We start from the raw sequence: 130,444 nt of genomic DNA, 5'->3' as shown, positions 1-130,444 counted from the left end.
CTTCCATGGTGTTTGTTGTTATCTCCCCTTTTGCATTCCTAATTCTACTAATTTGGGTTTTTTCTCTCCTCATTTTAGTCAGGTTTGCCAGGGGTCTATCGACCTTGTTTATTTTTTCAAAGAATCAACTTTTTGTTTCATTAATTCTTTGTATGGTTTTTTTGGTTTCTATTTCGTTGATTTCAGCTCTTAGTTTTATTATTTCTCTCCTTCTATTTGTTTTGGGATTTGCTTGTTCTTGTTTTTCTAGGAGTTTGAGATGTATCATTAGGTCATTGATTTGGGATCTTTCAATCTTTTTAATATATGCACTCATGGCTATAAACTTTCCTCTCAAGACTGTCTTAGCTGTGTCCCATAGGTTCCGGTAGGTTGTGTTTTCATTTTCATTGACTTCCAGGAACTTTTTAATTTCTTCTTTTATTGCATCGATGATCCACTCTTCATTAAGTAATGAGTTAGTTTCCAGCTGTTTGCATGTTTTTTGTCTTTACTTTTGTTGTTGAGTTCTACTTTTACTACATTGTGGTCAGATAGTATGCACGGTATTATTTCTATTTTCTTATATTTGCTGAGGCTTGCTTTGTGCCCTAGGATATGATCTATTTTGGAGAAGGTTCCATGGGCTTCTGAGAAGAATGTATATTGTGTAGAGGTTGGATGAAATGTTCTGTAGACATCTACTAGGTCCACTTGATCTATTGCATATTTTAGATCTTGGATTTCTTTATTGAGTTTTTGTTTGGATGACCTATCTATTGATGATAATGGAGTGTTAAAGTCTCCCACAACCACTGTGTTGGCGTTTATATATGCTTTTAGGTCTTTCAGGGTATGTTTGATGAAATTGGGTGTGTTGACATTGGGTGCATACAGATTGATGATTATTATTTCCTTTTGGTCTATTTCCCCTTTTATTAGTATGGAATGTCCTTCTTTATCTCGTTTGATCAATGTAGGTTTGAAGTCTACTTTGTCAGAGATAAGTATTGCTACTCCTGCTTGTTTTCGGGGGCCATTGGCTTGGTAAATCTTCTTCCAGCCTTTCATCCTAAGCATATGCTTATTTCTGTCAGTGAGATGAGTCTCCTGTAAGCAACAAATTGCTGGATCTTCTTTTTTAATCCATTTTGTCAAACGGTGTCTTTTGATGGGTGAATTAAGTCCGTTAACATTAAGCATTAGTACTGATAGGTATGTGGTGATTCCTGCCATTTAGTTGTCTTAGTTGTTTGAAGATTTGATTGTGTGTACCTAACTTGATGTTACTCTCTACTGTCTTGCTTTTTCTTATCCTGTGGTTTGGTGCTGCCTGCCTTTTCATGGTTAAGTTGGGTGTCACTTTCTGTGTGCAGGATCCCTTGCAGAATCTTTTATAATGGTGGCTTTGTGGTCACATATTGTTTTAGTTTCTGCTTATCATGGAAGACTTTTATTGCTCCATCTATTTTGAATGATAGCTTTGCTGGGTAGAGTATCCTGGGGTTGAAATTATTTTCATTCAGTGCTCGGAAGATCTCACCCCACGCTCTTCTTGCTTTTAATGTTTCTGTTGAGAAGTCTGCTGTGATTTTGATGGGTTTACCTTTGTATGTTACTTGTTTTTTTCTCTCTTACAGCCTTTAATATTCTTTCCTTAGTTTCTGAACTTGTTGTTTTAATGACGATATGTCGTGGAGTAGTTCTATTTTGATCTGGTCTGTTTGGTGTCCTGGAGGCCTCTTGCATCTGTATGGGAATATCTTTCTCTAGATTTGGGAAATTTTCCGTTATTATTTTGTTGAATATATTACGCATTCCCTTCGCTTGCACCTCTTCTCCTTCTTTGATGCCCATGATTCTCAAGTTTGGTCTTTTGATGGAGTCAGTGAGTTCTTGCATTTTCTTTTCACAGGTCTTGAGGTTTTTAATTAATAGTTCTTCGGTTTTTCCTTTAATTACCATTTCATCTTCAAGTTCTGAGATTCTGTCTTCTGTTTGCTCTATTCTGCTGGATTGGCCTTCCGTTTTGTTTTGCAGTTCTGTTTCGTTCTTTTTTCTGAGGTTTTCCATATCCTGGCAGTTTTCTTCTTTATTGTTGTCTATTTTTGTCCTGAGTTCATTTATCCATTCATTCATTCACTTTGGTGTTTATACAATGTTTCTATGGTTTCCTTTATTTCTTCTTTTGCTTTTTCAAATTCTCTATTTTTATTGTCTTGGAATTTCTTGAGTGTCTCCTGTACATTTTGGTTGACCTTATCCAGTATCATCTCTATAAAATTCTCATTGAGTACTTGTACTTTTAAATTATTCTTGTGGGCTTCATTGGGTCCTTTGGCATAGTTTATCTTCATTTTGTTGGAGTCTGGATCTGAGTTTCTGTTCTCTTCATTCCCCTCTGGTTCCTGTACTAATTTTTTGCTGTGGGGAAACTGGTTTCCCTGTTTTTTCTGTCTTCCTGTCATTGTCCTTGGTGTTGTTACTGTCCCTGTACTGTGTGTAATTAAGTATTTTCTAGCTTGTAATAATAACAATGGTAATATTTAGAATGGAAGAGTGAGCTGAGATGGAAAGCAAGAAGTTAAAGAAAAGGGGAAAACAAATATACAGACAAGAGGGAGAAAGCAGAGCAAGGTATCAGACAAGAGAGTTTCAAAGGTATAAACAGGGAGTGTTAGTGTACTAATCGACAGTAAGCTGAACAGACATTAGAGAGACAGAGAGAGGATTGAAAATCAAAGATAAAAAAAATAAAAAATAAGTAAATGAAAGTAATATCTATATATAAAAATGAATTAAAATAAAATGGAAAATAGAAAATTTAAAAAAAAAAAACCAAAAAACTTCCAAGTTTATATGCAATGCAGTTTCAGTCTTAATAATTTGGGTGTCCGTCTCAATCTCCAGTCCTGGAGTTGGTGCCTCAGATGTTGTTCTGTAGTTGTCTCATCAAAGGGGATGCATAAAGTAGAACAAAATTACACACTCACTCACACACACACACACACACACACACAAAAGCCCCACCAAGTGTCCCCAGTTCAAATGCAATACAGTTTCAGTAAGTTTTTTGGCTTGCAGGTGTAATTCAGTTGTTCTCTCATCAAAGGTAGGGAGAAAAAGAAAAAAAAGCGTCTGGAGGCAGTTCTGAGAGTGGTATCTGCAACTGTGGCTTGCCTGCCTGCTGCTCTCAGCCTGTAGCTGGCGGCGTTATTTATGCAGATCTCTGGGGTGAGCTAGCACTCACCTGGTCCCACAGGCTTTGTTTTCTCAGAGTTCTCCTGTGCAGGAGCCTCTGCTACAGGCTTTCCCCTTTCCAAGCACTGGGAAAGGTGACTCCAGTACTATATTTAATATGAGTGGAGAGAGTGGATGTATTTGTCTCATTCCTGACTTTAGGAGAAATGGTTTCAGTTTTTCCCCATTTTGTATGATGCTGGCTATAGGTTTGTCATATATAACCTTTGTTATGTTGAGGTAGGTTCCTTCTGTTCTTAGTTTCTTCAGACCTTTTATTATGAAAAGATGTTGGATTTTTTCAAAGGCTTTTTATGCATATATTGGGATGATCATGTGATTTTTCACCCTTGATTCTGTGTATGTGCTGTATTATATTTATTGATTTACATATGTTGAACCATTCTTGTATACCTGGAATGAAACCAACTTGATCATGGTGTATGATCATTTTAATATGTTGTTGAATTTGGTTTGCAAGATTTTTATTGAGAATTTTTGTATCTATCAAGGAAATTGGTTTAAAATTTTTTGTTGTGCCATTATCCAGTTTTGATTTCAGGGTAACACTGGCCTCATAGAATGAGTGCCATAGCATTCCTTCCCTTTCTATTTTATGGAATAGTTTGAGAGCATTGGTGTTAGTTCTTTAAAAACCTGGCAGAATTTGGCAGTGAGTCCATCTCTGTTTGGTATTCTGAAAGCCTCTGTACCTGGATGACTCTCTCTTTTTCAAGAATGGTAGTTTTCTGCTATTTTTATATTGAATCTGTTTTCTATGCCTTTAGCTTTAACTCTTCTCCTTCTATACCCAGGATTCATAGAGTTAGTCTATTGATGGTGTACCAGAAGTCTTGCATGTTTCATTTATATTTTCTTAGCATCTTTGTCTTGTCTGATTGGTCTAATTCCTCTGATTTATCTTCTATACACAATTCTCTATTTTCAACTTATTCCATGCTATTAGCATGGTTTTCTGATGAATTTTTATTTGGGTTGTTGAGCTTTTCATTTCCAGGATTTCAATTTGATTTTGTTTTTTCGGATTTTTTTTTAGGATTTCTGTACCTTTATTGAATTCCTCTTTCATATCCAGTCTTGTCTTCCTTATTTCCCTCAGCTTTTTATTTGAATTCTCTTTAAGTACATGAATTTTTTGGCAACTTGTTTGAATTCATTCAAGTGCATATATATGTTTTCTTTATTTTGTTGATCATTGTACTTCATTGTTTGAAATTTCATCTGCTTTACTATCCTTCACATCATTTGTTGCAGAATTGGACTTTTAAAGGTGACATTTTGTCTTGTTTTTTCATATTGCCTGTGTTTCTACATTGGGATTTATGCATGACTTATGAGGCTAAGTCACTGGTTGGAAGTATTAATAACCTGTAGTCTTTCAGTTGAAATAGTCTCAATGTTCAAACATGAAAGGATAGTGGCCAGGTTGAGGTGCTACTTCTCACCACAGGAATGATGGTAGTGGGGGAGTATGGCTCAGTAACCAACATTTGCCCACACGCTCAGGACACCAGGTCTGATCCCCAGCACTGCTCAGACTGAAGTAAACTAGATGGAGTCCCTTATAGAAAGGTCAGTTTCCCACTTCTGAGCTGCTTTTACTATACAACCTCCTCTTTTTTGTGTACTTGGGACCACTGTTGGATGTAAGGAGCTTTACAGTCTGTAGGCTGGGCAAGATCCCACTTGTCCCATGTACCCTCTAGTTTGTGTCCCCAGGAGCAGCAAGCATTCAACACTTTCCTCTGCCCTCCATGATTCTCCCATTTTCTTAGAGAATTTCTGGTCTCCATTCATGGCCTATACTAAGACCTGAAACCCAGTCCACTTCTTTGACTGATTTTCAACTAAGCCAGCACACTTGAGCTGTGAGTTTAATGATTAGAGAAGAAAGTAGAATCAGATGTCTAGTCTGATAGAAACTTGCTCAGTATAACTTCTGTAGATGTCTCAATCTGCTTCTTCTGAAACCAAGAACAATTGTGTTAACCCTGATATATTCCATTTTAGTTCTTTCAAAGTAAATTCCATTGAATTAAATACCTGAAGGATCGATCTGTTATTCCTTTCCATGTTGAAAATGATCTTTACTTTCATCATTATAGGCTTCTTCCTCTATAATTTTTATTTTCATTTCCTCTCCCTGTCACCTTGGTGAGATCATAAGTTCTTTTTAAAAGCCACTTTATTGATGTATGATTGACATACTAAAAGATTTACATTTTTAATGTGTACGACTCAGTGAGCTTGAAGATAAGCACACATTCATGGAACCATCAACAAAATTAAGGACATAAACACCTATCACCTCCCAAAGTTTCTTTCCTCCCTTTTTGTGGTAAGAGCACTTAATATAAGGTCTACCCTGTAGCATACTTTTTATGTATTCAATAGAAAAATTGTTAAGTATATAAGTCCTTTTTTATAGTGTATCTTCAGAATTTATTAATCTCACATATCTGAAACTTTGTGCCCTTTAACCATCACTTCACTTGCCTTCTTCCCAACTCTGGTAACCACTATTCTACTCTCTGTTTCTATGAGTTTGATTATTTTAGATTACTCATAAGAATAGGATAATGCAGCTTTTGTCCTTCTGTGTCTGGCTTATTTCATCTACCATAATATGCTACCCCTTATATATCTACCTCTCGCTTAACGTTTTGAACACACACAATGTGAAAGTGAAAAAATAGATATAGCAACCTAATGGAAATGGTCCGCAAACAATGACCAGATTGGCTACACTCATTTCAGAAAGCATAGTTTAGCTAAAATAATTATGAAATGAGACAAAGCAGGTTAATAATAATAATAAGGTTGTCAGTTCATCAAGAAGATATTACGGCTCTAATATATATGTACCCAACACTGGGCTCCTGTAACTCCAATATGAGCAGAACTAGATGGAGAAGCATTACAATAATAGTAATGGACATTGACACCCTACTTTCAACAACAGATAGATCATTTGCCCAGAAAATTAATAAGGAAATAGAAGATTTGGCTCACACTATGAGAAAAAAATTGTCTTGCTAGACATTATATCCTAGCAGAAAATCTATCCAACTGTAGCAGAATACATATTCTTCTTGGGCTTACAGTACATTCTCCAGAAGAGAACATATGTTAAATCCCCAAACAAGTTCTATCCATTTTAAACACATTCAAAAGGACATATCAACTATCATTTCCAATCATAATGTTATAAAAGTAGAAACCAATTTCAATATAAAACTGAAAAGTTCACAAGTACACAGGAGTTGATTAAAAACCAATGGGCCAAGAAACCAACAGCAAAACCTAAAATACAGTGAGTCTAATGAAAATGAAACACAACATACCCAAATTTATGAGATTAAGCAAAAGCAGCTTGAACAGTTCTAAATATCTTACATAAAGGATGAATGCCTATATATAGAAAAGGAGAAAGCTCTTAGGCAGCCGAACTTTACATTTCTAGATGATAGAAAAAGAATAAACTAAGTCCAAATTAAGCAGATAGATGGCAGCAATAAAGAATAAAATGTAAAGAAATGTAACAGTAGAAAACCAATGAAAATATGAATGAAACTAAGAGTTTCTTTAAGAAAAAAAGGTAGAGTTTAGCTTATTTAAGATAACCACAAAAGGAAAACAATTCAAATAAAATGATAAATCAAAGAGGAGATATTACAACTGATACCACAGAAATACAAAGGGCCATGAAAGAGCATCCATCTCAGTCTCAGGTGAGTGGGCGCCAGGGTGGATTATTAGTTTTGAGAAGTGGCCAGCTCCGGAATGTGGGTTGAGCATCTTGTCTCAGTCCCAGGATTACCAAGGCTCCTGGAGTTGTAATTCTAAACATGATTGCTCAGAGGTTTGCAGCTTGAAGGTCTGGCATTTGGTTTCCATCACAATCAATCTCTGCTCTTATTCATTTACAACTACTTTTCAATTGAGACATTTTCCATACTTTTATAACATTAGGATTGGAAATGATAGTTGATATGCCCTTTTGATTGTGTTTACAATCAGTAGAACTTGTTTTGGGATTTAACATATATTCTCTTCTGGGAATGGGGAGAGCACAGGGAAACGGTTAGTGCTTATAACTAGCTCTACAGTTAGTCATTAAGATAGAGATCAGTGTGTGAAGAGAAAACAAAGTTGTGCTTGTAAATTGAAAAGAAAAAGGAGGAAGAGAGGAAGAAAGCAAAAAAATTAGCTCAGGATGCAGCTTTTTTTCAACTGTTCTAATGTGACTGGTTTTGCATTTGTCCAGAGTGCAGAAACTTCTCAGCTAGCTTCTTATTTCTCTCAAAAGGAATTCATCCAGGTCTTGTGGGGTGGAGAACAGGAAAGAAGGGTCCAGACCTTTTCCACCACTTTTCTGACATTACCCACTGTTATCTGCTAAGTGAAGCAGGCACCGTTAAGGGAAACTAGACAGTTACAGGGAAGAAAGCCGCAGCTCACTTAAAAGATTGTTATGTACCTTCCAAGTTGTTTTTTTCCTTTTATTTCAGCTCAATCTCTTTGAGTTTAACTTAACTTAAGAGGCACCAAGTCACATCTGATTCATTCTCTCAGGCAACAAAGAGTAAACTGAGCTCATTATAATACTAAACTAAAAATCCCCGCCATCTGTACGTGCCATCTTTCCTTTTTTTTTTTTTTTTTGGCAGTACTGGAGTTTGAATTCAGGGCCTTAATTACTAGGCAGGTGCTCTACAATTTGAGTCTTGTTACTGTCCCCTTTTGATTTTTAGTTATTTTTCAGATAGGGGTCTCACATTTTTGCCCAGAGCCAGCCTTGGCCTGCAGTCCTCTTACCTGTGCCTCCTAAGTAGCAGGGATTACACCACATCCAGCTTGTTGGTTGAGATGAGGGTCTCACTAACTTTTTCTCTTTTGCTTGGACTGGCAATCGATCCTACCAATCTCCACCTCCCGAGTAGCTTGAATTACAGGAGTGGGGCACCTTAACTGACTCCCCCATGTTTCCTTTTTAAATACACGATCTACAACCTTAAACTGGGCATGCTCATAAAATGTGCCTGCTACCAGATGTGCTTTTATATATAAATATGTTCAGGTTCCCTGGATGAAATCTCCATGTATCCTTTGCTTAGGGAGAGCGTTGCTTTGCAAACAACCTTAATGCTCTACTTTCCTGCTGCAGGTAGTAAATCTTTACTCACTCTTTTACCTCCTGGTGGTGCTTTTAGGTTTTACAGTTCTCAAAATGTGTACCCACTGTGTTCAGTTACAAAATTAGCATCCCAGATGGGACAGATCTTTTGGAGGCTTACAGGCTTTTGCTTCTAACCTCCTGGTAGAAGAAGAAGTGGACCATGGTAGTTTGTCCTGTCTGGCTCCCTAGCACCGCCAGAGTGGATCCTGAGTTGATAAGGACTAGTACTGTCTTAGAGCCTGACTCATCGACTTTGTGTTACTCTCATTCTAGGAAAACAGCTGCTGTAAACCTTTTCTTGGGAAGTTTTTCTAAATCAGTGAGTAGTGTTGGACCCATGGGTTGGCTAGTAGTGATGACAGAGTGGAGAAGGACTAGGTAGGTTAAAAAAGTACTCAAGGTCAGCCACAGGTCTTGGGAATTCCATCTCTGCCTAAGGTCTGGGAAGTTAGAAGAAACCTCTCTCCCTGCTGTCCCAGGCATGGATTCGGGAGATCAAGAGAAATCCCTATTGTGCTGGGGAGGCTAGTCATAGATACCTGACCATATAAAGCCTCAGAGGAGGTCTGAGAGATTTTAACGATCTCTGTCCTGGTTGCTGGAAATTTAAAGCTTGTGAGGTAGAAGACTTTTCTATCCTGTACATTGGAATCATGGTAAAGAGGTTCCACAGTGAAGTGTAACAACTACCTGCAAGGTTTTGTGGTCTCAGTGCTCCGAAATCCTTTGACAACGACAAAATTCAGACTTTATACCAGGATAAAGAATCGTGAAACTTGCATTTTGAGTAACGATTTTTCTCAGCCCTTACATAGCTAATAATGGCAACAGTGCATTCACACCAGAGTAGAGTCAGACACTCCTTGTGGGCATGATTGACTCTCTGTCAATGACTAAAACAACTGCCCCTGCATTCCTAGGAATCATTTCAGTGGGGGCTCCAATGGCTGCTTCACTCTTATTGGCAGGAATTCCCCCCTCATCTCTGCACCTTTTAACATTATTGACTTTATAATATTGAAGGGGATTTTTGTGGTAAATTCACATTTAGTTCTACATACCTATTTTGCTTTATTGGCGTGACAAATTTAATTTTCTTATAAACACATTTAAGATCATCTTTTTAGTCAAGGTCACTCTAATGTTTGTTATTTCTTCCAATCCTAGCAGTAATGAGAACTTCTAAGAGTTAACTCTTAACCTCATTTGAGGCTTAAAAAAGAGGGGGGAAGGTATAAAAAAGATTTGAATAAAAATAATCATTGTAAGTTGTTTTTTAAATGATGACTGTGTTTGATTGATATCTCAGTTATCCTGGGTAATCTGGCGTGAGAATCAGCTTAGGTTGGATCTTTCCTGTGAAAGGATTTAATTAGTAATCACTGCTGTTACAAATGTTAGTCTCACTAACTCGTTTCCCATACGCTCACTTCATGGACTCTGCTTAACCTGATAAAAGTTTCTATTAAGAACAAAGGGTTGTTATCCTCAATTGGGCAAAATTCGGCTAGATGAGCTGGTTCCAGAGCTTATAACTTGAAATAGTTACTGCTTCCTTGAGCTTGGAAACTTCTTTGTCTTCAAAGCCCCCTCCTGTTAAGTCTTTTCAATTAGCCATTTACGTAGACTGTGAACCCAAAACCTACCCAATTCAGATAGGGGCAGCATTGCATTAGAGATATAACCCAAGAGGACTTCCCACCAGGTGTGCTTGCTATTTGCCTGTGGTACAACCTTCTACAGAAGTAAATTTTGCCTTGCCTGTTGACTTCTGAGTATTGTCTTTCTCTTGTGACACCTCAATATCTTAAAGATATTTCTAACCACGTTGGGGTTCGTCCAGCCTTTTCAAGTGGAGAAAATCCACATGAAATGTGGAGACCCTCTTCTCAGGGAAGGTGTGTCCTGCCACCTTGTTGCAGTGGCCTCAGGGCTGGGGGAATTCACTCTCTCGGTGGCCAATAATTAACTCAAAATCAAAAGTCAATTGGCAATGCAGGAAAAAGGGCCAGCCCAAGCAAGCACCATGGAAAAACAATTTAGCTCTGTGCATAGACCAAGGTAGGAAAGTTGAGTACTTTGGTGGTCAGGACATCCCATAGGCTGAGTGGGTATGACTGGGCTTGTATTGGATGAAAAGCAAGTGCTGACTCTTGAAGCAGAGGAAACACTTTGGGTAGAATATAAGAAGCCACCAATATGGGGGATTGAATATTCTTGCACGGATACAGGTAAAATGCAAGAAACCTCCAATACGGGGTGGGGATGGGGGTGGTCGGGGAAAGTGGTGAGATTTTTTCCCAGGGAAACATACAGCCAAGATTAAGGGATGGTAAAAAAAATTCAGTTCCAAAGAGGGAGACACACAAGAGAATAGATGCATCATCCACCATTCCCCCAATAGCCCTCTGGGTATGGTTTAAAAGGTTTTTCTGAAAGTGGACCCTAATTTTTTTTATGTGTCATTTTGTTTATGTCTCTAAAAGAGCATTGGGCAAAATTTAATTTGCTCCTGGAATTCCAGCTCATCTTATGTGTGCTTAAATTGACATTTTTTTGACATGCTTAATTTATAAAAAATTTTATGTGTGTGTATGTGTATGTAAACATCTTCAAAATGGTCTTAGCCTGCTGTTATGAGGTCGATGTGATATTCAAGGTAACAAACAAACAAAAAAGCCTCAGGGTGTTTGTGTTGGAGACCTCTGTTGTAGGCTGCTTAAGCCCTTCTTTTTTGCATATAAATATGCAAAATATAAATATACCATCTTCAGGATGGTCCTTATTAGAGTTAATATGAAAAAATTGTTCCTTCGGCTCTATTCTGCTGCCACTTTAAAAAAACAGTTTTCAAACTTGTTTCAATCAGGTCTCACTAAGATGCAAGGATTCAGGGGTTAACACTCAGGCTAGACAAGAGGAAAAAAGGGCCATTTTAAATCTAGGCAGTAGCCTATAACAGGAAGCTTGGGATTTAGATAGTTTTAAAAAATGACCTTTGCCTATTTCATGCTTTCATGACTAAAATCTGGATTTAATTCTGTCTTATCATACATGGGTCTATTAACAAATGGGTTTTCTGTAAATTGTTTTCATACAAAAATAACTTTAAGATTGCTTTCTTCCTATCAGTCAAAATTATTATCCTAAAGTGCTGTACACTATAAAAATACTTATACTGTTCTATTATTTGCTAAATTATTTATCAGAATTTTAACCATAACTACTTCAAGTTTTTGTCATTGCAGTTCTGATCCTTCTGGGGCATGTACAATTGAGTCCATGGAAAATGCTCTAACAAGTACTTATCTGTCAACGAAGTTAGCTTTTTAAATATCTCCTTTTGTTGGATTTTGTTTTGTATTGTCCTTGTCTAAAGCCCACTGCCTAAGAGCCACTCCTTCTAAGCCTCTTTGTTGCTTAAATTTGGCCAAAAGGGTCTCATTGGCACTGACTCCCACCTGACCTGCTTGTTACTTCTCTCCCTTCCCCCAGCATGGAAGAAAAACAAAAAATCCAGAAGAAAGCTAATCCTGGTGGCAAAAAAACAAAATAAAAACTTTTCAGAGGAGACTGCTCAAAGACACAATTTGGAGACAAAGGGGGAATACTGTCAAAATTCAAATGGAGCCACTCGTGCCAGACCTCTAAAAAAGTTAATCAGACCTGAGAGGGTTAAAGAAATTGCTCTTTTACATGTCTGGCATTAAATGGCTGTCTGGCATTAAAGCCCTTCCAGGCACAAACTCATACTTTTGGCCAGGGCTTTCTACTTAACAGAGACAGTGACTATTTCCACTGGCTCCAGACATGTCTTGTGATACTTAAAGATGGGTTTTTGGTTTTGGATTTAACCAATGGATTTTTCTTGGACATATATAGACCCCTCATTTGGACTGTAATGGGACAAGTTAGTTGCCTACTGATAATGTACTGTTGCCATGGTAATTCTACACAATATGAGAAAAACTGCAGGTTCAGACATTTGAAAAATATGCTATAGCCAACACCTCCTGCTACATGTATATCAATACCACTGGACAAATAGACACTCATACAAAAATAGTTCTCAGTAAAGCTAAATGGTATAAAAAAAAACAATCAATAAATACACAAGTTGTTGGGCTAGTATGGGGAAAAATTAAATCTTGGCTGCCATCTCTAACCTGGCTCCTCCCTTGGCCCCCTGGTTGCAATAATTATTCTACTAACTTTTAGTCCATACACTCTCAATCTGCTTGTCAAGTTTGTTTCTTCAAGGTTGGCGATAATCAAGCTCCAGATGGTGATGAAAGCAGAGCTGCACATGCCAAAGCCCCCCTCCTGGTACCAAGGACCCCTTAACAAATCCCCCATTGACATCTAGGGGGGAAGCCTTGACTGACTGTCCAGAGCTCCACAAAACCCACTCTCAGCCTGAAGCAGTCAAACAGAACTGATGCCCATTTTCCTAACAGAAGTCAGGGTTACCACTGGACAGGGAAAATGTAAGGGGACAAATGTGAGGAAAAATAAAATGACAAAATGTCTCTAAAAATAGCCCTGGAGATCTAAAGGGATAGATGACAAAAGTAACTTTATTTTAAATAAAAAAATAAAAAGACATATTTAAAAACAAAACATTTAAAAAGATGTAAAAAACCAGCTTCACACACAAATCAAAGACAATTTTTCTTCCTAGATAAGAAAAATAAGATAGAACATTCCTAAAGGCAGACATCTAAAGAGATAAAATATAAATCCTAAAGGAGAGTAACACAACAAACTTTTCCAAGATAAACCAAAAAAGGCGTCTCACCAAAAATGAGCAGTAGTCATAAAATATAGGTGACAAGCCTCAAGGACAGGATGGACTAAAGAGGCCTCTTAAAATGTACAGTCTGATAAGGATGGAGGACTGACCAAAAGTCAGTTAATACTAGCTAAGTTTAAAAAAAAAAAAAACCTATAAATATAAAAAAAGGGAGGGGGCAGAGTGGTTTGTAAAAATCAGCTAAAGTTGGGTCTTTTCTGTCCAAGGATTTAATCAGTAACCACAGCTGTTACAAATGTTGGTCTCACTAACTCACTTCCTGATAAAAGTTTCAATTAAGAACAAAGGGTTGTTATCTTTCATTGAACAAAATTCCACTAGATATCCTGGTACCAGAGCTGATAACCTGAAACAGTAATTGCTCCCCTGAGCTTTGAAACTTCTTTGTCTTCAAAGCCCCTTTCTGATGTCCTTTTCCCAATTAGCCAACTGCATAGACTGTGAACCCAAAACCTGCCCAATTCAGGAGAGGTGCATCACTGCATTAGAGTTAAAACCCCAGCAGACTCCCTGCTGGGGGTGCTTGATATTTGTCTGAGGTGCACCCTTCTACAGAAGTAAATTTTGCCTTGCCTATTGATTTCTGAGTTGTGTCTTCTCTCTCATGACACCACAAATATCTTAAAAGACATTTCTAACATCTGGGAATAAATACGAAAAGTAAATAAGCTAGGTAAATGTAAATGAGATGAATGTGGTTTGAAGCCAGTCCAGGCAAATAGTTCATGAGACCCTATCTAAAAAAAAAAACCATCACAAAAATGGACTGGTGAAGTGGCTCAAGGTGTAGGCCCTGAGTTCAAGCCCCAGTACCACCAAAAAACAAAAACAAAAACCTCACAAGTTATTTATAAGTAAGTTAAAATACTGAAACACCAATTGCCCAAGTAGTCTTGGTTTCTTAAATTCTATGAAGACAATATATGTTGGCCTATTAATAACTGTTTTCATAAATTATTGACATATGGAAAAACAGTTTGAGATTGTCTTCTTCCTGAGTCTTCATAATCTATTCTGTCTCTCTCTCTCTCTCTCTCTCTCTCTCTCTCTTTCTCTCTCTGGTGGTACTGGGGTTTGAACTCAGGGCCTCACACTTGCTAGACAGGAGTCTTACACTTGAGTGATTCTGCTAACCCCTGCTCTTCATTAACAAGCATGGTGACCAAGAGTTAAAATTCTAATGAACATGTGTCTAAATTCAGAAATTTTGTATAGGTTGTTTCAAAATGTAAATTTAATAAAGAAAACAAAACAAAAAAAACAGTAAGCAGGACAAAGAGATAGATAAGGGAGCTATAAATGTAAAAATCTTTTTAAATAAAAAAAGTACTTTGTACAATAAGATAAGATTTTTGTCCTAAAGTAAAATAAATTAAAAGATAGAGCATAAAAATTTTGAGGAAATCAAAAGTTTATAATAATGGTAACTAGATAGTCCTAAGGACCTACCTCATATCTCAGAGCACCCCAATAGGTGGAGAAAACACCAGAAATTGATTGTGTGTCCAAGATAAACCTTTCTTAACTGGTGGAGATTGCCTTTAAGATTTTCAACAAAGAAATGTGACTGAAGAGGAATATATCTATATATGGAGAAGAATAAGGAGCCAGACACTGGTGGCTCATGCCTGTAATCCTAGATACTCAAAAGACAGAGATCAGGAGGATCTTGGTTTGAAGACGACCTGAGTAAATAGTTCATGAGACCCTATTTTGAAAAAAAAAATCACAAAAATAGGGCTGATGGAGTGGCTCAAAGTGTATGCCCTGAGTTCAAACCCCAGCACCTTTACCTGGGCTGTCTTTGAACCAAGATCCTCATCTGAGATTGTGAAGACAGTGGCTTTTCACCTTTCTTGTCACCAGGGTGCATCCCCCAGACAGCTGAGAGAATTGATCCTGCCAGGCACCAATGGACAGCTTGATCCAGAGGAGGGACTTTTCCTCCCAGTGAGTCAGGGTGAGGGCCTCAGACCCACAACAGAACCCAGTGAGGCACAGGAACCAGCAAGGGGCACATGACCCATCAGACTGATAAGAACCTGGGTTTGAATTCAGGCCTGCCTCAGGAGGCAGAAGGGGAGTCTGATCACCTCCCAGCGAGACACCCTAGTAACTGCCTTTTGGGGTGAAACCGTGTCTCTCAGGTTCAGGGAGTAAGGCGGAAGTACTGTGCTGTGTGAGAGTGTGTCAAAGTGTAGCCTGAGACACAGCCCAGCTGCAAACCAAGTGCAGAGTCCCAATCTGCTGACCTGTAGCAAACTTATATGGTCAAAGGCAAGCCCTAACAGGGCCTCCAGTCCAGGGTTTAAACAGACTCACTGTGGCCAAGAGACACCTAGATCCCCGTGAGGGGAGCAGCCAGAGATGGACAAACAAATGAGGACCCTCTATAGGTGCAGTTCCTGGCCAAACAACCAGGTCCAAGTCACAGGTAAGGGGTGTGTATTTTTCTACCTTGTGTGTCAAAGAAGAGGGCCCCCGTTTACCTCTTCTCCAAAACCCATACCCCTCTGTGTCTGTCTTGCTGTCTGGTAATGGGAGGAGATGGGTGGAAATCAGAGTAAAAACACTGTCTTGGAGTGTATGATTAAAAACTTTGAAAAGGGATTTAATGGAGACTAGGGAGAAAAGTTAACTCCTAACAAGCTTAAGGCCCTTTGTGGAGTAGATTGGCCTGCTCTTGGTGGAGGTTGGCTCCCTGAAGGATCACTGGATAAAACTGTGGTTAATGAAGTTTATAGGGTAATTGTAGGAAGGCCTGGGCACCCAGATCAATTTCCCTAGATTGATTGTTGGCAGGATGCTGTCCTCAGCCAGTCCACATGGCTAAGGCCCTGTCTGGAAGAAGCCTTTAAGATTATGGTAGCTAGGGTGGCCACAGCTTCCAAGTGTAGAGAAAAATCAAAGGAGCCTGTACTGGCTGAGGAACCAGAGGAGGTACTTTATCCACCTCTGCCACCAGTGACCAGTTCTGCACCCCTGCCTCTGATACAGGATGGGGGAAACTCAAAGGACAGTCACACCTGTAAAATCTGGTTCAGAAGCCTTGGGGGCCTCAACTCTTCTGAACCCCCCTGAGTCCTATGAATTCCATACCCAGTCTGAGTCAGCCAGTGCTCACCCCATATCCCCCACTCAATTGGGAACATCTAACCAGTCTCTGTGAGGACCCCTCCTCTCCTCAGCGGACCCCTCCTCTCCTCAGACTCCTGCTGCCCTGTGGATGCCCCTGAGGGAAGTCCAGAGCCCCATGTATTATGACCAGGAAGGCCAAATACAAGGAGGAGGACATTTGTCTACCAGCCCTTTACCACCACAGACCTCCTCAACTGGAAACATCATACTCCCTCCTTCACAGAAAGGCCTCAGGCTCTGATTGATGTGATGCAGTCTATCATCCAGACTCACAGACCCACCTGGACAGACTGCCAACAACTTCTTCTGACTCTCTTTAATACTGAAAAGAAGTGCTGTGTAACATTGCAGCTCTAAAATGGTTAGAAGATTGCACACCTGAGGGCACCCTAAAAGCCCAAGCATATGCTCAGAGCCATTTCTCTGAGGAAGACCCCCATTGGGACCCCAATAATAGCCAAGACTACCAGCTACTTGAATGATATCAGGAGGCATGAAGGAAGGAGGGAAAAGGCCATAAACATGAGCAAAATATCAGAAGTCCTCCAAGGGCCAGATGAGAGTCCCAGCCAGTTTCATGAGCGTTTGTGTGAGGCCTTCCATTTGTACACCCCCTTCAACCCAGAAGCCACTGAAAACCACCAGATGATTGATGCCGCTTTTGTTGGGCAGGCCCAGGGAGACATCAGGTGAAAATTGCAGAAACTGGAAGGATTCACTGGAATGAACGCTAGCCAGCTTCTAGAGGTGGCCACAAAGGTTTTTGTCAATCAAGATCAGGCTGGGCGGGAGGCCAACAGAAAGATGAAACGGAAAGTGGACCTCCTTGTAGCAGCTGGCTGGACAGTCAGGTGGGCCCTGGCAAACTAGTCAGGCAGAGGCAGAAGCAATCCCTGAAGACAATGACAAATGCCCCCAGGACATTCCTACCCTAGGGAGGAACTAGGACAAAATCAATGTACCTACCATTGTCAGGAAGGGCATTGGAAGAATGAATGTCCCCAGTGGGCCAGGGACTCCCAAAAGGCCCTCTAGACCAGAGGCAGAGGCCAGGTTGTTGAAGGAAAATATCAGCCCACCCACTGGGGAGCCAATCCCTGAGAGGAAAACATTGTTGGTCTATCAGGCCTGGAAAGCTATGTGGAGGACTAGGACAGACTGTGCTCCATTCTACTGGGTCCCCAGGAGCCTGTGGTCCTAATGAAAATAGGGGGCCATCCCATTGACCTCATGGTGGACACAGGTGCTGAACATTCAGTAGTGACTCAACCAGTGGGCCCTTTTCCCCACAAGCATACAACTATTATTGGGGCAACAGGGAACTGGGCCCACCATCACTTCTTAATGACTAGATGATGCAATCTCAGGAATCATGAAGTAAGGCATGAATTCCTTTATCTCCTTGATGGGCCTATTGGGCAGGAACTTCCTATGCAAACTGAGGACACAGCTAATTTTTTATTCAGATGGCACAGCAGCCTTAAAATTGAGGGGACCTGAGGCAGACTCTAATCCTCACAGTTGAACAAGAAGCTCTATGCCCCCTGAAGGGAAGCCTCTTGAGATTCCTGAGCTTCCCTTCAAGATTCCAGGTGTTTGGGCTGAGGATAAACCCTTCAGTCTGGCCTGAAATTTGTCCCCAGTAGTGGTGGAACTAAAGCTGGGAGTCACCTCTGTCAGCCAAAAACAGTACTTCATTCCTTGCAAGGCCAGGTTGAATTCAAAAACACTTTGACAGACTCTTAAAGTATGGGATCCTCCGACCTTGTCAGTCATCCTGGAACAACCCCTTATTACCAGACCAGAAACTGGGGACTGAGGATTTCCTCTGGGCAGCAAGTTCAGCAATGTAATGTAAGTTCACATTACACCCCATAGTCCCAAATCCATACAGGCTTTTAGGCCTTGTCCCAGCTGAAGCAATTTTTCACCTGCTTAGATCTTAAATACATATTCTTCTGCATCCATCCTGGCCCACAGAGCCAGCCTATTTTTGCCTTCCAATGGGAAAATCCCAACACTGCAGAAAAGGGGCAACTAACCTGGACTTGGTTGCCACAAGGCTTCAAAAATTCATCCACAATTTTAGAGCAGCCCTGGCATCAGACCTAAAAGCCTTCTCAACTGACCAGCACTGCTGCACAGTCCTTCAGTATGTAGATGACCTCCTCAACTCAGGAGGACTATATTGAAGGGATGCACCTTCTTTCTCTTTTGTGAGAGGCAGGATACAAAGTCTTTAGGGAAAAGGCCAAGATTTGCCAAAACACTGCCAAATATCTTGGTTTTCACCTGTCTCAGGGCAACACAGGCTCAGCCCTGAGAGGAAACAGGCTATATGTTCCATCCCAGCCTGTAAGACCCACCAGCAAATTAGAGAGTTTTTGGGAGCTGCAGACCTCTGCTGAATCTGGATCCCTAACTACTCCCTCTAGGTCAAAGTGCTGAATGAAGCCACAAAGTGGGGAGAATAGGAGCCTTTTGTATGGGGAAGGGAGCAAGAGGAAGCCTTTAAAGAAATCAAGAAGGCACTCACAAATCCCTCTGCTCCAGTCCTGCTGGATGTGATGAGGTCCTTTTTCCTGTATGTCCATGAGCAAAAGGGAACAGCTACTGGGTTCCTGACTCAGTTACTAGGCTCCTGGCACCGACCAGTGGCTTACTTGTCAAAACAACTTAATGCTGTTTCCTGAAGCTGGCTGCCTTGCCTGCATGCCCTAGCAGCCACTGCTGCTCTGGTGACAGAAGCAGACAAGCTTACCCTAGGGCAACAACTCACTGTCCAGGTTCCCCACTCTGTCCTGAGACTCATGGAGTATAAGGGAAATTGTTGGCTGACTAACTCTCAGATGGTCAAATACCAGAGTGTGATATGTGCAAACCTACACATCCAGCTGGAAGTTGTTAAGACTCTAAACCTGGCCATTCTATTGCCAATTGACTTGCCCCCTGGAGCATGACTGCTTAGAAGTTATGGATGAGGTTTTCTTGAGCTGGCCAGATCTAACTGATCAGCCTATTGGCATTCCAGATGTTGACTATTTCACAGATGCTAACAGATTTGCCCAGGATGGCACACACTTTGCAGGTATGCAGTGGTGACTTTGAACTCATCCATTAAGGCTTGCCTTCTGCCAGTTGGGACCTCTGCGCAGAAGTTTGAACTTATCACCCCCGTAAGGGCATTCCAGCTCACTGCAGGAGTATGAATAAACATCTACACTGCTCTAAATATGCCTCTACAATGATTCATGTCCCTGGGGCCTTATATAAAGTGAAAGGACTCACTAACTTGGGAAGAAAAATATCAAGTATGGGCAGGAAATCTTTGAACTGCTAGACTCTGTGTGGGCTCCTAAATGGGTGGCAGTTATACAATGCTGAGGGCACCAGAAGGGAGATGCAGCAATTGCCCAAGGAAACCAGAAAGCTGGCAAAGAGCCCAAACAAGTGGCTGTCATAAGGGAACCAGATCCATCTGTCCTGACAGCTACCTTGTTCCCATGCCCCTTAGCTGAATGTGACCCTTGGTACACACCACAAGAACAAGCTTGGTTTAAGACTGAGGTGGGAAATTTTCTACCAAATGGATGGTGGAAGTTTGCCAGTGGCCACATTGCCATACCTGAGTCACTGGCCCCTACCTTTGTCAAGCAGTTCCACGAAGGAACTCATTCAGGGTGGACAGCCCTTGAGACCACCTTGGCCCAGTATTTTTATGTCCCCAAGCTCTCCAGCATAAGTAAGGCAGTGTGCAAGAAATGTAGGTTATGTGCCAAAAATAATCCCAGACAAGGATCAAAAGCACCTCCCCAGGTGCAGAGTGTTGGTGGAACTCCTCTTGAAAACTTGATCATGGACTTCACTGAAATGCCATGAGTTTAAGGATGCAAATATCTATTGGTGTTTGTCTATACCTTCTCAGGATGGGTGGAAGCCTTCCCCAAATGGACTGAAAAGGCCCAGGAAGTGGCCAGATGTCTGAAAAAGGAAATCATCCCTCAGTTTGTAATACCTGTATTTATTGGGTCAGATAATGGGTCAGCCTTTGTGCCAGAGGTGGTACAACTGGTGGCTAAGGACTTAGGAACCACCTGGAAGTTGCATATGGCCTACCACCCCCAGAGTTCAGGAAAAATGGAATGTATGAATAGGACCCTAAAATTGCAGTTAGGAAAACTGTGTCAGGAGACCCATCTGCAGTAGGGTCAATTATTACCCATAGCATTACTAAGGATTACGTCTAGTTCCATGAAACAGACAGGGCTCTCACCCTTTGAAGTCCTATATGGATGCCCATCCCTCTTAATCAAGGGCATATGAGGAGACCCTAAAGAAATAAGTGACCTCACCTTGAGGCAACAGATACAGGCCCTTGGGTTGACTCTCTCAAAGATAAATGACTGGGTCTGGGAGAGACTTCCCATCAGCCTGACAACTCCCACATATCCTTTCAGGCCAGGGGATGCTGTCTGGGTAAAGGAATGGAATGTCCAACCATTAAAGCCTCATTGGAGAAGCCCTTTTGTTGTTATTTTGTCTACCCCTACCACAGTTAAAGCAGCAGAAATTTCTCCTTGGATTTACCACAGTCGAATCAAGCCAGAGTCTCTTGAGTGGAAGTGCATCTCTGATCCAGCTTTGCCATGTAAGACCACTCTCCAGTACATCAGCGTCCTTCTGAGGCAAGACTCCACTTCCCAGGAAACAACAGGGCATCACGGACTACAGGGTGACAGCCCTGCTCTAGTCACCTCAGAAACTGACTAGCCTATGCATGACAGAAGCTTGAGGAGTTGACTATCCAATGGGATAAACAAACTGTTTTCTACTTCAGTTATTTTACTGTAATACATTGTCACTCCCTGACTTTATCTATTGCTGTAGTTCTCACCTTAATCTTTACCATAGGTTTGGCAGAAACTGCCACCACCGACTGGACTCATGGCGAAAAGTTTTTATTAGCTCTCTTCTACCTCTTTTGGGCAGGATGCATAACAACTGTTTATTGTTACTGATCTGGTTTCCTTTCATGGCCCCAGAACTCTCATCCTGTGACCTATGTATGCATACTACTTGGGCAAGAAGTGTTATTACTAGGACTTTGCTTTTCCATACTTACTACTCCTGTGCAGGCTCTGTCTGTCATTGGGTCATGCACTCACAACCCTACCAGCTCAACTATTCAGTGTGTTCCCATGGTAATCAGCATGTCCATTTCAACCCACTTACAGCCCTTGAGAACAAAGGATGGAGGTCCGGAAATTTGATGACGCTATCTGGGGGCAGGATTTAGGGACCTCGTTAACCATACCAGGTATTCAATTCTGATAAACCGTGTCAGTGTTTTTTGATGTATGTGCAGCCATAGGCTGAGATAGCAGGGGATGTGGAGGCCTGGTCTGGGAGAGAGCCTCCATGCTAAATGATAAATACATGTGCCTGGACCCATGCAGTGGGTCATATGGTGATGGTGGTGCAGGCTGGCCTTATTGTTCTTACTGGAATTGTGTCTCATGGGCTACTTGGCAGATAGTAGGACACTCAGCTCTCCTCCACAAGGGAACACCTAAACCCGACTATACCCTTGGCAATTGTAATTCTGTAAATTTTACTAAACTTAAGCCCTCAGAATGGGAACAGGGACATACAGTCAGTATAAAGGTAAATGGAAATTGGTATGATCCAGGACCCTACTGCACCTCAAGTTAGTGACTATCAAACATAAGAGTTTCTCTTACCAAGTCTTTCATTCCTTTTATGAGAAATGACAAATGATTTCCCTATGTCTGACAAGACCAAAAACATGTTCCTCTCCTTGGCTGAGTCTATAGCCCACACACTGAATGTCACTTCATGCTATGTTTGTGGGGACCCAACAAGGGAAACCACTGGCCATGGGAAGCAAGGGAGATCCATAGCCCCACGGATGCCTTTTATTATTTTTTTCTTTCTTTTTTTTGTGGCCTCTTTTTTTCCTTTTATTCATATGTGCATACAATGTTTGGGTCATTTCTCCCCCCTTCCCCCCGCCCCCTCCCTTACCTACCTCGCACCCTCCCTCTCCACGAATGCCTTTTAATGAGACCACCTTCCCCAACCCCAGGAAAAGCGTATGGATCCTAAAAACTTCTATCCTTGGGAATTACTGAATCTCTCACCCAAAAGGCTTGCTCTCCACCCCAGTAGGGGATTTAACTTGTTTAGGACAGAAGTTTTACAATGACACTGCCCAAGAGACCTAATGGTGAGGAGCTTCAAACCACAAAGAGCCCTAGCCCTACCCATTGGCCAACTTTTCCAATCTCCGGAAAGCTTGGCACAATCTTACTTCAAACAGCACCCAGGGGGGCTGTATTGGACCTGTGGGAAGCAAGCTTATATCATGCTACCTAGCAGCTGGTTTGGGTATTGCATGCTAGGCTCAATCAGGCCATCCTTCTTCTTGCTACCCCTCAGTCAAGGTTAAAAACTGGGAGGCCCCAAATATGAAGAAAGATTAAGTAGACAAAAATGGGGTGACTTGAAAATTGGTAATTGGAAAGATAATGAGTGGCCTCCTGAACAAATCATCCAAGTACTATGGTCCTGCCACTTGAGCAGAAGACGGGTCCTGGGGCTATCACACCCCTATATATATGCTCAACCGCATCATCAGGCTGCAGGTAGTTGTTGAAATTATAACTAATGAAACTGAAAGAGCTCTCAATTTGTTGGCAAAACAAAGCACTAAGATGCACAATGCCATCTATCAGAACCGCCTGGCTTTAGGCTATTTGCTGGCCTCTGAGGGAGAGTTTGTAGAAAATTTAACCTGAACAACTGCTGCTTACAGATTGAGGATGAAGGAAAGGTCATAGAAGAGATCACAGACCAAATGAGAAAGCTCGCCCATGTCCCCATCCAGACATGGAGAGGATGGGATCCCAATGACCTGTTTGGAGGATAGTTCTCTGCCTTGGGAAGATTCAAAATCCTGATGAGGTGATGGGCTTGTCCTGGGAGCATGCTTAATATTACCCTGCCTGGTTCCCCTGGTATTGCAGTCTACCTGGACCTCTATGGGGGCCACTAAAGAAAGGAAAATGGCCTCCCATGTAATGATGCTATTGAAATATAAACCCCTAAATCAAGATGATGCTCTTTGGCCCTGGGTGCGTCCAAGCATCAAAGGGGGGGATAATGTAGCATGGAGGAGGACCAGAAGAGAAACAGACAAGGCTTGTGTTCTGATAAATAGCAGGGAGGTAGGGATGGCATAGCAGAGAGATAAAACTTAAGGAATCCAAATGTGGAGAAAGTCACACATGTGACACTGGGGTGAAGTAACCAATAGAATTGCATGTAACCACATATGGGTTACACCTTGCTTTTTGCTTCTGTAACCTGCTTGAAAGGGTATATGAGGTGAGAACCCTTTGTTCTCGGGGCTCAGCCTTTGGACATTGAGTCTGTGCTGGCACAATAAAACGTTGCTTCCTGCTAAACTGCCTCAGGGTCCTGTATCTCATTTCAATATTACTGCAATAGAACGACCTCTACAAGGAAAAACATAAACTTCTAAAGAAAGAGATTGAGGAAGACTACAGAAAGTGGAGAGATCTCCCATGCTCATGGATTGGTAGAATCAACATAGTAAAAATGTCTATACTCCCAAAAGTAATCTACATGTTTAATGCAATTCCCATCAAAATTCCAATGACATTCATTAAACAGATTGAAAAATCTACCATTAAATTTATTTGGAAACACAAGAGGTCACGAATAGCCAAGGCAATACTCAGTCAAAAGAACAATGCTGGAGGTATCACGATACCCAACTTCAAACTATATTACAAAGAAATAACAATAAAACAGCATGGTACTGGCACAAAAACAGACATGAAGACCAGTGGAACAGAATAGAGGACCCAGATATGAAGCCACACAACTATAACCAACTTGTCTTTGACAAAGGTGCTAAAAATACACGATGGAGAAAAGACAGCCTCTTCAACAAAAATTGCTGGGAAAACTGGTTAGCAGTCTGCAAAAAACTGAAACTAGATCCATGTATATCACCCTATACCAATATTAACTCAAAATGGATCAAAGATCTTAATATCAGACCACAAACTCTAAAGTTGGTCCAGGAAAGAGTAGTAAATACTCTGGAATTAATAGGTATAGGCAAGAACTTTCTCAATGGAACCTCAGCAGCACAGCAACTAAGAGATAGCATAGATAAATGGGACTTTATAAAATTAAAAAGCTTCTGCTCAACAAAAGAAATGGTCTCTAAACTGAAGAGACCATCCACAGAGTGGGAGAAAATATTTGCCAGCTACACATCAGACAAAGGACTGATAACCAGAATATATAGGGAACTTAAAAAATTAAATTCTCCCAAAACTAATGAACCAATAAAGAAATGGGCAAGTGAACTAAACAGAACTTTCTCAAAAGAAGAAATTCAAATGGCCAAAAAATACATGAAAAAATGCTCACCATCTCTAGCAATAAAGGAAATGCAAATTAAAACCACACTAAGATTGTACCTCACCCCTGTTAGAATAGCCATCATTAGCAACACCACTAACAACAGGTGTTGGTGAGGATGTGGGGAAAAAGGAACCCTCTTACACTGCTGGTGGGAATGTAAACTAGTACAACCACTCTGGAAAAAAATTTGGAGACTACATAAAAAGCTAAACATTGATCTACCATATGATCCAGCAATACCACTCTTGGGGATATACCCAAAAGACTGTGACACAGGTTACTCCAGAGGCACCTGCACACCCATGTTTATTGCGGCACTATTCACAATAGCCAAGGTATGGAAACAGCCAAGATGCCCCACTACTGATGAATGGATTAAGAAAATGTGGTATTTATACACAATGGAATTTTATGCAGCCATGAAGAAGAACGAAATGTTATCATTTGCTGGTAAATGGATGGAATTGGAGAACATCATTCTGAGTGAGGTTAGCCTGGCCCAAAAGACCAAAAATTGTATGTTCTCCCTCATATGTGGACATTAGATCAAGGGCAAACACATGTGGACTTTGATCACATGATAAGGTGAGAGCACACAAGGGAGGGGTGAGGATAGGTAAGACACCTAAAAAACTAGATAGCATTTGTTGCCCTCAACGCACAGAAACTAAAGCAGATACTTTAAAGCAACTGAGGCCAATAGGAGAAGGGGACCAAGAACTAGAGAAAAGGTTAGTTCAAGAAGAATTAACCTAGAAGGTAACACACGTGCACAGGAAATCAATGTGAGTCAACTCCCTGTATAGCTATCCTTATCACAACTAGCAAAAACCCTTGTTCCTTCCTATTATTGCTTATACTCTCTCTTCAACAAAATTAGAGATAAGGGCAAAATAGTTTATGCCAGGTAGCGAGGGGGTTGGGGGGAGAGGGAGGGGCCGGGGGGGTAAGGAAGGGGATGGGGGAAGGGGGGGAGAAATGACCCAAACATTGTATGCAAATATGAATTAAAAAAAAAAGATTACTGCAACAAAAGTACCTGTTTTGGTATGTGTTCATGAGTATCCACTCCCCTCTTAGGAAGAAGTCTGTTAATCAAACTAGGGACAACTATTAACCTTCAGCAGAATGAGATAGAACTATCAGATCCTCAAGAGTCATGTTGAGCTGATTGTGCTACTCCATAAAACACCAACAGTTCCTGAGAATGCGATGCCTCATGTCAAGCCTGAGGTCTCCCAGTTTCCACACAAAATCATAAGAACTTGAGATCCACAATAAAAAGGAATTTCAAGGCATCTCACTAAAAAGAGTCTCACAAGGTGGAAGTTTTAGCAAGGACTTTTTTACACCAAAAAAGAAAAAAAAAAAAGCAGAAGAAGGGAGAAATAGGAAAAGGAAGAAACACTTCCTACTCCCTATACAGAAAATGGGAGCAAAGACTCAAAATGGTGCCAGTGGGTCATGCCTGTAATCCTAGCGACTCAGGAGGCAAAGATCAGGAGGATCGAGGTTCAAAACCAACCTGGGCAAATAGTTAATGTGACCGTATCTTGAAAAAACTCTTCAAAAAAAGAGGACTGGTGGAGTGGCTCAAGGTATAGACCCTGAGTTCAAGCCCCAGTACCACAAGAAAAAGAAAAAGAAAAAAGACTCAAAATGTTGGTTCTTATTTGGACTCTTTATACTTTCTGACATGAAATTATGGCATTTAGTGACAGTCTGTGTGACCAAACAGGTGGGTGCTGTTTATTATTCTAAAACCCACCCAAAACACAGGGACAATAGGCAAGTTTCAGGACTTCCATTTGGTAGACATGCCCTCCAATTTTCCGATTTTACCCTTTCATGAAAAGTTTGCATGTTCTTAACGTGTCAAAGAAGCCTGGTGACTATAGTCCCTTTATAACCTTCCATTCTTGTGTCTTAATATCTAATTGGAGGTAACGGGAGGAGAGCTTGCTGCCCTGATTTTCCAGTTTTTCTTCCTGGTTCTGTTTTAATCTCTGAGTCTGACCCTCTTAACATTTATTATTTTAATTTCTCTGTCACCTCACCTATCTATCCTGTCTCACTGAAACCAGTGTTGGACCCAAGGCCCAAACTCCTGAGATTCTGTATGCCAGGTTTGGGCACCTGCCCCTAAATGCCAAATAAAGAGGCATGGTGAAGGCAGAGAAAGGAGGTTTATTACCTGGCTCAGAACAGGCAGTAGGAAGAGGCAGAATAAGCACTCAGTTCAGCCATCTTTGGAGCACAGACATGAGCTATAGGTTTAAATAGATAAAAGATCTGGGGGCAGAAGACAAAGATATGTATAGTTAAACAGTCCAGTCATAGTATGGTCTGGGTGGTCTCATGATTGGTGGGGGTGGCAATCTTAGGCAGGTGGTCTGGTCCAGTTTTAGAAGTTATCACCTGAAGGGAGTAATCTGTTCCTGTTTGAGAGGATTCTTGGGATAATTGTCCTCACTGGGAGGATGACAGCTCCAGGTGACTCTAGTTCATTGTCACTAAAGATATTATATCACTTTTGTCCTTTCTGAAATCCAAGGTGATTGTAAAGTGACTGTAAAGAGAATGGCTTACAGCAAAGACAGATACAAAATGGAGACAAAGATGAAAGTTTTTCTTGTTCTTTAGTTAATTTGTGAGCTCAAGTAAGGAGTCAGTGCTTTCAACATAAGCAACTTGAGCACCTCTTACATCACTGGAGTAAACCAATAACCTATAAAGGTTATCCTAAAACAAATTCACAATTCTCATGTTACCAGAGGAAGGATGAGGGCTGTCCCCCAATCTTCCCTGTCTCCATGGAAAATCTCAGGCACTTAAGATTCACAATGAAAAGAATTTCAAGGCATCTCACAAAAAAAGACTCTCACAAGGTAGAAGTGTTTGCAAGAATTTGTTAGTATAGATGATAAAGCTGGGAGAAATAGGAAAAGGGAGAAAAGTAGAGACACCAGGTCCCTAATCTTCTGGAAACCAAAGGCCATCACTGACTGAAAATGACCAAGTGTAACAATACCAGACTCAATTAACAGACCTCCCTCTATGTCTCCAAAACCTTTCCAGACATTGAAAGATATAAATTATAGATGACAGCAAATCTGTAGTTGATGGCTAACAATGGCTCCTTATGCAATGGTTTGTTGAGGCCAAAGTCCACCCTTTTAAGCCAGGAAATTTGGCTTAAAAGGCTAAAATAATAACCCTGGGGAAGACAGAGAGTGTTAAATGTATATATAGATTTCAGATATGCCTTCTCAGTGATTCATGCTCAAGATGCAATTTAAAAAGGAAAGTTCTTAATGCCCACAACAAAGAAATTAAATTTAAAAAGGAGACCCTTAGACTGTTTAGTGACCCTTAAAAAGTAGCCAAGGAAGACTGGAGTCTTGGCTTAGGTGGTATAGTGCCTGCCTTGCAAACATGAAGTCCTGAATCCAAACCCTAGTATCACCAAAAAAAAAAAAAAAATCTCAAGAAGTAGCCATTGAACACTACAGAGAGCATTAAGGGGGAGACTCAATAATTGGTTTTTTTAAAAGTTAACCATGCCCTGAGGAAGTTTCTCAAGTGGTAGAGCACCTGCATAGCAAGCATCAGGCCCTGAGTTCAAAGCCCAGTGCCACCAAAAAGAAAAAAAAAACCCTAACCATGCAACTGGGGTGGATGACAGACATGCAGAGGGTGGTCTAAAGGTCTGGTTGCCAAAAAAGGTGGCCTGGGTGATTACTGACTTCACCCATTGTTCTACTCATTATGAAAAAGAATCTATACAACCGGCTTCTTAAAATAAAGACCACAGGTTTACAGGCAACCACAGCTAAGCAGACAGAATAGTACATATATCGTAACAAAATATATACACTAGAAATGCACCGCACTAGAAGGGGCAATATGAGGCCAATATGTAGTGCCTGGAGAGCACTGAGAAAAATGGATTTTATAGCTATAGCACCACCCCAGGGGAAAGCTAGCTCTAAAATACACCCTGATGTAAAAATTAAACTGACAATAAAACACATCAAACTAGGGCAGGTGGTATCCTCCCTTAATAGGCATGCAGACCTAAAACATCCCTCTCCTACAGATAAGCTCATAGGGGTGGCCTGGGTGATTAACTTTGCCTATAGTTTTGTTAGTGATGAAAAAGAACTCCTAGGAACCAGGGAATTGTGTATTTTAAAACCTGAAGGTCAGTGCCCTTCAGGGCCAGCTTATCCCAATTTGGACCTTATTTAACCTTACTCACTCTTCCCTTAAATTACAAGGTGTAACTTCCTGGATTCATCACACCAGACTGAAGAGGGACCAAGAACCAAAAGACTCAAGCGAGTCTACAAATGCCCACTCCTGGGAACTGGGACAGCATGTCACACTAAAGCTTTAAAAAGCGAAATAGTAAGTAGAGCTAAGCAGTGAATAGTTCTTTGTGTCATACTCCCACAGCTGTTTCTGGGTATAGTTTTAATCTTCCATTGCTTATGTTCTTTTGTGAATTACCAGAAGCTGAAAATCACATTTAATGGATTTTTTTTATAACTACTAACTTGCATAGTATCATAAGCAAGATAAAATAAGAAGTAACCCCTAAGTAGAACACGTGGCTGTAGTGAGAGAAATAGTAGTTTTATTATCGGAGAGGGGATTACAGGTGGGGTCTCTGCCATGTGGAATGGAGGCACATGTGCAGGAAAAAGTCAAGATTTTATTCTAGGTCATTTTTATGTCATCCTCAACTTGGAGGTGGGGAGAAAAATCTTCCTCACTCCTAGTCTCCAATGGCCTTCAGGCCAAGGGGAGGATCTGGGAGGCTCATGCATGAACCTACCCTAATTCTCAGGTACCCTAAGTCCTTGAGGGAGGAAATTTCCACTCTAACTTAAAGGATTTGCAGTTGAAATGGAGCTCTCTGAACTCTGGGAGGATGAGTCAGGAGGGGGGTGGGGAAGGAGCAGGGTGCTCTAAATCAAGCTGTATGGTTTTTAAAAGTACCAAACTTTCCCTGAGTCTACCATGCCTCATTTAATTGTTTTGGCCTGGATTCCTCAGGACATTAAGCCTGTTTCTGGGTTATTTACATGTAAAATGATCTTATTTGTGATTTATGTCATAACTTGTTTTAAAATGTTGAAGGAGCCAAACGCAGGTGACTCGTGCTTGTAATTCTATCTATTCAGGAAGCAGTGATCAGAAGAACTGAGTTTCAAAGCCAGCCTGGGCAAATAGTTCACAAGACTCTATCTCAAAAAAGCCTATCACAAGAAAAGATCCAGTGCAATGATTCAAGGTGTAGGCCCTGAGTTTAAACCCCAGTATCACAAAAAAAAAAGTTGCCATAAAAACAATTGCAAAAGGAGCGCAAACTAGGGTTCTACAGAGGTCTCGGATAATCCAAAAACCTATCTTGCTTTAGCATCAAGAAAGTTTCAGCATTCTAACTAAGTAGGACATAGTCCTGTCCCTCTCCCCATTTAACAGCAAATAGTTTCAGAATGACTTCCATTATTCCTAAACCCCTCAAGAATGAGGAGCAAAGTATTCTCAGAGTGGAATTTGCTGTTAAGTAAGGCGGCACATTAGGGGCAAATTCCCGCACTTATGGGGAAGAAAGATGCTGCCCCCTTAAAAGACTGGTAATACACCCTCCAAGTTGCTCACACCTTCCTTTCTTCCTTCCTCCCTCCCTTCCTTCCTTCTGGTCTCAGCAGCATAAGAACTTAGTCCAGGGGTCTTAGCGTAAGACTTAGTTCAGGGAGCAGTTTTTGTTGTTGCACTTCCTGAAACCAGTCGAGCTATTTCACAAGCTGCTCCACAAGTGAGCCCCAGAAAACAGTACCATGGCGAAAAGCTGGATGTTGCCACCAATAAGTTGCTGAAGGTGCTGGCCACTTAGATAGGGAAAGGGAGAACTCCACCCCTCCTACTGATCAAAAATGAAAGAGCTCCACTGCTGGTATCACAGGGAACTACAGGTTTTCAGGCTCCACTACTTTAGCTGCAGCCTTTTCTATCCCTAATACATCTACCTGTGTGTTCACTCTTTGTGTCTTCTTAGCTTATTCCTAAGCCCAGTGAAGTCAAGAACCCCTGGAACGTCACCCTCCCCAAACACTTCCTACCTTCCCTCCTTCCTTCCTTTCTGCTAAAACGCCTAAATTCCTGCACTTATGGGAATTTCGAAAGATGCTGCCCCTTTAAAAGTTGCTCCTTCCTTCCTTCCTGCTAAAATTCTTTGGAGAAATGGGAGGATCAGCTACAGTCACCAAGTCACTCTGACTCATTTTTTTAGGCAGCCTAAAGTAAACTTAGCTCATTATAATATTAAACTGAGCATGCTTAAAAATGTGCTGTCCCAAGCTGAGTATCAGTGGCTCATGCTGGTAGCACTAGCTACTCCAGAGGCAAAGGTCAGGAGGACAGTGGTTCAAAGCCAGCCTGGGCAAATAGTTCACAACACCCTATCTTGAAAATACCCAACACAAAACAGGCTGGCAGAGTGGGGCAAGTAGTAGAGCGCTTGCTAAAGCATGTCAAGTCACTTTACTCTTGCTGCTTTGAAGATGGTGTCTTTGGCTTTCTCTCTTCTTTCTGGTACTGGGGATTGAACTCAGCACCTTGTATATACTAAGCACATACTCTACCACTGAGCTACAGCCCCAGCCATGCTCTATGTTTGGTTTTTGACATTCATTACTTTTTCCCCAGATTAAAAATTTATAAATGACAAGTGAAAATTGAATATATTTAAGGTATACAACTTGATGCTTCTATAGGCATTAACCTTGTGAAATGATTGGCACTCGAGCATATCCGTCACCTTACATGGTTACTTTTCTTAGGTTTGTGATGTGAGAATATCTGATCCAGTCTCCTGGCAAATGTTAACTGCAGTCACTGTGCTGTGCATTGGATCTCCAGAACCTTTTCCTCGCGCATGACTGAGACTTTGTATCCTTTGACCACTATCTCCCAACCCCCCACCTCCAACACCTGGTGTTGTGGGACTCTCAAGCTGAGACACGGGACACTGAGGCAGTTTAGCAAGAAGCAGTGTTTTATTGTGCCAGCACAGACTCAGAGGACTTGTGTCCAAAGACTGAGCCCCGAGATCAAAGAGGTCTCAACTTATATACCCGTGCAAACAGGCTATAGAAGCAAAAAACAAAGCTCAACCCACTTGTGGCTGCATGTGACTTCATTGGCTATTTTATTTTCCCAATGCTATGTGACATTCATGTTTCAATTCTTTAAGTTTTATCTCTCTGCTTTGCCATCCCCTCCCCCATCTCATCAGAACACAGCCTGTCTGTTTCTCTTCTGGTCCTCCTCCCTGCTACATCAGTCCCTGCTTTGATGCTTGGACTGACTAGGGTCAAAGAGCATCATCTTGATTTAGAGGTATGTATTTTTATAGCATCATTACATGTGTGGCTGTTTTATTAGTTATAATGTTAGCAATAGCCTGCAGTCTGATGATGTGGTTGAACATATACATAGGGGTGCAATTGCCCCAGGACCCGTCTTCTGCCCAAGTGGCAGGACCATAGTACAGGATGATTCACTCAGGAGGCCATTCATTATCTTTTCAATTACCAATTTGAATCTTTCTTTATATATGGGGACTTTTAGTTTTTTACCTTGTCTGAGGGGAAGCAGAAAAAAAGGATGGTATGATTGAGCATAACATGTAAGACCCAAACAAGCTACAAAGTAGCACTGTATAAGCTTGCTTCCCACAGATCCAATATAGACCTCTGGGTGCTTGCCAATCTATGTTTATGGTAAAATTGTTCCATGCTTTCTGGAGATTAGAAAAGTTGGCCAGTGGGTGGGGCTGGGGCTCTATATGGTTTGGGAATCCCCACCATTGAGGGTTTTTTTGGGGCAGTGTCATTGTAGAACTTCTGTTCTAATTAAGTTAAATCTCCCACAAGGGTGGAGAATTGGCTTCCTGGGCAGGAGATACAGTAATTTCCTATGATGGAAGTTTTCAAGAGCTAGACATCTTTTCTGTGTTTTGGGAAGGCAGTCTCATTAAAAGGCTCCTGTGGGTCTGGTTCCCTTGCTTCCCAAGGCCAGTGGTCTCCCATGTTGGTCCTCCTACAAACATAGCATGAAGTGACATTCAGTGTCTGGGCTATAGACTCAGCCAGTGAGAGGAAAAAGTTTTTAGCTTTTGCAGAGATGGAAAATTTACTCCTCATTTCCTCATAAAAGGAGTGGAAAACTTGGTATGAGGAAAGTTCACAGGTAAGTACAGTGAAATTTACAGGCTTACAGGTACCAGGAGTGTAGTTTGGGGTAGCTGTTCCCTTGTGAAGGAGGAAAAAGCAAAGTCCTAGTGACAACACTTCCTGCCTGAGTAGTATGAATACATAGGTCACAGGATGAGGGATCTGGGACCATAAAGGGAGACCAGATCAGTAACAATAAACAGTAATTATGCATTCTGCCCAAAAGAGGTAGAAGAGAGCTAATAAAAGCCTTTTACCATGAGTCCAATCATCAGGGGTGGTTTCTGCCAAACGTATGGTGAAGATTAGGGTGAGAACTACAGCAACAGATACATACAAGGAGTGACAGTGCATTACAGTAAAAATAACTGGTGTAGAAAACAGTCCATTTATCCCATTGGAGAGTTGGCTTCTTAAGCTTTAGCCCTGCATAGCTTAGTCAGTTTCCAGGGGTAACTAGAGCAGGGCATTTGTCCCGCCATTCTTGGCCCCCAGTTGTTTCCTAGGAAGCAGAGTGCTGCCGAGGGAGGGCGCTCAGGTTCCGGAGGGTGACCTTACATGGTGAAGCCAGATCAGGGATGCGCTCCCACTTGAGAGAAGCTGGCTTGACTCGACTGTGGTGGATCCAAGGAGCAATTGCTGCTACTTTAACTGTAGTGGGGAGACAAGACAATAACAAAAGGACCCCTCTAATGGGGTTTTAATGGCTAACATTTTATTTTTTTACTCAGACAGTGTCTTTTTTTTTTAAACTGTGTAGAATTACCTTGGCAACAATAAACAATCAGTATATATGTCCAAGAAAACTCATTGTTTAAAAAAGTTAAAACTACCATCTTTAAGTATCAAGGACATGTTTAGAGCTAATAAAAATAGTCATTTTATTTCTAAGTAGAAGTCCCTGTCTAAAAATATGAGTTTGTGTCTGGAAGGGTTTTAATGCCAGATGGCCACACATGTATAAGAACCACTTCCTCAATCCTCTCAGCCTTGGTTATTTTTGAGAAGTCTGGCATGAGTGACTTCATTTGAACTTTGATGCCATTCCTCCCTTGGCTCCCAACTGTTTGTCTCTGAGAAGTCTCTTCTGAAGATTTGTCTCCTATCCAAGTACTAATCAAGCCCAGCCCTGCTCAGCTTCTGAGACCAGACAAGATTGGGCACATTTAGGGTGGTATGGCTGTAGATTGAAGAGCTTTCTTGATTGGTCATATTTTTCTTCATCATGAGGATTTGTTCTTTCCTGGATTTTGTTTGCTTGGTTGGTTTTGGTCTCACATCAGGGGCAGGCAGTGAGGAGGGGAATAATAAGCAGATCAGGTGGGAGTCAGTGCCAACTAGACCCCTTTGGCCAAATTTAAACAACAAAGAGGCTTAGCAGTGGCCCTTAGGCAATGGGCTTTTAGACAATGACAATATAAAACAAAATCCAACAAAAGCAGATGTCTAAAAAGCTAACCAGGAGGGATTCCAAGATGGCAGCTAGAGGGAGGAAACAGAAAGTGTGCCTCCTAAAGTAAAATCTTGGGGAAACGCTAGAGATTCACCTTATAGGCAAAACCACCAAGAAGAGGCAAAACTTTGACACCTCCACACCTTCAGCCTGCACAGAGCATCTCCACTTCATGTTAAACGGAGAAACCAGGAGGGCCCCCAGTCCGCCACCAGACACCGGTGCCCAGATGGCTTGGGAAGATGTGGACCACAAGGTGAGCTAAGCAATAAATGGTACTCCTACAGACAACCCTGGGCCAGATCAGCATAGCCCCCAGATAGACCAACCCCCACCCAGGGAAAAAAAGAGAAACTGAGTAATAAGCAATAAGAACAATAAAGACACGTAGCAAAGAGGGTGGGGCACCCTGAGTGCTGAAGAGGGGGAGAGGGGAATCCCTCCCGGAACTGTAAATAAACAAGCTGGGCTGAAGAAGGCAGGAGCAGCGGCACATGCCCAGCAACCAGGAGCGGGAAAGCTTGTAAAAGTGGTAGAGGGAGGAAAACTCCACAGGAGAGGGGGGGAAGGCCCACTTCCCACGTGAGCTGTAAACAAATATGCCAGCCGGCAGGAGCTAGCAGCACACACCCAGCAATCAGGAGTGGAAAAGCTTGTAAAAGTGGCAGTGAGAGGAAAACTCCATAGGAGAAGGGGGAAGACCCACTTCCCATGTGAGCTATAAACAAACATGCCAGCCTGAGAAAGTGGGTGCAGTGTCACCTCCCCCAGTGTGCTTGGAAAGGGGAAAGGTTGTAGCAGTGGCTCGCACACAGGAGAACTCTGAGTAAACAAAGCCTGTGGGACTAGGTGAGTGTTAAGCTCACTCCTGAGATCTGCATAAATAACGCCTCCAGCTACAGCAGGCTGACAGCAGCAGGCAGGCAAGCCACAGCCGCAGATAGCCATTCACAGACCTGTCTCCAGACTCTTTTTTTTTCTTTTCTCTCTCCCTACCTTTGATGAGACAACAACTGAACTATGCCAGCATGCTGAAAAATTTACTGAAACTGTATTGCATTTGAACTTGGGACACTTTGTGTGTGTGTGTTTTTTTTTTTTTTGGTTTGTGCAGTTCTGTTTTATTTTATTTTTTCCCTTTGATGAGACAACTATAGAACAACATCTGAGGCACCATCTCCAGGACTGGAGGCTGAGGGACAAACACCAAAATTATTAAGACTGAAACTTTATTGCATTTGAATTTGGAGACTTTCTTTATTTTTATTTTTTATTTATTTATTTTAAAAAATTTTTTACATATATATTTTTTCTTTCATTTATTTATTTTTTATTTTTATTTTTTATTTTCAATCCTCTCTCTGTCTCTCTAATGCCTCTTCAGCTTACTGTTGAGTAGTACACTGTCTCTCCTTGTCTATATCTTTGAAACATTTTTGTTTGTTTCTTTGGTTTTTTTTCTACTTGTTTATTAGTTTTTCCCTTTTCCTTTAACTTCTTTGCTTTCCATCTCCTCTCACTCTTCCATTCTAAATATCACTAGTGCTATTATTACAAGCCAGAAAATACTTAATTGCAAACAGTACAGGGACAATAACAACAAAAAGGGCAATGATGGGAAGACAGAAAAAACAGGGAAACTAGTTTCCCTGCAGCAAAAAATTAGTACAGGAACCAGAGGGAAATGAAGAAACTAGGTACTCAGATCCAGACTCCAACAAAATGAAGATAAATTATGCCAAAGTACCCAATGAAGCCCACAAGAATAATCTAAAAGAAGAAATACTACAGGTACTCAATGAGAATTTTACAGAGATGATACTGGATATGGTCAACCAAAATGTACAAGACACACTCAAGAAATTCCAAGACAACAAAAATAGAGAATTTGAAAAAGCAAAAGAAGAAATAAAGGAAACAATAGAAGCACTGTATAAACACCAGAGTGAAACAGAACATGATTAATAAAGAGATAAATGAACTCAGAACAAAAATAGACAACATTAAAGAGGAAATGACCCAGGATATAGAAAACCTCAGAATTGCAAAACAAAATAGAAGGCCAATCCAACAGAATAGAACAAACAGAAGACAGAATCTCAGAACTTGAAGATGAAATGATAATTAAAGGAAAAACCGAAGAACTATTATTTAAACAAAAAAAAGAAAATGTAAGAACTCACTGACTCCATCAAAAGACCAAACCTGAGAATCATAGGCATTGAAGAAGGAGAAGAGGTGCAAGCAAAGGGAATGCATAATATATTCAACAAAATAATAACGGAAAATTTCCCAAATCTAGAGAAAGATATCCCAATACAAGAGGCCTCCAGAACACTAAACAGACCAGACCAAAATAGAACTACCCCATGACATATCAAAATTAAAACAAGTTCAGAAACTAGGGAAAGAATATTGAAGGCTGTGAGAGAGAAAAAACAAATAACATACAAAGGTAAACCCATCAAAATCACAGCAGGCTTCTCAACAGAAACATTAAAATCAAGAAGAGCTTGGGGAGAGATTTTCCAGGCACTGAATGAAAATAACTTCAACCCCAGGATACTCTACCCAGCAAAACTATCCTTCAAAATACATGGAGCAATAAAAGTCTTCCATGATAAGCAGAAACTAAAACAATATGTGACCACAAAGACACCACTACAAAAGATTCTTCAAGGGATTCTGCACACAGAAAGTGAAACCCAACATAACCATGAAAGGACAGGCAGCACCAAACTACAGGAAAAGAAAAAGCAAGAAAGTAGAGAGTAAACTTAGGTACACACAATCAAACCTTCAAACAACTAAGACAACTAAATGACAGGAATCACCACATACCTATCAGTACTAACACTTAATGTTAATGGACTTAATTCACCCATCAAAAAGCACCATTGGATGAAATGGATTAAAAAGGAAGATCCAACAACTTGTTGCTGACAGGAGACCCATCTCACTGACAGAAATAAGCACAGGCTTAGGATGAAAGACTGGAAGAAGATTTACCAAGCCAATGGCCCCTGAAAACAGACAGGAGTAGCAATACTTATCTCTGACAAAGTAGACTTCAAACCTACATTGATCAAACAAGATAAAGGAGGACATTCCATACTAATGAAAGGGGAAATAGACCAAAAGGAAATAATAATTATCAACTTATATGCACCCAATGTCAATGCACTCAACTTCATCAAACATACCCTGAAAGACCTAAAAGAATATATTAACTCCAACACAGTGGTTGTGGGAGACTTTAAAACCCCATTATCATCAATAGATAGGTCATCCAAACAAATTATCAATACAGAAATTCAAGATCTAAAATATACAATAGATCAAATGGACCTACTTGATGTCTACAGAACATTTCATCCAACTTCTACACAATATACATTCTTCTCAGAAGCCCACGGAACCTTCTCCAAAATAGATCATATCCTAGGGCACAAAGCAAGCCTCAGCAAATATAAGAAAATAGAAATTATACAGTGCATTCTATCTGATCACAATGCAATAAAACTAGAATTCAACAATAAAAGTAAAGACAAAAAACATGCAAACAGCTGGAAACTGAATAACCCATTGCTTAATGAACAATGGGTCATTGATGAAATAAAAGAGGAAATCAAAAAGTTTCTGGAAGTCAATGAAAATGAAAACACAACCTACTGGAACCTATGGGACACAGCAAAGGCAGTCCTGAGAGGAAAGTTTATAGCCTAAATCAATGACCTAATGATACATCTCAAACTCCTAGAAAAACAAGAACAAGCAAATCCCAAAACAGAAGGAGAAAAATAATAAAAATAAGAGCTGAAATCAACGAAATAGAAACCAAAAAAAACCATGCAAAGAATTAATGAAACAAAAAGTTGGTTCTTTGAAAAAATAAACAAGATCTACAGACCCCTGGCAAACCTGACTAAAATGAGGAGAGAAAAAAACCCAGATTAGTAGAATCAGGAATGCAAAAGGGGAGATAACAACAAACACCATCAAAGTGCAGGAAATCAACAGACTACTTTGAGAACCTATATTCAAATAAATTTGAAAATCTAAAAGAAAAGGACAGATTTCTAGATACATATGATCATCCAAAACTGAACCAAGAGGAAATTAATCACCTGAATAGACCTATAACACAAAATGAAATTGAAGCAGCAATCAAGAGTCTTCCCAAAAAGAAAAGTCCAGGACCTGATGGATTCTCTGCTGAATTCTATCAGACCTTTAAAGAAGAACTGATACCAACCCTCCTTAAACTGTTCCATGAAATAGAAAGGGAAGGAAAACTGCCAAACACATTTTATGAAGCCAGTATTACACTTATCCCAAAACCAGGCAAAGACACCTCCAAAACGGAGAACTATAGGCCAATCTCCTTAATGAACATTGATGCAAAAATCCTCAACAAAATAATGGCAAACCGAATTCAACAACACATCAAAAAGATTATTCACCACGACCAAGTAGGCTTCATCCCAGGGATGCAGGGGTAGTTCAACATATGAAAATCAGTAAACGTAATAAGCCACATTAACAGAAGCAAAGACAAAAACCACTTGATCATCTCAATAGATGCAGAAAAAGCCTCTGATAAGATCCAACACCATTTCATGATAAAAGCTCTAAGAAAACTAGGAATAGGAGGAAAGTACCTCAACATTATAAAAGCTATATATGACAAACCTACAGCCAGCATTATTCTTAATGGAGAAAAACTGAAACCATTCCCTCTAAAATCAGGAATCAGACAAGGATGACCACTATCTCCAATCCTATTCAACATAGTACTAGAATTCCTAGCCAGAGCAATTAGGCAAGAAGAAGGAATAAAAGGAATACAAATAGGTAAAGAAACTGTCAAAATATCCCTATTTGCAGACGACATGATCCTATACCTTAAAGACCCAAAAAACTCTACTCAGAAGCTTCTAGACATCATCAATAGCTATAGCAAGGTAGCAGTATATAAAATCAACATAGAAAAATCATTAGCATTTCTATACACTAACAATGAGCAAACGGAAAAAGAATGTATGAAAACAATTCCATTTACAATAGCCTCAAAAAAATCAAATACCTAGGTGTAAACCTAACAAAAGATGTGAAAGACCTCTACAAAGAAAACTATACACTTCTAAAGAAAGAGATTGAGGAAGACTATAGAAAGTGGAGAGATCTCCCATGCTCCTGGATTGGTAGAATCAACATAGTAAAAATGTCGATACTCCCAAAAGTAATCTACATGTTTAATGCAATTCCCATCAAAATTCCAATGACATTCATTAAAGAGATAGAAAAATCTACCGTTACATTTATATGGAAACACAGGAAGCCATGAATAGCCAAGGCAATACTCAGTCAAAAGAACAATGCTGGAGGTATCACGATACCTGACTTCAAACTATACTACAAAGCAATAACAATAAAAACAGCATGGTACTGGCACAAAAACAGACATGAAGACCAGTGGAACAGAACAGAGAACCCAGATATGAAGCCACACAACTATAACCAACTTGTCTTTGACAAAGGCACTAAAAATATACGATGGAGAAAAGACAGCCTCTTCAACAAAAACTGCTGGGAAAACTGGTTAGCAGTCTGCAAAAAACTGAAACTAGATCCATGTATATCACCCTATACCAATATTAACTCAAAATGGATCAAGGATCACAAACTCTAAAGTTGGTCCAGGAAAGAGTAGGAAATACTCTGGAATTAGTAGGTATAGGTAAGAACTTCTCAATGGAACCCCAGCAGCACAGCAACTAAGAGATAGCATAGATAAATGGGACCTCATAAAACTAAAAAGCTTCTGTTCATCAAAAGAAATGGTCTCTAAACTGAAGAGACCATCCACAGAGTGGGAGAAAATATTTGCCAGCTACACATCAGACAAAGGACTGATAACCAGAATATATAGGGAACTTAAAAAATTAAATTCTCCCAAAACTAATGAACCAATAAAGAAACAGGCAAGTGAACTAAACAGAACTTTCTCAAAAGAAGAAATTCAAATGGCCAAAAAACACATGAAAAAATGCTCACCATCTCTAGCAATAAAGGAAATGCAAATTAAAACCACACTAAGATTCCACCTCACCCCTGTTAGAATGGCCATGATTAGTAACACCAACAACAACAGGTGTTGGTGAGGATGTGGGGAAAAAGGAACCCTCTTACACTGTTGGTGGGAATGTAAACTAGTACAACCACTCTGGAAGAAAAATTTGGAGGCTACATAAAAAGCTAGACATTGATCTACCATTTGATCCAGCAATACCACTCTTGGGGATATACCCAAAAGACTGTGACACAGGTTACTCCAGAGGCACCTGCACAGCCATGTTTATTGCAGCACTATTCACAATAGCCAAGTTATGGAAACAGCCAAGATGCCCCACCACTGACGAATGGATTAAGAAAATGTGGTATCTATACACAATGGAATTTTATGCAGCCATGAAGAAGAATGAAATGTTATCATTCGCTGGTAAATGGATGGAATTGAAGAACATCATTCTGAGTGAGGTTAGCCTGGCCCAAAAGACCAAAAATCAAATGTTCTCCCTCATATGCGGACATTAGATCAAGGGAAACACAACAAGGGATTGAACTGTGATCACAGATAAAAGCGAGAGCACACAAGGGAGGGGTGAGGATAGGTAAGACACCTAAAAAATTAGTTAGCATTTGTTGCCCTTAATGCAGAGAAATTAAAGCAGATACCTTAAAAGCAACTGAGGCCAATAGGAGAAGGGGACCAGGAACTAGAGAAAAGGTTAGATCAAGAAGAATTAACCTAGAAGGTAACACACATGCACAGGAAATTAATGTGAGTCAACTCCCTGTATAGCTATCCTTATCTCAACTAGCAAAAACCCTTGTTCCTTCCTATTATTGCTTATACTCTCTCTTCAACAAAATTAGAGATAAGGACAAAATAGTTTCTGCCAGGTATTGAGGGGGTGGGGGGAGAGGGAGGGGGTGGAGTGGGTGGTAAGGGTGGGGGTGGGGGCAGGGGGGAGAAATGACCCAAGCATTGTATGCACATATGAATAATAAAACAATAAAAAAAAGAAAGAAGAATTAATTCCTAATTACAGGAAATTAATGTGAGTCAACTCCCTGTATAGCTATCCTTATCTCAACTAGCAAAAACCCTTGTTCCTTCCTATTATTGCTTATACTCTCTCTTCAACAAAATTAGAGATAAGGACAAAATAGTTTCTGCCAGGTATCGAGGGGCAAGGGAGAGAGAGGGAGTGGGGTGGGTAGTAAGGGAGGGGGTGGGTGCAGGGGGGAGAAATGACCCAAGCATTGTATGCACATATGAATAATAAAAAAATTTTTTAAATAAATTAAAAACAAAAAAAATAAATAAATAAAAATAAAAAGCTAACCAGGTTGACACATAGCACTAATTAGAGTCACTTTTTATGGACTTCATTGTAAATGCCCCAAAAGGATCAGAACCATAATGACAAAAACTTAAAAGAGCCATCGTTAAAATTTTGATGGACAATTTAGCAACTAACAGAACAATATATCAGTACCATTAACTTTTTGTTACCATGTTTATCTAAATTTTGTATTTTAGAAGGCTTGAAAAACATAAATATATTTAGTATAAGGAACCAGCAATAGCATCATAGCTCTATAGAAGTTATATATACATATTAGTTATTTGTTTTTTAAGCAAAACCTTAAATTTTTATCAGTTGTAAGGGGGAAGAACATTTTTAGTAAACACAAATAGTCCAGTCACAGACACATATAGGGTACTGACTGTATTAGAATCACCCAAGACAACAGTTGTTTAGCCATGATCATCTAGAAAATTTTATATAAACTGTTAGAAAATAAGAGGCATAGAAGAAGCAAAGAGACAGCTCAAACAGCAGTACAGGGTTTATTGTTTAGGCAGGAGCCCTGTGGAGGGAGTCCCCAGCAAGAGAGCTAGAGCCCATTGCCATACACAGGCTTGGACTAGATATAGAGGGCTAGAAGAAAAGTATCAGGAAGGTCACTAAGGGATATTATTGCTGGGCAACCAAGAAAGATAAATTGTTGTTAGGTCACTGTCTGCCCAAATGTCCTTGGCATCTATCCAGGGAGATAAAGGTTAACAATTGTCTCTTTGTCAGTCTTCGGGTTGAGTGGGGAGTTTGTAGTAAGCCATCTGCAAGGGGGAGGGGGTCTAGTCCTAACATGGCTGTCCTCATTGTTAGCCCCAACATAAACCAACTCTTTAATGAACATGACTCAGTTACCTTGGTAGTTACAATCCTGACAAAAATCATCAGAGAACACAGGTAAGTATTTATGGGGACTAAGTGTGGAGTTAGGAAACCTAATGGCCAAGAATCATGGCTTAGATGTTGATCATCTAACAACCTGATATCAGATTGTTGACATTAACATGTGGCTCATGACATACAGCAGGATCCCACCAACCTATAGTCAATGGAGACCCCTTAAAATAACAGGCCCAAAAATTCCCAGGCCAAAAATTCCCTCCTCCTGACATGTGGAAGGAGTAGGACTAACATCTCCACTCTGTCGACTCCAATAAAAGCTGGAAGTCTTGATCTCCAGTGTAGTGCCTTTTTTGTGTTTTTATTTTTTTTATTCTATCTGGAGGGTGTCCTTTGGCTTAGTGTTTTCTTTTCTTTTTGCTTTATATAAGTAAATTTGTCTTAATCCTCATATCAGTACAGCAGTACTCCCTGTGCTCAGTTGTCTCCTGCTTTTCTGTGTTTTAATAAACTCTTGTTGTTTTGATAAATTTGTGGATTAACCTGTAGCACCAAAAATTTCTGACAGTTATCTTGACAAAACAAAAAACATTTTTAAGACAGTTTTTGTAAATGTTATTAAGAACAATATTTTTAAGGTAGTTGTGTTATGAGCTTAGAGAATTAAGTTTTAGTTTAACATCAGTACATTAAATTTCGACCTTACAAAACCTTTAATGTAACTGGTTTTAGTCAACTCAATCACTTACATAAGCATTTATAAGCTCCATCCTTTTATGACAACTTACTCTGTACCTATATGACTACTTATTTTGTATCCTCTGGGGGAGCTTGTCTTTATCCTTTTTTTAATTTAAAATTATTTTTTATCCTTTTATTTTAAAAACCATATATTTAATATCATAGATAGATAGACACATGTTACTTGTTAAAATTAACTAATGAAACCTTTTAACTTAGAACCTTATATTTATATGAGAAAAAAGAGAAAGAAAGCAACTTTAAAATTATTTTTTGTATAAAAACAATTTATAGAAAGCCCATTTGTTAAAAGACCCATGTATTATAAGAGAGAATAAAATCCCAGATTTTATTTATGACAGAATAAAACAGGCTAAGGTCATTTTTAACTACCCAAATCTTAAGATTTCTGTTGCAGACTGTAGCCTCCCTTTTTTTTTTTTTTCTCCTCTGGTCTAAGCCAGAGTGTTAACCCCTGAATGCCTGCATCCTAGTGAGACCTGATTGAAATAAGTTTGAAAACCTGTTTTTTTTTAAAGTAGCAGTAGAACACAGTAATAATTTTTTACATTTACTTTATAATAAGCACCCCTTAAGATGTTTACCTATTTCAATGTAAATAGCTTAAGTAGTTTGTAACAGAGATCTTTAAAACAAACACCCTGGTTTTTTGTTACCTTGAATATCACCTTAACCTTATAGCAGCAGTTTAAGAACCATTTTGAAGATGCTTACCTATACACAAAAGTTTTATAAATTAAGCATGCCAGGAAAAAAAATGTCAACTTAAGCATGCATAAGATGAGCTGGAATTCCAGGAGCAAATTAATTTTGCCCAGTACTTTAAACAAATTCACACACACACACACACACAATAAGAGTGCACTTTTAAAACAAGAAAAAACATTTAAATTATGCCCAGAGTGCTATCCAGTGGAATGGTGGATGATGCATCTGTTCTCTTGGGAGTCTCCCCACTTTGGAACTGAATTTTTTGTTATCCATCCCTTAACCTCAGTTGTGACTATTTCCCAGGAGAAGTTTAAACCCCCATTAACTCTGGGAGGTGTCTTACACACTTTTGCATAGCACAGTGCTTCTGCCCTGCTTCCCAAACCTGAGAGACACAGTTTCACCCCAAAGGTGGTTACTAGTGGTCTCTGGGAGATGATCAGTCTCCCCTTCTTCCTCCTGGGGCAGGCCTGAATTTGAACCCGGGTTCTTACCAGTCTGATGAGCGGTGCTTCTGGGTTGGTTCCTGCACCTCACCAGTTCCATTGTGCAGCCAAGGCCCTCATCCCAACCTGCCTGAAGGATGAATCCCCCTGTGGATCAAGCTGTCCCTTGGCAGCTGGCGAGATCATCTCCTGGCGGTCTGGGGGATGCACCCCGGTGACAAGAGAGGTGATAACTTACCGTCTCCACAATCCTGGACAAGCCCCCAAGAAATGTTGCGGGAATCTCAAGCTAAGATATGGGTCATTGAGGCAGTTTAGCAGGAAGCAACGTTTTATTGTGCCAGCACAGACCCAGCAGACTCATGTCCAAAGGCTGAGCCCTGAGAACAAAGGGGTCTCACCTTGTATACCTTTGCAAGCAGCTTACAGAAGCAAAAAGCAAAGCTCAACCCACTTGTGGCTGCATGTGACTTCATTGGCTATTTTATTTTCCCAGTGCTATGTGATGTTCATGTTTCAATTCTTTAAGTTTTATCTTCTGCTTTGCCATCCTTTCTCCTGTCTCATCAAAGTGCAGCCTGTCTGTTTCTTTTCTGGCCCTCCCCTAACTACACCAGCACCCACAATCCTCTGCTTTTACAGAGCTATAAAAGCAACATTGTGTTTAGATTCTACCTAGAAGTGAGATCATGTAGTATTTGTCTTTCTGCCTGGTTTATTTCACTGAGTATAATGTCCTCCAGGTTTATCCAGGATGTCATAAATGGTACTACTTTTTTTTCTGACATTAACCAGATTAATCTTTTTTATTTTTATTTTTAATTGACACATAATGAGACATGTTTAAGGAGTACAGTGATAATTTTCTTTTTTTTTTTTTTTTTTTGGTAGTACTAGGGTTTGAACTAGGGCCTCACACTTGCTGGGCACTCTGCTACTTAAGCCACTCTGCCATTTTTTGTGTTGGGTATTTTCAAGATAGAGTCTCACAAAGCATTTCCCTGGACTGGCTTTGAACCATGATCCTCCTGATCTCTGCCTCCTGAGTAGCTAGGATTACAGGCATGAGTCACTGGCACCCTGAAGTGTAATAATTTGATAGATGTATACAGTGTATAATGCATCAGAACAATTAACATTTCCCTATGTTTAAAACACATATCATGGGCTGGGCTAGGTATGTAGCTCAGTGGCTAAGTGCTTGCCTAGCATGCATGAAGCTTTGGGTTCAATCCAGCAAAAAAAAAAAAATATATATATATATATATGGATTCTTTAAGCACCTCTCTTCTCATCCTTTATAAAATACATAATAAATTGTTGTAGTCTATGGCCATCCTACTGTGAGGTAAAACATTACCACTTACTCTTATCTAATAGGAGTTTGGTTACCTAATCACTCTCCCTCTGTCCTCCTTCCTACTTCCCTTCCCACTCTCTAGTGACCAGTCTTTTGCTCTTGTCTGGGGTCACCTATTTTGCTGCCACATATGAGTAAGAACAAGCAGTGTTTATCTTTCTGTGCCTGACTAATCTCTGTCAATATAAGGTCCTCCAGGTCAGTCCTCGAGTGCAGGAACAGGCACTTCTGGAGAATCACTTCTTTCTTTTCATCAAACAACAATTTTTCTGGAAGTGAGATATGTGTGAGGTGGTAACAGGACATAGGGCATACATGTAGGCAGCAGGGGGGACCTGCCACTTCCAGCCTCATCCTGCCCCATTCCAGCCCTCACTGGCTCACCTTAGGTCCTTGGACCCACTTCACTCCTCACCAGCCTGATTCTTATCCCAGTTCCAACCTGGTCCTCATTCAGCCACCTGATGTTTATTTCTTTTTTAAAGCCAAATAACATTTGTTTATGTGTGTGTGTGTGATTTTTATCAATTCATCCATCTAGGAACATTTCAGCTGTTTCCAAGTCTTGGTTATTATGACACACAAGGGAACACAGATATCCTTTCAACATACTGATTTTTATTTATTATTTTATTTATTTGGTGGTACTGGGGTTTGAACTCAGGGCTTCATGCTTGCTAGGCAGCACCTGTTTTGTGTTGGGTATTTTCAAAATAGGGTCTCACAAGCTATTTGTCTGGGCTGGCCTTGAACTGTGAACCTTCTGATCTCTGCCTCCTGAGCTGCTAGGATTATAGGCATGAGCCACCAACACCCAGGCATACTTATTTTTATTTCCTTTGGATACATAAGAAGCAGTGGTGTTACTAGATAATAGGTTTGCAAATATTTACTTGGAGCCTGCTGTAGTCTTTTCACTGTGTTGATTGCTTCCTTTGCTGTACAAAAGATGCTACAAAAGATTCCTCCCAGTGAACTGGGCCAGATGAACCCAGGTGCTCGCTGCTCATCTCCCAATGTGCAGGCTTGTTGCTAATAAAACTTTTTTTTTCTTCCATCATTCTACCTCTTCAATTATTGTTTTCATTGGCAGGAACCAAGACAATTGGAGCTACCTTGGTCACAGGAAAATCTGAGATGTGCATTCACCACAATACCCACCCCTAGTGAAAGAGGAACTGACTAGGGAGCAGAAAGAGGTCAAAGGGAAAAGCTAAAAGAAAAACCAGAAAAATAATTAAAAAGCAGGAACTTACAACTTGTAAACAACATAGTATCTAGACATGGGATCAACAGCCATCAAGCTGGGCTTTGTGTTGAAGGAAAACCAGCTTCAACACAGACATCATATCCAACCTTCTAACCTATACCCTGACATGACAAATGAAATATTCCTTGTCAAATTACCCTAATCAACAATAATCTAGATAACCTTGTACCACATCCCACTAATTTAATGTAAGACTCACCAAGAAAAGCCTATACAGTGCAACGCTCTCTTTGAAGTTCACATTCCCTTTTAAGTATGTTCTTTCACTCCATAATAAAACTTCTTCCCAATCCCTTACTTTGTCTCCTCTCTGAATTCTTTTTCTACAGTGACAAGAACTAGAAACACTGGGTAGAAGCCTCTCTATCTGCTCTCTCTGTCTCAAACTCCCCAGACTGCATCACGGACCACATCATTAGTGAACCAGAGCCAGAGCCAGGAGGTTACCAGGAAGTGGTGAGCTTTCTTATGGCTGTAAGCCTATTCTTTCCAAGACTGGAACCAACATGCCACCACTCTGTGGCCACAGGTACAGCAGTTAAAGGCCATTAGGGCACTTGCCATTTGAAGACTTCCATGAAAGGATGAGTGGGTAACAGAGAGGGATAAAGTGACATTAGGTCCTACTGCCCACTGCAAGAAACCCAGTTCAATGACAGGTGCACAGTAAAATCACCCAGGCCCTATCCCTGCAGCTCCCCCTGTAGAGTTCATTTAGGGTTCCTTTCTCTAAAGGCATCCCGTCTCTATCATGTTGCTGTACAAATCTATAGACTCATCCTCTAACCCCTAGCCCCCACAGCCCAACCTCACCTTCCTAATTGCTGGCCCTACAGAAATATGACCTATCACTTGCAGCCACACAGACTGGGTGCTCGCAGGGAAGGCAGTCTGGAAGGGTCTATGAGACACCATCCACCACCTAGGTGGAATCTGGCTTGCAAGATCCTTCCCTGGACTCACCAAAGTGCAGTCAAGGTAAAGAGAAGCTTGGCAGTGACCATGCTGTACCCTTGCTGAGTCAGCGCCACTGGGGCACTATAGGACAGAGCCCAGGAAGGGGGTCCAGAGAATGAAGGGCACTGCAGCTTTGCCTCATTGTAGCCACCTTCTCAAGTGGGGACAGCCTCGGGACACTTAGGTTCATCTCCAACCACTGAGAAAGGCTGGGAGGGACCTCATGACCTCCAACCTGACCTCCTTGTAATGCTGGTCTCGGGAGCTACCTTTCTCCCTCCATTGTTTGAGTCATCGTTAGGGGGTGGGCAGGCAAAAACAAAAACAAAACCATTTGGGAAGTTCTGTGCTCTGACTTCCTCCTTGGATTTAAGTGCATCTTCTTCCTCTCCCTGGAGGGGGAGTTGAATCCCTTTTTACTCAATTCTACATTCTTCCTTCAGCTTTCACTGCTACCCAGATGCTCCTTCCAGGGGCCTCCACACCTCCACTACAGAGCTTTTTAAAAATTGTCCATCAGTTTGGTGTTGATGGCTCACACCTGCAATCCTAGCTCCTCAGGAGGCAAAGATCAGGAAGATCACTGTTTGAAGCCAACCCCAGGCAAATGGTCATGAGATCCTATCTCAAAAATATCCAACACAGGAAAAAAGGAGGGGGGCTGGTGGAGTGACTTAAGTGGTTGAGTGCCTGCCTAGCAAGTGTGAGGCCCTGAATTCAAACCCCAGCACCACCCCCTCACAAAAGAAATTGGCCATCAGCTGTGTTGCCCAAAGGTGACTTCTTGATCATTGCTATTGGGAAAGGACCATCCCTCCCATTCTAAAGTCCTGATCAGGTACAAGGATGCCTCACTGCCCTGACACACTGCCACAGCTCTGCCACCCTCCTGGCACACAGCTGAAGGACTCTCAGATGCTGAAATAACCTCCCTTTGGAATGGGGACAGCCAATCCCAAAGGTAAGGTCATAAGACTTCTCTCTTTGGAGGTGACTGACTGCTTTCTCCTGTTTAGGTCACAAAAAAATGAGTAGACTTACCATGATGGCAATACTGATTCCCCTAGGGCTGTACAGTCCTCCACTGTAAAGGGACACTTAGTCCTTAAGAGTCACAAAAAACCTTCCTTCTTCATTTTCTTTCTTTCTTTTTTTTTTTTTTCCAATATTGGAACTTGAACTCAGGGTCTCACACTTGCTAGACAGGTGTTTTACTACTTGAGCTACTCCACTAGCCCTCTGTTTCCTTTTTCTCTTAAGTGCTGGTATCTGACTTGTGCCCTCTTGGATGTTTTGATAATTCGATTTCTGGACTGGTGATTCCTTCCATCAAGATGTATAAGCTGAGTCCACACAGTGGATATTTTGTATTTCCTATAATCCCTTCAGGCTGCATCATAACATGGTAGAAGAGAGGGAGAGTGTGCCACCTCAGGTCTCTCTTCTTAGAAAACAACTAATCCTATCATGGGTTCTCACCCTTCCCTACTTCATCTAACCCTAATTACCTACAAAGGCCCTACCTCCAAATACTACCAACTATGAATTTGGGTATTATTATTATTCCAACACGTGAACTTTGGGGGGACACATTCACACCACAGCAATGCCATGAAGCAAAGCAAAACCATATGAAAATATAAAACTCTGGTGAAGATAAATATATAGACAAATAAGGAACCCTGTAGTATTGTAATACTTGTGCATAAGTCACTTAACTCTGATATGGAATTTAAAAGGCAAAAACACAAAGGATAAATCTATATTAATGTATGCATGCTATAAAAGTTTGTAATTAGTGTCATCAGTAACACAAAATGAGGGTGTGCAAAGCTATAGAAATAGAGTTTAATTTAATTGAAGATTTTATTGATCAAAATATATTGTTATAACTTTAACATGTAACCTTCATGGTAACCACTGTCTACAGAATATACACAGAAGAAATAAGGAAGGATTCAAAGTATATCACTACAAATAAAAATCAATGAAATATAAAGGAAGGTAGTAAGAGAAAAAAACAGGTACAAAGTAGCTATAAGAAATGTCTACATAAATGACACACCTAAACTTAAGTGGATAAAACTCAACAACCTAAAGACACAGATTGGAAAAAAAAAAAAAGACACAGATTGGCTGAAGGGATTAAACAATCAACCTCCAACTTGCTTTCTATCTGAGGACATACATAAGTTGAAGCAGAAAGAATGCAGAAAAGATACTCTGTGCTAATTGTAGCCAAAAAAGACCAGAATGGACATATTTAAAACATACAAAGTAGACTTAACTCAAATTTTCAGAGTCAAAAAAAGACATTATATAGTGAAAAAGGACAAATCATCCAGAAAAATATAGCAATTATAGGCATTTATGTACCTAACTCCAGCTCCAAAGTATATGAAGCAAATAGGGACAGAAGTGAAGGGATAAACAGACAGCAAGTCAGTTTTAGTAGTGGACTTCAATACCCCCTTTAAGTAATGAAGAGAAAAACCAGAAAAAAGATCAATAGGGAAACAGAATTTGAACAATACTACAGCCCAACTGTAGCTAATGGATGTATATGGAATACTCCACCCAACAAGAGCAGAATGCACAGTGCACATACTCAAATACACCCAGACCATCCTCCAGAATTGACTACATGTTAGACCACAAAACACATCAAGTTTAAATGGACTGAAATCACACAAAATATCATTTCTGAGTATAACAAAATGAAACTAAAAATCAAATCAGAAGGAAAGCTGGAAAATCCACAAATATGTGGAAATTAAACAACACATTCTCAAATAAGCAATGGATCAAAGAAATTACAAGAGAAATTACAAAATATCTTGAGGGTTGAGGATGTGGTTCAGTCAGTACAAGGCCCTGGATTCAATCTCCACCATCACAGAAAGGAAGGAGAAAATATCAGGAGGAAAATGAAAATTTGAAAACACAACATACAAAAACACATGGGAGAAGGTAAAAGTAGTACAAAGAGGGAAGCTTTGGAGGACTGAGAGACATGGTAGATGAGAGACAAACAGCACTTCTTGTGTCTCTACAAGTCTGAAAAAAAAACAGTCCTGAGGTGGGGATTCAGGGAGAGATGGGTGGCTGGGAAAGGCACAGGAGTGCAACAATAAACAATAGGCAGTGACAGACCAGATGAAATGCAGAAATATTGAACTTTAGATTTGTAAAAGAAACAAAAGGCAATGTGGTAGGGAGGGGGAGAGTTCCCACAGCAGGGTTTTAAACAAGAGGAAAAAAAAGTCTCACTAAGTACTACAGGTGCACTATGTGGTTTTCTGCAAAAATCAGGTTAAGATGGAAGGTCTGCAATCTGCTTCATACACAGACACTAGAGAAGGGAACCCACACTTCCTAGCTTGCTCACTGGTGCCATAGTAGGAAATTATCTCAAGAGAGGTCTTACCACCAAACCTTTCAGTCGGGAGAAGCATTTTTGAAATGAATTTTTATTAGGATGTATTTGTATGGGAAGATTCATTGTGACAATTCCAAATACACTTATATTGTACATTGGTTAGATCACCCCCACCATCTCTCCCCTCAACCCCCTCCTCGCCCCACTTAAAGCAATTGCAAGAAGTCTCTTTGTTCTATTTCATATAAGTATGTGACATCCATCAATTATATACCTGCATCTTAATCTTCTTCATTCGCCCTCCCCGCAAGTATTCCCCCCAAACTATACCTATTTTATAGTCTTGTCTTTCATTAATATTTAAGCTGATGTTCAATCAGCTTAAATATGCCCAATGTATGCCCACTGTGGTATACTTTACTTTGGTCCATTCAACCCCTTGCATTGCTCTCCCTTCCCGTTTACCTCCCACCCCCCATTTTTCAACAGCTTTCAATATGTATCTACTTTCAGAGATGTTATGTTTTTTTGATATTGTTGATGCTCTATCATTCTCTTTTCCTTTACCTCCTTCTCTGAGTTCCGTAGAGTAGTTCCACTATTACAAATATGTTCTATATATGAGTTTATATATGATCACGCTTGTTTTGTGTATATTTATCTTTTGAAACAAACATTTGTATATCTTCAAGCCTCCAGAGCCACCTCTTCTTCACTGGCTAGGTGAACAACCACCCTGAGAATCAGTGTGGGACCCAGGAAACTGGTTGTGACTTGGACATAGACCAGGGACACCAATCTACATGGAGGAAAGTGTTGGCTATAGTGCAAAGGGAAACAGAGGTCACATCCTTTTGGGAATTGCAACCCAAATTCTGCAAAGAGGAGCAAACTGTGTGAACATGAGTGGGAGGCTGAAACAGAGACCAGAATGTCCAGAACACACAGGATCACTCACTGCCTCTGCCTCAACCTGCCACCATCACCAAGCACTTCCTTTGACTGCTTTCTACATTCTCAGAGCAGCCCAAGACATTTGGTGGAAACACAACCACTGTTTGGGCACTTCCCACATCCAGGTACACACTGACCTGTGTATACCTGTGGTAGAAGTGGGCATTAACCAGGCAGTCCATGGGCGTGGCTGGTGTGAGCAGTGTAAGGATAGCTCCTACATTTTCTGCACTGCTGTAGAGCACATGGGCAGGAACTCAGCCCAGCAGCAATCACAGGAGAGTGCATGCCACATAAGAAAGGAGGGGCAGGGCTCAACTTGCAAACAGCCATTTCTGGTCTGACCTGCTTGGATTTCAGAAAGAAAATGACTCACTCCCCTCCTTTACCACCCCCACCCACACACACAACCACCACCAAGTAAACAAGCCTGGGGGAAAACAGTTTGTTTTCTCCTCAGCAAGAAGGAAATGTTGACTGTTCTCTATTATTGTTGTTTGAGTCTATAATTGTTTATTTTGTTCTCCCTGCTTCTCATACTTTCATTCCATTTCCTCCTCTTTTTCCTACCTTCTTTTTTCCTTTCCCTGTCCTTCCTTTTTTAAGTACTTATTGATATTTTTACCTTTACTGATTTTTTTTTTGAGACAGAATCTTGTTAGTCAGCTTTGAACTTGCTATGAAGTCCTTGAATTCACCATCCTCCTGCCTTAGCCTTCTGAGTGCTAGGATTATAGGCATGCACCACCAGGCCCTGCATTACTTTTACTAATCTTTAAATTCCCAGTTCGTCCTATAAATATCTTGGTTCCTTTCTTTCCTGTCCTTCCAGGGGGTATAGTTATTATTACCAATTTTTTTATTGTATTTAAATATCTGGTTTGCTTTTGAATTGTTGTTGTTACTGTTTCAGCAAAATAGCAGGATACAAAAATCGACATGCAAAAATCAGTAGTTTTTGTATACACCCATCAAAAAAAATTTTTTAAATCACTAAAAGGTCAGGGAAACAATCCCATTAGCATTACAGTTTCAAAAAATAAAATTCCTAGGTATAAATTTAACCAAACATGTTAAAGACCTCTATAATGAAAACTACAAAGCACTGAAGAAAGAAATTATAGAAGACATAAGAAGATGGAAAGACCTCCCATGTTCATGGACCAGCAGAATCAATAGTGTCAAAATGACCATTATCAAAAGAAATGTACAGATTCAATGTAATCACCACCAAAATTCCATTAACACGGAAACTCCCTATATAGCTCTCTTAAACAAAAATGTCAAGTTTTTTTCTTCTATAAAAGTGGGGAACAGCAGGACAGAACAGGTCCTGTCTGGGGTGTTGGTACCAATAGGAGAGGGGAGGATGTGGGGAAAGGGTGTAGGAGGGTGAATATGGTGCAAATACTGTGCACACATGTATGTAAATGGAAAATGAGGCCTGTCGAAACTATTCAGGAATGGGGGTAAGAAGGATAAAGGAGAATGATGGAGGGAGTAAATTCATGTATATTTGATATATTATAAAAATTTTTATACATGCCACAATGTACCCCCAGCACAACAAAAAATAAAATAATTTAAAAAATAAAAAATAAGAAAATTTCTATTGACATTCTTCACAGAAGTAGCAAAAACAATCCTAAAACTCATATGCAAACACAAAATACCCCTAATATCCAAACAGTCCTGAGCAAAAATGATGTCAGGCATCTTTGGGACACAAACATGAACTTTAGGTTTAAATAAAAAAGAATTAGGGCATCCCAAAGGTATGCATAGTTAAACAGTGCCAGTCACTGCTGTGTCTGGGTATTGGGTAGCAGCAGACAGGTGGTTTAGCAGCTCATTGTCTCAGGATTGGTAGGGTGGGCTTGCTGACCATTATCTAGTCCTTGTTCATTGAGGGTCTGGATTCTGAAGAGTTGTAATTGCATTACTTAGGGGAGCAATCTGTTTCCCATGAGATGATTACTCCTGCTCCAGGGTCATTGTAGGTAGTTGTCCTCATGTGGGGGATGGTCTGTCCTTTAAGGCTCTTGTCATGAAGATGTAATCAATCCTGTCCTTTCTGGAACCCAAGAAGATTCTAAAGTGAATACAGGGAGAATGGCTTAGAGCAAAGACAAATACAAAATAGAGGAAGGGATATCCTGCTTTTAGTTAATTAGCAGGCCCAAGTAAAAGTCAGTATTTTCAACAAAAGCAGTTTAAGTACCTCTTATATTTTTGCTCAGGACTGCTTTGGGGTTTTTTGGGGGTTTTTTCACACTTTTTTTTATTCATATTTGCATACAATATTTGGGTCATTTCTCCCCCCTTTCCCTCAGGACTGCTTTGGATAAATTAAAGCGCTGACCATGGCAAGTAATTAACCTCATTTTCTCTGCCTGTTGCCATGTCTCTTTATGGGCCAGTGACCAGAGCTGACCTAAGAAACCCAGGAGTTTGGGCCTGTGTATTAAATTGCAGTTTCAAAAAAACTAAGCAATGCTGGAAGTATCAAAACCTGATTTCAAATTATACTATTAAGCCATAGTTTAATAACAGCCTGGTAACTGGCACAAAAATAGACATGTAAACCAACAGAACAGAAGACCCACAAATCAGCCCATGCAACTACACCCATCTGATTCTTGACAAAGTTGCCAACATATACATTGGTCCCAATTTTTCTCCACCCTTAACAGTTTTAGTGGATTTCTTTATGTTACTTTCATGCATATAAATATATATCTATAAAATGTATTTCAATCATACTCACCCCCATCAGCTTTCCCTTTCCCCTTTCCCCTCCAACTGTCTCTTCCCCAATAGTGCCCATTTTATGTTCATATCATACTGTTATTTTTTTAGGTCTATATTCTGCATATGAGCAAAAACATGCAGTATTTGTCTTTTTGAGCTTGGCTTATCTCACTCAGTATGATCCCCAGTTCCATCCATTTTCCTACAAATGACATAATTTTATTCTTCTTTATGGCACAACAATAATCCATTGTGTATATATATATATATAATTCTTGAAACCCTATCCTGGAAATACCCAACACAAAAAAGGTACCAGTGGAGTGGCTTTAATGGTAGAGCACCTGCCTGGCAAGCATGAAGCCTGAGTTCAAACCCCAGTACCACCAAAAAACAAAAAACATACATACAGCCATTAGCCACATCAGAAGATAGATACCCAATGTCACTAATCACTGAAGAACTGTAAGTTAAATCCAGAGTGAGATATCACCTCACACCCATTAGAGTGATCGCTACCAAAGCAACAAGAAGTAACAAGCAGTGTTGGTAGGAATGTAAAATGATATAGCCACTAAAGGTTCCTCAAAAAATTAGAAGCAGAATTATCATATGATCCAGCAATCCCACTTCTAACCATATACAGTGTCCAAAGAAATTCAAAGTGGATCATAAAGCAGTATTTGCACACTCACATTCAATAGCCAAGAGGGAGAAGAAAACTAAATGTCCCCTGATGGATGAGTGTATAAAGAAAATGTGATATGTACATAAAATGAAATATAGTTGAGCCTTAAAAAAAGGTATCTTGTCACAGACCACAATATGAATGCACTTGGAGGACACTGTGCCAAGTGAAATAAGCCAATCACAAAAGGCAAACACTGTATGATCCCATTTATATAAGCCACCCAGAATAGTCAAACTCATGGAATCAGAAAGTAGAACGGTGGCTGCCAGGGGTGAGAGTTTGTAGCATTATACACTGAATTGTGTCCCTTCAAAACTCTAATGCCATAGTCCTAACCCCCGAAGGAAATGTTACTTACAAGTAAGGCCTTTAAAATGGTAATGTGAAATGAGGTCCTAAGTGTAGACTGATGTTCACACAGGAAGAGCACCAAGGATGAACATGCACAGAGCAAAGGACGTATGAGAGACACAAGGAGATGGTGTTCCCCAAGCAAAGCAGAGAAGCCTCAAGGCCTGCAAGCACTCTGACTAGACTTCTAGCCTCGTGGCTGTGAGAAAATAAATTCCTGATGCTTAGGACACCCAGACTGTGGTATCATGTCACGGGAGACAGAGAAAACGAATATAAATGGGCATAGAGTTTGAGTTTGCAAGATTAGAAAAGCAGACTCAGAAAGACAAACATCGCATGTTTACTCTCATTTTCAGAATCTAGTGGGTTTTTTGTTTTGTTTTGTTTTGTTTTTAGAAGAAATAAAAGTAGAAGGGGGAGTGTTTGGGAAGAATAAGTACATTATTTAGATGTATGAAAATGTTATAATAAAACCCATTATTTTGTATAATAGATGCATGCTAATAAAAATGTTAAAAATAAATAAAATTACTACACAATAGTCCCAAGGGAGAAATAAAAGCTATAGGTATCTGAGATTGGCAGCAAAATGGAGGAGGAATAGAAGCTTTCTCTGTTATGCCACATGGATAAAGAGTATGGATAACAGAGACTACATACAGAAGAGCCAAAGAGGAAAGCACGAAAGAAACATAAAAGAGTAATTGGAGACCTGAAAAATACAGCAGATCAAAATCCCAACACAGCATGCAACACCCTTCCCTGCTCCTCTTGGCGGGGCGGGACCGGAAGAGGAGGGATAGTCTACCTGAAGGTAAGCCTAGCAGCAGCTGCACAGACTAGCAAAACTAGTACCCACAAGTCCTAACCCTAGTGCAGGGTTATCTTGAGACAGTAATTTCCCCCGTATGGCAGGCCAGCAGCAAAACAGGACAGCTCCATATTTCCCATACTTCAGAGAGCTGTGGCAAGGTGCCATCTTGTGCTGGGTGCCTGCGGCTCATGCCTATAATCCTAGCTACTCAGGAGGCAAAGATCAGGAGGATCACAGTTCAAAGCTAGCCTGGGCAAATAGTTCATGAGACCCTATCTCTAAAATACCCATCACAAAAAAAGGACTGGGGGAGTGGCTCAAGGTGTAGACCCTGATTTCAAACTCCAGGACTAAAAAAAAAAAGAGAGCAAGGGAGAGAGAATGAAAAGGCACCATCTTAGGAAAGCCTGCTGACTGAGTCTGCCTTCTCAAGACACCTGGCTGCAGAGAGTCCCTGAACTTACAGTGAGCTGAGAAGATAAAGGGTGTGAGTAGGGAAATGGAGATCCTGCCTAACTGCCTGACGGAATTCTCCAAAGCAAAGCACCTTGCCTTCCCAGGCAGAGAGCTCAGATATCAGAAGCTCCTTAGAGGAAGGCCAGTTTAGAGACTGAGCAATCTGGGAGTTATGGAAACTTGCAGACCATAGATTTCTGGGTCTCCCAGAGACATCGTCTATTTAGAAACCTGCTGCCCGAGCATCCCGGGCAGAAAAATGGCAGAAAAAGCCCAAAGGTTGTGAATCCCATCCAATCCTGCCACAAAAGTCCACTGAATAAGGTCAGTTTAAGAAACAAAGCATCCAGCCCTCACTGGCTGAGAGCTCCAGTTAGAGCAGCTCCTTAATAGCAAGAAGCAACAAGCTTCTAACTGAGCAAATCTGGTATTTAAAAGGTTACAGCCTGGGTTGCTCCAGGTCTCCAAATCACCATGTCTGCTTGGAAGTCCACCACCAGAGACAGACACAGAGAGGGGATAGTTTAAACTGGAACCAGGTGGGAAAAACAGTAAAAGACACAGAGGTCAGTGGACCTGTCCTCTCAAGTTACCTGTGCCCACCTCACAGGAGTGGCCCCACCAGCTCAGAGCTTTCCACATTTCAACAGGAAGTCTCATCCCACTATCTACTGAGGTTACCCAGACCCAAAACAACTCAGAGGAAAAAGATCTTTAGGAGAATTGACAGCGGCAGCTACCCTTCGCTGAGGTCCTGGCTAGAAGCACAACTCCACCTTTCTGAAGCTATTCCCATAACAACCAGGGCAAGAAAGACCAATAGAAAAACATCCTTCTCTTCAACAAAAACTAAGTCAAGTTTTTGGTGGTTTTGTTTTCTTTTTTTTAATCTGTTTGTTTCTTTGTTGTTCATTTCTTTGTTCTGTTCATTGTTGTTCTTTCTGATCTTATTTCGGTTTTGGTTTTGGTTCTTTGTTTATTTCCTTTCACCCAATTAGTTCTTTTCGACTATTTCTCATTTTTCTTTCATTCTCTATTTCACAGTTATAAATAGCTAGAGCTCTCTCATACTACTATCTCCCACATCTACCTCCCTTCTTCCCATCATCCCCCTCCCTTCCCTTTTCCACTCAACCCCCACAAATGCTCAATTTCCAATCCTTATAATTTTACCAGTGTTAAGCTCCCAGATCATTCTCTTAGAAATCAGAAATTTGCTCCCATACAGCCTCAGCAGAGAGACAGATTAGGGTTTCAATTGTTCCTTACCCATTCAAATACTTGATTTATTGCTGAATTGTTAACCTTGCTACTACAGTAGGTTCTCCACTCATCCAAGGACGTAAAAGGAAACTTAAACCAACAGATGCACAAAACACAACATAGAAATTTAAACATGAAAAACTCACCATAACAACTCAACTGAACCCAAAGATAATAAACTGGCCCAAATATCAGAGAGATAATTCAGAAGCCTACTGTTAAAAATGATCAGAGATCTGGGGCTGGTGAGGTAGCTCATTGGCACAGCACTCATCTATCAAGCTCAAGGCTCTAGGTTCAATCCCCAGCATCTCAAAAACAAAACAAAACAAAAAATTATCAGAAACCTCAAATAAACAGATCAGTGAAGTTAGGAAATCAATCCAAGACCTAGACAAGAAAGCAGCATCATGAAAGAGAAATTCAGCAAGGAAATGGAAATTATGAAAAATAACCAAGTAGAAATGTTAGAAATGAAAACCTCACTGGGTGCCAGTGGCTCACACCTATAATCCTAGCTACTCAGGAAGCAGAGATCAGGAGGATCGAAGTTCAAAGCCAGCCTGGGCAAATAGTTCTTGAAACCCTATCTCGAAAAACCCTTCACAAAAATAGGGCTCCACTTAGGTGAAAGCCCTGTGTTCAAGCCCCAGTACATCAAAAAAGAAAGAAAGAAATGAAAATAAATCAAATACAAACCACAATGGACAGTATTATCAGCAGACAAGATCAAACAGAAGAAAGAACACCAGAGATGGAGGACAATATTGTGGAGTTATTGTGTGCACATAAATAGAAAGAAAAAAGTTAATCCACATTAATACAACATACAAGAATGCCAGGACATGCTCAAAAGACCAAACCTAAGAATTCATGGGGAGAAAGAAGGAAATGAAATACAAACTAAAGGCATAAGAGCACTATTCAATGAAATCATGGCAGAAAATTTCCCAAATCTATGTAATGATATAGACACCCATGTAAAGGAGTATTTCAAACTCCAAATAGACATATCAGAAAAGAACAACCACACAACACATCATAATTAAAATGCCTAATCTAGAAAAGAAAGAAAGGCTACTGACAGTTTCAAAAGAAAAATGCCAGCTCACATACAAAGATAAATACATGGGCTGGCAGAGAGGCTCAAGTGGTAAGAATAACGCCTAGCGAACATGAGGTCCTGAATTCAAAACCCAGTGCTATCAAAAGAAACAAAAGGTAAGCATGTACAAATCACCTCAGACACTGTTGGTGGGGATGGAAGTTAGTATAAACACTTTGGAAAACAGTATGGAGGCTCCTCAAAAAAATAAAAATAGAATTGCTATATAATCCAGCAACTCCACGCCTAAGGATATACCCAAAGGAATGTAAGTCGGGACACAATAAAGACACTTGCACACCAATGTTTATCACAGCATTATTCACAATAGTTTAGCTATGCAAACAACCTAGATGCCCTACAACTAATGACTGGATTAAGAAAATGTGATAGATAGATAGATAGAATGGAATTTTATTCAGCCATAAGAAAGAATGAAACTAGGTGGTTTGAAGGTAAATAGATGCAATTGGAGGACATTATGTTAAGTGAAGTAAGCCAGGCTCAGAAAGACAACGGTCCCATGTATTCTCTCAAATATGAGAGATAGACACAATACAAATACAGCAATGTTATGAAAAACAGGTTACAATAAGGGGAGGTCACTAACGGGAGAGGGAGGGTAAAGGAGGGAACTTAAGAAGGTGAATACAGTTGATGCACTTTCTATACAAGAATGAATAGACTTTTTAAACCTGTTGAAATCACTAGAAGAAGGGGATGAAGGTAGAAAGGAGAAATATAGAGGGCATGAAACAGTTCGGTTTATAATACATCTCTACATGGAAATGTCACAATGAAACCCCTGTATAGCTATCTTAAACAAACAAAAATGGAGAACAGGAAGGTAAAACAGGTCCTATGTAGTTGTTGGTACCAGTGGGAGGGGGGAGGATATAAGGATAGAGTGTATGAGGGTGAATATGATGGAAATATTATGTACTCATGAATGAAAATGGAAAAGTGAGGCCTGTTGAAACTATTACAGGAATGGGGGGGAGAAGGATGGAGGAGGTGAATTCAGCTATGATATATTGTAAGAACTCTTGTAAATGTCACAATGTACCCCCACCTAACACAACAATAATATGATAATAATAAAAAAGAAACACCTCCGATCTCTCAGCACAAATGCTAAAAGCCAGGAAAGCATGGAACAATATAATTCAAGCTCTGAGAGAGATTAACAGCCAACCAAGAAATGCTTTATCCAACAAAACTGTCCTTCAACCTCAATGAAGAAATAAAGACCTTCCAAGACAAGGATAAGCTAAAGCAGTTCATGTCCACCAAGACTGGATTACAAAGGAGTAATCCACATGGATGAGAACAACAACAACAAAAAAATCAGAAATAGGAATAAAACTCAAAAGGGGAACTGATAAACATACAAGAGCTAGAAAAGCATGATCAACTCAGAAAACCAGCAAAACCCCAAAGTTGAACAAAGCCGAAAGTAGAGAACTATCAACTCAAGACTCAACCTGGGAAAAAAGCAATAGAAACACAGGAATAAGTAAACCCCTCTCAATCATAACCCTAAATGTAAATAGACTTTACTCTTCTATCAAAACACACAGATTGTCACATCAGAACAAAAAGCAAGATCAAACAATCTGTTATCTACAAGAAACACACCTCACAAGCAAAGACACACACAAACTAGAAAAACAAGAGCTAGCCAACCCAAAAAGTAATAGAAAAAGATTCTAAAAGTTAGGGCAGAAATCAATGAATTGGAGACCAAAAAACAATACAATGAATCGATGAAAGAAAAAGCTGGTTCTTTGAAAAGATAAACAAGATCAACAAACCTCTAGTCAAATTAATTAAAAGAAAAGAGCAGACCCAAATTAATAAAATCAGAGAAGAAAAAGGGAATATTACAACAGACACCAATGAAATCCAGAATATCATACAGGAATACTTTGAAAACCTATACTCCAGCAAATTGGAAAATGATGAATAAATAGATAAATTTCTTGACACGTATGACTCACCAAAATTGAGCCAAGAAGTCGTTAAAAACTTAAATAGATCTATAACAAGCAATGAGATTGAGACATTATAAAGAATCTCCCAACAAAGAAGAGCCCAGGTCCTGATGGATTCACTGCTGAATTCTACCCAACCTTTAAAGAAGAACTAACACCAATGTTCCTCAAATTATTCCATAAAGTACAAAAACAAGGAATCCTACCAAACACATTCTACACAGCCAGAATCACCCTAAAAAGAAAGCCAGGCAAAAATGCATCTAAAAAAGAGAGAGAGAGAAAGTTATAGGTCAATATTCCTGATGAACATAGATGAGAAAATCCTCAATGAAATACTTGCTAACAGAATCCAAAACACATTAAAAAGACCATATACCACGATCAAGTAGGTTTCATTCTAGGGATGCAAGGATGTTACAACATACACAAATCAATAAAGGTAATGTAATACATATCAGAATCAAGCACAAAAAAACACATCATCATTTCAATAGATGCAGAAAAAGACTTTGACAAAATTCAACATCCTTTCATGATAAAAGCTCTGAAGAAACTGTACGATGAAAATTATAAACCACTGAAGAAAGACAACAAAGAAGACCACAGAAGATGGAAAGTTTTCCCGTGCTTATGAAGTGCCAGATCAAGATTGTGAAAATGGCTATACTACCAAAAGCAATCTACATGTTCAATGCAATCCCCATCCACATTCCACAGGCATTCATCACAAAGATTGAAAGATCAACTTTAAAGTTCATTTGGAAGCATAAAAGACCACAAATAGCCAAGGCAATACTGAGCAAAAAGAACAATGCTAGAGGTATCACAATACCTGACTTCAAACTATACTACAGAGCCATAGTAACAAAAACTGCATGGTACAGGCACAAAAACAAACATGAAGACCAGTGGAACAAAACAGAATACCCAGATATGAATCCACACAGCTACACCCACCTGATATATTTAACAAACGCATCCAAACCATACAGTGGAGGAAAGACAGCCTCTTCAACAAATGCTGCTGGGAAAACTGGATATATGCATGCAGAAAACTGAAACTAGATCCATGTCTTTGCCCTGTACAAGTATCAACTCAAAGTGAATTAAGGACCTTCATATAAGGCCTGAAACTTTGAAGCTAGTGCAGGAAAGAGCAGGGAATATACTGGAATTAATAGGGATAGGCAATGACTTAAGAGAAAGAATTGACAAATGAGACTATGTGAAATGAAAAAGCTTCAGCACAACAAAAGAAATAGTCACCAGACTGAAGAGACAGCCACGGAATGGGAGAAAATCTTTGCCTGCTATACATCTAACAAGGTATTAATAACCAGGATGTACAGGGTACTTAAAAACTAACCTCTCAAAGAGTCAACAACCACTGAATAAATAGGCAAATGAACTGAACGTACAATTCTCAAAATAAGTACAAATGGCCAACAAATACATGAAGAAATTCTCACCATCCTTGGCAATCAAAGCTACATTGAAATTCCACCTCACCCCAGTCAGAATGGCTCTCATCAATAACATGAACCACAAGTGCTTGAGAGGATGTGGGGGAAAGGAACACTTCTACACTGTTGGTGGGAATGTAAATTAGTGCAACCACTAAGGAAAGCAATATGGAGGTCCCTCAAAAAACTAAAAGCAGAGCTACCATGCATTCCAGCAATACTACTCCTGGACATATATCTGAAGGAATGTGTTCCAGGATATGACAGAGTCACTTACACACCCATGTTTGTTGCAGCACTATTCACAACAGCCAGGGTTTGGAAGCAGCCCAGATGCCCCACAAGTGATGAATGGATTAAGAAAATGTGGAATATATATCCAGTGGAGTTTTATTCAGCCATAAAGAAGAATGGAATAGTGTTTGCAGGTAAATGGATGGAAATGGAGAACATCATATGAAGTGAAGTAAGTCAGGCTCAAAGTCAAAGGTCACATGTTTTCCCTCATATGTGGAAGCTGGATCTATAACTTAAAAGTCTATATTAAATACATATATATATAGTGAGAACAAATTTTTTCTTGAAGTTTTATCTGCTGCATGACACTATTCACAATAGCCAAGTTATGGAAACAGCCAAGATGCCCCACTACTGATGAATGGATTAAGAAAATGTGGTATTTATGCACAATGGAATTTTACTCAGCCATGAAGAAGAATGAAATCTTGTCATTCGCAAGCAAATGGATGGAACCAGAGAACATCATCTTAAGTGAAGTTAGCCAGGCTCAGAAGGCCAAAAATCATATGTTCTCCCTTATATGTGGACTTTATCTAAAAGAAATGCAGTAATATTATTGGATATGGGTCACATGCTAAGGGGAGTATACATACAGGAGGAATAGGAAAAGGTAGGAAACCCAAAACTTGAAAGTGTTTGATGCGCCCACTGTTGAGGAGTTAATATAGTAACCTTAAAATGACAGAGGTCACTATGGGAAGGTGACTGGGAACTAGTGAAGAGGTCTGATAGAAATGAACCAATGTGGATTGCAATACACTTGTGCATGGAAACAATGCTAGGAATCTCTCTGTATAGCTATCCTTATCTCAAAGAGCAAAAATGTTATGTCTTTCTTATTATCTCTTACGTCTTCTCTTCAACAATATTGGAGAAGAGGGCAGAACAGGTTCTGCCTGGAAGCGAGGTGGGTGGGGAGGAGCAGGAGGGGCTGTGGGGGGAGAGATGGCCTAAACAATGTATGCACATATGAATAAATGAATTTTTAAAAAAGTTTTATCTGCTGCATGATGTGACTACAGTTAACCCTACTTATTTTACCTATACTTAGTAATTGTTAAGATAGCAAATTAAATATTATTTTTGACCACAATTAAAAATAAAAATAAGCTAGACATGGTGGTACATATCTGTAGTCCCAGCTACTCAGAAGGCTAAGGCAGGAAAAGTGCTTGAATGCAGGAATTAGAGGCTGTCCTGAGCAACATAGCAAGACCAAGTCTATGAAAAATAGATAAATAAAAGTTCTCTTTGGTTTCCCAATGGCTTACAGTACTTCTTGCATGAGACCTACCCCTTACTCAACGCTAGAGCTACCACAACACCCGACTTTACTCTGCATAGCAATGGTTTTGCAACAGAGGAACGAAAGCCTGAATCCAGGCCCTAGACCATCTGGAATCTGAGGCCCTAAGTGAGCCTCACACCATGTGAAGCAGAACATGAACACCTTAAGAGAAATTGTCATGGTCATGGACAGTCATCCACCTGTGGATCTGGATTCAGATTATGCCTTTCCTTGCAAATCTGTGGTTACCAGGAGTTAGCTGAATTTATACCTGGTGCAATGTATACCTGTTAGTTTAGTCAGATCTACAAGATGGATTTCCAGATGGTTAGACCTGTACCTTCCATGGATGTATCTCAGGGTAAAGACCAGTGTCCTTTGTCAGGTTCCCATTCAGCAATAACTGACTGGAACCACTCATCCCAACAGTGCAGAAAGAAATATGTGTCTTTCTGCCCTGGGCCCTGCAATTGTTGCTTATCAGGTGAAGACTGAGCAGAGTCTTTGAAAGGCAGTGTTTCCAGGTCACTGTGCTCACCCTGACATCTTCCCTGGGCTGGGAGACAGGAAGAGGCTTCCTCTCCTGGTGTCATTGCTGCTGACAAGTGACTAGTGAATGTGGCAAAAGTGTGAGAATCATCCCTCCCCAGCGTGGCCTGGGAAGGCTGTGCCATCATGGTCTTCGATAAGTGGCTCTCACAGCCCCCAGATGAATCCCAAGAAACAAGGGATGTGTGGGGTAGAGAAAGAGCTGATTCAAGTGACCTGTTGCTGATGGAAGCTTTGGAGGGAGAATGAGGACCAGTGCTGTTTGGGGCCTTGAACTGGTTGCTTTGGGGCAGCAGAACAGACTTGCGAGGGCTCCACCTTGACCCTTCTACCAAGGAATCTGTAAGTCCACCTCTGCTCTGGCCTGGGTGCCGAGATCTTCGGTTCTGAAACCATATCTAAAATAGGAAAAAAGAGGGGCTGGAGGCATGGCTCAAACAGTAGAGCACTTGTCTCAAAAGCAGGAAGCCCTGTTCAAATCCCAGTACCACCAAAAAAAAAGAAGGGGGCAGGGGGAGGTGTTAGGTAGAGCAGTAACCAGAAGGGGCCAGGAACATAATATACCTCAAATATACATTTGTAAATTCCCCTCCGACCAGTCCCCACCTTCCACAGTTCCACCAACTCCCAATAGTGCATTTAAATTTTATTTTATTTATTTATTAGCATATTATAGGTGTACCAGGTATATGCTGTGACATATCTTACAACATATCTTAAGTTAGATTTACCCCTTCCATTTTTCTCCTTTATCTCTCCTCTTCCCCTTCTTAAAACAGTTTCAGGGCTGGCAGAGTGGCACAAGTGGTAAAGTGACTCCCTAGCAAGCATTTGTGCCGCCAAACAAAACAAAACAAAAAGAGAAAGAGAGAGAGAACAATTTCAACAGGTTTCATTGTTCCATTTTCATGTATGAATACATACTACTTCCACCATATTCATCCTTCTTCACCCTTTTCCATGTCCTCCCCCACCCCATAGGTACTCACCCCCAGACAGGATTTGTTTTATTTACTTCCCTTTCCTTCATTTAAAAAAAAAAGACATTTTTGTTTGTTTATGGTGGTTATGCAGGGAGTTTTGATGTGACATTTCTATGTATACATAAGTATGTATGTATGTATTATACCCCAAATTGGTTCATCCCCTCCATTATTCTCCTTTGTAACTTAGCCAAAGGTTCAACATTCAACAGGTTTGAATGTTCCATACTCACACTTGTATAGAAAGTACATCACCAATCTACCAATGCATTAAAGCCGTGATTAGGTCCGAGCTCTCATGATCTAATGTTTCTGGCAGTGCCTCACAGACACACCCATAGAGGTGCTGCGCTAATCTCTGAGGCATTGCTCAACACAGTTAAGTTGACAATCAAGATTAACCATCACAGAGGTCGTGACACATGACCATACATGAAATAACACTGTGACTGAAAAGGTCAGGGAACGAGTTCCCTAAAGCCGGTTGAATTTCTCTCCTTTCCACCAAGAGCACATAAGAACACAGGGCTTCCAAGCAGACATCTAAGTGTGATCATAGATTTAAAGACATGAATGAAAGTTTTGGAAGGGTTACCCTAAGGACATGTTTTAGAAGTCATGAACATTTACTCTACACTAAATCACAGTCCTCAGAATTTACAAAAAACAGGGGTTCATAACCAGGGACATCGTGTACCTACCCCTAGTGCAGGCTGTCAGCAATGTCCTCGATTTCTTAGGTTATTTCAGTAAGGCATGGGTTGTATGACACCTAGTACCTAAAGGCCCTGGATGCCAACTAACATGCCACCACACACACAGGACAACACCCTCATAACTCTTGACAATGCTGCCAAGAACTAGAAACACCAACACAGATCATGTTCTCAAACTATCTACTACCTTCACAGTTTCCCACTCTTTTTTGTTATCATATTATTGTTGTACTAGAGGTACATGGTAACAATCACAAAAGTGCTTATAATATAACTTTGTTAAATTCACCCCTTCCATAATTCTCCATTATACCCCCTCCCTATTCTTATAATAGTTAACAGGTCTCATTTTTCCTTTTTCATACATGAGTATATAATTTTCCACCATATTCAACCTCCTACACCCTTTCCTTATATCCTCCCCACTCCCGCTGTTGCCAACCCATCAGGCCCTGTTTTACCTTCCTGTCCTCAATTTTAGAAAAATGATATTTTTGTTTAAGATAGCTATACAGAGTTTCACTATGACATTTCCATGTACATATGTATTGTATCCTGAATTGGTTCATCCCCTCTATTTTTCTCCTTTCTACCTTAGTCCTCTTCTTATGGTGAGTTAAATGGGTTTAAAAATTCTATATTAATTATCGTATAGAAAGTACATCACCCATATCCACTTTCTTTACTTCCTTCTTTTACCTCCTCCCTTCCATTAGTGCCCTCCTTTTAGCATGATTTGTTTTTCATTCTTGTCCTTCATTGTTTAGCTGTCTGTTCATTGTTCAGTGGGATTTTTGCCTTGGTATTATACCTATAAATGTATTGTGAGTAAATCAATGTAACACCCCTCCACTGCACTTTATCTCCTATCCTGTATTGTGTAACAGTTTTCAGTGTGTTTCCTGTGCCCTGTTTCTACACAGATGGGATGTACTTCATTAATATCTGCCATCTTTCTTTCCTTCTTTTCCTGCTCCCTTGGGTCTCATCTACCACTCTCACTTTTGGATACATGCTTGGTATATCTTTCTATGTATATATAATACTGCTTGTATTTGGATTGGGCATATAGATTCCCACTTTTGACCTGATATTCTGCACTTCTGCCAAACTAATGTGAATATTTCTCCTTTTACCAAACTCTAACTTGCAGTCCCAAGTATATACATCCCACGCCTTCTCCCTAGAGCAGTGGGATAATCCCAAGCAGCCTATGTTTGTCTAGTAACATCTCAAAAGACAATGCCATTTCTGGGTAGGACAAATATGATACCAGTTATAGAACTCACCTGAATTCTGGATTCTGGAAGGCCTGTTTCCCTAGACAGTGTTTCTCTGGTAGCAATCCCAGGGAAGCGATTCTTGTCAAAAGCTCTAATTAGGACATTAGTTTGAAATCTTGTGAAATGTGTCCGGGTTCTTCCGTCTTCTTTTGCTAAGGAGAACATGGGCACAAAATAGGATTGATGGCCATTTTTCCTATTCAAACTTGAAAAAAACATTTCAAATATTGTTCTGATCACTTTTACTCTCTGAATACCCATTCCTATCCAGGAACTCATTAACCTGTCCTGTCTAGTCCCTAGGATAAAACCCCAGAGGTGAGAGGACACAGAACTGTTAAGCAGCAGTAGAAATAGAAAATTCAAAGCTTTTCTTGTTAAAAAAAAATGCCTTCTCCCTCCCCAAACTGTGAGATAACATTTATATCTCTGACATTAGGATGCCTGAAACATGCTATGATTGGTCCATATACTAAGCATTTTTAATAGAAAGTTTGAGCACATATGAATAAATGAATAAAATAACAAGAAAAAAATTCAGTGTAATGCTAAAAAAATTCTGACTTCTTAGAATAATGTCATACTGACTTTCCATTAAAACATTCTATTTGTTGGCTCACAAAAAAAAAAAGTTTGGGCACAACACACATAGCCATCTATACTGTCAAGAAATCTATGGAGGAATCATATTTGGACTGGTAGGTTTTTACCTTTTGTCCTAAAGTAAGACTTATTCTGTCCCTGGATTTGATATTCTCCAAAGGAGCATTCAGACTCCAGCTGTTTCTTCCTTGTTCTGTGCTTCTGAAACCAAGTCTAGGTGGGAAAAGAAAATGTCAGTCCAGAAGAAAAATGCAACTCAGTCTAGATCACTCTAAATGCTGAGCTAATCAAACAAAACTGATTTAGCATCTGTTCTTGTGACAAGATCCTTAAGAGAAGGCAATGCATTATTCCAGGATTATTATTAAATCAAAACACCAGTAGGAAATTAAGGACAGCACTTGATTAGCACTCAAATTAGCATGTCTTTGGTCAGTCTAATGGTGTCCAAAGTGAGTTTCCTGATTTAAGACTGCACACACGCACACACACACAAACCTCACGCTTGGAAAGTAGGTATTCTATGCTTTCCTTGAACTCCATCTCTTCATAGGAAATAACTACTTCACAATATGCAATATATATGTAATTAACCTCTGAAAATAATCCCTTTAAATAGGAAGGTACAACGGACCAGAAAACAGCTGAGCCAGCACTTACCTGTTATCTTACTTACAGTAAGGGCAGTCAGAAATAAGGAGACTACTAGGACCCTAAATATCTAGCTTTAAAACTATATTCACTAATGTAACCAACTGGACTTGTCCTAGTTTCTTCAGCAGAAGTAGGAATTGTTACATGTTTTTAATTATTTCCTAGTATTTTGTTTGGATAACTTGATAATATACTATAACATTTTTAACCTAATAGCAACCAATGTCAGGAAAACTAGTAGGAATAAGCATTGCAATCCTAAGCATTGTTCTCAAAGGCTCTAGATTAGTTCATCAAAAATTTTTTTCAATTAAAAAAATCTTATGAACAGATGGGACTTTTCAACTAATGAGTAAACTTGTGGATAGCACTAAGAGCCCCTGGGCCTTGCACTGATTCTGGACCACCTTTCCTCCATCAGTTCCTGTGTGCCCGATGTCTCCAGAGCAGCCAGTCACCAGAGTTCTCAATGCAGCAGTTTCATTAGTGGTATTTGTGTTAACTCTGTATCCCACACCCAGAACAGATTGTCCAGACATAAAAAAGGAAAAAAAAAAAAAGTTTCTCTTCTCCAGTGTTTCCAAAAATTGAAGTCATTATAGCCAATGGTTAATACATTGAAAGCAAAAACTTGAACTCATTTTTTCATCTCTCAAGGTTTAAAGGCTTGTCTGTATTGGTTTTAACTATCATTCATTTGGTATATTCATATAATTTACAGTTCTCCATTTATTTATTTATTTTATTTTTTTTTGGTGGTACTAGGGTTTGAACTCAGGGCCTCACACTTGCTAGGGAGGCACCCTACCACTTGAGCTACTCCACCAGACTTTTTTTTGTGTTGGATATTTTTGAGACAGAATCTCTAAAAAAAAATTAGCTTAAGAACCAGAAATTTCCAAGAGATCTTGCTCTGTTTTCTAAGAACTATGGTAATTTTTATTCTAATGCATGTACTCTAATAATAAAAGTAGACAGTTGTCATTATCATACTGATACAATTCCCCACATCTTCTTCTGGGTTTTTTTCCCATGTATTTTTCAAATTTAATTCCCCCACGGGGAAAATGGTGAGCTAATTATCCTCCCTCACCAGCGCAAGCACATAACCAATATTCTCAATTTCTTTTCTTCTTTTTTTTTTTTTTTTTTTGTGGTAATGGAGATTGAACTCAGGGCATACATCTTGAGTCGCTCCTTTTTTGTGATGGGTCTCTTCAAGATAGGGTCCAGGCTGGCTTCGAACCGAGATCCTCATGATCTCTACCTACTTACTGGCTAGGATTACAGGTGTGAGCCACCTGTACCCAGCTAATATTCCCAATTTCAGTAACATAAATAAAATTACTGTTCTTTTATCTTTCCATTAGATGTGGAATGAGCTTCCTAGCAAAATACCTGACTTAAGAGGATTGCTCACAAATGCTTAGCCTGGCTTTTCCCATTACCTCCAGTTGAAGAATAAAATCCAAATAGGAACTTAATGCCTACCAGAATTTGGGACTCTGAAATGCCAATTCTGTTGGCCAAATATTCCCTAGTAACTATGTCAGGATAGGGATTCTTCTCAAACCATGCACAAAGGGCATCCTTTTGACTCTGGCTCAAAATAATTCTCTTTCTCCGGGCTTCTCTTTTTATCAAGCCTAGAAAAGAAAAAAGAAAAAAAGGGGTAAAGAAGTGAAGTATGTTTATGGATTAAAACTTCCGGCATGAGCACGTGATTAATGTCTATTACAGCCCAGTGAGGACTGTATATTTCTACCTTAGGGATACATGGCCTTTCTTCCTTTAAATTGTTTCTCCTGGGTACTTTAAGTTATGCTGATGTGGGCATATACAAATGTAAGCACATATTTTAGGAAGGATGATAATCAATGATCTAAAAATACCAAGCAGGAACTGTCAGAAATTCTATATTTACATGCAAAGAAAATAGGAAGCCATAAGAATTAGAAACGTGCATGAAAAATAATGAAATAAGTAAACATGTAAAACAATCACAAGGTTAAGTAAAATTACAAACGTTGTACTTTGGAATAAATGACACATTTTATTAGAATTAAATGTAAATGTTAGGAATTTATTTTTTTCTCCCATCTAAAGTGCCCACTTTAGGTAGAAGACACATGTATAGGTCTCCTGGCTATCACTGTACATTTGTGATTTCAGTATTCAGTTTCAAAGCACTCACCAATCCTCTGACCCAATTTATCACTGAAAAAAGTTCTCTCTCAAAAACCAAACATATTCCTGTAGTCAAGGTGGTGGAGCAAAATTTCATAAACTCTGGAAAACAAACAAGGCCCTCGGTGTTATCACAGAAAACAGCAAAGACTGGTAGAAACTTACCACTTGACTTACTGTTTAACCGCATACTGGAAAGAGTTACCTGGATTCCACAGAGGCCAACTGAACTTGAACTGCTCTCGGAGAGGAGACACAGGATTTATCAAAGCCCAGGTGGCTCACCCATTTCTTAAATACCAGTTGGTTTAATCCTTTCCACAACATTGTGGTTAATCTTGATTGTCAACTTGATTGGATTAAGAGATTCTTAGGGGATTAGCAAAGCGCACCTCTGGGTGTGTCTGTGAAGGCAGTTCCAGAGACAATCAGATCATGAGAGCTCTGACCTAATCACTGGTTTAATCCATTGATGGATTTAAATTTTGAATAGACTATTGAGTGGTGGCAAGTGAGTCACTGGGGATGTGCCTTTGAGGGATTATCTTGACCCCTGCTCCTTCCTATTTTTCTGTTTCTCCACTACTATAAAGAGAGCAGCCTTCCTACATACCCCCCTGTTGCCATGCTATTCGGCCTCTCTCAGACCCAAAGCAATGAGTCCAGCTGACCATGAACCTCAGAAACCTTATTTCCTCCTTCAAATTGTTTCTCTCTGGTACTTGTCACAGCAATAAAAAGTCTGACTAATAGAATCATTTGAAAGGAATTTAAAGTAATCACACTATGCAGTTGAATTTTGGGGAAAAGTACAGATTCTATCAGGTCTTTTTATTTTTTCTGAGGGGGGGTTTGTGATACAGGTTCTCACCATATAGCCCAGGCTGTCAAACTCATGATCCTTTTGCCTCAGCCTCCCAAGTGCCAGTCACAGGCATGCACAGCCACCAAGCTCTGCTAAGTACTCTTGCATCTATCCTAATGCCTTTTGGGATACAGCTGGTCTGAGCGTCTGGTTTGTACATAAGTATCATTTCCATTGCCACTGTTTTCAGTTGTCTTATTTCTTCATTATTTTGGCTTGACCATGTCATGTAATGTCTGGAGTCTCACCTTGCTTCATGCTTTTCACATTTTCCTCAGTTTCTCCTGAAACATTTTATTCCATCACTGTGCTGGTCCGATTATATGTTAAGTTGCCTACCCTAACAAGCACCTTTGTCTATTGACTGAACACTAATGTAGGCGTTCCTGTGGATGTATTTTGCACATGTGATTAAATAATTAAACCAGGTGACTTTAAAGTAGATAATTCAGCATGATATGGGTGGGGCAGATTCAGTCAGTGAAAGAGGAAGAGTAAAGTTGAGACTTGTCTGAAAACGTTACAACAGAGAGTAGCTTCAGCACTTGCGTGAGTTTCAGTCTGTCTTTCCAAACGATCTTCAGAGTTCCTTCTTCCCTCACCAACTCCCACATGTGTAAACATGTGCATGTTGTATACATATGCTTTATGAACATGTTTTATGCAGACTAACAAAATATATTCGTTTCCTTCCCTCTCATTCTGTTATATTATACAGGGTGCATCAGTAACAATTAACTTTATATAACAGTATTTTAAGTAGCATAAAAAGAAAAGAATACCACCCAAAAACCTTGCACCCTCTTCTGAGTAAATGTGATTTGGGTTGTATATAGGATAGTTACATAATGTTAGGTAAAAGTATAATTTTGTTGCTATCTCAGTATGGCTTCAGGAGATGGGTATGGGTGCCAATTTGACTTACCTGTCATATCTCTAGTTTAAAGCAATGATTATATCAAAACTTTCATTGAGAAATCCTGTTATCTGTGCTACTATGGGGAAAAATACTGTGTTTTTGGTACAGCTGATAAGCTCAAGATATTTGAAATGACCAGGGAGGAAAAAAAAAAACCAACAGAATGAATTGGGAGAGTGACTAATTCCTTCTGTTGCTAGATGCAATCACCTGCATTAATTAACCTCCACTGAGCGTGTTGCATGTCTGTGTATATTTGTTATTACCAGAGAAGCCACGTGACTGAACTAATAGAAATAATATTTGAATAGAAAAATGATATTCTCTGTACCCATAGGATCCTATTGTTGGAATTAATAACCCTCCAGTGCCAAAAACAGACACACAAGAGATAGAAAATCTGGACAAGGCAATTTCTCTTGATCAAGAGGATTTAAGCATGTACTCACTCCAACTAAACAAACATGCAAGCACAAAATGGCTGGCAGTGGCTCCTCCTTATATCCCTGACTCAGTTGTACCTGCCTCTCACCTAGGATTTGTTCAGGTCAAAGTTCACAGTCTCCCTCGATTGGCTAAAAGGCTTGGGGGATGGGTTAGGGCATACAGTTTGGCAGACAATGGAGTTGTACAAGAATCCAGAAGAAGCAGGGACCCTTTAAATATGCAAGTCACCTATGATGGTGACCTGAGGAATTTTTAAGTAATCTAAGAGGGTAACAAATACTGTGATAGAAAAGATCACTTTTCTTACAATTTCCCCCTCTATTAATTTAAATTCTTTTCTTCAAACTCATTTAGGAGCCGTTGGCTCCCATGTTCCTGCGTTTCTAATAGAAACGAGTTATTTTGGTAGTGTGGGAGGTGATTGGTGAGGGCTGTCTCAATTAACTGCTATATTAGTCCTTAGACATAAGGAATTATGCAGCATTCTGCTAAAATTAAAACTCCAGCCACTACGATCAAGGAGGTTAAGATTGAGGTAATCCAGCCTTCCATCTCCCAAACCATTTTTCCATTAAGTCAGTGAAGGGCTCATTTATACCTTTTCAGTTAGCTTGTTAGATAGGGAAGTTAATCCCTGTATGGCCATAGTAATAGTTCCATCGGGGGCTGTATTATTTGATATATATGTGCAACTTGAAACTAATCATTATGCAAATTCCTCCCTTCTCAGACAACATCATGTCTGATGCTAGCCTGTTCTCCCAAGCCATCTCACTAGTTGGTCCCAATTGCTCTGCTATTCCTGTTACGAGCCAGTGTCAAGAGTCCTTGCTGTCACAGGCCAGAGAACGGGCTCGTGAGGCAGCTGAATGGGGAGCCAAAGCTGGTATATAAAGTGGGATTTATTAGAGAGAGAGGAAAGGCTACAGCTAGAGAAGTGCAGCAGAGCCCAGAAGCCGGTAGCTCACTGCTCAGGTTAAGGCTGGGTTTTTATGGACGTTCTGAGTTAGGTGGGTTTTTCTCATTGGCCATGGATTCACGGGCTCTCTTTTTTTTTTTTCATTTTTCTTTTATTATTCATATGTGCATACAAGGCTTGGTTCATTTCTCCCCCCTGCCCCCACCCCCTCCCTTACCACCCACTCCGCCCCCTCCCTCTCCTCCCCCCAATACCCAGCAGAAACTATTTTGCCCTTATTTCTAATTTTGTTGTAGAGAGAGTATAAGCAATAATAGGAAGGAACAAGGGTTTTTGCTGGTTGAGATAAGGATAGCTATACAGGGCATTGACTCACATTGATTTCCTGTGCGTGGGTGTTACCTTCTAGGTTAATTCTTTTTGATCTAACCTTTTCTCTAGTACCTGTTCCCCTTTTCCTATTGGCCTCAGTTGCTTTGAGGTATCTGCTTTAGTTTCTCTGTGTTAAGGGCAACAAATGCTAGCTAGTTTTTTAGGTGTCTTACCTATCCTCACCCCTCCCTTGTGTGCTCTCGCTTTTATCATGTGCTCATAGTCCAATCCCCTTGTTGTGTTTGCCCTTGATCTAATGTCCACATATGAGGGAGAACATACGATTTTTGGTCTTTTGGGCCAGGCTAACCTCACTCAGAATGATGTTCTCCAATTCCATCCATTTACCAGCGAATGATAACATTTCGTTCTTCTTCATGGCTGCATAAAATTCCATTGTGTATAGATACCACATTTTCTTAATCCATTCGTCAGTGGTGGGGCATCTTGGCTGTTTCCATAACTTGGCTATTGTGAATAGTGCCGCAATAAACATGGATGTGCAGGTGCCTCTGGAGTAACAATCTTTTGGGTATATCCCCAAGAGTGGTATTGCTGGATCAAATGGTAGATCGATGTCCAGCTTTTTAAGTAGCCTCCAAATTTTTTTCCAGAGTGGTTGTACTAGTCTACATTCCCACCAACAGTGTAAGAGGGTTCCTTTTTCCCCACATCCTCGCCAACACCTGTTGTTGGTGGTGTTGCTGATGATGGCTATTCTAACAGGGGTGAGGTGGAATCTTAGTGTGGTTTTAATTTGCATTTCCTTTATTGCTAAAGATGGTGAGCATTTTTTCATGTGTTTTCTGGCCATTTGAATTTCTTCTTTTGAGAAAGTTCTGTTTAGTTCACATGCCCATTTCTTTATTGGTTCATTAGTTTTGGGAGAATTTAGTTTTTTAAGTTCCCTGTATATTCTGGTTATCAGTCCTTTGTCTGATGTATAGTTGGCAAATATTTTCTCCCACTCTGTGGGTGTTCTCTTCAGTTTAGAGACCATTTCTTTTGATGAACAGAAGCTTTTTAGTTTTATGAGGTCCCATTTATCTATGCTATCTCTTAGTTGCTGTGCTGCTGGGGTTTCATTGAGAAAGTTCTTACCTATACCTACTAACTACAGAGTATTTCCTACTCTTTCTTGTATCAACTTAAGAGTTTGGGGTCTGATATTAAGATCCTTGATCCATTTTGAGTTAATCTTGGTATAGGGTGATATACATGGATCTAGTTTCAGTTTTTTGCAGACTGCTAACCAGTTTTCCCAGCAGTTTTTGTTGAAGAGGCTGCTATTTCTCCATTGTATATTTTTAGCTCCTTTGTCAAAGATAAGTTGTTATAGTTGTGTGGCTTCATATCTACGTCCTCTATTCTGTTCCACTGGTCTTCATGTCTGTTTTTGTGCCAGTACCATGCTGTTTTTATTGTTATTGCTTTGTAACATAGTTTGAAGTCAGGTATTGTGATACCTCCTGCATTGTTCTTTTGACTGAGTATTGCCTTGGCTATTCGTGGCCTCTTGTGTTTCCATATAAATTTCACAGTAGATTTTTCAATCTCTTTAATGAATGTCATTGGAATTTTGATGGGAATTGCATTAAACATGTAGATTACTTTGGGGAGTATCGACATTTTTACTATGTTGATTCTACCAATCCATGAGCATGGGAGATCTCTCCACTTTCTATAGTCTTCCTCAATCTCTTTCTTCAGAAGTGTATAGTTTTCCTTGTAGAGATCTTTCACATCTTTTGTTAGGTTTACACCTAGGTATTTGATTTTTTTTGAGGCTATTGTAAATGGAATTGTTTTCATACATTCTTTTTCCGTTTGCTCATTGTTAGTGTATAGAAATGCTAATGATTTTTCTATGTTGATTTTATATCCTGCTACCTTGCTATAGCTATTGATGATGTCTAGAAGCTTCTGAGTAGAGTTTTTTGGGTCTTTAAGGTATAGGATCATGTCATCTGCAAATAGGGATATTTTGACAGTTTCTTTACCTATTTGTATTCCTTTTATTCCTTCTTCTTGCCTAATTGCTCTGGCTAGGAATTCCAGTACTATGTTGAATAGGAGTGGAGATAGTGGGCATCCTTGTCTGGTTCCTGATTTTAGAGGCAATGGTTTCAGTTTTTCTCTGTTAAGTATAATGCTGGCTGTAGGTTTGTCATATGTAGCTTTTATAATGTTGAGGAACTTTCCTTCTATTCCTAGTTTTCTTAGAGCTTTTATCATGAAATGGTGTTGGATCTTATCAAAGGCTTTTTCTGCATCTATTGAGATGATCAAGTGGTTTTTGTCTTTGCTTCTGTTAATGTGGTTTATTACGTTTATTGATTTTCGTATGTTGAACCACCCCTGCATCCCTGGGATGAAGCCTACCTGGTCGTGGTGAATAATCTTTTTGATGTGTTGCTGAATTCAATTTGCCATTATTTTGTTGAGGATTTTTGCATCAATGTTCATTAAGGAGATTGGCCTATAGTTCTCCTTTTTGGAGGTGTCTTTGCCTGGTTTTGGGATAAGTGTAATACTAGCTTCATAAAATGTGTTTGGCAGTTTTCCTTCCCTTTCTATTTCATGGAACAGTTTAAGGAGGGTTGGTATCAGTTCTTCTTTAAAGGTCTGATAGAATTCAGCAGAGAATCCATCAGGTCCTGGACTTTTCTTTTTGGGGAGACTCTTGATTGCTGCTTCAATTTCATTTTGTGTTATAGGTCTATTCAGGTGATTAATTTCCTCTTGGTTCAGTTTTGGATGATCATATGTATCTAGAAATCTGGCCATTTCTTTTAGATTTTCAAATTTATTTGAATATAGGTTCTCAAAGTAGTCTCTGATGATTTCCTGGACTTCCATGGTGTTTGTTGTTATCTCCCCTTTTGCATTCCTGATTCTACTAATTTGGGTTTTTTCTCTCCTCATTTTAGTCAGGTTTGCCAGGGGTCTATCGATCTTGTTTATTTTTTCAAAGAATCAACTTTTTGTTTCATTAATTCTTTGTATGGTTTTTTTGGTTTCTATTTCGTTGATTTCAGCTCTTATTTTTATTATTTCTCTCCTTCTATTTGTTTTGGGATTTGCTTGTTCTTGTTTTTCTAGGAGTTTGAGATGTATCATTAGGTGATTGATTTGGGATCTTTCAATCTTTTTAATATATGCACTCATGGCTATAAACTTTCCTCTCAAGACTGTCTTAGCTGTGTCCCATAGGTTCTGGTAGGTTGTGTTTTCATTTTCATTGACTTCCAGGAACTTTTTAATTTCCTCTTTTATTGCATTGATGATCCATTCTTCATTAAGTAATGAGTTATTTAATTTCCAGCTGTTTGCATGTTTTTTGTCTTTACTTTTGTTGTTGAGTTCTACTTTTACTGCATTGTGGTCAGATAGTATGCACGGTATTATTTCTATTTTCTTATATTTGCTGAGGCTTGCTTTGTGCCCTAGGATATGATCTATTTTGGAGAAGGTTCCATGGGCTGCTGAGAAGAATGTATATTGTGTAGAGGTTGGATGAAATGTTCTGTAGACATCTACTAGGTCCACTTGATCTATTGCATATTTTAGATCTTGGATTTCTTTATTGAGTTTTTGTTTGGATGACCTATCTATTGATGACAATGGGGTGTTAAAGTCTCCCACAACCACTGTGTTGGCGTTTATATATGCTTTTAGGTCTTTCAGGGTATGTTTGATGAAATTGGGTGCGTTGACATTGGGTGCATACAGATTGATGATTATTATTTCCTTTTGGTCTATTTCCCCTTTTATTAGTATGGAATGTCCTTCTTTATCTCATTTGATCAATGTAGGTTTGAAGTCTACTTTGTCAGAGATAAGTATTGCTACTCCTGCCTGTTTTCGGGGGCCATTGGCTTGGTAAATCTTCTTCCAGCCTTTCATCCTAAGCATATGCTTATTTCTGTCGATGAGATGAGTCTCCTATAAGCAACAAATTGTTGGATCTTCTTTTTTAATCCATTTTGTCAAACGGTGTCTTTTGATGGGTGAATTAAGTCCATTAACATTAAGCGTTAGTACTGATAGGTATGTGGTGATTCCTGCCATTTAGTTGTCTTAGTTGTTTGAAGGTTTGATTGTGTGTACCTAAGTTGAGGTTACTCTCTACTGTCTTGCTTTTTCTTATCCTGTGGTTTGGTGCTGCCTGCCTTTTCATGGTTAAGTTGGGTGTCACTTTCTGTGTGCAGGATCCCTTGCAGAATCTTTTGTAATGGTGGCTTTGTGGTGACATATTGTTTTAGTTTCTGCTTATCATGGAAGACTTTTATTGCTCCATCTATTTTGAATGATAGCTTTGCTGGGTAAAGTATCCTGGGGTTAAAGTTATTTTCATTCAGTGCCTCACGGGCTCTCTTAGATGAGCTGGTCTTTTTGCCCCTTATTGGAGGGGGTGGGGGAACAATCTTGAGGGCATTTTGTTTATCATCCCTGTGGCAGATTTATGAGACCCTGTATCTCCTCCTCAGGGTGGAGGAATGCAGATTTACAACTCCTTCTCTGGGTGCAAGAATGCAGGCCTCTAACTCCTCTGGATGCAGGAATGATATGGCTCTCCATGGGGGATGGGCTTCTTCATCTGCCTTAGGTCTCCAGACCCAACATTCCTTTGATAGTGTCCATGGTATAGTTAACAAACATTTGTTGATTATAGCAAATATAATTAATCCAGTCAATATTTTTATTTATAGTGGACCACCAGAAAAGTACTGATTCAAATACTGCTTCAGTTTGATTTCTGGCTTTAAATTCATTTGGCACCCCCGTAGGAAACCCAATGGCATCAGTGTAAACATGGGGATCAAGGGAGCCTCTGCAGCTGGCTGCAGTGTCTGTGTCTGTGTCTCACCTTTTCCTAGATGTTGTGGTATGGGCTGGGGATCTAAATGCTAGGGTAAAAAGGATTGCCAACTGCACCAAAGCACAGGTGCCTGCCCAGTTACCTGGGAGAGTCTCAAGTAAAGGTCCTCTGAAGTACCGCCAGACATCGGCTCTGACCACCGAGAGTGTGGACTGGTTTGTGAGGCTGTTGAAGGACCAGTTTTCACTGCATCCTGTCAGGTTTCCCACATTTGTCAATCATCCCCTCTGTCTGGTGAGACATGAGGTATAACTGATGTCTAGGGCAGGTGGCCTAATAGTCCTCGGAGGGCTGACCCACAGGACCTCTGACCTCTGGGAACAGTAGTGATAGCATCCGGCAGGATTCGTTGCCCCGAACCTTGGCATCCTAAAACAAAGCCAACATGTAGTACATTCCATCTGGGTCCAAGGACCATCCTAATGAAAACAGGACCACCTGAGACTCTGGTCTCCCAGTAGTACAAACATAGCAATTGCTCTTATTTAATGTGTGGACAAAATATTTTATCCTTTCTGTCCAGGCATTTGTATCCCTGTACCCAATTTCAATAGCCACAGTTTGTCTTAGGACTTCTACTACAGTTACATGAGTTCAATTGTTGTACAAACGTGGAGGTAACATTGGAGCGGAGGTAGAACTGGGTGTCACCTGGGAGGGATTGGGAACTAGATGGAGCTCAAAGGCACCTAATGGGTCTGTCCCTGAGACATCTACCCCCCTCCCCATATCTATGAAATATACATGGTTCTCGTGTCATATTTCAAGGGCTTTCTATGGCTAATCTAAGTGAGTTACATTTGTTTATCTTTACAAGTAGATGAGGGGTGTGTCTGAAACAGCTGAAATTTCAACTGTAGTCTGTTAAAAGTCTGTTGATTGTTCTAGATGGTGGAAATTGGAGTCTTACCAGTGTCTCGGGGTCTGGACCAGCCATTAGGATTGTCATAAAAGTGAGAAGTGTATCCTTTATACCCAGTGCTTTACCCCACATCCACTCACTCTGGACAGATACCAGCTTCCCTGTGAATCCTGGGATGAGGCACATATAAAAGGAATATCCTTGGAGCTAGAGTTGGGACATAAGGCCTCTACAAGGAAGGATCTGGCATGCATCAAATTCAACAGTTAAGGGAAAAGTAATCTGAGTTACATTAATAGTAAGCATACCATTTCCCAAATGAAAAAGAATATTTTCACTGTAGTGTTTTTAAAGTCACTTTGGTGTTACCTGGATGCGAGAGCACAGCCCATTGTTCCTTTAGGTCAGATGGGGGCGCCTTCTTTACCCATGTGTGATGAGTCCACCCCTGCCCCGAAGTCCAGATGGCTGTCTCCATGGTCAGCAGGACCAGGAACTGTCCTTCCCAAGCTGGCTGAAGCTTATTTTCTTTCCAGGTCTTGATTAGCACATAATCACCACACTGGTGCTGGGTGAACGGGAAAGTCAAGTACAGGAGCCTGCACTAACAACCCCTTTTTCCTAAGAGAAAGTAAGGTAGAGGACAATCCAAGTATATAATTTTTGAGAAAATAGTCTTTGTTTTCAAAAGTAGGCACATCAGTAACAGAGCTAAGGTAAGGAAGCCCATTAAGCATTTCATAAGGGGAGAGGTCAATGTCCTTCCGAGGGGCTGTCCTAATCCTGAGTAGTTCTGGGAAGGCATTTAATCCAAAGTAATATGATCTCTAAAACTAATTTAGCGAGCTGATTTTTAAGAGTCTGATTTAGAGCAAACAATTCTAAGTCTGTGCTGACCAATTGTTAGGGAGTCAGCCTGATTCTATTATAGTCAAGGCCTACCCATTATATCTTTTTTCTCTCAATTACCGGAGAGGATCCACCCACAAAGAAATGGAACCCAGTCTGGAAAGGAATTTCCCTGAGATCTGGCCTTACTTTCATTTGGTATTCAGTAATATCTAAACATCTATGTGTGGAGTTCCTCCTACCTGTTTCCCCTTCCAAGAAAGTGGCTGGATTTAGGGCTTCATCAGTAGTTAGAGTAAGGCCATCCTTTTCTAGCAAGATAGCCTCATACTTTAGGATCCTAGAATCCATCAGCCATCTACCCACCTTCTGGTTTAAGATTATTCTAACTTGATGGGTAGTGCTAGTACCACCAAAGGCGGTTTTTCTACTTTCTTTGGTTAGAAGGGCTGCAGCATTCCTGCCTGAATGTACTTAGGCCAACCTCAGGTGAGAGGATCTAGGAATTTAGATAAGAAGGCCACACATTAACCCTGTTTTTGGGTTAGCACCCCAAGGGCAACTCCCTTGTTTGCATTTACAAAGAGGTGAGAAGGCTGTTCAAGAGAGGGCAAGGCTAGCCTCAGGCTGTGATAGGGCTTGTTTTAGCTCATCTACTCGTTTTATCCCCTCAGGGGTCTGATCCCTCTTGGGTCAATTTGAGATATAAAGATTTAGTTTTAAGGGCATATGAGTCTATCCACAAATCACAAATGACAGTATCCCACTATGCCAAGGAGCTTTGTCAATTCTTGTTTTGTTCCTGGGAGTAGGAGACCAATGGTTCCTTCTATTCTTTCTGGACCAATCCTTCATTGGCCCTTACTGATCAACTGTGACAGATATCATACTTCAATGTCAGCAAATTGTAACTTATTCTTTGAAATATGAAGTCCCTGGCTTCCCAAGAAATTCATAAAGCCAACAGTTATGTTAATCACCTCTCCCAATTATCCCTTATTATTAAGTCTCTCAAGTCTCTTATATTTTCTCAGTACCCTGGGGTGTTGCTATCCCATGAGAATCTTGATTAGGAGACTCAACATCAGCCACCAGAATGCTTTTGTCCAGGAGATGTTCACGCTCCCTGTGGTGAACACATATAAGATTGTTGTTGTATTGATGGATTGTATTGTGTTAAAGCATGAAAAACTGTTGAAATAAAGAAGCATTAGCTAGTGTGTGTTAGGACTTAGAAGCCAGCCAGAGTGTGACAAGCTGATATGCTAATGAGCCAAACCTGAGGTGGCCACTGATAAGCTAATAAGCCAACCCTAAGGTGACAGTGTGGATAACAGAAGTGGTGAGGTCACCACAGGGTATATAAACTCAGGCCAGAACCCAAAGCCTTGCTCTCCTCCTTGTCTTCAGAGACCATGCTGTCAGGAGTCCCCCTGAGACCCTGACGTAGAGGCAGCCACTGCTTGTGAGTGTGCCTCTTCTCCCCACGACCACTGGGTGTCCCTGGTGAACCATGAACTGGACCTGCACTGAAGGCAGCTGTGAGGATCCCCTGGGGTGCAGCTATGCCCCTTATCAGCTAAGGAGATGTTTCAAGGTGAGCGAGACTTGGGGGAAGGTCTGAGTAACCCCTGGCTGGCTAGGGTAGTAGGGACAGGCATTAGGATCCATAGGAAAGTGCCATGTGAATTTGTTTGAATAAAAACCCTGTTCTCTGAAATAAGACTCTCCTGAGTGCTGTCTCTCTGTATTCAATTGAACCAATAGGCGCTCGTGACACTCCCAGATAGCTATTGCCTCTCTACGGATCATGGTTCTTTCCTTCTCTGAGAAGAGAATTCCCCAAATAGTCATTAACTCAGCCCAAGTATATATCTGTGGTTCCAGAAATTGATCAACCTGTTCTGAGACCCCAAAAGGGGTCACAATTCCTTTTTAAAATTTCAGACCTCAGAGCTGGTAAGAGGGGCATTTACAAATCCAGTTCCACCCCCTCTAAGGGGGACCTCCCTGAGAGGAAAGAGGGAATATGTTCTTTCCCCTTGGGACTGAAGAAAAGGTAGATTCTCAATGTCCCAACAACATTGCTCTAACTCCTTTTGGAGTCGCAGTAGGGACAGGTTTCAGTAAGGAGTGCGGGTGCAGGGAATTGAAGGGGGGTGGAGGTGGAAGGGTTAGGAGGGGGAGGATAGGCAGTTGAAAGAGGACAAAGGTGAAAGAGTTGGGAGGGGGAGGGGGAGAGATGGAAGCTGGGGTGGCAGTACAGGGGCTGGCTCTGGCATCTGAACTGAAGGAAAAGCAGGGTTATAAGAGGGGGGAAGGGAGGAGAGTAAATCCCAGTTAGAAGGGGTTTGGGGTTTTTGGGGTTTTTTTTCTTTTTGTCTTTTTTCCTTTTCTTTAAGTGTAAACAGGACTACAGGACTGTCTCCAACAGAGGGCATATTCCATCTCCTCTTGAGTTGCTGGGCTCTTGTCATTTAAATGCTCAATTAATAGTTGACAGACCCAGTCCTCATCTGACCCAAATTTTGGACAAAAACCCAAAGCTTTAAGATTGGTTCTGGGATCCAGATAAAACATCGGTATTTGACAGTTCTTTGTTTCTTTTTTCCTTTAGTAGGGAGCTATCATCCCAATATTTTAACATCTTCCCTAGGGGGCTCTCAGGGTATTTTATCCTGGGACTTTGTTTTATGGCCCCCCTCTTTGCTGCCTTTATTTCCCACTTCTCCCTTTGTTGGGGTACTTTAACTTGCAGCCCACCTAGCCTAAAAATCAGATATAACTGGCATGACCCTTGGGTAACCTCAAGCCCCACTCCCTGGAACAAAGGGAGGTGAAACGGTTTATGGGAACAGGGAGTGTTTTTGATTGATCATGCTGAATGGAATGTGAGTCAATATGTTAAGACCATCTGGTGTTTTTCAAGTTCCTGACAGGTAAACCTGATAAGTAAACATCTGGTGTTTTTCCAGTTCCCAATAAATAATCTTACCCCACCACCAGGATGTGGGCAATGTCAGGAAAATGTGACCCCAGGGGCATGAGGAATTCCTATGTGACAATGATTGATGCTTTAAAGAGTATAAGACCTGCTTAAACTTTGCATTCAGGGTCCTTGTTGAAACCCACTGCGATGGATAGATACTCGGACCCTAGCTAGCTAGAAATAAACCTCGCTTTGTAGCTTGCATTGTCTCAAGTGTCCTTTGTCCTCTCAGTGGACGGCCGGTCTCAGACCCCAACACCTTCTGGTTGACTGTGCTCTATCAGGAGCTCAGCCTCCCCTTTGCCTTGGAGATTTCTTGCACTCTGATTCTCTTTCACCTTGTCTGTCTCCAGCTGCATCCCTCATGGGAGCTTGAGGCACCTCTTGGTAGCCGGCAGGTCAGTATAAACTGCTGACCTGGATTAGATTCAAGAATCTAATTCTGCCTTAAACAGTATGAGGTCACCATGGAATGTGGATCAGGACTTCACTTTTCCTTCATGTCACCCGACACGTCTCATTCACACATCACACAGCCTCCATTATCCCAACCACCAAGACATTACTTGGTCACCCCCATGACATTTCTTGTCTTGGTTTGTGCACAAAATTTACGTGGTCTCTGAGGTCCCTGTCATCAGAGCTTTTACCCACACTGTCAAGAAATTCTGCAGTCCGAGTTCACTCGCAAATCCAGAAAGTTGTCACCCTCAGCCAAACCTCGGGGCTGCTGCAACCAGGCAGCAGGACGCATCTTCCTGGGGAAGGGCCGGGACCCCCTTCCTGGATGGAATGTAAAATCCTGAACTGAGTCCCCAAATTGTTGGAATTAATACCCTCCAGAAAATCTGGACAAGGCAATTTCTCTTGATCAAGAGGGTGCAAGCATGAGGTTACTCAGCTAAACAAACATGCAAGCACAAAATGGCCAATGGTGGCTCCTCCTTATATCCCTGATGCAGTTGTACTTGCCCCTAACCCAGGATTTTTCTAGGTCAAATTTTCACAATCTCCCTCGATTGGATAAAAGGCTTGGGGGATGGGTTAGAGTATACAGTTTGGCAGGCAATGGAGTTGTACAGGAATCCGGAAGAAGAAGCAAGAACCCTTTAAACATGCAAGTCACCTAAGATGGTGACCTGAGGAATTTTTAAGTAATCTAAGAGAGTAACAAATACTTTGATAGGAAAGGTCATTTTTCTTACACTACCAAGATGATAAACTACCAAAAAACCATGGCCTCTTATACCCCTACAAATGAGGCTATGAAAGTTAAGAGAAAATAAGGATCTAGTCTGAGTGCGTCCCTCACACAGTAGGAATTACCTAATTAGGAAGGAAAGCATCCTAAATTAAAGGACACCAAAAATATCTCCCTGACAGCACCTTAGTATCGCACTTGTGCTGTGTCCCCTCTGCCCCCAAATCTCCTTTTGAATCCTAAGGGGAAATGTTTGGTTTCAGAGTAAGATGTTACATTAGAAGCTTCCTCTGTGTAACTCCATGAGTGAGAAAAGTCAGGGTAAGAAAAGATAGACTATATTTTGAGAAGAGAAAGAAAGGAAGAGCATGAGGAATCAAGAAAGAGGTGACAGGATAGGTAAAATGCATGGAGAAACAGAAAGATAACAGAGAAAAATAGGAAAGATCTGTAGCTCCAACCCTAGCTGTGGGCCTGGGGGCAGAGCCAAGCAGTCCTGTTGACAATGAACTGGCAATCCTAGCCACTGGAGAAATCCACAATTTGTCTCCAGCCTGAAGTCCAATGTGGGGATTTGGTGTGGCAATGACTCCTCCTGCATGACAGGACAACATTGGTCCAAAATATATTGCATCACTCACCAGGTCTCAGAGTGCTGTGCCCAGCCACCATCTTGAGAAAGGGCCTTGTATTCGAAATTGAGTTGATCTGGGAACCTGAGAACAAGAAACAATCACAAGTCACAGAACTTGGAGCCCCATGCCACAGCGTATGGGTGGGAGATGGCCACAAGAGGCAGTCTTGAAAAGGAGGAGGGTCGGACATGGATCACTAAGAAGTTTAAGCAGTGGGAGTTGGGTGGAGAAGGCACAGTGGTCTATGGCCCTGTCCTCTGTGGCAAAGAGAGAGCCCTATTGCCTGTGGATTACTGCAGAAACAGAGCTCTAAGACCATGGTTGTTGGATTTCTCAGCCTCCAGACCTGCCTCCCTGCAATGTGGGGTTTGCTGCTGGGTGGGAGAGCTCTGAGCCAAGGTCTACAGGATTACTTGATTTTTATCCTCCCTGCCTCAGGGTAATTTATTGTTGGGTGGGGTCTGAAAGCCCTTCGATCAGAAGATAGGCAAAGTGCTGGGTTCTGTTAGGTTCCCCTCTTCCAGCACAGAACTCAGTGCTCTATTTGTTTCTTCCAATCTCCAATGCACTCAGGGGACACTCCTTGGACTGGACATCCACCATGCCTGAGTGCACAAATGGGGGACCTCTAGTGTCAGTGGGAACCTGCCTGGCCCACAGGCAGCAAAGTTCCTTGCAGTTGGCAGCAGTATGGAATGAAGGGAAATTTCTAAAGCTAAAAAGGAGAGGGTGATAGGAGGGAGGGAGTGAATATGATTGAGATGCGTTATACACGTTGTGAAAATGAGTTCGTATAAGAACAGGTGTTGCTTGTTCAGTATTTCAAGCCCAGAAAGATGAGTTAATCCTCAAAGGAAATTATATTAAATTGTTGCAAATTCAGTTGTTTTAATTTAGCAAACCACAACAGTTAAAAACAAGGATATTAGAAAAATTTTTAATTGTATCTGTTTCTGAAAAAGAAACAGTTCAGCAGGCTGATGAATAAGATTTAAGCTAGCTACAGAAATATGATCTGGGGTCATAATACAAATGTGCAATGATACAATAAAAGATTTCTATTGGGAAAAAAAAAACAGGCTACATCTGTTTATTGCCCTCAAGAAACTTGCCGCATTGACAAAGACATGCACAGACTAAAAGTGAAAGAATGGAAATTGATATTTCAGGCAAAGGAGATAAAAACAAACAGGAGTAAGTACACTCATATGTGACAAAGCAAACTTCAAATCAAAATTAGTCAAAAGGAACAAATAAAGTTACTACATATTAGTAATGGGAACAATCCATCAAGAAGATATACCAATTGTAAATAAATGTGCACCAAACATTGGTACACCCAATTTCATAAAACAAACACTACTGAAGTAACAGATAGGTACAGAAACAATAATCGTGTATGATTTCAATACCCCACTCTCATAAATGGATAGATCATCAGGGCAAAAAATAAAATAAAATCAAGAAATAAACTTCAGAGTTGAACTGTTCCATGGATCAAATGGAGTTAATAAACATCTACAGACTATTGTATCCAACAGGTACAGAAAACACATTCTTCTCAGAAGCCCATGGGACTTGCTCCAAAACTGATCTTTCACTTTATACCATAAAATAAGGCTTGGTACCTTAATCCAACAACAACAACAACAAAAACCCCAAACAAATAATTTCTTGAATATTATTAGATCATGTTGGAATAAAATTAGAAATGAATGCCTAAAAAACTATACAAAAATATGGAGATTAACACCATACTTTTGAATGTGGGTTATTGAAGAAATCAGGGAGGAAATTAAAAAAATTCATAGAATCAAATTAAAATAAAAACACAACTTACCGGAATGTTTGGTATAGAGAGGAGACAGTTTTAAAAGGGAAGTTTATAAAAATGAGTACCTACATTAAAAAACCACAGAGAGCTCAAATAAATAACTATGATGTACCTCAAGCTCTTAGAAAAACAAGAATAGGCCAAATCCAAAAACAGTAGAAGGAGGGAAACAATAAAGATCAGAGCTGAGTGCGATGGTATGGAGTCTACAAGAATAGTACAAAGGGTTAGTGTAACAAAGTTGGGTCTTTGAAAGGATAAACAACATTGGCAAGCCTTAGCCAAACTAACACAACAAAAGAAGGAAGACACAAATTAATAAAATCAGATATGAAAATGAGGATATCATAACAGATACCATGGAAATTCAGAGGATCATTAGGGAATATTTTGAAAATTTATATTCCAATAAATTGGAAAATCTGAAAGAAGAGGGTACATTTCTAGACATGTATGACCTACCAAAGTTGAACCAAGAAGATATAAGCAACTTAAGCAGACATATAACGAGCAATGGGATTGAAGCCGTAACAGAGCCTTCAACAAAGAAAAGCCCAGGATCAGACAGATTCACTGCTGAATTCGACCAGACCTTTGAAGAACTAACACCAATGCTCCTCAAACTAGTTCACAAAATATAAAGGGAAGAAGCGCTTCCAAACTCTTTCTATAATGCAATTATTATTCCAATAATAAATCTGGATAAGAACACAACAAAAAAGAAAACTACAGATCAATTTCTTGATGAACATAGATGCAAAAGTCCTCAATAAATTCTTGCAAACTAAATTCAACAACACATTGAAATGAACATAAACAATGATCAAGTTGGTTTCATTCCAGGGATACAAGAATAGTTCAAAATATGCAAACCAATAAACATAATAGAGCATGTAAGTTCCTCTAAAGTCAGGAACACAAAAACCACATCACTCTCTTCACTCTATTCAATATAGTGCTTGAATTCTTAGCCAGAGTGCTAAGGCAAGAGAAAGAAATAAAAGGGAAACAAGTAGGCAAAGAAGAAATCAAATTATACCTACTTGTACATGATATGGTCCTATACTGAAAAAGACCCTAAAGACACCACCAGGAAACTCTTAGAGCAAAGTAGCAAAGATACAAAATCAACATACAAAATGAGTAACTTTTCTACATACCAATATAAACATGCTAAGAAAGAAAGAAAGAAAACAGTCCTAATCATGATAACTTCCAAAAAAAACACAGGGATACACCTAAACAAAGCATTGAAAGATCACTAAAATAAAAACTATGAAACACTGAAGAAATTGAAGAAGACACTAGAAGATGCAAAGACATCCTGTGTTCATGGGCCAGCAGACTTAATATTGTGAGCAAGGCCTTCTTACTAGAAGCAGTCCATAGACTGAATAAAATCCCCATCAAAATTGCAATGCCATTCTTCACAGAAATTTTTTTAAAAATCCTCATATTCATGTAGAAGCACAAAAGACCCCAAATAGGCAAAACAATCCCAAGCAAAAAGACCAATGCTAGAGATACCACAATCCATGATTTCAAACTACACTTCAGAGTCACGAGGCAGGCTAAGATAGGGAGAGACTAGGACTATTACAACTTAGATTATATTTTAGAGGGAACATTTTTTTCTCTCTTTCTCTGAACCTCTCAAATTGTAAAACAACATTTTAATGGCCACCAAGACTCCTTTCATTTGCCAATACGAGCAGATTGCTCACACCTTAGGCTGAGCTGCTACCCCAGTTTAGGACAGTCTGAACCACCACCTTAGCTCAGAGACAGCCAAACCCCTTACCCTAGCCCCTGGGGACCGCCCAAATCCCTCCTCACGTGCCATTGGCCATTTGGCCATCAGAAACTGCCTAAATCTTTCCCCTCCCACAGGTTATCCAGGGTTTAAAAGCCTTGAAACCTAAAGTCCACCTCTTTTTCTTTCCTGCTCAGCTCCTCCACCACATCTGGAAGAGATCACGAGATCCCCGTGATTTCCTCCCTCGTACAATAAAGTTCCTTAACACACGCACATTTTCTGCCTGGATTCTTCCACAAGAGACCAAAGAATCTGGGTGTCTTCTGATCAGGGACCACGTGAGACAGCAGTCACAGAAATAGCATATGTTGCACAAAAACAGACACATAGACTAATCGAATAGAAAAGAAGACCCAGAAATAAATTCACACAGGTATAGCCTTCAGATATTTTTTTCAGAATTGGGATTTGAACTCAGGGCCTCACACTTACAGTGCAGATGCTCTACCACTTGAGCTGTAGCTATATTCTCAACCCTTTAGCCCTCAGATTCTTGTGTTCTTGTGTGTGTGTGTGTGTGTGTGTGTGTGTGTGTGTGTGTACTGGGGCTTGAACTCAGGGCTTCACATTTGCTAGGCAGGCACTCTACCAAAGTATTTGCCCAGCCTAGGCAAATACTTTGTAAGACCCTATCTTGAAAAAACCCATCACAAAAAAAGGCTGGTGCAGTGGCTCAAGTAGTAAGAACACCTGCCTAACAAGTGTGAGGCCCTGAGTTCAAATTCCAGTGCTGTCAGGGAAAAAAATTAAATAAATAAGTAAAAGGTATTACAAAAATTATACAGCACAGTCTGGCTGTGATGGAAACTAGATTTCAGACTTTTGTTCGTTTTGTTTTGTTTTGCGGTCCTGGGGCTTGAACTCAGGGCATTTACCTTGAGCCACTCTGCCAGCCCTTTTTTTTTGTGATGGGTTTTTTTGAGATAGGGTTTCCCCAACTATTTGTCCCAGCTGGCTTTGAATGGTGATCTTCCTGATCTCTGCCTCCCAAGTAGCTAGGATTACAGGCATGAAAAATCCACCTTCCAGAATTGGACATTTCTCAAAATCAATAAACTACCCTGGTACCCAGCTGCCTGAGACTGACATAACATTCCCATAAGCTTTCTCTTAGCAGTGATAGGGAAAGCAACCTAGGTGCTCCTGTTTGTCATCCACCATGCTGGCTTATTGCCAATAAAATCTTTCTCCTCCTGTCACACTGTCTGTCAAGTTATTGGCTCTCTCAAGCAGCTAATCAGAACTTTTACAGTTTTACTTCTACCCAGATTTCAAAAGAAGGCCTGAGAGGCCAGGCAGTGTGAGGCAGGGTCAGAGTCAGGCAGCCCAGCCCCTAAGAGGGTGATGCGAAGCTGTGAGAGTGAAGCCAACCCTGCAATGCAGACCCCAGGAAGTTAGAGATGGTAGGAATGTCTGCCAAAGAAAGCTGCAGGCAGTGAACAGAGCCGGCCCAAGAGAGTGGCCTTGTGAGCTGTGGCCAGCAAAGACCTAGAGCCAGGGCCACCCAAATCCATTAGAACTCACTTCATGCCCCTGTGTGCCACAGATGCTGGAGGAAATTTAGGATTTAATGTGTGCCCTGCTGGGTTTTAGTCTTGTTTTTGTTCAGTCCGTCCTTTTATGTTCCATGTCCTATATTTTGGAATGGAATATGATCACTGTGGGACACTGTATATTACAGGTACCCAGCTTTATTTTTATTTTTATAGGGGTTCACAGCTGGGTTTGCCTTGCGTCTCAGAATAGATTTAGGACTCGGACTTTTTTTGGCAGTACTGGGGTTTGAACTCAGGGCATCATGCTTCATAGGCAAGTGCTCTACCACCTGAGCCACACCTCCAGCCCAGGACTTGGACTTTTTGAGCAACGCAGGAAATCTTAAGATTTTGGGGAACTCTTGGGAGATGATTGAATGCTCTATGACATGGACAGGGGTCTTTGGGGTCCAGAGGCAAATGTTATGGTTTAGATCTCAAATGTTCCTCCGAGGTCATATGCTAAAGATTTGGTTGGTTATCAGCCCAGGGTGCTATGGGGAGTGGTGGATTCTTTAGGAGGTGGGGCCTGGTTGGAGAAGGTAATGAAGGGGACATTTAGACCCCAGACTTCCTCTGTCTTCTCACTTCCTGGCCAACATGATGTGAGCACCTGTGCTCCACCATGGACTCCTCACCATGATTTTCAGCCTCATGAAAGGCGCAAAGCAATGGGTCCAAGTTGCTGTGAGCTAAAAACTCTGAGTCATGAGCCAAATGAAATCTTTCCTCCTTTTAAGTTGTTTATCTCAGCGACAGAAAGCTAACTGAGCTTCAGTTAATTGCCAGAAGCTTTTAAATCAATTAGCTAATTAAGCTGATCCAATGAGATGGTCTCTTTACCTCACTTCTGTTTTCTATAAATGCTTCCTGGTTATGGTGTTGATCACGGTTCTTAGAACTTGTTCTGATCCTGAAGGCTGCCCAATTTGCAAATAATTTTTGTTTTGTTCCTTAAATGAACTCAGTTCAATTTAAACTTGTCTAAGTTTTTCCTTTCAACAGAACCAAAGCATCAGCTATGTGTCATAAAAGACCATGGCCCAAATTAAAGGAAGATGTTTTCCCAACTTGTTCAGTAGGGATAGTCCTTGTTAGATACCAAATCACTATGTATTCAGGATTTTTCTTTTTTCGTCTTTGTTTTGTATTTGGCGGTGTTAGGAGCTAGCCTGATCTCAGGCAATTAGGGCTGGTGACCAGAAAGGAGCAATTAAAATCAGCAAATATGTTACCAGAAAATTAGCGTGCTGATAAACACCTCAGTTCTTCAGCCTGGTAAAAAAAGAATTCAATCAAGACACGAAGATTATAATAAAATAATGGTGGAATTAAATGGGAAAGAAACATACTTCAGCAGGTTGGGCAGGTTGCTTTAAGGGAGAGAAGCCGGGGTTAGGCTTCGGAAAGTTGGAAGGTTTGTAAAAGCCTTGTGTTTGTTTGGCTCCTGGGATGATCTCTTGGGTTTGGGATCCTTGTCTTGTTCTATGAGAGAGAGATTGCCTATGTAAACTATTGGTCGTACTCTAACTGAGAGCTTCTGTTTAAAATTCCTCTGTTCTATCCATCTCCTACATTTGGACCATTGTCCTGTATACTCAGCACCAGACCTAGCTGATGTAGATTCCTCTTAAAAGTGGATTAAATTTTGAGCAGCTAACTTTAAAGTCCAGGACCTGGAGAAAGATAAAGATAGTCAAGGGGAAAGGAAGGAAAAAGCTCATCAAGAATCGGGTGCCCTATTCACAATAGCCAAGTTATGGAAACAGCCAAGATGCCCCACTACTGATGAATGGATTAGGAAAATGTGGTATTTATACACAATGGAATTTTATGCAGCCATGAAGAAGAACGAAATGTTATCATTCGCTGGTAAATGGATGCAATTGGAGAACATCATTCTGAGTGAGGTTAGCCTGGCCCAAAAGACCAAAAATCGTATGTTCTCCCTCATATGCAGACATTAGATCAAGGGCAAACACAACAAGGAGATTGGACTTTGATCACATGATAAAGTGAGAACATACAAGGAAGGTATGAGGATAGGTAAGAAACCCAAAAAACCACATAGCATTTGTTGCCCTCAACGCAGAGAAACTAAAGCAGATACTTTAAAGTAACTGAGGCCAATAGGAGAAGGGAACCAGGAACTATAGAAAAGGTTAGTTCGAGAAGAATTAACTTAGAAAATAACACACATGTATAAGAAAGCAATGCGAGTCAACTCCCTGTATAGCTATCCTTATCTCAACCAGCAACAACCCTTGTTCCTTCCTATTACTGCTTATACTCTCTCTTCAAAAAAAATTAGAGATAAGGGCAAAATAGTTTCTGCCTGGTAAGGAGTGGTTTGGGGGATAAGGGAGGGATTGGGGGTGGTAAGGGAAGGAGAAGGGATAAGGGGGGAGAAATGACCCAAACACTGTATGCACATATGAATTAAAAAAAAAAAAAAGAATCAGGTGCCCACCTTTCAGAGGACTGATCCAGGGACTTGCAAGTTCTGCCCAAAAAACTAAATGAAAGCGTTTATACACACAGCTGCTACATAGTCCTTTCTGGGCCCCTCCTGTGCCCCTAGAGTTTCTGCCTTTCTTCACCTTCTCTTGGGACCCCATCCAACTCTGGGGGCTCAACTCTCTCACTTTACACTCTTCAATCTCAATGAACTATCTCGCTTTACTCACTCTTGTTGCCCGTGAAGTACATTCTTCAGCTTGGTGGGACAAACTCAACTTTTGGCCCTACACAAATTTCTCCTGTTTCAGCAGTACTGGGGCTTCACTCAGGGCCTCATGCTTGCTAGCAGGTGCTCTACCACTTGAGCCACTCTGCCAGCCACTCAGAATTTTTCTTGATGAGGAACAGAAGGGTTATTAAATAGAAAGGTTATTAAAATAACATTTTTGACTAGGATGCTCCAAGGCACAAACCAAGAGAGGCTATCAGCCCCTGCTCTCTAGATTTGAATTTTTCTTCTCTAACCCAGAATCTTAGCATTATGCAGGCACCAGGATCTTCACTTCACCCAGATCTTTGAGAATGAAACAATGTCCCAAGGATGTCAGTGTAGGGTCCCAAGGTACAACTTTATCCACTATTCAAGTATTAATATATAAAGAATGTATATAAAGATAAAGAATATGTGACATATATAATGGAATATTATTCAACCTTAAAAAGAAGAAAATCAGCTGGGCATGGTAGTGTGTGCCTGTAGTCTCAACTACTCAGAAGGCTAAGACAGGAGACTCACTTGAGTTCAAGAGTTTGAGATCAGAATAGACAACAAACAAGACCTCTGTCCCAAATAAGGAAACCTTGTTATTTGCAACAACCTGAATGAACTTGGAGGACCTTACACTGATCCAAAGTACAGGTGGTGACTACAGTTAATACATTATTCTGTATTTGAAATTTGCTAAGAGATTTTAAGTGTTCTCATCTCACACAGAGATAACTGTGAGATGGATATTTTAGTTTGATTGTGCTAAAAACACTTGAATGTATAAATTTATCAAAATATAATGGTTGAATGCCATAAATATGTAACATTTTACCTAATTATATAAGCATCAATAAGAATTTCATGATTTTGCCAAACCCTTTTAGAGAAAAAGATATTTGTGAATTTTGCAATTAGATTTGGAATCTTTATTATGGGATATAACATACAAAGAAATGACTAAGCTTTTGTGCAAACCATGATTTGGTGTTCTGTATTTTCCATATCTGTCTGCTATATAAAGGTCAGCTGGACTTAATTGCATATTGGCCACACAAACCAGCAGACTCTCCCATGAGGCTTTTGTGGGTCACCTGAGAAAGCTGGTGTTCAACTGCACATCTATGGCCGCCATTCACTGCCTGTGGTAAGTGGTTACTTAGAGCAGAAAATCTAAAAGCCAGATGGAGCAGTTGTGAGTTGGTAGAATCCCTGTGACATTTTTTATAGGAATTGTTTTGAACCAAGTAATGACACTTTTCAAGAGACTGAGTACTTTATTCACCTAGAAAATCTGCAAATGACCACCTCGACTTCACCTGGAGGTCGTAAAGTGGCAGGCTAGTTCCTGCCCTCCTGGACCTCAGAGACACCTCTAAGGAGAGGCCATCAGGTGACCAGGAACTATCCAAATCCTTGCAGCAGGTTCTCCCTGCTCAAATGGGGCCAGCAGGAGAGCAGGGTTGGACTTGCACCTTGAGCACACAGAAACTCCAAGCTATAGATATAAATTCTTTGTTTGGAACCAAATTCCTGATGTCTAACTTGCACTAAGCAGTAAAATTGAAATCTTTGATGAAATGCATATATTGTTAGAAAAGTAAAACTGTTGCCTTATGATCATTTAAAATATGGAATCCAAACCCCAGTAGCACCAAATATACACATGGAATCCATAGTTAAAAATCTTCCCATCCATTAGAAAATCCACACATTTAATGAAAGGATTTTGCATTAGATTTTAGAGATAACTAATTCATGTGAAAGTGAATTTAACATACCCCAAACCCCTACAGATAGATAATACCAGAGAAAACTTGAGCACAAGCCATTCATGAACACAAATGCAGAATGTTAATCAAAAAAACATTAGGAACCCAAATTCAGTAATACATACAGATAGTTATATCCTGGCCTAGTGTTACTCTAAGAATGTGAAGTTCTTAGCCAGACGTGGTGGTACATGCCTGTAATCCCAGCACTTGGGAGAATGAGGAGGGACAATCATGAGTAGTACCATGTAATACTATAGTTTGGATCTGAAGTGTTCTGCCAAAGATACAAGTGTTAAAGTCTTCATCTCCAGCATGGAGCTAGCGAGAGGTGGGCAGAACTTTAAGAGACAAGGCTAGTAGGAGGTCTTTAGGTTATCTGGAGTATGCCTTCCAAGGGAATTAGGGGACCCTGGCCACTTCCTCTTTTTCTCTTTGACTTCTAGATCCTAAGGTGGGGGGGTTTGCTCTGTCACACACCCCACCAAGATAGGCAGCCTCACTTCAGGCTGAAATCAATAGAGCCAACTGACCATGGACTAAAACTTCCAAAACTGGGAGCCAAAGTAAACCTTTTCTCTTTATAAGTTGACAGTCTCAGGTATTTGTTATAGCAATGGAAAGCTGACCACCACAGCTAGCTTTATTTTTATGAGGTTTATCTGGGGGCTCTTTCTTTTACCTTGTAACTACATTTCTTAAATTATCATAGCCATCAGATATTGCTTTGTGATTAAATATTGTCAGAGTAAAACGCGAAGAAATAACGAAGAGGGCTGTACCATACACACCCAGGAGGGCAACTTGGAAATTCAGGAAGAGTTACTCTCCTTCAAGGAGACTGTCACTGTGTGACACACGCCACCTAGTGGTGCAGGACACAGATAAGTGGCAGCACCAGCAGGGCCTGTCCCACTGAGGACAGAAAACTTGAGAAGTCATTCTTCATCTTAAAGCTTAAAGTTATGAAAATCATTTCAAAGCTGGAAGCTCCCAGACACCAGGCTTGTCTTCAAAAACTCAGATCAACACAGGGCAAGGGCTCACCTGGGTCCCCTCAGACCTTATTGCAGGGTCTGGGAACCTACAGGACAGATGAGTGAGTATCCCATTCCCCATGGAGAGCACGATGAGCCCTGCACCAGGAGGAGGAGGTACATGGTCTGGAATCTGCCAAGGGGCTGATAAACAGAATGCTCTCAAGGTAGTTTGTTCCCATAACGGGCAAACATACCAGCTCATCGAAGAGAGCCCTACATGTGAATCCACAGCCAATAGAATAAAAACCACCTAACCCTTACCCTAACCCAGAGTTAAAGCATCCATAAAAAGCCCCAGCCTTCGTCTGAGCAGGAAGCCACCGGTTTCTGGGTCCGCTGCACGGCTCCAGCTGCAGCTTTTTCTTTTCTCTCTGATAAACCCTACTTTGTGTGCCGACCTTGTCTCACAAGTCAACCTGCTGCCTCATGAGCCAGTTCTCTGGCCTGTGAAGGCAAGAACTCTCGACACCAGCCTACAACATTTCACACCACAGTAACAGTAGTGACCCACACCCCCAGGTGTATAAAAAGGTCTTGGGTTCCAGAAAGAGAGAGCACTGAGAGACTCTCCTAAGGATATTTGGAGATTGGACGTGTTGCAATAGAAACACATATGCCATGATAAACTTTGAGGTATTCACTATGAGCATTGCAAAGAGGTTGGGGCAAGTGCAAAAATGAGGATTACATCAGATATTTGAAACAAAAATACTTGGCCCTGGTGATTAACAGCAAGAGAGACCTCTTCCCACAGTTGAATAGACATTTCCTTGCTGAGCAAATGTCCTTGCAGAAGTATTTTTGGGATAGGGTTGTGGAACCTTTGTGGCAGAGACCCATGAGTTACCATCAAGTAGTCCTCAGTAAGAACCCTTCCCTCATAACTTGCCAGCTTTGTGTTCAGGATGACACAAGCAAGTCCATTTTGGTACAGCTTTCAGAGACCAGGCTTTTATTCAAGTATCCTTCATAGTCAGGGCTCACAGGGACTGGCTGTGAAAAGAAATACAGCTGCTGTCCTAGCCAGCTATGCTCCACTTCCTAGAGACACTGTCCTGGTCCATGGGGTTTTGTAGACCCCCTCCACACAAAGGCTACTACAGTGGGGCCTCTGTATTCTTACAGTGCTTGAGTATCTATCTCACCCCTGAGGGGACACACTGAGGCAGAGCCTCTGGGTTTTGAAGCATGTACTTTGGACTTAGCCACTGCTAATTGCAAATTGACTTGTTGCCTCTGTGCTAGTTGGTTTGGGGCTCCATACTCAAGCCAAACTTTCTCCAGGGCACTGTAAAATGCAGTCAAAATGCACCAGTGCATTGAGTTTGAGGCTTATTTTGTTTTGGAGTGTGTGTGTGTTCACATCTTTTTTGTTTTGGTTTCTTTTACTTGGGTTTTTTGTTTATTTGGGGGGGGTGTTGGAAGAAAAAAATCATTTTATTCTAATTAATTCACAAAAACATCAAAACATCTGGTTTAAGGAGGCCCCACAGACACTTGCCCAGCCCCAAACTCTGTACCATCTCAGTGAACCTGTATACATCAGGACAATCTCTTCCACAGCCACAATGAAGCAACAACACAATAAAGAGATTTAATTTGAGGTTTCACACTTTATAAAAATACAATCAATAGTGGAGGAATAATCAGAGGTGAGTTTCCATTTCTTCAATTTAACTTCTTGGTTAGTCTAGTCCATTATGATTCTGCACCATTTCAGACCTTACTGAAGCCTTTGCAGAGTTTAACGTCACCCTAGTTCTGGGCATACTCTCAAACTGTTTTTTTCTTGTAAAAGGGCCACCGGGCTGCTGCTGTTGTGCTGGTAGGATTTCCTGGGCTTCTTGTGAGTGATGTCAGGCCTGAAGCATTCAGTATTATCACCTCCACTGAAGCCCAGTGATGGTGTGACCTGTGTGTCTGACAGCAGAGCCCACTGCACGCCAGGTAAAGTGGTTACCATCCAGGCCATCAGCCTTGGCTGTCACAGTGCAGCAGCAGGGCAGCCAGTGGCTGCTGGATGCTGAGCTGGGGATGCTGGCCTCATCCGAGAGGCCAGATGGCTGGAAAGACCATGTAGGAAGTGAGTTTTTGGGTTCCACAGAGCATTCTAAGTGAAAGGCAGCTAACATCTAGAAATGGGAAGTTCTTTTTTAGTTTTGAATATTTTGTCCATGGAATCTTCCTGAAGTGGAGATTCTGTGTACAAGCTCTGGGGTCCTTTGCCTCGAGCTTATTCATGAATGATGGTCTCCAGCTATCTAGCTCTAAGTCCTATAACCATTTACTGAAACCTCAGTTTTGGTACCGTAAGTGAACATTCGTGGACTGCTGATCCCTCAGCTGGGCTCTGGATTGCTCAGTGGCTCCTTGCTGCATAGCTTGACCAAGAAGCATTGGGGGAAATCCAGCCATCATTTGCAGAGATGCATGCTGGGTCTGGTAACATGGAACATCTTGATTACTTTGATAACATTGCTCCTGCTGTAGGGAGGGCACCTGCTGCCCTATGTTCCTAGGACTCTGGTGCATTAGAAGCTGATCCTGGGGTGACAGCTTCACTTGGTAATTCTGAGGCTGTTGCAGCTGCTGAAGGTGATATCCCCAACCATTCTGCTGCTGTCCTTGAAATACTGAGTAATGGCCATAGGCCTTCTGCTCCTCCTGCTGCAGCCTCTCTCTTTGTACACTATAAACAAATTGAAGAAGAGGCGTCTCGGCCCTCTCTCCCTCAAAATACTGTATTGGTATGGAGTTGGAAGATGATCTACTCCCTGTGTCACCTTGATACTGCAAAGCACAACTTAGCTCCATTCTAATGCCTTGGAGCACAGAGTCACGTGAGCCATCCTGATTACCAGGAACCCCCTGCATCTCCAGAGAAGAGTAGCCAGCTCGGCTGGGTAGAGCTTCCCCAGCATAAATGTTCTGTCCAGTGGTGCTATTGGGAATTTGCACCTGGGTATCCTGGTTTCCTCCTTGGACAGGGAATCCATGCCATTTCCTGTTGGCAAATATTCTCTGTCTTTCACGAGGTGGCAGCCTGGCTCTTTTATTTTGGAACCAGTTCTAAAGAGGAAGAGAAAGTTATTTTTAATCAAATCTATTTTTTAGCAATATTCCATAGTACATCTCCATGATGTAACAATTTTATAGTTAAGCCTAATCCCTGCATGATCACTTGCATGACTTGTTTCCTAATCTTAAAACATTGAAAATGAAAGCAAACCTTCCCATATCTGCACATGGTGTTATGGAGGTTACAAACTGTACACCATCAACCCTCCTTTCCTGCTGCCCAAGCTTCCTCCATAGGTTACAGCCACCCTTCTGGTCAGGCAACCATAGACCTCTCCAGATCTGCCAACCTGTTTAGACTCCTCTGCATTTTGACAGAGAAGAACAGCTATCCCTAAGGGTATTCCCACCACTTCTTTACTTTACTCAAGCTGCCCCACCAGGGTACATTCGTTACAGGCACATACCTGTAATCCCAGCACCCAGAAGGCTGAGGCAAAAGGATCATTGACTTTAAGACCAACCTGGGCTATACAGCAAGATCCTATGTTTGAAAAAATGCCCTTTTAACTATCCAACCTAATTATCTAAAGTTGTGATGGGGTAGTTAGAGTCATGCAGCCCAAGCAGGAGTATCTGGGAGCTTTTTTACAAATAAAAAAGTTTTAATGTAAAGATTCACTTCAAGAAATGCCCATTATAAAATTTCCTTCCCTTGATGCATGCAGACTGTGCTTCTTTCTGGGATCCTTTTAATATTTCCACTAGGAAAATTTCCTATGGTTAAGAAACTAATATAGTCAATGATACATGGATAAGAACAGAACATAGGGAAATCTTAGTTGTGTGTAGAAAGAGGTACAATTCTACAGTAAAATTCTGTGCAGCTTTAATAATTTATAAAAACAATCATATCAGAAGTCCCCCCCCAAAAAAAAAAGTTGACTTGTGCAATGAATGGTTGTAAAGCACCTACTAACGCTGTGAAGTGCCATGTGTTGGACACACGCAAGCCAGGTTCTTTCTCCTGCACTTGTACGTTTGTGTATCTGACCTTTCTCTTATCCTTTTAGAGGCAAAATTGACATACCAAACATAACACGTCCAAAGTAAAACTCCTAATGTCTCAGGCACAAAACTACCCTTCTCCCAAGCCTCCCTATATTAGGTAAAAGACCATGTCAATCTTCCATTTGCTCAGGACATTTTTTAAATTTTTGCTTTTCTTCTCTCACTGTATACACAATATCTCAAACTATCAGGTCCACCTTCAAAGGATTTAGTCTTCCAGGTTATGTATAACTTACTAGCTAACTCCCTGGTCAAAACCATTACAGTCCCTGCCCCGGATAACTGTGATAGCTGCTTAACTGGTCTTTGCTTCTGGACTTACCTCACAATAGTTTATTTTCCCACAAAAGCCATGACTACGTTCATACCCACAATGAAATGAAAAGTGACACAGTGTTAACACTGTCTTATGTTATGAACAGCTATGAAACTTTTGCAATTAAAAATTTCATAATTCGCATTTTTCATGTGGCCTGCAAGACCATATGATCATGGAAAGCTTTTACTATTTGACTTACATCAATCACAAATACGTGGCAATGGATTTGGCGGGCTAGCTCTTCCTTGGTCGTAAAATCGGGGTAAGGGTTCTGGTAAAATGACTGCTTGAGTCTCTCCAATTGGTCACTTGTAAATTTTTGTCTTTGTTTTCCTTTTCCACTTCCTCTTACTTTTGTTCTTTGTACTTCGTTAGGGCTATCTCCTTCACCTGAAGATTCTGAAAGACATGCATTGAGGAATTTTAGTAGTATGTGGAGAAAAAGTCATCTGTAGACTAACTGCTCAAAGTAAGATTTTTAGAAAGGGGAGCTCTGCCTCATACCGCTTCATGATAAAATTACTGATGGGTTGAAAGCCTATCTTTAAACTTATGAGAATAAAATGAGATTGTTCATGATCCCCTGGGCAGAAAAAAGGACTTCTTTTGTCTAACAAAAATTCATATACTAATAAAAGGAAGAGACTGATGAAAAATAACACTCAGAAAAAAACCAAATTACTAACTGAGGAAGTATCCATAAACTAGCTCACATCAGTCTGATAACCAATACTTTGGGGGCATAGAAGGAAGGGTAGAAGGGTAGAAGAGGAATGGTAAGGTTCAAGAAAACAGGAAGTCATCATCAAGGCAGGTACAAATACTGATAATCGTCAAACCCCTTTAGTTTCTTTAATATAAGTGTGCCTGCCCTTCACCACAGCAGCCAAATAAAGAGCACATGGAGATCGTGTAGCAAGTTCACAAGCCCTTTCCCCAATCCCTCTCTAGCATGAGGACTGTATGAAGGCCCTGTTCTTTGAGTACAATAGCCCATTTTCCCAGTGTTTAGTCATCTCTCAGATTCTAGAAGGAGCTGAACAGACCTTATTCACAGATCATCCTGAATGTCTGCTCTAACCTGTGTACAGGCTACCAGAACAACTAACAATGACACTAGACAATTTTTGTTTTTCTTAACTCAGAACTGAGGTGTGAAAAGCTGGAAAATATTACAAGCTAAGTCAATAACCTTTAGGTCACCAGAGAAAAAGAAACAATGAAAACATACAATAGACTACTTACAGCAAAACTGGGGACAGTCTCCCTGGAAAACTAAGGCATTGAATACACCCACTGTAGGTAGCTCAAGAGATAGAGGGCTTGCCTAGCATCCCTGAGGCCCACAGTTTAATCTCCAGTATTGAAGGAAAAAAACACCTAGTGTATTCTGGAGAAAGCCATGCATGTGTCCAAAATGCATGCTCAGAGAAAAATGTAAGACCGTAAGTTGTCACTTGGTCTGACCCCTACATAAGTGCAAATCTGATAGAACTATTAAGGAAAATAGTATGGTAGTCTCTCAAAAAAATTAAAAATTAAAAATTATAATAATAATTCTACTCATGAGGTATCTATCATAGTCAAATGAGGAGACAAAAAGTAAAATGGTTGTTTCCAGGTGCTGAGGAGAGGGGAAAGACTTAAGGGGTACAGAGTCAATTTTTACAAGATGAAGAGTTCAGTGAATGGAGGGTGGTAATGTTTGCACAACAATGCAAATGTACACAGTGTCTCTGAACTGTACTATTTAAAATAGTAAACTTAACATCTTATCACAATAAAAATAATTCAAGGAAAATCAGAAATGGAAGACTTTAGACGGAGTTCACTTTTACCACAAAGCCATCTGCTCCTACAAGATAGTATTACTCCATTTGTGACTGTGGAATCCCGTCATTTGATCACTGTTTTCTTTTGGTGCTACTGGGGTTTGAGCTCAGGGCCTTGAACTTCTGGCCAGGTGCCCTACCACTTGAGCCATGCCTCCAGCTCTTTTTGTTTTAGTTATTTTTCAAATGGGGTTTCATTATGCCCAGCAAACCTGGACCTCTTAATTTCTGCTTCTGAATAGCTAGGATTAAAAGTGTGATTCACCACACCAGGCCTGATCGATTCTTGAAGGCCACCCCTCTTAGGGGCGGTGGCTCACACCTGCAATCCTAGCTAGGGAGGCTGAGATCAGGAGAATCCTGGTTTGAAACCAGTCCAGGAAAAATAGTTCACCAGACCCTATCTCCAAAATACCCAACACAAAAAAGGGCTAGCAGAGTGGCTCAAGTTGAGGCTCTGAGTTCAAACTCTAGTACCACAAAAAAAAATTCTTATATTGCTACATCGGGGATTAAGTTTCCACCACAAGAACGTTGGAAGGCACTTTCAAGTCATAGCACCAAAATGAGTACTATAAAATTTCAAAGACACTGACAGTGAACATTTCACATATTTAATTGTATAGCTAAAACTAAAATAATTGTTTTGTCATAGGCTTAAAACCAATACAAAAACAAATCAAAATCCAAGTTTGTTAATAAGCAAACTATCAATATAATCAACAAAGAGAACTAACACTATTTAGGGCTACATTTACATTACCATGGTTACATACAATGATAAAGTTCATGTTTTTTACAACGTGAAGCTGGAGGAGTAGCTCAGAGTGGTAGAGTGCCTGCCAAAAAAAAAGAAAACTTCCACGAGATTGTCTGCCCAGGGTTTGTCCTTCACTTTTGATGTGTCTCTCTACCAGCCCCACCTCTGCTTCTGTTTGTTGGATGTGAACTCCTGAACTAACCAAATAATTTTATTCCACTTTTTTGGTATTCTTCTTTTCTCCCTCCCCAGTGGCTAAAAACATGGCACCCATGTGAAGAGGAGGGGCTAATTCTCAGTAGAGAAGCCTCAAGTATTTGGGGATAGTTGTTTGTAAAGAACTTGCCAATACACAGCAACAGGATCCATCCCTGGTTCCTGGTACCAAGTGGCAGTGTCCCCTAATAGTGACAACCAAAAACCGAACCCACGAATTTCCAAATATTGACCTAATTCTACCTGCTAACTGTGCAAGACCAGCAAAGGAACTTTGCTTATCTCCATTTCTCCATATGATTAAAAAAAATCTAAATGATCTACAGTATGGAGCTACTAAAAGTTAGATGAGTATATAAGCCATCTTAAATAACTTCAACATCACATAAACCATCTTAAATTCAAATTCATACAGACAACACATACACACACTCTAAGAAATATATATGTACTGCAAGAGATCCACCATTTTTTGTTGTTGTTGTTCCAGACTGCCTCTAACTCAGAGCTCAAAGGTTGAGAGCTCCTTGGTTCTAGAAGCAGAAAGACAGCTGACCACAGAACCTCGTGAAGCTATTTCCTGGCCCTCAGAAGTTTCTATCCATATTAGCTCAGGACGGTGGAGAAAGGCATCCCTAACCTGGTCAGAAATAAAGCCATTGGCAAGAAACAAGCTAAGCTTTTTAAGGAGAAAATACTGTAATTACCTTGGAGTTTCCTAATCTAAATTTCCTCATTAAGAACATTTCATGCGCTGGATGCTGATGACTCATGTCTGTAATCCTAGCTACTCAGGAGGCAGAGATCAGAAGGATCTCAGTTCAAAACCAGCCCAGGCAAAGAGTTCTTGACACTGTCTCCAAAAACCTTCACATAAATAGGGCTGGTGGAGTGGCTCAAGGGGAAGGCCCTGAGTTCAAGCCCCAGTACCACCAAAAAAAAAAAGTTTACAAAGAGATACATATTTGGAGTCTCAGGCTATGGGGTGGGGGAGGGGCAGTGCCCTGTGAGGACAGTTCACATGATGTAATACTCAGACATGACCTTGATGGAGTGAAGATTGAGTTTGCTACTTTATAGGGGGGAGGGGAATCCACACTGAGCCCCTGCATGTCTTGAAAACAAATTAACAGTAATTTCCTTCCCCTGTTCTCCATAAATGCTTGATCAGGAGGTGGAGTTAATTAGACCCTCTTTGGTGTAAGAATCAAATTAACCTTTAATCAGAGTCTAATTAACCTTCACCAGATGTTAATCTCTGTGCTCAGCCCAACCCCACAATCAACACAAAGAGTCACAGGCAATAATGGAAAGAAGCCTCAGTTTACCAATCTAGGTCTTTTCCATTTTCTTGTGACCATATGCATGTCATTTCACCCCTAAGGAATTGGGGTGCTGTCCCAGAAATTGTTTTCTCTAAGAGTGGTAACTCCTGTGCATAAGTGACAAGGAAGTTATTTCCTGAAGTTGGAAGATAAAAGACACTTAAGGAGGCAGAGGCTGAAATCAAATCAAACCTTCAAGATCAGAAATGTACTGCTCTACTTCAAAGCTTTGGGGGCTTTACAAGGGGAGGAAAGAGACTGATTCTTAAATATTGGCCCCATTGCAGTCAGCCTGAGTCCAGAACTTATTCAGGCTACAGTCCTCCCAGTAATGACATTTCGGTCAAGGATGAACTGTATATATGTGGACGATCCCATAGATTGTATCACTAGTAACAAGTGACTTCTCAGCCATCTTAGTTTGCAAAAAGCACACTCTGAGGGTCACACAATGACAAATCACCTACACTTTCTCAGAGTGTATCTCCATTGTTAAATTGTTCTGGTGCTATACAGAAAAACACAGTAAATAATCAGTCAGCAGTTGGGTGCTAATGGCTCACACCTGTAAACCCAGCTACTCAGAAGGAAGAGATCAGGAGGATCACGGTTCAAAGCCAGCCCGGGCAAATAGTTCTGAGAGACCCTATCTTGAAAAAAACCCTTCACAAAAAAAGAGCTGGTGGAGTGGCTCAAGGTGTAGGCCCTGAGTTCAAGTCCCAGTAAGCCACCATCCCCCCCAAAATATCAGCCACTTTTAAGGAGTTACTTGAGTAAAAACTTCCATCCCTCATAGAAATTCTCCCTAAAATACAAGCATATTGAATTTTGCTGTCTGGTGCAAAGAATAATTTCCTTCATGAAAAATATGAATTTATGCCCATAATCCTAGCTAACTAGAAGGATGAGATTGAGAGGATCAGAAGTTTGAGGCCAACCAGGGCAAAGAGTTTTTCGAGACCCCTAGCTCCAAAATAACCAGAGCAAAAATTGACTGCAGATGTGGCTCAGGTGGTAGAGTGCCTGATTTGTAAACTCCAAACCCCAAGTTCAAACCCTAGTCCCACCAAAAAAAAAAAGAAAGAGCATAGCATAGCATAGCATAGCATTTAGTGAGTTCCATAGTGTATATTCAAATCTTATCTCTGGTAGAAGTGAGCAACTTGTGAGACAAGCAAGGGAAACAATAACTCTATCTCCCAAATTTCAACATAGAGTACCACTTTCCTATGTCCTAGCGAACCCTCAGCTCTCTAGCACGAGGTACTAGTTACAAGACGCCAGTTTCGGAAACACTAACATGAGGGTAAAGAGCCCTTTGCTCACTGCAAAATTGCTCTTGGAGAGGCCAGCTGAGCACAGGCAAGACTCCAGAGAACATCAGCTCTGAGATTTCAGCCCTTCCCCTACCCCTGCCCTATAAACTCAATATAAACTGTTCCCGGCATTTCTGAAAGCAATTTGTGCACATTCAACACATGCTTTAAAAATATAACATTTAAAAAAAAACTCAGCAGTGCTGAGACATTCTTTTGGATACCATAATCCCATCTTTAGAAGTAGGACCAGTGGAGCCTGCCTACTTGCTTTCCCTGAGGGTTTCACAGAGGACTTCACCTCCCAAAAACACAGCTTTCCTTGTCTTGGGAACCCTTGGGTAGAGTTTTGCCCCTCAGACTACATGCCTGGAGGACTTCTGGGTCCACTATACATCCCTGGTGGGGCTCTGCCACCTAACTCTGGATTGCTCCGCCCATTACAGCTGGAGCATAATAAACAAGACCCAGCTGGAGCTGATGCAGGAGACTTCTCTCAACTAGAGCTCATCTAGAAAAAAAAAATCAGAGCCAAGACCCCAGGACTTTGCAAGTCCACCTTCCCAAAGAACAGGAGCGTCAAAGTCCCTTCCACATAATAGGCTTGAAGTAACAAATCTGCTGTTCATCCAGTGTAGCTCTTGGTTTGGAGTTTTACTTTTTATTCCGGCAACTTTTTCCCCACCCAGTACTGGGAATCAAACCCAGGTCCTTGCATGTTAGGCAAATGCTGTCACATGGACACATCCTAGCCCGATCCTATTAACTTCTTAACACAAATGAAAGCAGAGAACTGGTGAAGTGACTCAAGTGGTCACTCACTTGCCTAGCAATCATGAGGCCCAGAGTTCTAAACCCCATGCTGCTCTGCCCCCCCAAAAAAGAAAGAAATCAGAGAGAAAAGTACAAGAGCCTGATGAACCTATCACTTAATTTTAAAATAGAACAATTCATGGCTGCTGATCTTATTACGCCCACCCACCCATTCTGCTTCTCTTGACACCCCTCTCCCAGCTTCATTGTTTTGAAGGGAATCCTAGACATATTGTTTTACCTGAAAATACTCCCATATACGTCTCTAAAATATAAGAAATCTCTTTTAATGTACCCATAGGTTATTTTAAAATACCCAAGCCTCTGGGGAAAATCCTACTCCCCAGTTCTACAGTCACAGCCATTGACAGTTACATTGGTAGCATGAGCTGTCCCTGTCCTACAAGCCTGTGCTTTTAAGACAGGAAAACTCAATTCCCTACAAAACACTGAAACACCAGGTAAACAGCCAGCCTCTAAAGCAACACTTCAGTTTGTCACTAAAGGAACTTACCTTTGGATGCCATACTGACTCTCTGGTCCACAGCCTTTCTGAACAGAGGAAGCAGGGAGTTCTGGAGTAGCATTCCTTATATAATACCCTGAATGTGCCCACCCTGGACCCACCTTTCACAGCCCAGACACAGCTCCGCCCTGCAGACCCACCCTAGACACGGCCCATCCTAGATGTGTCTGTTGGCTTCAAATCCTACCTTCCATTCATTGAGCACCCACTGAAATTTGTTTTTTAATGAATTTATTCATATTTATTTATTTATTTATTTATTTATTTTGCAGTACTGGGGATTGGGTACTCAGGGCCTTGGACTTGATAGGCAAGTTCTCTACCACTTGAACCATGCCCTTGCTCTAATTTTTTTAATTAGTCCCTATAATATCCTTATAGTGCCAGTATTGTTTTATCCCCACTTAAACTGGAGGACACTGGGCAGAGTTTAGACCAGAATGAATCTAACTGACCTTGAACCCTATGCTTGTGGCTATCACACTATTATATCACAGACTGCACACTCGGTGACAATGGAAGCTTTGCGTGGCTCACACATGATACTCAGCACTTGAAAGGAGTACTGAGATCAGAGGTGGCAGGGACCACAAACGGACAGTGAGTGAGGGCATTATAAGATCATGTTTTATGGATGTTACATCACTTGTCTAATTCATCTTAAAACAGTCCTAGCCAGAGACATGAGTACACCCCTGTAATTCCAGTGACTTGGGAGGCTGAGGCAGGAGGATCAAGGGCAGGGCAGCCTAAACAAATTAGGATTAGGGAGACTCTGTCTCAGAAAAAACAAACAAAAGAAAAAGGCATCCTGTGAGAAAGCCAAAACCTCCATTTTACATCTGAGGAAATTGCAGGTCTTTGAGCTTTCTTCACAAATCTAGGCTTTTGTACTTTTCCAAACGTTAGAGAGAAGGTAATAACACTCAGGTTTTTTTGTAGTCAGAGTATAGAAAACACAATACAACCTGACAGTTGTCCCACATCAATTCATCTGAACCCAAAGGGACCCACAAGTTCCTCTTTCTATTTAGCCAAGTTCCTATACATGTTTGAAAAGTGGCTATGCGACTGGCCCAGGGAACAGATTTTTTTCTACATTATTTTGTAGCAGCCCTATGGGGAAATATATGATTATTCAAAGAGATTAACTAATTTAGCTGAGGTCATACTCTAGAAGAGGAGAACGACAAGGAAGTTTTGAGGTGGGTAAGGTAGTGGTGGAAGTGCAGGAGGAGAAAAAGGGCCAGAGAGGAGCCCAGTTTCTCACTTGATTCTGGATTAGACGGTGCCTCAGTACCAAAATGAAGAAAAGGCATAAGGAACAGACTCCAGGGGCAGGTGAAAGCCTAGGAGGTCACATACATGAGCTGTGACTACAGATGTGTCCTGTGCTGTCTGCTCCAGGACCTCAACTGGTCTCCTCAGGCAGCACCAAGTGTTTGGAGTAGTTGGGGGAGATGGAAGTGTGGGAGAAGACTGGAGACTGAGAGAGTGGAGAGAACTAAAATTAGGCTGGACCACAGGCTGCTCTGAAAAGCAGTCTTTGCATTGTTCCCAGCGTGCTCCCTGCTTGCTGCAGTTTGCCGCCAGCATCGCAGACTCTTGCTTTCTTTCTAACCCAGTGCGTGGTGTCACCTGCATGCCCATCAGAACTGGCGGTGGACACCAGATCCAAGATCACCACCAAGGGCTCAAAGAGAAAGGAAGTGGTAGAGACAGGGGAGAATGGAAGAGGCGTCTCTGCTGATGTGAATGCCATGAGGAAAATGGGGAGCAGGCCCACATGAAGTAGGTGAAGAAGGGGGAGGAAAAGGAGGAGGAAGAAAGTGATGGTAAGAAAGAGATGGAGAAGAAGATGAGGCTGAGGCAGTTACAGGCAAACGGGTAAGTGAAGATGAGGATGACGATGTTGATACCAAAAAAGTAGAAAAAAAGAAAGTTTCCAGGAGCCAGTGGACCACGCCTGTAATCCTAGCTACTCAGGAGGCAGACATCAGGAGGATCATGGTTCAAATCCAGCAGGGGCAAATAGTTCACGAGACCCTATCTTGAAAATACCCATCACAAAAAGGACTGATGGAGTGGCTCAAGGTGTAGGTCCTGAGTTCAAGCCCTAGTACCACAAAAAGAAAAGAAAAGAAACAGTTCAACTTAAAAAAAAAAAAAAAAAAAAAAAGGCCTCCCTTTCTTCCTCCCTCCACTTCTGGTCTCAGAACCTAACCTTGTAGTAGAAAATTTGTAACGGGAGGATTAATGAACCAAAATTTGTGAGACCCTCCTTTTTTTGTTGTTTTTGTGTTTTTCTTTCTTACAAGTACTTTGTAAAAAGGAAATTTTAACCAGGGTGATGGTGCACATGTATAATCCCAGAACTCCAGAGGCTGAAGGAGTGGAGTTCAAGGCCAACCTGGGGCTACAGAGCTAGTTTGAGGCCAACCTGAGCTATACATTAAGACTCTGCCTTAAAAAAAACAAAGAAAATTTGCATGCCTTTTTAATTTATGTTTTATACTTTTGTACATATTGTTAGGGATCAGCCATTTTTGATGATCTTGGATAACCAATCCAGCTTCCAAAGTGGTCTCTGTCCTATCTCTGACTTTACTGGAAGTATGACCAGGTTCACACAGAGGAAAAAACAAACAAAAGCCAGGAGTGGTGTGCACCCTTGTAATCCTCACACTCTGGAGGCTGAGGCAGATGGATAATGAGTTTAAAGACCACCTGGTGCAGAGATGCTCTCTGGCCTGCATATCTTTTTCAGGTGCCACACAGAAGGGTTCCGGGTGACTTTGGAGATAAATACTTTAACCAAAACCAAGCATGGCAATTTGATTAAAAAGAAAATGGTACCAATTGCGGAGGCTAAGTGTAAGGTTTTGGCACTCCTTGAGTTTTTTCTCTAAGTTTTGTTTCCTCAGAATTTTGGGACAGTTTCTCTACTTTCTGGATCATTTCCCCCATAGTTTTGTGATGTTAAAAGTCTGTTTAGCTTAAATATTCAATAAAAAAAAAAAAAGCTTAGTCCTTGGCTTGCCTACTTCAAAAATGTAGCATTTTCCTTCTCCATGACCCAAAGTAAACATGTTCAATAAAGTCATTGAACATTCTATTGAAGTATCAAAGCCATAAATTTGGTGGATTTGGCAAAGTGGTGATTCAGCAAAATGGCTTTTAGTACATTTTTGTTAAGATTATTTTATGTCAATTACCCATTCATTGGCTTCATATTTCCCCCAAATAAGCTTTAGCTGCTGCTTGCCTTTTTCTCCCACATCACAGAATTTCATTCAATCACCTGTAACAATAGGAAGACCATAGCCACATTTATTGAATTTTTACTTTGTGCCACCTCTAACCACTTTTCAAGCAGATATAAAACCCAGAGACCTCTAGGTTAAAATCCTGCACAAAACTGAATTATTGTGGTCAGTGATCATTGTCATTTGAATTTGAAGTTTTTGAGACTGGACATACATAATCTATCTCCCTACCCCCACCCCCCAGAGTCTCCACACCCTACGGATTTTCTCTGCCTCTCTCCTTAATTCAGTGCCCTGAGGACATTTCTTTTGGTAATCCCTGAGTTCAGAATCTCACATTATAAATGCAAAATAGGACCTACTAAAGTATCTCAAGTGGTAGAGCTCCTAACTAGCAAGTACCAGGCCCTGAGTTCAACCTTCCAGTGCCACCACTAATAATAATAGTAATTAATAATAACAACAACAATCTTATAATCCTAGCTACTTGGGAGGCTGAGATCAGGAGGATCCCAGTTTCAAACCAGCCTAGGCAAAAAAGTTAAGAGACCCCATCTCAATGGAAACAAGAGGATCGTGGTCCAGGCCCACTCTGGAAAAAGGTGAGACCCTGTTTCCAAAATAATCAGAGCAAAAAGGGCTGTAGGTGTGGCTCAAGTGGTAGAACGCCTGCCTAGCAAAGGTGAAGCCTTGAGTTCAAACCCCAATATCCCCCTACTCCCCTCCAAAAAAAAAAAAAGCAAAATATGCATTTGTATTAGGACCTTGTCAGGCTGTCTCAAATCAGAACTCCTCAGTGTAATACCGACACCATTTATGATCAGGACCCTTCCTGCCTTTCCAGTCTCATTTTCCCTCACTCAATTTCACATTAGCTTATTTTCTTCTAGACACACACAGAGAAACAACAAAAGAAAAACTTGCCCCCGATTCTCTGGACACACAATGCCCTGTTCATATTTTTTAAAGTTTGTTTAGATTGCCCCTTCTTATCCCCCCTTCCTGTGATCCTGGAAAAGTCTGGGGCAGAGGGTTGCTTTATCTCAGCATACCACCTCTTGATGGGAATCAAGTCAAGAATAGCAAGAATATTTGTCACATGGGGCAAAGTTTCTTTGCAGCAAATAAGGAAACCATAGGGAATCACTACCAAAGTATGACTTCCCAATACTAGGACAAACTGCAGTTTATTTGCACAGGGAATGCACACTCAGGAGGAGAAGGCATCATTATATCCATGATGAGGATGATATGGTGCAGATGGCCTGACAACAGGCTTCCACTGGGTGGAGGTTTTGGTATTATAATGAAGTAAAGGTCAGCCTTTGGGCACTGGCACTTGTTCTTTAGGGTAACTTTTGGAATTTCATTGCTGAAAAACCTTAGGGTAGCTTTTGGAATATCACTTCTGATTTATTAGAAAACCAACCTTATTTGGAAGTTCAGGGTACTGAATGGGAGAGAGTCTGTATCTTTCTGCTGGAGAAAAGCCTGCATCCTGCTTTCTTGGGCTGCTTAATGGGAGAGACATGGGCATCCTGACTTTTCCCCTGTCCTTCTACTAATATGTCAATTCTACTTTCTCATGATGCATCATATATCCCTGTCTCTGTGCAAGATCCCATTCCATGAGGTGAGGCTGATGTGCAGGGTGTGAAAGATTTCACAGAAAAACAATTATTGAAGTAGAAGCAAAGTTTTATTCACTTTTCAAGACTTCCAAGACAGGAAAGAGGTATTAGCCCATAATGAGGTTAGGGCTGGTGTTTATAAGCATTTCACATGTAGAAATATACTGTTGACATCTTCCTGTTGTTGTTTTAAAATTCAGCTAGCTGTTCCAGAAATAAGCTAGGGTGATTAGTTTCTTAATGTTTTGCTAAGGTGGTTGTTTGTTAGCTTGTGCAATATTTTCTGTGAAACCATGAGGTCAAAATGATGCAAATGGGGTTCTGCTTGAATTCAGAAAATGTTTCTGTAAAATAGCCCCAGACAAGCTGGAGTCCTTTACCAAATGGAGTAGGTTAGGCTAATTTGAGTTGGCCCCTACACTCTGGAGTATTATTTCCATTGAGCTATTTGTTGATTTTTTTTTTTTTGCATATCAAATGCCACAGGTTTTTAATCATAATTTCTTAAAGTGTGTCACCTGATAAGCCAATGATATGGGGGGAAAAACTCGTACCTTATTTTACTATATTTTGCATATATCAAATAGCCATTAAAATTGAAATTTAGTATGGGCTCAACGCTATCGAGAGTGGTTTTTGTTTTGTTTTGTTTTTTTCTCGGTACTGAGGTTTGCACTAAAGGCCTACACCTGTGTCACTATACCAGCCCCTTTTTGTGAAGCGTTTTTTGTAGATAGGTTCTGGGGAAGTATTTCTCCGGGCTGGCTTCAAACCGCCATCCTCCTGAACTCTGTGTCCTGAGTAGCTAGGACATCCTGAGCCAGGAGCTGTGGCTGAAAGTGTTTTCTTTACAGATTAACTCACTTAATTCAGCCCAAAAGCCCTGAGGCACGAATTAACACATCCCTCCCCTTTTTACAGATAGGGAACCTCTCTTACAGAAAAAAACAAAAATAGAGCCAACTTACACCCAGACAGTCTGTTCGCCAGATCCTGCTGGGCTAAGTTTCTGTCCACCTTAACTAAAGAAGAGGAAGAGCGTTATTTTCACAGTGCATAGCCCAGTGAATCGCAAAAATTAGACTAGAGAGTATCAGGGTAGCAGGGAGAACCAGAAGAGAAACAGACAGTGTTCTGATAATGAGGCAGGGGGAAGGGATGGCAAAACAGAGAGAGAAAACTTAAAGAACTGAAACATGAAGAAAGTCACATAGCACTGGGGAAATGAAATAGCCAATAAAGTCACATGCAGCCACAAGTGGACTGAGCTTTGCTTTTTGCTTCTGTAATCTTGCAAGGGTATATGAGGTGAGACCTCTTTGTTCTTGGGGTTCAACCTTTGGACAGGAGTGGGCTGAGTCTGTGTCCACACAATAAAACGTTGCTTCCTGCTAAACTGCCTCAGTGTCCCTATCTCAGCTTGAGATTCCAGCAACATCAGTACTCCATCTTTAGCTGAAACTCAGGAAAGTGACACTCAGAGAAGGGTGTCCACTGCAAGATGACGACCAGTCCAGCAGAGACCGGGTGTCAGGATCGCAAAGCCAGGCCAGGAGGGCAGACAGAACTGACAGAATCCCTACGTCCCGGAGTGGGCGGGAGAAACGCTGGCTCCGCCCCCGCCCCGACCTGGTGGTGTCCAGCCGCACTGCTGGGAGAAGCTGCAGCGATGGCGCCGGTTGCAGGCGACGCAGCCTATTTCAAAAGGGGCAGTCTGTTCTGGTTCGCAGTCATCACCGTGTCCTTTGGCTATTACACGGTAAGGACAGTGGCCCAGACACGCAAGGGACCGAGCGTCCACCCACGTCCAAGCCCGCGCCCCAGGCAGCAGCGGCCGCGCAGGCGCAGTCCCGGCTCCGGGCAGGCGGGGACCGCGTGGAAAGAAAGCGCAGGCACGTTCGTGGGCCGGGCCCGTGGGACCGTGGTCCCGGCCCTGAGAAACCAGCTCGGCAGGTCTTCCCACGGCTCTCCATCCGACAGCTCTGGGTCTAGGACTTTCAAGATGGTAGTGGCCAAGTCGGAGGTCGGCAGGGACGCCGCCGTCTACTTCCGCACGGCCAGACCCTTGCCCTCGCTGGTCACAGTCTTGGCACTGGGATACGTCGCGGTGAGGCGTGCGGGGGGAGGCGCATCGCCCGGCCCGGGATGCAGTGGGAAAGGGCTTTCTGTGCGCACGCGCCGGGCGGTTGCCTAGGTTACGGGTGTAAGCGGAAGTTTGGTGGGCTCCTAGGAGACCTCTGCTGCAAAGTGCTCCTGCCCTGCCGTCCTTCTCCCTCCGACGTTTCTGAGGGGAAGGCAGCTGATAGACCGCCATAGGCATGTCAGCTCAGGGTGAGGCGTCCGAGCACAATGTCTGAAGCAGTTGGAATTGCCCAGAAGAGAGCTTTACAGAGAACGAGCGGCTTTTGTCTAGCTGACAGTTTGTTTGAATAATAATTTGGAAAGTAGATTGGGGGCTAGGTTGGTATGATTACGAAGGAAGGCAGAGCTATTTGGATATTTCCCAGGAGCGCTTAGAGATTTGGTATTCGTCCGACCTACAGTGTTGGTGAATATGTGTAAAGTGTGATCACCTCTGTCCTGGTTTTCCCATACTGTAAAATGGAGGCGTTCAAACTGAAAATTTTCTGAGGTGTATTTCTTTCTGTTCTTTGGGTCTGCGTTTCTGGTTATTTAGAAGACAGAAGGAGGAAAGCTTTGGGCACTTCAAATCGGAATATTGTAGAGCTGGCAAAAACTGCCTTTTCTGTTCCATTGGCTTTGGAGGGCACAGTGGTAATTTAGGCTTTATTTTAATTTCATATGTGAAACAACATAATGAGAGAAGTAGTATTGCTTTTGACAGACCCAAGTAAGACAATAAAACCTGGAGCTGTCAGCACTTGTCCTCAGAAAAACCTAAACTAGCAGAGTTTATAAGACAGAGACAGATGTTGATAATTTTAGAACAGAAACCTTGCATGATTAAGTGGTTGCTACTGAAACTTCACAAACCCCATCTCATTCCCAGTTTTAGAGGAATGAAACATAAAAGAAGAAAAAGGAGTTCTAAATTAAATGGGGAGTTTGGCTCAAGCCATAGTTTCTGCAGTAAGAAGCTAGCCAAGCACATAAATGCTTAAATGACTGTTAATGACTGCTGTAAAATAGTATTTCTGCTGACACTTGGTAAGAAAAAGTCAGCCAACCTGGGCGCTGAGTCTGATAACCACAGTTTCCTCCATATAAATCTCCCAGTTAAGTTTCTTTCTTTCTTTTTTTCACAAAGAATCTTTATTCGGCTCACAGTTCTGAAAGCTGGAAGTTCAAGATCGGCAAGTGTTTCTGATGAGGCTGGTGTGGGAATTCTCTGCAGGACATAAACAGCGAGGCAGACGCCTCCTCTTAACAAACCGATGGTCTCACATAATTATATGTTATATGAGTAGATTACATATATGCAAAACCATTTAATTTTAGTCCTCCCCATTCTGGCCCCATTTAATCTTTTTTTTTTATTCATATGTGCTCCCAGTTAAATTTCTTTTGGGAAACAAAAGTCAAGAATGGAGGACCAGATGCTTTTATAGAGAGTTTCTTTGATTTAAACTATAGAATTAGTATTATTTCATAGTTGGTCTCAAAACTATGTTACCTGAACTTTTAAGTTATTCTTTGTCTCTGATTCTCTTTCAGTGGGTTGTCCTGTGGCCTGAGAGCATTCCTTTTAAGAGCCTTGGGCCCCTGGGCTCCTTCACACAGTACTTGTTGAATCACCATCACACCCTCCTCCACAATGGGTAAGGGGAGCTACAGAAACTCTGGAGGCCTCTAACAGTGATACTAGTTCACATCAAGAAACCTTTCTTTTTAAGGTTTCTGTGTTAGATTTCACCAGCAGACCACTATCGCTTTAAACTAGGCTGATCTTTTTTTTCCTTTGGTTTCAGGTTTTGGCTTGCCTGGATGGTTCATGTGGGAGAGTCCTTATACGCCATGGTATTGTGCAAGTAAGTCTTCATAATAGGTTGTGTCTCCTTTTTCTTGGTATCTAATACAAGTCACGAGTAGCCACATTTACATCATTCATACAGTTTTTGCCTGAAAGCCCTCTCAGGGAGGGCCTGAATCCATATACCAAATACTGAACCTGGCCCAGAGGAAGCGCTCTGTAAATGTTTGATGAATTAATACAATTTGCTTGTGTTCGTAAATCAATTATTCACTTACTCATTCGAGATGACTTTTGTTATATTTTGAAAAAACTGTCTAGCCTCAACTGGAACAAAAGGTTTGGAGTCTGTTTTCTTTTTACTTTTTGGGGGGAAGGGAGTGATTGTGGAGTTTGAACTCAGGGCCTCTCACTTGCTAGGCAGGTACTTTACACTTGAGCCACACCCCCAGCACTGGAGTCTATCTCCTTGTTTACAGAAGAGCAGTTTTTGAACTATGCTGATGATGCTCAGTCCTGGTTTCACAACTACAATCACCTCAGGAACTTTTTCATAATACTTGTGTCTGGTTTCCAACCCAGAGATTCTGATCTGGCAGGTCTTCCTTCAGACATGGACTGCATGAATAATTCTGAGGTACAATGTTAAAAGCTCCCAGACCAGACTCCATACTCAGGAGATGCCAGTGTTGGTTAGGACTGTGTGAGAGTGCTAAAAAAAATTCTCTTCACATTTGTACTTTATGTGCGTAGAAAAGAAATCATGGTACAATGCAAAAGACTGTTATAGTAATGTGAAGTGGCTTTGCAATTAATATTTCTGTCTGGTCAGGATTAACTACTGCTTCCATTGTTGTTACTTCTGAAAGTGGACAATATAGCTAATGTTTCAATAATAAAAAGAATATTGATGGGGTGCACAGTATGCCAGACACGGCAAAGTGCATTCCATAGATTGTTCCTCTGTCTTCTTATTTAGTAAGTAAACTGGACTTTGTATGAGCAAAGCAGAAATAAACCTTATTTTTTCTCACCTCTCTTCAAGTAAATTCACTATGTGGATTGTCTCCACCCTAGCTCTGGATAAAACTTAAAGCAGATCCATAGTTTTTCTGGTTGCTACCTAATATTGCCCAGTCTTATCCAGTCTGTTTGTTAACGCTGTAAACTATCTTCTAATTCAGACTGTATACTGTCATTCAGCTGGGACTCAGGAGCCTGTGGTAGGAGAGAGGGTACAGTTGGTGTTCTCTCTCTCATTCCACTTTCCTCCCTTGTTCATGAGCCACAGTGGCTTGTGGCCAGGAATTGTTAGGGGAAACAAGTAACAGTCTTAGGATGAGGCATCTGGGTACTGTGTATGTTGAATACTCAGCCTTGCCCCTTTTTCTCCAGATGGGTTTTGGTGAAGTGGAAGGAACCACCTATCAATATGGATCTCTCTTTTCATTTCCCTTGATGGCTCTGCCAGCACTCCATGTGCACTTTTAACTTTAGGGTCTGTGTTGGGAAGGAATTGCCCTTTTATTGAGATCACATCTACCTTTCAGGTAGGCTTTTCAGACAGGGTTCTTTTTAAACCCACCTATGTCCAGTCTTGTCCCTTGTACAAGATCTATGTGAGTCATGAAAAACACCTTCCCTTTCCTTTAGTGTGATAGTCTGCAAGTATGTGATTTCCAGTGCTGTCAGGTTTCTTTGCTTTCACCAAGCAGGATAAACCAGTCTTTGTATTTTAGAATCAGATACTAATCCTTTTGCCAAATCCCAGAGGACCCATGTCAGTCTCTCCAAGTAGTTCTGTTGAAGCTGTTTCCAAGCTTGACCTGTATGACATGCTGAAGCACCCTGGGATTGCATTCTGATTTCTGATGGCCTTTTCAGCTTCTCTCTCTCTCCCTCTATCTCTTTCTCTTTTTTTTTTTTTTTTTTTTTTTTTTTTGCAGTACTGGGGCTTGAACTCAGGGCCTTCACCTTGAGCCATTACACCAGTCCTTTTTTTTTTCTTTCTTTTGATGGGTTTTTTCGAGATAGGGTCTCTTAAACTATTTGCCCAGGCTGGCTTTGAACCACTGGATCCTCCTAATCTCTGCCTCCTGAGTAGCTAGGATTATCGGAGTGAGCCACAGTGCCCGGCTCAGCCTCACATTAACATCTTACCTTGCAGGTGTTTGGTACAACCCTTCAACTTAGAATGCAGGAGGACCTGACTCCTATTTTGTTATTGGTATTTGGACCCTCTAATGAAAACCCAAAGACTCAATTTAAGATTCTGTTTTGTGGTCCTTTGAAGAGCAGAAAGAGAATGGGCGTAGAGAGGTTGGGTCAGTCTTACACTCTTCAAAATCATTTTTTTATGCTTTACCCTGTTGAAATGTATCATGAAGGAATGCCTGGGCCAGCCTCAGACCAAGATCCTTCTACCTGTGTGTCCACATATCTGGGATTACAGGTGTACACCATCATGCCTGGCCCTCTTTTTTTAATGTGTGTTGATTTTTTAATTCAATAAGCAACATGTACAAAACAATATCCTGGGCTTTAGATAAATACAGAAATTATCTTGGAGGAAATAAGCAGATTGCAGGAAATTAACAATTACTTAAACACCTTCTATGTGTCACTTTAAAAAGGAACATGAATATTTAAGATGCTATTAATTCCAAGTCTCCTAAATTCCATGCTTAAAAATACTTTTTTTTGGTGACTTCCTCTTAACCAGAGTTAAGATTGAACAATATTTTTGACAGTGTAGCAATCACATATCATAATATTAAGCATTTTGTCATTTTTTTTAAATTTCTTGGTAAATAATTTAAAAATTTGCCTACTATTCCTGTTAATTTTATATTTCATAATTTAAGTAAACTTCCTATAAGGAATACTGAATTTTAAGCTATTTCTTCATCATTATTAAGCAATACTATAATGAATTTCTTTTTTCTATAAAATTTTTGTGTTATTTTTCGTTTTCTTCCTTATGCTAAATTCCTAGGTAAGGAATGGCTTGAGTGAAAGATCAGAACGGCGCCAGGCTGGTGCACCTGGCACCTGGGACACAGGGCAAGAGGATCAGGAGCTTGGGGCCTGCCTTGGCTACTAGTAAGACCCTGCCTCAAAAAAACAACAAACAAGAAAAAGAACAGTTTTATAGCTCTTGATACTTACTACAAATTCACTTTTCAGTGGGATTTTACCATTTTTGCTGGCATTTTATGAGAGTGCCACTTTGTTATGGTTTTTGTTTGAAATGGGGTCTTGCTAGGTTTCCCCAGGCGGGCTTTTAACTGGTCATCATCCTGCCTCAGCCCTCTGAGTACTGGGATTGCAGGCAGGCACCACCATGCCAAGCAAAGCCATTTGGAAGAGAAGTGCCTTGCAATTTTGATATATTTTAAAGGGAATCTAGCCATTTTAACTGCATTTATTTCATAACAAAAAGGACAGGACTCTTCCTTGAAAGATCTCTAGCAGTATGGTTTTTGTTACATAATATTTTTTTAACTTTAGGGGGTTTATTTTTTCCTTTGTTCTTTGTTTTTTGTTTTGTTTGCTTGTTTACATGATATTTTAACCAAATAGTTAGAAAGGATTTTTCTTTTTTCTTTTCTTTTTGAGGGGGGGGCAGTACTGGGATTTGAACTCAGAGCTTTGTCCTAGCCAGGCAGACTCTGTACAGCGTGAACCTAGAAAGGTTTTTCTTTATAGACAAATCTGATCTTAGCTCTTGAGGCCAACATTGATGTTTATTATTACCTTTTTACACTCTGGAGTTTTCTATTGAAAATACGACTTGTTCCCTGAGTTCAGAGTAAGGTCCTCACTGCTGTGTCCCATTTGTTGCACAATTCTCAAAAAGGCTTTTCAGGTCCTGCAAACATTGGTTTTGTAGAGTGGATTTGATTAGAAAACAGAAACAGGAGAGAGTTCTTGGCAAGTGGAAGCAGTCTGTGGCATGGCAGCCCTGGGTAACTAGAACCAGTGAGTCATGCAATTTTCCAGTATCAAAAATGACATTTTTTTCTAGGGCCAGGTAAAAAGATCTTCACAGGCAGATACTCTTACTGTAGCTGGGTCTTGGTGGAATGGTTTGGGGAGATGCTAATTGAATTAAGAAAGCCTTCTCAAATGACTTTTGTCTTTATAACACAAAATGTGGCTGGCCAAGTGGCTCAAGTATTAGAGCACCTGCCTAGCAAGCAAGCATGAGGCCCTGAGTTCAAACCCCCGTACCACCAAAAGCAGATAGATAGATAGACAGAAAGACAGACAAAATGTAGACAAGAACAAGTCATGATGACCCCAGGAAAATCCTTCCCATGGTAGCCCAGCCACCAACTTTGACCCCTCCAAAGAATGGAGAAAGCAGCACTTTAATGCTTGAGCCTCCAGTTCCCAGGTGGCAACTAATCTTTCCAATGTATCTTACACAATTCTAGGATCACATACACTTATTTTCCAAAATATTTTTGTTTTGCTCATTTCAAAACATGTTTGCTGTTGAAAGTTACACACGTTATACACATCAGAAATATGTCAAATTGAAAGTGAAAGTTTCCCATAATCCCACATAGTCATGATTAAGAGTTCAGTGCATATCATTATAATTTATGCATTTGTAAAGAATTTTTATATACATATATAACCTCTTCTGTAACATTTTCCATTGTCTTATGTGTCTGTCCATGTCTATACATATAAATTTACTCCATCCATTAATATTAGTGCACAGCAATCTATTGTGCAGATGATATGCTTTTATATTTAAGAAATTCTTCCTCCAATTGACTTTTTCTTTTTTTGTTTTTGTTTTTTATTTTTTTTTATGTCCAATCGACTTTCAAGTCTCTATATTTTTTTATTTTTATAAGCAGTACTACAGTGAATGTGAATTTCGTTCATTTGGCCCACTTTGGCATTTATTCCCCTCAGAATAAATTCTTAGATGTAGAATTTAAAGATTAAAGGATACCTATGTTAAGAAGGGGACTATTTGGGAAGGAGAAAGGATCAGTAGAACAGAGAGTTGGGAACAAGAAAAGAGGGGTGGACATGATCAAAGTATTTTATATACACATATAAAAATAAAATAATGGAACCCATTATTTTGTATAATTAATATGTGTTGATAATAAACAACAAAAAAAGAATGACTACCTTTTTTTCTGGTGGTAACTGGGGTTTGAACTTAGGGTCTCACGCTTGCTAGGCAGATACTCTACCACTTGCACCACACCACCAGCCTAGAATGAGTACTTTAAATTTTGTTACATATTACCATGCTCCCTTTAGAACTATGGGAGTAATTACATTTCTAACAAGAGTGTTAGTGTTTACTTTTGATAAGGAAAATTGATTGATGTAGTCCAATTTATTAATTTTTCTTTACAGTAAAGCTATGAAGATACTCTTTTACAGTATCTTCTGTTTTACAATTTTGCCTTTCACACAACTTTATGTACCTAGAACTGATTTTGGTGTGTTTGTTTTCTTGAGAGAGAAATTTCCAACTTCACCCTTCTCCATATGGATGCTCTCTTATCCCAGAGCCACCTGTTAGTACATTCCCTCTCCACCAATGTCCCTGTCTTACAGCATATGAACATAGGCTTATGGCTGTGCTTCTGAATTCTTGGATTTGCTCCATTGGTCTGTTAGTTCTCCAGCCAGCACAACAGTGCCTTAAAAGCAGGAGCTTTATGATCTTTGATAGCTGATAAAGCATGTGTGCCCTCTCATCTTTTTTGTTCCAGAGAGTTGCTTGTGCCTGGTCCTTTGCACATCCTTATACATTGTCATGTGCTATGAAAGCAAAAAGTAAACTGTTGAGATTTTTATCGTCTTGACCACATGAATTAATTTAAAGAGAACTGGCCTATTTTCATTACTGCATCTTCCAAACCATGTAATGATCTGTTTCTGTATATTTAGCTCTCCTGTAATATGTCAATAAAGTTCTATAATTTTAAAAGATCTTACACATTCTTTGTCAGGTTAATGTCTAACTATTTCTACTTTTAGATGCTATTATAAATGACTTTGTCCTCATTTTCTAATTATTTGATAGTAGTATGGATAGATATTGTCACTTTTTATTTATTGACTGATGCCCAACAACCTTGTTAAATGCATTTGTCAATTTTAATAGTGTGTCTCTAGATTCTTTTCAGTTTTCTAAGAATACAATTATGTCTAGAAATAAGACAGTTTTATTTCATCCTTTCAATTCTATGTGCTTTTTATTTATATATCTTCCCATATTGCACTGGCTAGTATCTCCGGTAGGGTTTAAGAGCAGTGGTGGTAGTAGACTTTATGCCTGGTTCCTGATCTCTAAGTAAAGTTTCCTACGTTATCATGTAACATTGTATCATGTTTATCCTAGAGTTCTGTAGTTCTCTATCAAAATTAGGAAGCTCCATTATATTTAGGGTTTTGCTGAGAAGTTTTATTAATAATGGATGTTCAAATTTATCAGATGTTTCTGTATTTATTCAAATGTGTATATGATACTTCTTTTTTAATCTGTTACTATAGAAATTTTATAATTTTAAATATTTGTAAGTGAAAAGCCATCCAAATGAGTCGTTTATATGCAGATGAGACTGTAGCAAGATTCGCTTTAATTGGATCATTTTCTTCTGAGTTTTGTCTTAGGTGGTTTAATTTGAATGACTTTATATGCAATTGCTTATTATTACCATGTGCCAGACTCTTTCTTAAGCACTATTTGTATATTATCTCATAAAGCACATCAAAACTTGGTGACATATATACTACTGTTCCTATCTTCCCAATGAGAAAATTGGTTTTATGAGATACTGAGTGATAAGCTGGTCACAACTGATGGGTAGCCAAACTCGAATTTCCTCTGGGTTGTCTTCAGAATGTTTACTCTGAAGCCATACTAGAACTTTTTACAGCATCCACTAGTCAGAAGTACATGAAAAATGATTTCATAATACTGTACCCCAGACAGCAGCCAGACTGCTTCTCAAAGAATAGTGTACCATCTGAGATGCATTTGTAAGAAAATAAAAAGAGAAAAGATAAAAGTTCCAGAGGAAAAGCAGTAAAATAAACCCATTGGAAGTAGATGGACATTATTTTTAAAAAAGGCAGTTCCCCTCACACATACACTTCATGGTTTCTCATGGAACCATATGGTTCCATTTTTTAAATTCTGGTGTTTAAATTTTTCTCTTTCATTTTCAGGTATAAAGGAATCACAGACAGCCAGGCTCAGCTCCTCTGGTTCCTGCAGACATTCTTCTTTGGAATAGCATCTCTCTCCATCTTGATTGCATACAGACCAAAGCACCAAAAACGCACCTAAAGGAGACAGCAAAAGCAATCTACTTTTCCATTCAATCTGTCCTTTTCTAGGAGGTGCTTCCTATTTTCCAGGCAGTACCTATCCTACAAAGCTGTTGAATTCTTGTGGTTACTCATCTTTCTTTCCTGTGCTCTGGTTAAACTTGAATAGACCAGTTGTTACTGAAGATAGAAATGAGAAAAGATTCTGGCTTTCTGCCTCTGCAGACGCCCCTGTTTGGCAGAAGGCTTTGGGCCACCTTCCTGAAGTCTTGGTTGTGTTGGTATTGGGTGGCCATCTGGCTAAGGCTCATCCTAAATCTGCTTGTTGGTTTGTGTGCTCCTGCCTGATTAACACCTCCCGCTTTCACACCACCTTCTTAATTCTCCTTCCCCAGTTTTTTCCCCACCTTTTGGGACCAAGTTAAAATAACACTTCCACAATACATCAGTTCCACACACATTTATTAGGCAACCTAGAGGCAGGATCTTATCCTCTCAAACTACAGTGAAACATAAGGAAGACAGATAACTAAGAGAAAAACAAGGAAGTCATGCAAGTGTCTGGCCCAGGGCCAGCTGAGTGATCACACAGAGGCCCAAAGGTCCTGCTGAGATCTGGCAGCAAGGGTGGGGATGTCCCCCCAATGATGCCAGCCAGCAGTGAACCCACTTACATGTGGCTCCTGGACACGGTGCTCTGAGCAAGCTGGGGCCTGATGGTCACTGCTGTGTTGCTCCTTCCATCAGGCCACAGCTTCGATCACTTTCCTTTCCCACTGGCCCTGTCCTCGGCTCCTGCTATCAGTGGTGCCCCTCTGTTATTGATCAGAGCAGGGAGCCTGATCTCTTTCACTTTTTCCATGTCATTCCAGTTTTGTCATGAAAGCAGCTGAACCCGGTCAGTGCACACTCATCTCAACAGAAAAGCAATAGATTGCCTCGTCCTGGTATTGCCACTTCTCTGTGGATGCGCTATGAGAAACCTGGACCTTTTCCCCACTGTCTGCTCTCAGTCTCTGTCCATCCAGCTCTGGCTTCCTGAGGCATCCAGCATTGCTATTATGGAGACTCCAGTGCATGGGCTGACCACTAGTCACTTGCCTCATTGCTACCGACTGGTGAGGAGGAGGCCACCCTTCTGCCTGCTAACCATAGCAGAATGATGTCAGCCCTAGGAGTCAGGAGGGAACACCTGCTTGTTCCCTGGAGAAAATTCCTCACTTCCCTTCTGTGATACAGCGGGACCAGTTGTTTGTATTAGCAAGTTTTTATGAGAAACAACTCGCCCCAAGTGAAAGCACTGCCCTGGAAGAGGGTAGGTTTTGAATTGGTTTTAGTGGAGACGAAGTGTGAAATGCATCTCAGTCTTTCCTCTTTCTTTTGTGATTAAAGGGCTGCCTTTTGATAACCAAAAAAGATTTTTGACCATGGAAATTCCAGATTTTTCAAAAAATGGCCCTCTTCAAAGGCAGATTATCAAAAATAGAAATTAACTTTAAAACATTAATAAATAAAAATAAAACATGAAAATGCAGAATATCAATGAAATGAATTAAAATACTGTGAGTTTTCTGTCCAATCAAATGCTTTAGATAGATAGATAGATTTGTCAGTTTTGATATGTTGGCCACATTAGATTCTTTTTCTCAAATAAGCTCTACTATGGGGCTGTTTCTGCAGTTTAAATGTGGGTTTATATTTCACTGATAAAGAAGTGTAGGCGTTGGGTGTATCTCTGTGGTAGAGTACGTGCCTTGCATGTACAAGGCCCTGGGTTCCATCCTCAGCACTGAAAAAACAAAAACTCTTCTCCCTGTGTTTATAGGAACTGCCAGCTCCCATCAGCACCTTTCTTTTCCGTCACTAGGGAACACCAGTGCCTCCTTTCTAGTAGAAGTTCTTTTTTGTTTCTTTTTTGTTTCTGTTTTCACTCAGCATTTGGTAAAGTCTACATAGTAAATGAAGAGTGTTCTGTTATTTTTTAAATATCAAAACTATAAAATACTGTCTCATTTATGGTATTGCAACTTAGCGCCAGGGGATCATTTTTTGTTTTTGTTGAGTTTTTATTTGGGTTTTTTTGGCGGTATGGGATTTGAACTCAGGGCCTAGGTTCTACCTCTTGAGCCATACCACCAGCACAACCAGGGGATCTTAGCCAGCACATACTTCAGGTTATTCAGCCCATGGAACCACAAGCTGCATCCCAGATGGAAAAGTCACCCAGCCTCACCCACAGCCTTCCCCAGAACGCAGGAGCTTAAAAGTAAGTCTGTGAAGCACAAAGTGAACAGAAAAATGGCAATGTCTTAGCTCTGTGTTGTAGTTACAGTGGTGATGTGGAAGAAACAGCTCCGTATTGAGTTGGAGTGAGAAAAACCCAGAGGCATTTTGGTGGGAGAACTATGAAAGACTAAACTTTTCTTACCCACCTGGTGACTTCCAGAGCGTGTATAGTTTGAAGGAACAAAAAAGAAAAGGAAAAAAAAAAATCTAACGAGCTCACAACTTCATAAGAGGCCCAAGAGATAAACTGACGCTATGTCCCGTGTTCACTATGGTTATGAATTGGTGCAATCCAAGTCTGGTATGAGCTGTGGTGCTAACCCAAACCTTGGGTTTAAGAGGTTATTTCCAAATGAGGAAAGAGCGTTTTTAGCAAAGCAATTTACCATCTCAGAAGACCCTGTGAGGGTCTGAAAACAAGAGAAGCCTGAGAACACTAGAACTGCAATCACAATTTTATCTTGGGCCCTTTCTGGAGCTTTTTAAGTTACTGCTTAGTCTGGTGACCTGGTTTATAAATGTCATTTAATCTTCCCTTTCTTGTCAGCACAGAGAGGAAGGAAGGAAGCTGAGTGATATGTTTGTGAGACCATGAAGCCAGCCTCTACAAGGCTCCTTATCCACAACAAATTGTGAATTACATGTCCTGTTTTCATCTAAACAATGATAGTATATAATTTTTATTTCACATTTCTCTTTATGAGGAGGTTTGTGTTCTGATTCTATAGTGGTCATTGAAAATTCTATTCAAAACACTATATCTGCAATTTCTATGAAACATTTTAAGGTGGCCTCTAAGCTTTCTTAAAGGATTGGGTACTCCATGCACCTCATTTCTGTGAGCAGTAGTTGGGTTGGGTTGGGGGAAAGCTTTGGGCATACTACGAATACTGTTCAGGGAAATAGTCATCAACTTTTGCTTACTTTGTCCTGTAGCACATTGCACAGGACAAATTGCCACTAAATCAGATGAAATGTTAATACTGTTAGTATGAGAGGAATAGCATCTATAATACAAAATAAAGTGTTCACAGATTTTGTCATGTCTACACCTGAATGTATTATTTAAAGCAATTCAATTTTTTTTTCTTGGCTGTACTGGGGTTTGAACTCAAGGATTTCATGATTGTGAGGCAGGCACTCTGCCACTTCAGCTACGCCTCCAGTACTTTTGGCTCTGGTTATTTTGGAGCTAGGCTGTCACTTTTTGCCCAGGCCAGCCTGGATCACAATCCTATTTTATGCCTCCCACCATCACTGGGGTGACAGGTGCACATCACTATACTCACTGTCAGTTGAGGTGGGGGTCTCACAAGCTTTTTGTCCAGGCTGTTGTCCAACTGCCATCCTCCTGATCTCAGCCTCCCAAGTAGCTAGGATTAAAGGCATGATCCACAGGTACCTGGCAATTCAATTTCTAAAAATCTTCCTAAACAGAGCTGGGCACTAGTGGCTCATACCTGTGGCACTAGCTACTTGGGAGGCTGAGATCAGAAGGATCACAACTCAAGGATAGCCTGGGCAAATAGTTCATGAGACTACGATCTCCAAAATAACTGAGCAAAATGGACTGGCATTATGGTTCAAGTGGTAGAGTGCCTGCTTTGCAAACACACAGTCCTGAGTTCAAACTCTGGTCCACAGAAAAAACAAAACAAACTTCCTAAACAAGGTTATGAAATCACAGGTTCAATGTGTTATATATATATTTCTCAACTAATATCTCTCCTCTCCCTCTCTTTCTCTCTCTCTCTCTCTCTCTCCACCCACCCCCCACCTGCCTCAGTCTCCCAAGCAGCTGGTAGACCCAGGCACACACCACTGCACCCACAATATGTTTCTGAAATGAAAGCCTAATAACTGAAATCACCATGCATACCAGTAATACATCTGACACATTATCAGTCATCAGAAAGTACTACCCTACTCAGAGACTGAAGCATGGGGCTTAACCTGCTTCTGCCCACAGGATCTTAGGCAAGTTTGTCACCTTTATCAAGCTCAGCTTAGCCATTAAAAGAATGACACTCCACCAAACAACTACTGGAAGAAAATACGGAGATACAGAGGGAAAACTCTATTTCCATGTCTGTTATTCTAGACTGATTTTTTGGATGTAACCCCAAAAGAAAAGGGGACAGCAGAATAAAGAGACAACTTACAGTATGGGAGGAAATATTTGCAAGGCATAAATCTGATAAGGGTTAATATCCAAAATATGTAAGGAACTCAGCTGAATAGCAAGAAAATGAAACAATAAATGGGGAAAGTTCCTGAAAAGACAGTCTCAAAAAAAGAGGACAGGACTGTAAAATAAGTCCTTTGAGGGAGTGTGTACTTGCAGGAGAGGGGAGGGTGAATAGGATCAGTCAATACACTTTATATGCTTACATGAAATAGAACAGTGAAACCTTTTGCAATCATTTTAAGTAGGGGAGTGGGATGAGGGAGATGGTAGAGGTGAAGCTAAGCAATGTACAATATAAGCATATTCAGAAATGTCACAGTGAATCCCCTCTGTATGACTAATAATAAAAATGTTCTGAGAAAAAAAGAATTCTTTTTTCAATCTTAACAGTATGTATTTATCCTTCATTTATATATATACAAAATATTTGTAATAAAATATCTACAAAGTTTGAATATAACAAAAAATTTTGATCATTTGCACCACACAGTGGAATTATTAGATGAGTATCAGTAACTAATGATAGTATGACTAAAATAGAAAATTCTAAACAGAAGAACTGTGCTTTCTTTTTGAACAATGCATGTAAATATTCGCAAATTCTTTTTTTTCATTCTACTGGGGCACATTGTGACATTTACCGAAGTTTTTAAAATATGTCATTGTTGAATTCACCCCCTACATCCATGCAAATGGCCAACAAGTACATGAAAAAGTGCTCAGTATCACTAATCGTCAGGGAAATGCCAACTAAACCACAATGAGACATCACCTCACATCTACTAGAATGGCTGTAATCAAAAAAAATAATAATGGTACCGGGCACCACTTGCTCAGGCCTATAATCCTCAGGA

The 130,444-nt window shown here is 40.6% G+C and overlaps 3 protein-coding genes and 1 non-coding gene across 5 annotated transcripts; 1 reads left to right on the top strand and 3 right to left on the bottom strand.

The window, feature by feature from the left end:
• Nucleotides 1-50,165: 50,165 nt before the first annotated feature.
• On the bottom strand, nt 50,166-72,509 carry LOC141424828 (double homeobox protein B-like). Its single transcript, XM_074079299.1, is given in 6 exon segments — nt 50,166-65,503; nt 65,505-66,085; nt 68,676-68,821; nt 69,380-69,485; nt 71,418-71,572; nt 72,279-72,509. Coding segments are annotated over 6 exon segments (1,050 nt in total). The 5' UTR covers nt 72,304-72,509; the 3' UTR covers nt 50,166-65,466.
• A 19,961-nt stretch (nt 72,510-92,470) lies between these two features.
• Nucleotides 92,471-92,543, bottom strand: Trnah-aug (transfer RNA histidin (anticodon AUG)). The gene has a single exon. It is a non-coding gene; the product is annotated as a tRNA-His (tRNA).
• A 7,527-nt stretch (nt 92,544-100,070) lies between these two features.
• Nucleotides 100,071-108,972, bottom strand: LOC141424866 (cytoplasmic polyadenylated homeobox-like protein). The gene is made up of 3 exons (XM_074079528.1): nt 108,960-108,972; nt 102,383-102,582; nt 100,071-100,844 (listed from the first exon to the last, which is right to left on the bottom strand). The coding sequence occupies exons 1-3, from the start codon at nt 108,970-108,972 to the stop codon at nt 100,071-100,073; spliced, it is 987 nt and encodes a 328-aa protein (XP_073935629.1).
• Nucleotides 108,973-115,280: 6,308 nt separating this feature from the next.
• Tmem254 (transmembrane protein 254) lies at nt 115,281-128,449 on the top strand. 2 transcript variants are annotated; one of them, XM_020184719.2, is made up of 4 exons: nt 115,281-115,627; nt 117,544-117,647; nt 117,798-117,857; nt 125,015-128,449. In XM_020184719.2, the coding sequence occupies exons 1-4, from the start codon at nt 115,370-115,372 to the stop codon at nt 125,133-125,135; spliced, it is 543 nt and encodes a 180-aa protein (XP_020040308.2). In that variant the 5' UTR covers nt 115,281-115,369; the 3' UTR covers nt 125,136-128,449. The 2 variants fall into 2 exon arrangements, with proteins under 2 accessions (XP_020040308.2, XP_020040309.1); XM_020184720.2 differs by lacking the exon at nt 115,281-115,627 and adding an exon at nt 115,715-115,975.
• Nucleotides 128,450-130,444: the final 1,995 nt, after the last annotated feature.

The sequence above is a fragment of the Castor canadensis genome, chromosome 7, assembly GCF_047511655.1.
Source record: "Castor canadensis chromosome 7, mCasCan1.hap1v2, whole genome shotgun sequence".
Taxonomy (NCBI): domain Eukaryota; kingdom Metazoa; phylum Chordata; class Mammalia; order Rodentia; family Castoridae; genus Castor; species Castor canadensis.
Note: the sequence above shows the minus strand (reverse complement) of the source record. Positions and strands in the feature narration are given on the sequence as shown.

Bases quoted from the DNA above. Each gene is read 5' to 3' on its own strand.
- LOC141424866 (XM_074079528.1), bottom strand. The intron at 100,845-102,382 runs GTAAGTCAAATA...CTTCCTCTTTAG, and splicing joins GCCACGTATTTGTGATTGAT to AACTGGTTCCAAAATAAAAG.
- Tmem254 (XM_020184719.2), top strand. From the start codon at position 115,370: ATGACGACCAGTCCAGCAGAGACCGGGTGTCAGGATCGCAAAGCCAGG. The intron at 115,628-117,543 runs GTAAGGACAGTG...ATTCTCTTTCAG, and splicing joins TGTCCTTTGGCTATTACACG to TGGGTTGTCCTGTGGCCTGA. The intron at 117,648-117,797 runs GTAAGGGGAGCT...CTTTGGTTTCAG, and splicing joins CACACCCTCCTCCACAATGG to GTTTTGGCTTGCCTGGATGG.